This window comes from Amblyomma americanum, chromosome 6, assembly GCF_052857255.1.
Source record: "Amblyomma americanum isolate KBUSLIRL-KWMA chromosome 6, ASM5285725v1, whole genome shotgun sequence".
NCBI classification, from domain to species: domain Eukaryota; kingdom Metazoa; phylum Arthropoda; class Arachnida; order Ixodida; family Ixodidae; genus Amblyomma; species Amblyomma americanum.
The window spans coordinates 188,153,559-188,270,044 of record NC_135502.1 but is presented as its reverse complement, the minus strand read 5'-3'; the positions used below and the strand labels follow the sequence as shown (position 1 = coordinate 188,270,044).

Below are 116,486 nucleotides of genomic sequence, written 5' to 3'. Positions count from 1 at the left end.
ACAATGCTGAGGAACCCCTTTTTGATTCATTGCGCAGGTTTTAGCCGTCTTGCTGCCCGTACAATCATCATGCCTCGGTTATGATTCTTGCCAACTGCCATATTATCAAGCAAATGACGTTTGCTTCGAGACACCAGCACGTGACGCCCTTTGCTTGAATAACCACCCCAGCGTGCCTATCACCACGGTTTCTGCGACTGCGCCATCACTGGGGACGTCACATCACGGGGACATCATCGCCTATATAAGACGCTCCTCATCACCGCCTGCGTCCAGTGGGCTCAACAGCAGCACATCGAGCACAATGCTCAGGAACGCATTTTGCATCATTGCGCAGGTTGGTAACTATTTACCTGCCGGTTGCTATCGTAGCGACAACCGCTTTCTGTTGCTGCTTCCCTGCACACTGTGTATAAGAAATTCTTTGTCGTTGTCACGGATCTCCCCGGAGAACACTCGGACCGAAAGAATGAACTAGGCGACAGGTGAACACACACAGACGCACATTTAATACACCCTACTTGACACACACACTAGCACACAAAACTAACAAAGCTAACACAAAACACAAAGACTGTAAATACACACGACCCGGGAACACTAGTACCAGTGTCTACTACTAGCGTCCTACTGTTAGCGGTCGGCGTTTGTGCTCACGGTTAGTTCGGTGCGGCTGCGGCGTTCTATGGATCCAGTAGCCGGCGTCGAGGCGGTGTTCGACGTGCTTGGGCGGGCGTTGCTGGCGGCGTCGCTGGCTGCGTCGTATAAGCTTCCGGTCCAAGCGCCCGTGAGGGTGATGCCGGTGTTGTTGGCGTTGGGGTACCACACGGATGGGTGGCAACTGCGTTGAAGACGCCCCAGGCCGTAGAAGGTGGTAGCTTCCTCCGTTGACTCCTCGGAACGGGCTCAGAAACGGCAGGAAGTCCACGAAGCGAAGCCGTAGAACGCGAGCTCACCGGAGCAGTTGCTGGCGTCGCTCTCTTCCAGCCGATGTGTCCCTGACCCGCCGGAGCCTCCGCTTCTCTGCTGTTCACCCCGTGCCTCGCCCTCCCTCTCCCTTTTATAGTTTTGGCGTTAGTCCACGTAAGCCTTGTCGTCGTCTTCTACTTCTCCACCAATCATCTCTCTCCACCTCACCGAATGCTTCTTCTTCATCTTCTTTATTCTTCGGTTAATCCCCGTCGTCTTCTTCACACATGTTTCCTTTAAAGTTTAATATAGGCTCCTTGATATATGTGACAAAGGCCCCCACTCTCAAGAGTTTTTCTATGAAAAACTGCTCACGTCATCCTCATCTTAAAGCCATCCAGCCAACCGACTATCTTCTGTGGCGATTCTGGACCCAGCACACACCACACCGCAGATGTCCGGCACACACCATGTGCACGCCACTAACATAGCGCACCAAACGGCATTTTCAGAACACTAACACACCACTGCCGCTGTCCGTACAGAGTTCTTAATAAATATTTTGGTGTCCACAAAACACTCCCTTGTATAATCACATAACCCCAAACACAGCAACAACAACAAGATAAATCCCAGAGATACATTAACACAGCAACAACCAGATACATCCAAGAGATACCTAGAGCTGTTCAGTTGGCTCTACTCATGAAGTCCGCTCCAACGTTATCTCTGCCTTTAAAATATTCCACCTGAAATGAGTATTCTTGCAAGGCCAAACTCTACAACAATAACTGATGGGCACGTTTGTCTGACATGATTTCCAGTGAAGCAGCGCAACGACACAAGGCCAGAGGACAAGAAAGGACAATACACAGCGCTGTTTTTTTTGTGTATCGTCCATTCTTGTCCTCTGGCCTTGTGCCTTTGCGCTGTTTCACTGGAAAGGCCAAACTCCATCTCATGACTTTACAATTGTTCATTTTAGCTTTGGTTAGCTTTTCAATCGGCCATTGACCTGTTTGAATCCTGAAATTTTACAGGCATATTTTTAGCGCAAAGGACGGGACGAGAACAGACAAGACGAGCACGGGCGCTACTGACAACTGCTTTATTGAAGAAAGATCGAGGCATATAAATACATATCTGGCCAGCGCCAGCGCTACCTAACAAGGAACTTGGAATCACAGCAGATGACGCGATAGGAAATTGATCTCAGCATTATACAAAACGACAGACGTGTCACTAACGCAGTTCTGACCCCCTTTCCTGATAAAGAAAGCTTCCAAAGTTTCACGGGCAGTTTTTTGACTACTTCTGCCAAGGATTGAAGCACTCCGGAACCGTGGCTCACACTTGGTGCAAGCAATGCAGTGGGCAACTAAATTCGTGCGTTCCTTATTGTAGATATCTTTAGCATGCTCCCGGAGTCGATCGTTTACGCAGCGCCCTGTCTGGCCGATGTACACCTTGCCACATGACAGGGGAATCCTGTACACGACGTTCATAGCGCACTGCACAAACCGTTTTTCGTGGTTCTTTTTACAGCCCCTTTTTTTGTCTTCGCAAGTAATGCGGCGGCTCAGCTGAGCAAGTTTCTTAGGGGCTGAAAAAACCATAGGCACGTCAAACCTATTAGCCACCTTTTTCAGGTTGTGGGATACCTTGTGCAGGTACGGTACCACTTCCGGCTTTTGCTGACCATCCATAGTCTTTGCTGCAGATGTGCGCTTACCAGGATTCATTTTCTTGAGGAGCGTTTCCGCGACTGCCATCACGACCGACCCAGGGAAGCCGGCTGAAAACAGCCTACCCAATTGATGCTCAAAACTTGCCTGCATCTCATGGACACACGACTTCCTTAGCGCCAAATCCAAGCAGAGAGTTGCTATGCCTCTCTTTACTATTTTCGAATGAGAGGAGTCGAACGGCAAGAGCTCTTTTTGTGCTCGGGGAGAATACGCCCAGCAGACGTGCTTTTCCCTGAACATAAGCCTCAAGTCTAAAAACTGAAACCTGCACAAGGTATCCCACAACCTGAAAAAGGTGGCTAATAGGTTTGACGTGCCTATGGTTTTTTCAGCCCCTAAGAAACTTGCTCAGCTGAGCCGCCGCATTACTTGCGAAGACAAAAAAAGGGGCTGTAAAAAGAACCACGAAAAACGGTTTGTGCAGTGCGCTATGAACGTCGTGTACAGGATTCCCTTGTCATGTGGCAAGGTGTACATCGGCCAGACAGGGCGCTGCGTAAACGATCGACTCCGGGAGCATGCTAAAGATATCTACAATAAGGAACGCACGAATTTAGTTGCCCACTGCATTGCTTGCACCAAGTGTGAGCCACGGTTCCGGAGTGCTTCAATCCTTGGCAGAAGTAGTCAAAAAACTGCCCGTGAAACTTTGGAAGCTTTCTTTATCAGGAAAGGGGGTCAGAACTGCGTTAGTGACACGTCTGTCGTTTTGTATAATGCTGAGATCAATTTCCTATCGCGTCATCTGCTGTGATTCCAAGTTCCTTGTTAGGTAGCGCTGGCGCTGGCCAGATATGTATTTATATGCCTCGATCTTTCTTCAATAAAGCAGTTGTCAGTAGCGCCCGTGCTCGTCTTGTCTGTTCTCGTCCCGTCCTTTGCGCTAAAAATATGCCTGTAAAATCCGAACACCAACTAGCCCAACAACTCACCCTGTTGAATCCTGAAACGTCTCCCATAAAGATAAATGTGGAATTTCTTCACCGCCCACACCACCGCCAAACATTTATTTTCAACAGTGGAGTAGTTGCGTTCACTAGCCGATAATCTTGCTTGCAAAAAATACCGGATGTAGCATGCGATTCTCTTCTTGCAAGAGTACGGCTCCTAAAGCTCGGTGTAATGCATCAGTGCGAAGCACAAAATCTTTGTCGTGATTCGGAGCAAGCAGAACTGGCGGTTTTGCCATATGCCCTTTAAACATCACGAATGCATTTTCATGTTCAGCAGTCCAATTAAGCTTATTGCTTGCCCCCTTCTTAGTGAGTTCGACAAGCGAGTCGGGTATGTGGGCATAATCGGGAATAAAGTCCCTGTAGTATCCCGTTAAACCCAGGAACGACTGTACCTCTTTCTTGGTCGTCGGTGTCTGGGCCCGCTGTATTCTGTCCAAGATGTCGTCTTTCGTCGCGATGCGGGCCATTCCCAGCTTGGGTCCGAGAGAAGGAATGGCTTAAAACCCACCTCACTTTTTGCTGGTTTTATGGTCAACCTGGCTTGCTTAATTCTATCAAATTGTTTTTCCAGCGTAATTACATGCTCTTCCCACGTATCTGTTGCCACCAGGATGTCATCAATATAGTGTTCTGCATTTTGGAGCCCATCCAAAACCTTCCCCATCAGCTTCATGAATATTGCAGATGCTGGCTTCAAACCAAAAGGCATGAATTTAAACTGGAATAAAACCGCCGAGCACGAAAAGGCAGTCTTCTCTTTAGACGAATCTTCCATTGGTATTTGTCAATACACTTTAGCTAAGTCGAATTTAGAAAAAACCTTTTGTGAGCTACCTTAGCGAACACCACGTCCGCTCTTGGTATGGGTTCTGCATCGGGTACTATGATGTCACTCAGCCGACGAAAATCTACACACAGTCGGTTATTACCATCGGGTTTTTTGGCAATCACGAGAGGTGCATTGTATGCTGACCACGACCTCTCAATCACGCCAAGCTGCAACATATCCCGCACCTCATTTTAAATTGATTTTTGAACTGCTAAAGGTAGTGGGTATTGCTTCACGCTAATTGGTCTATCTGTAGAGAAGTCTACTCTGCAACATATGACACCCGTTTTGCCTGGCACATCCGAAAACACATCCATTTTGCTTTGGAGTAGGGCCTTTACCTGTGATCTTCGGTCTTCATTCAAATTAGGGTTTATTAGCACCTTACTCCATCCTACCGTTTTCTTTCCACTGCAAGTGGGCACATCGACAACATCATCTGTCTCCTCTGCTACTACCGAGCATGCTACCTTGGGGGCGCACTGTACGGGAACTATTTCTTCGTAGTTTTTCAACATGTTTGCATGGAAAACCTTCTTGGTGTTATTTATCAGTAACTCATAATGCATGCAATTTTTCTTCTGCGTCACAAGGTAAGGGCCCTTCCACTGCACCAGTAACTTATTATGATCCGTGGGTAGCAGGATGAGAACCTTGTCGCCCAGATTCAGATACCTGTGAGTGGCTTTCTTGTCATAGTAGCCCTTATAGCTTTCTCGCGCCCTTTCCAGGCCTTCATGTGCAAGCCTGCATGTTTCTTCCAACTTGTCCCGCAACTCAAGAACGTGTGTGCATGTTGTTTTGAGATCTGATGCAATCTCCTTATTAGCCCACAGCCCCTAGTGTATTGTAATTGGACCTCTAACGGTTCTCTCATACAACATCTCGAAGTGCGAGAAACCAAGATTCGTTTGCGGTACTTCGCGGTAATCGAACAAAAGAGCTGGGAGATATCTATCCCGATCAGTATGTCTCTCCTGGCACATTTTCTTGATCACATTTTTGAGGGTGCCATTGAACCGCTCTACAAGCCCATTACGCATGGGATGGTAATGCATCGCCATCAACTGCCTTACTGACAAAAGGCGGTTAACCTCCTTCATTAGTTCCGATGTGAAGTTCGAGCCCCGGGAACTCAAACTTCCCACGGGAACCAATAACGCGGAAACATTTCTACAAGACCCTCCGCCACTTGGATACTGTCAATAGTTCTCAGTAGAATAGCATCAGGATAACGAGTGGCAACGTCAACCAGAGTAAGCACATATCAATTGCCTTTGGCGGATACTGGAGAGATTGGCCCCACAATGTCAATCGCCACTCGCTGAAACGGTAGGTCGATGGCGGGCATCTTGCCCAGAGGTACGGGACCAACTCTTCTCTTCTGAACTGTGCGCTGGCACACGTAACATGAGCGAACAAAGCGCTTAACTTCACTCTGAACACCCGGCCAAAAGAACTCATCGGCGATCCCAGGCACCGTTTTTTGAACTACCTGGTGTCCGGCCCTAATGGCGTCATGTCCTAAGTGTAGCTGGGTCTCTCGCATATCACTTGGTAACACCAGCTGTTGGACCCGCCTTCCTGAACTAAATATGCCCTCCCTGTGCAAAAGACCATTTACCAATTGATATTCGAATGACGTACGACTCTTCTCTTCACTTTTCCCCTGCTCTTTCGGAGCAGGCCTTCATGCTCGGGCCTTCTTTTTGCCTAATTCCTATTTCGCCCGGTGTTACGCTCAGGCACATCGTAACACGGGTAGAGAGCGGACGCTGGGTTGCTCGGGCTGTCGGTTGAGCTCTTGTCTCCACTGCCGACGAGAAACTGGCTGCACCCGGCTGAGCTGTCGCGGGCCTTTCCTCCTTTGGATGTTCTTCACCGTCGAGCATCCTCCACTCGCGATCGGTGTCTTCGACAATTCTTCCACCCGTAATGTTTCCCACGATTAGATCGTAGGCGGGTTGGTCTACGCCTTTTGCCACTACTTGCCCAGTATCAAATGGCGTGGACGCTAGAATCCTGGCTGCAGGAAGGTAACTTACTGTTCTATCTACAAGAGTGACGACCGACGCTTCCCCTGTAAGGTCATCGTCCTTCACCAGGCTTCTCCGAACCAAAACTGTGTTGGCTCCGCTGTCTTTAAGCACCAATATAGGACGGTCCCCAGTTTGCCCAACCACCACCGGCATTGCTGCTTTCGACTTGGGCGTTCCACTCACTGCTTCATTTTCCAGCGGCGTTTGCTTTCCTTTCAGCTGTGAAACTTCGGGAGGCGTGACGAGTTCTACCCTAGAGACGACAACGCCTGCAGCTTGGTCCTGCGTTCTGTATCGGCACTCATCCAGAGTATGACTCCTCCTCTTTCAACCTTGACACACAACCTGCGTTTTTTGGGGAGCGCTACTAGATCGACAGTCAACTGCAAGGTGTCCCACCTTGCCGCCGAGAAAACAGCTTACTGGCGCCTTAGATGCACCGCCATACGCTCTTGGTTTTGCCGCATCTGTCTCTAGGGTCTTTTGGGTTTCGTCCTTTGCCTTACTCAAATTTTTCAGCCCTTCAGTGTCGGCGAACTCTTCCAATAATACAACTTTTTCTTTCAGGAATAGCCCTAGCTTTGTGCGGCAGCACGCTAAAAAATTGCTCTATGACCAGCTTGTCACGCACCCCTTCAAAAATCTTTTCTGTGTTTGACATATCAAGCCACCTATCAAAATAGTTGTTCAGCCTGCAGGAAAACTGCTTAGCGGTTTCTGGATCCTCAGGTTTCGCGGTGCGAAATCTCTCACGAAAACCTTCTGCCGTAAGCCTGAAACTTTGGAGGAGCGCCTTTTTTACTTTCTCGTAGTCCATGGAATCAGCAGCAGGCATCCTTCCAAACACATTCTGTGCTTCTCCGTCTAAACACTACATGCTCAATACCGTGACAAATTCACTGCGCTCCCAGCCTTGCTCCAAAGCTATTCGCTCGGATCTTTGCAGATATGCATCCCGATCATCTCTTTTGTCATCGAAAGGAGCCATTAACTTTCATGGACAAACTCTGGCCTATCTAAGAGATTCTCTACCTGCCAAGGAACGCTGATCACTGTCCATGATCCCCTCATATCCTCCCGTGACGTGCGCCTGTTTCCACAAAATAACCTCCTTCTCCCGTTCTATCCTTATTTTCTCCTGTTCTTCTGCCTCGCGAGCTCTTCTAGCAGCTTGCTCTTCTGCCTCGCGAGCCCTGGCATCTGCTTCGCGAGCGTCTGCACGTGCTTGCACCCTTTCCTCTTTCTGCCTATCTGCCTCCTATTTCTGCTGGTCGCAGAGGCGCATCGCCTATTCTTTGCTTAACCCAAGCTTGAGCGCCAGTTCTAACGTTCTTGCCAAATCCATACTTTCGGTCGTCGATAGATCGGAAAAACCCGAAACAAAGCAAAAACGAAACAAGGCAATAAATCCTTGCACAGGCTGGCCACTTATCTTTGTCAAGGATCTCCCCGGAGCACTCGGACCGAAAGAATGGACTATGCGACAGGTGTACACACACAGCCGCACAGTTAATACACCCTACGTGACACACACACTAGCACAGAAAACTAACAAAGCTAACACAAAACACAAAGACTATAAATGCACATGACCCGGGAACGCTGCTACCAGCGTGTACTACTAGCGTCCTACTGTTAGCGGTCGGCGTTCGCGCTAAGGGTTGGTTCGGTGCGGCTGCGGCGTTGTATAGATCGAGTAGCCGGCGTCGAGGCGGCGTTCGACGTGCTTGGGCGGGCGTTGCTGGCGGCGTCACTGGCTGCGTCGTATAAGCTTCCGGTCCAAGCTGCCGTGGGGGTGTCGCCGGTGTTGTTGGCGCTGGGGTACCACCCGGATGGGTGGCAACAGCGCTGGAGACGCCCCTGGCCGTAGCAGGTGGTAGCGTCCTCCGTTGACTCCACGGAGCGGTCTCAGAAACGGCAGGAAGTCCACGAAGTGAAGCCGTAGCGAGCTCACCGGATCAGTTGCCGGCGTCGCCCTCTTCCAGCCGATGTGTCCCTGACCCGCCGGAGCCTCCGCTTCTCTGCTGTTCCCCCCGCGCCTCGCTCTGCTCGCCCATTTATAACCTTGGTGTTAGTCCACGTAAGCCTTGTCGTCGTCTTCTTGTTCTTCTCTTCTCCACCAATCATATCTCTCCACCTCACCGAATGCTTCTTCTTCATCTTCTTTATTCTTCGCTTAATCCACGGCGTGTTCTTCACACCTCTTTCCTTTAAAAATTAATTTAGGCTCCTTTAACATGTGACAGTCGTACGTGTATTCTTTCGAAGACGGTCTGTTAAAATGTGGGGACATAGAATCAAATCCAGGCCCAGATATGATGGAAAAGGAAATGCTACAGCAGCTACTCTAGGGCCAAAGCTCCCTGATATCGTCTGTTAATGACATTCTGGCAAAACAGGGTTCTTTTGAAGAAAAGTTAGATAGCTTGACAGATAGAATTAAAGGTCTTGAAAATGAGGTAGCAACGCTCAATACTTTAGAAACGGAACTGCAGGACGTGTAGTCCACTGTAACTGAACTGGAAGGCACCGTTTCATACCTATTAAATAAAACAGACGGCCTGGAAAACAGGAGTCGTAGGAACAACCTGGTTTTTACGTAATAGAGGAGAGTGAAGAATCAGAAGCAGACCATAGGGACTAACTAACAAAGGACATTTCTGACGAGAATAGGTACGAAATCAACAAAGAATCGCCCTGTCATCATAAAATTTAGTGACTGCCGAGAAAAGGCTTCAGTAAGAAGGCATGTACAAAGTTGAAAGGCACAGATTATTCGGTTAGTGAAGACTTCTCAAAAAGAATTCGTGACGCCAGAAAAAGTATTGGGAAAGTGTATCTCGTGACAAGAGCAATGGCGCCAAGGTTAAGCTGGTGTTTGACAAACCTAGCATTGACGGTAACATGTTCGGATGGGATAATGCAAGAAACAATCGGTATAAAGTCCCGAGGAATCAAGAGTGACACAAGAAAGGGAACAGTCGGTTTTCAAACTCCTTAACGTAAATTGTCGCAGCATCGTGAACAAAGGGGCAGAACTTGATGGCATGCTGTTCTCACACGATGCGTACGTTGCCATGCTTACTGAGACCTGGTTAAGCAATGAAATATTTTACAGTGAATTTGTTCCCAAAGACTATAAGGTTTTTCGTGGCAACCGGGACAGAACAGGTGGAGGAGTGGCAATTTTAATGAAATCATCATTGCAATTTTTCATGATGCCTTAAGCCATATTTTGCAAAACATACATCAACAAGGTTCGCTTTGTTCTTGGCGCTTTTTACAGGCCTCCCAACTGTTCTGTTACGGTCTTGGAAAAATTAAGAGCATATTTACAATGCCATGTAAGAAAGACGATAGACTAATACTGGCTGGTGATTTCAACTTGCCTAACATTGACTGACACACCTTTTTATCATGCTCTGCCCATAACGCTGATACTCTAATGCTCGACACTGTGTTCACATTTGACCTGCTGCAAGTAGTCAACAATTTTACGAGAGTGCAAGGAGCCGCAGGAACTATACTAGATCTAATTTTTGTGAGTAGTACCATCCACAACTTCTTAACCTGAGACGTCACAAACGAAATATCTGATCACAAAGCTGTGCTGCTGTGCTTGTCAAATGTGTACCCAGATAGACAAACTAGCGTGCAATTTTTTCCCAATTTTTTTCGTGCGGAAGACGAATCTAATCTGGATATGCTTGAATCATGTTTTGGTAATTTTACAAATAGCTCTGATAGTGTGAATGGCCTATGGCTTACATTTAAAAAGATTGTTTCTTATTGTATTGCCGATTTCGTCCCCAAAATTGCAAAAAAAATAATCGATGTACCGTAATCCATAGATTTCTCGGGAAGCTTTACGCATGCAGCGACGGATTAAAAGGTTAAAAAAGAATTCAACCAGAAATTGAGCATCAAAACCATTTGTGCAAGCAATTTCAGAGCAACTGAAGCAGAAAATAATTTGCGACAAAGAAAAGTATTACTGAACGCTCCTGCCTTCGTTAATTAGAACGTCTCCTGAGAGGTTCTGGCGCCAAATCACGCTCAAATCTTCTTCTACAAACGAATTCATATTATATGGAAAATGTGTGCGTAATGAGGTCGTTGTTTTTTCCGCGTTCAACAAATTTTTTCAGTCAGTATTCACAGAGGACAACGGTTGTCTGCCCAACTTTTCTACAGCACTCCCTGCCATATCTGATGTAATTTTAGAGACTGGTGTTTTTAACTTGTTTTTGAACCTTGATGTTAAAAAAACATCAGGTCCCGATAACATACCAAACGCTTTTTTGAAGCTCTATGAGGAGTGGTGCACAAAATACCTGAGAGTAATATTTACCAGATCTTTACATGACGGTTCTTTACCGGATGACTGGAGGATAGCCGCAATTAAACCTCTGCAGAAAACTGGAAAGAAGCACACATCGAGAATTACCGACCTATATCTCTAACATCGACATCATGTAAAATTTTAGAACATATAATTCATAAACATATATTTAGTTTCTTGGAAGAGCACAAAGTACTTCAACACAATGGCAAGACGGGAGAGTTGGTGATACATACTTAAGAGAAAAAAGCGCAAAAGACGGGGACAAGTGAAGAAAATAACAGGACCTGCGCTAACTCACAACTGAAGGTTTATTCACATGACACCAGGAGTACAAACAGCACAATCAAACAAGATAACAAAGCAAACAAACGTGTAGCTTAGTGGGATCGAGGAACCGAACTTCACTATCATGCAGGAAAACCTACGGCTGCTAACGCACAATCTAGTTTTTTCTTCATATAGAGGAGAGGCCACCAGGGGGCCAGGGAGTGCGGACGTGACTCACGTCGGTTCCGTGGAAAGTTGGTTTGTCTGGTGGAAATTGTGCCGATTCATGGAATAATTGTTTGCCATCACCTGTGGAAAGTCACAAGGGTCATCTGGGTGACATTTTCATGAGCGTGAGTGGACGTTTGAACATTTTATGGCCTTTTTGTGTCGACCATGTTTCCCGCCTAGCTAAGCCTACCGCTAGTGGTAAACGAACGCGGCGGCTCGGCGACAGCCGAAGCCCCGGCGCTCGCTTCGAAACGCCGTTGCATGACCATGGAGGTGACCGTAGAGGGTACGGAGATTACACCCGAAGAATTGAGAACCTCGGATTGGATCACTAAAGTGGGAAAACATGTTAAAGAACTGCAGGACCTCACGAGAGGCGAACGGCGAGGAGGCAAAGATGGAGACGCCAGATTGGAACGCGGAGCCGAATCCGGAGAGGGCAGAAAGATAGCGGCGGAGGCGAACGCCGCATATAAAAAGCTGGGGCAGAAGAACGCGGAGCGCTCAATTGCGTCGTACCTTCCGCGTTTGCCAGCTAATGACTACAAGATAATTATTCGGCCGAAGAATGGGCTGGCGCTCGCGAAAGTTCCGACTACGAGGTTGAGTGCGGCGGTGCGTATGGCAGCGCAAATTCCATGGGTCAAAGGGCAGGACAAGGACGTGCTGATTCATAACGACAAACAAGGCACCCTGATTTTCAGCACCCCAGACATGGACACTGTCTGGAAGGTGACCAAGATTAAGTCTATCCATATCGACGATGACGAGTACGAAGTCACAGCGTACCTGGCGCCGCACGAGGACTGCGGGCGGGGTGTGGTGCACGGCATCGACCCGAAACTGACCATAGAGGAACTGACAGAGGCCTTCGGTAACCCGAGGAACCCCCCGATACTTGGCGTTAGGAAGATGGGCAACTCCAGTTCGGCGATCGTCATCTTCAAACACGAGACAGTGCCGAGGTGGGTGTACTGTTACGACGTACCCCTAAAGTGCGTGCTCTACAAGAAGCGGTACGAGGTGTGCTACCGCTGTGGCGAGCTAGGACACAGATCGGACGTATGTGTCAGCGCCCAAGTTAAGTGTCTGGGAGGCGGAATCATAGCCCCACCCGAGGATCACGTATGCGAGCCCAAGTGTAAATTGTGCGGCAAAGGTCACTTGACAGCAGACCGGAAATGCAAGGAAGCTTTCAGGACCCCTTATACGATAAAGAAGAGGCAATGAGAGGCCAAGCTGGCTATGGAAGTCATGGAAGAGGAAGCGCGGAAGGCGAAGGAGACCGAAGTAGGAAGGAGCCGGTTCGAAAAGCATCAAGGGAGATCCAGGAGTCAGTCAGGAAACCAGAGCGAGTCGAGAGGGAGATCAGACTCCTTCCCGCGTCTACCGAATCTGCGGGAAGCGGAGAAGCAAAAGAAGGCCCAACCCGGGACTGCGGGCCCCTCCGGAGGCGCTGTCGTCAACAACCCAGCGAGGCCCAAGTCTCCGAGCCGAAAGGTGGGTTGGGTGAGCGAAGCCTCCCAGGATACACGCGATGAAGAAATCTTCCAGATTAAGGAAGAAAATCGATTGCTTAAGGCACAGCTCGCAGCGATGAGCAAGCAAATTGAGGAGCTTAGAATAGCGCTTAAGCCTAATGCAGCACCTGCGAAACAATCGCAGATGCCACAAAATCCAGTTGTAAGAGCATCAGAGGAGCAGGGTGCGGCTCAGCCGCCGGCTAAGAAGAGGGCGAAGGAAGTAGAGAAGCCCATAATAGATATGGACACAGAGAAAGTGATAGACATGAAAATAGAACAATTGGAGGCAAAATTTGAGGCCAAATCTAGACAGGACAATGAATGGCGCAAGGCTTTTGAAGAACGCATGTTAGGGATGTTCCAAACCCTCTCAGAGCAGCTGCATCAACGAGATAACAGCGTCGCAGAGCAAATACATCAGAGGGATAATAACCTCACTGAACAACTTAAGGAAGAATTTGCGAAAAGGGACCGGGCGTACGAACACCTCACCCAACAAGTACTAGGAAACCAGATGAATCAGCTGATTGGCAATCATGGCTCACAGATCCAGTAAAACCACCGTTTGGCAATGGAATTGTAGAGGTTTCACGCGCAAGCGTGCTGTCTTGCAGGAATTCCTGAGGAACGGGGACCGACCGGAGCTAATAGCACTACAAGAATGCGGCAGAAAAGCAAAATTGTCGGGGTACAAATCATACGTAGGCGAGGGTGAAAACACGCAGGTGGCCACCCTAGTCAAACGAAACATCACGGCGGTGCAGCATAACATCGGGAGTACAGAAATAGACCATGCTCTCGTAGAACTGATACCGCGAAGAAAGAGAGAAAGTAGCTTGTTCGTATTAAATGTCTACAGTTCTCCCAAACAAAGGAAATGTGAATTCGGGGATCTCTTCGCAACGACGCGACGTAAGATAAAGAACAACCCGCTGTTGATCGTGGGGGACTTCAATGCTCACCATTCGGCATGGGGATATAAACAGGCTTCAATCAAGGGCAGGAAATTGTGGGACGACATACAGACTCATAATCTGGATTTGATAACCGACCCGCTGCAACCCACAAGGAAGGGAAATAGTGTCGCGAGTGACACAACACCTGACCTCACCTTGACGGGGAGCGGCACTAGAGCCACGTGGTGCAATACAAACGAGGATCTGGGAAGCGATCACAAGATCATAGAAGTGGTGGTAGAAGGAGGCCCGACAGTTCCCGGGAAACGGAAGGTAGAGGCCGTAAATTGGGACGCTTTCAGGGCACTCAGGGACAACCCGGCTCCCGTCTCTGACATTGCGGAATGGAGCGATGGGGTGGTACGGTCTGCTAAAGAGGCCACCGAAGCGGTGGAAATTGAGGGGGACAATGAAGCCGTAGACAGGAGATTAATAAATCTCTGGAGGAAAAAGAAAGGGTTGGAGGATCGACTTCGACAAAGGAGATGGGATCGGAATATCAGGAAACAGATAGCGGCTTTAAACAGAGAAATTGAAGAGCACGCAATTGCACTCACGAAGCAGAATTGGGGGAACGTCTGCGATCAGATGGAGACGAATATGAGTACCGCACGAACGTGGCGACTTCTTCGCCACCTCTTAGATCCGGATAGCACAAAGTCAGCGTCCAAACAACAGCTGGAAAGACTGGCGCATCAGTTTGAAGGCACTAAGAAGGAACTATTAGAAGAATTTAGCAACAGGTACATAAATCCCGCCGGACCCGAACCCCTCCCGGACTATGAAGGGGGAGAGAATTCGGAATTAGACGCCCCGCTCTCCCTGGCAGAAGTCAGAGCGGAGATTAATCGCCTGCGGACTAAGTCAGCAGCGGGGCCGGATAGAGTGAGCAACAGAATGCTTCGTAATTTAGACGACAGGTCCATCGCCAACATCGCAACGTACATGCAGGAGTGCTGGGAGAAAGGGACGATACCACAGGAGTGGAAACTCGCAAATCTCATTTTCATTCCCAAGTCGGGGAAGAAACTGGGCCTCGAGAACCTCAGGCCGATATCGCTCACCTCCTGCGTGGGTAAGCTTATGGAACATGTCGTTCAGACGCGGCTCAGTAGGTACATAGAGGACAATGGGCTATACCCAGACACCATGATCGGCTTCCGACCAAAGCTGTCGGCATGCGACGTGATGCTGCAACTCAAGGACCAAATTATAGACAAGCAAACCCGAGACACGAAAGTGATTGTGGGGTTGGATGTGGCAAAGGCATTTGACAACGTGAGGCACGTGTCGATCTTAGAGAATCTGAACTCACTAAATGTAGGTAAGAGAGTGTATAGTTACATCAAGGACTTTCTTACGAACCGGAAAGCCACTCTCAAGATAGGGGACGACTCCATCGAGGACATTATACTTGGTAACACAGGAACGCCGCAAGGCTCGGTGTTATCACCGACCCTCTTCAACATTGCGATGTTGAGACTCCTCGAACTGTTGGCGGACATTGAGAATTTAAACCACACAATATACGCGGATGACATAACATTATGGATAAATAAGGGGAGTGACGGACAAATTGAAAGCTCTCTGCAAAAAGCAATTGACATCATTGAAGAGTACCTGAAACCCAAGGGACTTAAATGCTCGGCCGAAAAGTCGGAAGCACTGTTCCTGATGCCCCCTGGAAAACGGCGGCTTCACCAAAAGCACGAGGCAGACATCCACCTGTATGTCGATGGCGGAGAGATCCCCGCGGTTGACAGTATCCGCGTCCTCGGGCTAAGGATTCAGGCGAATCGGAAGAATCATGAAACGCTTGCTAGGTTAGAAGCTAGTGCAAATCAGACGTGTCGCCTTATCAGAAGAATAGCGAACAGGCACGCTGGGATGAAGGAGGCGAATCTCTTGAGACTCGTGCAAGCCTTCGTAATCAGTAGGATAGTGTACGTGGCACCCTACCTGAAACTCAACGGAGCGGAACGGAACAAGCTCGAAATCATTATCAGGAAAAGTGTCAAGGTCGCACTCGGCCTACCCCCGAACACATCCACCGAGAGACTTATGAAGCTAGGGGTCTCCAACACTCTCGCGGAGCTCATTGAGGCTGCCCTTACCGCTCAGCATCAAAGGCTACTCGGTTCTGAAACGGGGAGGAAACTTTTAGAGAGATTGGGCTACGAGCCCAAGCATGAACATGCCCGCTCACGAGACATACCACGACAAATCAGGGACAAGATTAAAATCCCTCCGCTGCCCAGAAACATGCACCCCGCCTTTCACGAAGGCAGGCGCAAAGACAGGTCAGAAGCATTACATGCTAGGTATACAGGTCGACAGGACGTCCTGTATACGGACGCTGCAATATATAAGAGCAAAGCCGCACACGCGGCTGTGGCGGTTAAGGAAGACGGAACCCCGGTGGCGTGCTGCACAGTCAGTGGTGTCAAGACAGTAGAAGCTGAGGAAGTGGCGATAGCCTTAGCCGCCAGCCAAGGAGGGGTCAAGGTGGTCATTAGCGATTCAAAAAACGCTGTGAGAAATTACGAATCGGGGAGGGTGACGGAGACTGCCATCCGTATATTAAGCAGGGAAGGAGGACCCAGAGAACTGGTTCTGCTCGTTTGGGCACCAGCTCACCAAGGACTTAAAGGGAACGAGGAGGCTCATTCGGTCGCCCGAGGTCTCACTTACCGGTCGACCCCTGTGACCCTCCAAATCTCTGGAAGTACAAACAGCACAGAGGATATGCGCGCATACCAGGAAATCACACAGTATTACAGACTAAATCGTCAGATTTATCCGGGAGCGGACAAAACGCTCAATAAAAAAGAGGAGGTTCTTTGGAGGAAATTACAGACAGGGGTTTTTCCCAACCCAGTACTCTACAGCAAGTGGCATCCTACAGTATTCAGGTCAAAGTGCAAATTTTGCGATCAGCCAGCAAATTTGGTCCACATGGTGTGGACGTGCCCGGCTAAATATGATAGCTCACGCACTATAGAATCCTGGGAGGATTTGCTCCGCAGCCCAGACCCCAACGTCCAGCAAGACATCATCGGTCAAGCCCTTGCTGCTGCTGTATCCCAAGGGATCCCGGCCGACGGCTAGGGCCGACAGGGGAGATGGACTTCTCTCCTGGCGTTCATTGACTGGTGTTACAACAAAGTTGTTTCTCTCTCTCTCTCTCTTCATATAGAACGCCTCCATAATCTCCCTAGTTAAGAGCTTTGGGTGATTGTACAAAAGGAAAGTGTACAACAGCATAATCTTACCGGTACTCACCTACGAGGGAGAAACGTGGAGGCCAACGAAAAGAGTTCAGCTTAAGTTAAGGACAACGCAGCGAGCCATGGAAAGAAAAATGATAGGTGTAACGTTAAGAGACGAGCGGGCAGAGTGGGTGAGGGAACAAACACGGGTTAATGACATCCTAGTCGAAATCAAGAGAAAGAAATGGGCTTGGGCAGGGCATGTAATGCGAAGGCAAGATAACCGCTGGTCCTTAAGGGTATCGGAGTGGATTCCAAGAGAAAGTAAACGTAGCAGGGGGCGGCAGAAGGCTAGGTGGGCGGATGAGATTAAGAAGTTTGCAGGCAAAAGATAGAGTTAATTGGAGAGACATGGGAGAGGCTTTTGCCCTGCAGTGGGTGTAGTAGGGGTGATGATGATGATGATGATGATGACAAAACATCAGAATGATGAAAAGAATGGATGCAAGATTTACAGTCTCTGACATAATCAACTAGATTCGTAGGTTTGATGGCCTCCGATGTATTAGCATGCTCAGTTAGGCGCGTGTTAATACAACGACCCATCTGGCGAATATATACTTGCCCGCAAGAAAAAGAAATTTTACAGACTTCTCCTTCTGAGCATGGAACATACTTAGGTTTATGTTTAATTCCACAGGTACTTTGGGATTCGTTTTGTTTTTCATCCTGTCTTTCCACCTCAGCGCATAACATTTTAAGTCTTTTAGGAGCTGAAAAGACAATCCCTATTTCATACCTGTTGGCCACTTTTTTCAGGTTATGCAAAAGGCGGTGCACATACTGCAACCTTCTTCCTTTCCTTCTCTCTGTCTGACCCAGGCACACCAGCCGAAGTCAAGCTTTTTGGCTATCTTGCTGCAGCCGAACAAGATGGCATCATTCGGGTACCCTGCTTCTCTTAATCTTTTAGCCTGTTCGTTGAAGCTCTGATTAATCAAATGTTCACAAGATTTGCACAAAGCTGAAAACAACGATGGGACAAGAATTCCTGTTTTTACTGTTTTAGAATGATGTGACTTCTAACTCAACAACGGCTTGCCGGCCCTTGCCAAGTATTCTCAGCAAATATGTCCCGTATGAACTTCCAGGCTCAAATCTAAAAACTTCAGCTTGTTATCGGCCGTGACCTCTGTAGTGAATTGCAGACCATGAGCATTTTCTTTAAACACTTTCAGAACATCAGTCATATGTCTAGGAAAATTATTTTTATCAACAAAGATTAAGAAGTCGTCAACGTAACGGAAAATCTGCGACGCTACCCCGGCCAAGTTTGCTTGAATATCCCGATCTACGAAAGATAAAACGATGTCACTTAACACCGGTGCCACCCTGAAACCAATGCAAACACCCGCTTTTTGCGTGAAAAGCTTATCTTCCAATTCAGTGAATGTAGCCTTTACATAAAATGATAGTAATTCAAGGAATCTAGCTACTGATATGCCACAAGTCCTTGCAAATTCTTCTTCATCGTTGTCTTCTGTGATACATATTTCCACCGCACTCATCATTTCATTCGGAGGGAGAGGGTAAAACAAATAAAGCATGTCTACACTATATACATTACAGGACCCTGGATTATCATGCTGAAGAAATTTTGCAATGGTCTCGGAGCTGCGAAACCTAAAAAGGTCATTAATAGCCAGGAAAGCCAAATGCTTCTATAGGTATCCGGAGACCTCATATTGCCAAGTACCCTTCTCAGTAACAATCGCACGAAATGGCAAGTAAACCTTATGTGTCTTGACAGAGAAAAATACGTTTAAACAAAGGCCTTTCGCTTTTTTCACTCCTGCTCTAAGTCGGTCGCGGTTCAGTTCTTGAATTAAACGCAGGGCCGCGATTTTTACTTGCTCCAGTTTATCCTGGATCGGAACAAAGTTCTTCTGGACAACCAGCATCGCCTTAGCCGAGAACATTGTTTCGGGCAGGACCACGAAACAGCCCTCCTTATCTGCTGTCAGTAGTCTCAACTGGTTCGAAACTAGAAATTTAACCAACGAGTCGTACCCCTGCCTATATTTGCAATCACTTGTTGTCCTGGCCAAAATAGCAGCACAATCATCAATGCACTTCGGTCGGTAGTCATCGTGCACAAGACGCGAAATTGACCGGGCGTGTGTCACCATTTCCTCTTTACGCAGATGCGGCTCGACTGCGAACTTTGGTCCCATTCGCAGAAGGTCCAAGTGCTTCTTTGGAATTTGGGTATCCCCTAGGATGATTACTTTTCCGGTGGGCGAAGATGTCTTCTTTCTTTTTGGTAGTTGGGGTCGTAAATTTCTCCATACAAACTCCGTGTACTCATCCGTCGTTGTGCTCCAGTCCCGGAAGACCCGTTGTTGCTGTGGGAGATCACTACCACATTCACACGCCACCCGAAGGCGGTCTTTGAAGAATCGCCTTTGGTGCCACCATTCCGACGCAAGGATCTTGTGAGTGCAAGAGCCAAAACCACTTCATATTTTACTCAGAGAAATGAAACTGCTTGTGTGGCAAGATTTTATACAGTAAAATACCTGGGTAATGAAAATTTACAAAAGGAAGGCTTGGCACATAGATTTGTAAGTTGGTGCTTGGTAGTATTTTTCTTATGCACGCTTTTTATTGCCTTTGTTAACTGCGTTTACTCAATATGGTGCACTTTTTTTTTCAGAAGACTCGATGGAAGAAATTAGAGGGTACTGGCATCGTAGATGCTACAAGGAGGGTCCTGAAGGACCTGCTTTTTGATCAAATCGCTATGCCCTACAGTTGGCAGGGAGAAAATGGCAAGCGCCACTTCAGGGAGACAGCATGCTGCGAAGTGATTCTAGGTATGACCTTATACAAGTAATAAATTTGTTGATTCGTAAAAGAATTTGTCACTCCCAAGGTGTCACAAATTCAAAATGACTGTACAGCATAACTGCTTTTATGTTCTCTGCAGGTTGATAGAAAACTGCAAGTTGCATTTGTGAGGAACGGGTGCCTTAAGTTAACAGGGCATGAATTATTAAAGATAACCTTATTTAACAGTTATCAAATGCATAGCAAACAAAATATGCTAGGTTTAGGAGGCCCAAAAAGAAGGAATAAGTTGCCACTGCCCGCATGCATGACTGATAAAATGAAAACCGAATGTTAGCGACGATTCACAAGACAGTGCAAAGGTCAGAATTGCATTCTTTGTTTATTCACCAAGACCAGGTAGCCAGCTATTTGGCAAACCACTGCGAGCTGTTAGCTCATCTTCCCTGACGCCTGAGACATCAAAATACCTGTGTAGACTTGCATATGATCGTTTCACTTCGTCAGTAAATAAATCTTGTACACTAATGCGGGAAATTCATGCATAATGTTTAATTGGATTTTTCTGCCTTATTTTTCAATGTATCAGTTTAATGAGGCTAGCACACATTTCAAAAATGTATTTTCTGCCCTGATCCTACAAACTGAATGATGTCTTGGAAATTTTCTACAATTTAGGTAATATCCAAAACAAGCAGGTGCTCTCAAGCCATTCGCTATCATTTTGCAGGAAGGGTGTCATGTAACAGTAAACTGAAGCACGTATTCCCTATTTTTTCAGATGTCCTAACAAGCAGAACTACTTGTGATGGAACAGCGGCTGAAAGAGAGAAAGTGACAGTCATGGTTGCGACACGCAAAAGAAAGAATGAAGCGCAAGACACTCTGAGAAGAAACTCTGAGAAAACGGCAGGTATGGATGCAAATCTATTGAGCTGGCACCAAAACTTGTAGGTGCCGGTATCACTGCCTGCTTTTCTTCATTGCCAGTCCGTTAATGCTTTAACAAATAACGGAGAGTCAGGCGTTATCCTATGTTTTGTGAGACTCTGTCCAAGAGAAGACAAGCGTAGCAGGAGGCGGCAGAAGGTTAGATGAGCGGATGAGGTTAAGAAGTTCGCACGCTTGGGTGGGCACAGCTGGCGAAGGACAGGGTTAATTGGAGAGACATGGAGATGCCTTTGCCCTGCAGTGGGTGTAGTCAGGCTGATGATGATGATTTGACCAGTTTACAGCTAGTAAGGCTCAACCATTTCAATTGTACGGGTCAGTTTATTATGTGTCCTTCGAGACGCGGTGTTAGATCTTGCGCCGTGCTCAGGTGTATCGAGCACCAAGAGAGTGGGGCAACTTCGTCGTCTTCAGGCACAGAGTAGTGTCGGTACATGCCAGTAGCGGAACACGTCACAGTTGATGCACTACACAATCTATTCTAAGATTCACAAGCCTGACGTCTCTCTGCGCCCTATAGTGAATTTTACGCGCTCGCCGCTTCAAAATCTGTCCAAGTTTCTGCACAGAGTTATCTCTCCTCTCGTCGGCAGGAGCCCTACGCACCTGTGCAACAGCCAGAACTTCATCGAAAAGGTTCAAAACCTTAAAATCAACGCCGGAGAAATCATTGTTTCATTCAACGTAAAGTCACTCTTCACAAGTGTGCCGATTGACCTTGCCGTGGAAGCATGCACCGCTGCCCCTGAATCAGACCCATCACTGCCAGAAAGAACTCCGATAGATGTGCATGACCTGACCCGCCTTCTGAGATTTTGCCTGTCAAACACGTACTTCACTTTTGAGGATGTCCCGTTCAGGCAGATTCACGGAGCCGCCATGGGTGCATCGATTTCTGTGACAGTTGCGAACTTGGCCATGGAAGAAATCGAAGGCCGTGCTCTTGCTTCCTTCACGCCTGCCCCAAAAGTATTCCTGAGGTACGTGGACGACTGCTTTTGCATCCTGAAGAAAGAAGCATTGCATGACTTTACTACTCACCTCAACAGTTTGGAGCCTAGCATACAGTTCACCGTTGAAGAGGAAATCAACGGCCACCTCCCATTTTTAGATATACTCGTTTCCAGACAGTCCTCACGTCTAAATTTCACCATTTACAGAAAACCCACGCACACCGGCCGGTACCTACATTTTAAGTCCGTTCACCCTGATTGCCAGAAACGTTCTGTGCTGTCATCGCTCCTCCGACGAAAAGAAATGTGTTCCAGAGGAGAAGACCAGATTGCTGAAGATGTGCGTGTACGGCGTGACTTGTCCACATGTGGCTATTCTGTACACGTCATGGACTCCGTACAGCGCCAAATGTAACGTCCTAGGCTGCAAGCAAGTCCCGCTACCCAGAAACGAGCCGCGATTCCCTATGTTCTTGGCATCAGCGAACCTTTGGCGCGCATATTACGGTCCTACCAAGTTAAGACCGCGCATGTGCAAGCTCGAAAACTGAGGAGTCAGCTTGTGCACGTCAAAGACAAGCTACAGAAAGAAAAGTTCCCAGGTGTCGTGTATTCGATACCCTGTGCGGACTGCCCTTCTGTGTATATCGGCGAGTCGGGAGACTTTGAACGAAGAATACGGGATCACCAGAGTGACGTCAGAAACCGGCGAGCAGGTCAAAATGCGCTTGCCGAGCGCTCGATTTCCACCGCACACAACATAGACTGGGCCGAGGCACGTGTGATTTCAAAAAAAAAGGAACAGCAAGTCACGGCTCTATCTGGAATCACTGATTATTCAGACGACAGCGCACACGCTCAATCGAAATGACGGGAACTTGCCCCGAATCTACGCCAGGTGTCTGGGGTCGCTCATGCGCCGTGTATAAATAAAGGACGAAGCTACGTTATGCCTCATTGTGAACAAGGTTCCCGTGGGGGAGCCGAAACGTCATCCCATTTTTTCTTTTGGTCGGCGCCTTCTTTCGTCATGTACCATCCCGCCCAGACGGGTTTCCGTCAGACTCTAGACTTCAATCTATTCTTCATCATCATCAGCCTTACTACACCCACTGCAGGGCAAAGGCCTCTCCCATGTCTCTCCAATTAACCCTATTCTTTGCCAGCTGCATCCACCCTTTGCCTGCAAACTTCTTAATCTCATCCGCCCATCTAACCTTCTGCCGCCCCCTGCTACGCTTACTTTCTCTTGGAACCCACTCCGTTACCCTTAAAGACCAGCGGTTATCTTGCCTTCGCATTACATGCCCTGCCCAAGCCCATTTCTTTCTCTTGATTTCGACTAGGATGTCATTAACCCGTGTTTGTTCCCTCACCCACTCGGCCCGCTTCCGATCTCTTAACGTTACACCTATCATTTTTCTTTCCATGGCTCGCTGCGTTGTCCTTAACTTAAGCTGAACTCTTTTCGTTAGCCTCCACGTTTCTGCCCCGTAGGTGAGTACCGTTAAGATTATGCTGTTGTACACTTTCCTCTTGAGGGAAATTGGTAAACTGCCACTCATGATCTGCGAGAATTTGCCATATGCGCTCCACCCTATTCTTATCCTTCTAGTTATCTCCCTCTCATGATCCGGATCAGCTGTCACTACCTGCCCTAAGTAAACGTATTCCGGCACAATTTCTAGGCTCTCGCTGCCAATTGTGAACTGTTGTTCCCTTGCTAGGCTGTTGAACATTACCTTGGTTTTCTGCATGTTAATTTTTAGACCCATCGATCTGCTCTGCGTGTCTAACTCGTTGATCATGATTTGCAGTTCACCTCCTGAGTGACTCAGCAAGGCAATGTCATCAGCAAATCTGAGATCATTTAGGTATTCTCTATTTATTCTTATTCCCAACTGTTCCCAATTCAGGCCTCGAAATACCTCCTGCAAACATGCGGTGAACAGCATTGGCGAGATCGTGTCTCCTTGCCTGACGCCCTTCCTTATTGGAGTTTTATTGCTGACTTTATGGAGGACTATAGTAGCTGTGCAGTTGCTATATATATCTTCCAGAATTTTGACATAAGGCTCTTCTACCCGCTGATTACGCAATGCCTGTATGACTGCTGAGGTTTCCACTGAGTCGAATGCTTTCTCGTAATCAATGAAAGCTATATATAGAGGTTAGTTATATTCTGCGCATTTCTCTATCACCTGATTGATAGTGTGAATATGATCTATTGTGGAATATCCTTTACGAAAGCCTGCCTGATGATTTGGTTGATTAAAGTCTAACGTTGCCCTGACTCTATTAGCGATTACCTTAGTAAATACTTTGTAGGCAACGGATAGTAAGCTGATCGGCCTGTAATTTTTCAAGTCCTTGGCGTCTCCCTTCTTATGAATTAAGATAATGTTTGCATTCTTCCAAGCTTCTGGTACAGTCGAGGTCATAAGGCATTGCGTATACAGGGTGGCTAGTTTTTCTAGCACGATGTCCCCTCCATCCTTCAACAGATCTGCTGTTACCTGATCCTCCCCAGCTGCTTTTCCCCTTTTCATTGCTTCTAAGGCTTTCTTTACTTCATCTTTCGTTACTGGCGGGATGACGCATTGCTGTGCATTGCTGTCTTTCTCATTAGCGCTCTGATTACATTGGCTACTGTACAGGTCTGTGTAGAACTCTTCGGCTACGTTAACTATCTTATCCATATTGCTAATGACATTGCCCTGCTTGTCTCTTAATGCATACATCTGGTTTTTACCTATGCCTAGTTTCCTCTTCACTGTTTTTAGGCTACCTCCGTTCTTTATAGCATGCTCGATTCTCTCCATATTAAACTTCCTTATGTCGGCTACCTTGCGCTTATATATTAACTTTGATAGCTCCATTAGTTCTATTCTATCGGTAGTGTTAGATGCCTTCATGTTTTGGCGCTTCTTAATCAGATATTTCGTCACCTGAGATAGCTTCCCGGTATCTTTTCGAACTGTCCTACCGCCTACTTCTACTGCGCGCTCCGTAATTATTGATGTCAGGTTATCGTGCATTGAATGAACATCAAGATCATCTTCCTCAGTTAAAGCCGAGTATCTGTTTTGCAGCGCTATCCTAAACTCCTGTGCTTTCCCTCTTACGGCTAACTCGTTAATGGTCTTCTTCTTCGCTAGCTTCTTCCGTTCCCTCTTCATGTCTAAGCTAATTCTAGACCTTACCATTCTATGGTCGCTGCAACGCACCCTTCCGAGTACGGCCACATCCTGAATGATGCCAGGTTTAGCGCATAGTCTGAAGTCGATTTCATTTTTAATCTCACCATTGGGGCTCTTCCAGGTCCACTTCATGTTTTCTCGTTTGCGGAAGAAGGTATTCATGATCCGTAAATTATTTCTATCCGCGAATTCGACTAATAACTCTCCCCTGCTATTTCTAGAGCCTATCCCAAAGTCACCTACCGCGTGGTCGTCAGCCTGCTTCTTGCCCATCTTCGCATTGAAGTCGCCCATCAGTACAGTGTACTGCGATTTTACTCTATTCATTGCTGATTCTACGTCCTCATAGAAGCTTTCAACGGTCTGGTCATCATGGCTGGATGTGGGTGCGTAGGCCTGCACTACTTTCAGCTTGTACCTCCTATTCAGCCTAATTATTATAGCTGCTACCTTCTCGTTAATACTGTAGAACTCCTCTACGTTGCCAGCTATATCCTTATTAATGAGGAAACCCACACCTAGTTCTCGTCTATCCTCTAACCCGCAATAGCACAGTATGTGTCCGTCCTTTAGTACTGTATACGCCTCACCTGTCCTCCTAACTTCGCTAAGCCCTATCACATCCCATTTAATTCCCGCTAGTTCCTCGAACAGCACTGCTAGGCTAGCCTCACTAGCTAAAGTGCTAGCGTTAAACGTTGCCAGGTTCAGATTCCAATGACGGCCTGTCCGGAGCCAGAGATTCATAGCACCCTCCGCTGCGTCACAGGTCTGACCGCCGCCGTGGTCAGTTGCTCTGCAGCCGCTGGGGACTGAGGGCCGAGGGTTAATTGGTTTGATCATAGAAGGTTGTGGCCAAGTACTACACCAGGGTGGCCAAATCCTGCTCTGGTGAGAGAGTGCGTTGTCGGTTCTGGTCACCGAGATAAGGCCACACTCCAGGCCTGGTTATGCAATTCCATCGACACGCGGATTTTTTTTTAAACCTGGTGGAGAATTGCGCGGCACCAGGATTTGAACCCCGGTCCTCTTGCACGCGAGGCGGATGTTCTACCTCTACGCCATCGCTGCTGGCAATCTATTCTTCAAATGACACATAATGGTACAGGTACAGAATGTCTAATTTGGTGGAAATTTAAAAATCTAGCATTTAATTTAAATGCTCAGCATTTAATTTAAATTTTTTCCAGCAATGATTTAAATGCGTTGGCGGCATGTCATTGGTCAGTGATTGTTTAAAAAAAATGTATACTCAAGGTGAAGACTTGTGTCAAATGTGTGTCATGCCGCTTTCAGGATTGTTATTGGAATGAGAATGCAGAATTTCTCTGATTTAAAACAGGATTACGTAATAATTATGTGAAGTCGAATGTTGTATTTTAAATTTACTTTTGTTGAAATACAGCAAAATACTTATAGCACTAGCCTCATGCAAATGTTGATATTAACATGCAGAACCACTGACGAAGCAGCACTTCCAACTGACCTGGGAGAAGCAAGCATCGTGGAGAGAACATCTTACAGGCTGCTGGATATACAAGCGGATAATGACTGTTCTGACCTGTAAATTTAGCCGAGTGTTTTACATGTTGTATGCCATTAGTTTTGGACAATGTTTTGCAAACAATCTTGCTTTGCACATTTTCTTGGGTGCACCACAGTGCACTTACTGGTTATTATGTACTTATTGTTTACTATTAAAACGTAGTAAACTGCTTCTTTTGGATTTTTTGCATTATTGTTTCCTTGTGCTTTGCACATATTCTTGGGTACCCCACAGTGTACTGATTATTTTCTACTTATTGTTTACTTCTAAAACGCGGTAAACTGCTTCTTTTGAATTTTTTTGCATTATTGTTTCCTTCTGCTTTGCACATTTTCTTGGGTGCCCCACAGTGTACTGAATCGTTTTTACTTATTGTTTACTTTCAAAGCATGGTAAACTGCTTCTTTTCAATTTTTTTGCACTATTGTTTCCTTGTGTTGCAGCGGTGTCTTGTGCTTCTTTACAGACTACGAAGATCATTGGCAGTATAACACAATTTGTACTGCACAGTGTGTGCTCAGACCTTGTGCCTCACCTTAGCCTGTTGTCCTATTAATGAATGAAGTTAGGCCTTGTTTCTGAACTTTTATGGCTGCCCCAAACTAGCAAATGATTCTCACCTGAATGCTAAAAGCTTTCCAGCTTTTGCAAGTGTTCTCTAAAGCCTCTCTTATTTTTATGCATGATGCTAGTCAAGATTGCAGTAGTATACCCTTCGATGAAGATCCTGCAATCAACTGTGTCGACCATAAGTCGAATCATTCCCATTATTTTCATTTACCGCCACCGAGCTACTTGCAGTCACCTGCGATTTCATGTGTAAGGAATAATCACGGCATCATCAGAACTGGTCGATGCCATTGGCGGAAAGGCCTCGTTTGAATGTCCTTCGTCGCTGTGTTCGTAGTTGTATAGATTGTTTTTAACTCAGATCATTTAATTCACTTTTTTATTCAGTTGATGTGTTTCTAGCATTGTATTTTCGATGTTCTTTTCTTGCACATTTCCTGCTAGGCTTTTGAAATATGTCAGGAATGTTACATTTTGGCATATTACAAGCGGCAATACAGCTGCCGTATTTTGACATTACGAATGCCGTGAAATTTACTTCTCTCACAAGGTATGCACAGATTTTGGTCTGCTTTTGCTAGCCAAAAAAAGTGTTCCTGTCTTTTGGCCCTCTCTTTAACGTGGGCGCCCCACTCCTAGTGAGAATAATTCTCTTTGTGGCAGCTAGCCTTATGCTGTTGACCTGAAAGCAGCGTCTTTGTGATGCGTGAAACTAGCCCTTTCCGCCTCTTGTGAATTGTTATTGCAATTATTTACATCACAAGCGTGAGGATCACTGCCAATGAAAAAGGGGCATTTATGATGTGTGCACATTTGTACCCCTTTTGAATGGCAAAGTGAACTAGCTTTATACATATTTTCTTAAACTTTTATTTCGGTAAGTTTTCAGATGGTTGTCTTGTTCACAATATTGTTATAAATATGCTGTCTTGAAATCTGCTTCTTTGGAAATGTCTTGGTGCAGTTTGCAGAATGACTGATTACTCGTAATGAAAGTGCACAAGTTATGTGCAGAGGTTTTGATCAGTATATATGTCTGTCATATTGACTGAGAATTTTGTAATTTTTAAAATAAAACTATATTTGATGTTGGAGCTGTCTCTGTTCAGCGAGGTGTATATACCTCAAAATATACCGGAAGTCTGCTATCAACACTACACTTGTGTGAATGGAATTATGACTGCTTCAAAAATTATGTACTCATGTGTGCCTGTTTTTACATGGAACTATCTTGCACTTCTAGTGACTGAAGCAGACTTCCAACATGGCTTATTTGTAGAAGTGCTTTGTCCTGTCTTTCTAGATAACCCATTGTTCTTCGAGTGGTGCAGGCAAGGCAACATTATTTCTATTTACTTTTAACCGCCCACACTACTTTGTCTTTCTGGGTAGCTTTGGGCGCCTTTAATGCCTTCGAGCTGTCTGCAAAAACACCTGTTTGTCTACAAGGATCATTTACAACTATGTCCCTATAGAGTCCTGTAAAAATTCCCATGGACATCCCATGCCACTCCACAAAAAGGGCCAATATGTTCTCTTCAAGTCCTGTAAAAATCCTCTGGGACATTTCATATTTAACTAATGTCCTCATCAAGATTAAAGAAAATTTTCATAGATCTTGAGGAAATCCCTGTGGATTCCTGCGCACCTCCGTGGGATACAGAAACTGCGGCCAAAAAGATATACGAGGGATGTCCGCGGGAGTTTCTCAGCACGTCCTAGGGATATCCGCATATCCTTTCAAGATTTCCCAAGGACATCCCTTGGATGTCATTGCTGTCACTGGGCTCCTCTCCTCAGCACGTGAGACTTCGCGGTTTCGAGTCGTCGCTGCGATAAGAGGCTAGGTTCCAAGAAGTTGGAAAATTTCGCTGCGACGCACCGCTCAATCGCTCAGTCGCTTGCATGTGAACCAGTCTTTATCGGCGGGCCACCGCGTGTGACTTGTCCACCGCGGGCCGTGAGCGAGGAGCCACGCGAGGTGAGTGGAACTAAAGCCTTTCTTCCCCCATCATTTTGTGGGCGTTCTCCCCTTTTGTGCTTTTCACCCCTGTATACGTGTGGAACACTCCCTCGTTGCGGTGGCTGCTTTGTTGCTGCTGCTTGGATTGCTCAGGAGCAATAAACGCTCATCCGAGTAGAATGCTCGTGTTTCTTCGCCCGAACCCGCCGTGATGGCGACTTACCGCACCGCGGGTGGTGGTCACAGCTCTCACTCCTAGGGCTGGCGCGCTGGTGCTAGGGAGCAACTATCGCTTCTAGCCATTTGAGAGTTATCACAAGAATAAACCCCATACAGATTGTCAAATAAAGTGAAGACTATGCAAGCCAGGACTCCTGACTGCTTTGGATAAGGAAAATTTGTTGTTTAAACAGTATTACTTTTTGTTGCAGTTTTGCATTTTTCTCCTGTTTTTCAATACATTTATTTTGTTGAAGCGTAGCAATAAATGGCTATTTTTGCTTGTTAGCGTCCACCTATTGTCTTCTCTTTCTCTACGATTTAATCTTTTACGCTGCAGTATCCGAGACTGAAGCCGACCAATAAGCACGACTTCTAGTCCTGCTTTAGTGTATTACTATCGGATCTTGTTATTTCCTTGCTGACCGTCGCTTTCTCTCCGTCACCGTTCGTGATTCTGAAAGCTGTTCGGTAAACCCGTCTAAGAAATATACCTGTGGAAAAATCCTCCTTGTAAGGGACCAAGGGGGCATTGTCCCTGGCATTCCACCGAGAGCCCCCCCAGCTGACGCCATACAACGCATGCACCAGCCAACTCGTCGTTCACCAGCACGAAAGGACATGGAAAACGCATGTCCGGGAGGGGAGTGCTCTATGAGGAAGCGTCAGGAAACGAGCTTCCGTGAAAGGAGCCAGCCCATTAAAGGCTCATCTCTATGTATACATTTTATATGATTATAATTTTTACCCAAAAAAATGATGGGAGGAGACTGCGCGCTGTTCTGTACTCTATCATGTTGGAGCCGATGGTAGTAGAAGTAGTACGTGCTTTATTGAAATAACAATTAAATGAAAGGCATCTGCCATCGATACTGAAGCACCTGAGCTGGGGCACCGGAAATAAAAGACAGCAGGCAGAATGGTAAAATGAAAGGGAAGAGGTGGGGGGACAGGAAGAGAGGATAGGGGTGACAGGTAATATACCCAAAAACTATTTGCACAATAAGAATGTACAGGTTGCGCGTGTGATTAGGGCTTGATGAAATAGGAGCCAGTGGGAATAAACAGAAATCGGAGGAGGACCCGGCCCGGCAGAAAGAATTTCAAGCCGTGAAGGAAAGGTTTTAGGAGGGGGGGAGGGGGCGGGCTGAAAGGACAACTTAAACCGGGAAGAAAAGTTCGGGGAACCTGAAAAAACTTCAGGCCATAAAGAAAAGGGTCACCCAGAGTCCTGTGATCCTCCGAGTGTTGTAAACCGGACCCCTCTTCCGACGCGTACGCGAGCGCCCGTGCGCTGACGCCGACATCTATCGTGGCCTGATATCCGCGCCTCGCAGAGGTTCGCTGGCGTCTTCTGCAGGGCGCATGCGCAAAGCGGCTCCGGCGTACGCCAAGAACGCCGACGCCCGGCGCGTATGTGCAGGAAGCATCTTTGGAGTTGGCACTTGAGATTTCCCAACCAGCCGCCTCAACATACGACGCCGAACACTCGACGCAGGAGATTTTGTGTACCACGCTTTGGGCCTTTTCTTTATGATGCCGGTCAATGGCGGGGGGGGGGGGGGGGGAGAGTGGACGAGGTGGCGGTGGTGGCTGTCGTCTCGTGTGTTGCACATACATGTCTCTCTCAATCTGCCTGCCTCAATTCATCGCAAAATCAAAACACCTAAACAGCTGCGCTCAAAGTTCGCATTATGTAGTAGCATAATATTGAATGTTTTTAAGTTTCGTTTTTGCAGGTTGAATTAAATCTGAATATTTACCCTGCGTAATAAACGAACAGCAAAAATTTTCAGAGATTTTCTAGGCAAAAGAACAGCGTTCATTACGCGTGTAAATGCGGCAAATAGTCTATTGTAAAGTTAAGAGCACACACCACTCAGGTAAAATGGAGCCTACCGTTATACAAACGACATTTTCATTGAGCAAAACACAGTAATTAGAAAATGTCGCGCGGAAATATTGAATGAACTTCACATCCTTACAATGTCTTTTTACGGTTAGTTTGTTCTTCTTTTGCTTCGGGCTAGAATAAGTTAACAAACAAGCGCAAACAACGGTACGTGGATTTGTTTGATAACTACGTAAAAGAGCCAAGGAAAAATCCTACTCATGCTCTGTGCATCTTGTTGGGAAAGCAGTGGTGGTGGTTATGTACAGGCGGGATTACCCTTACAGTGGTCAGTGGGCAAATGCTCCATCTGAGTCCCTTAATTTAAACAATGTGTTTCTACCACTGTCCCGAAAAGCCAGTGTTCTCGAAAAACTACAAGTGTCTTCCTCACTGTTGGCCGCTCAGTTCGTGAAAGCAAAGGGTGCACGATGAGAGAGACGGCGTCCAACAAAGCGTTCACTCTCCTCAGATTGCAGAGGATTGTCTTACTGCCGTCACAAAACAAAAGAAAACCTGACGTGCGCCGCTTTTCGTGGTCACACCAATTGATGTTAGTTGCGCTATATTCCGGGTACGAAGTAATTTATTTATTTATCTACACAACAGTGCAGACTTTTGCTTAGGTCCAAGCAGGAAGGGCACAAAGATTTAATATACAGGCGCAATCAATCAGTGGTAAAGGCACGCACGACAAATAAAATTGAAGAATATCCCTATACTGTAACTAAAATACATCATCAACGGACTTCAGAAAGTCAACAGCGGATATCACACTCTCAGGGAGAGCATTCCAGTCAGTAACCGTCCTCGGAAAAAAAAGAAAATTTATAATCGTTACTTTTCGCGTAATATAGCGCTATTAAACTATAATCGTGGTGATGAGAAGTTCCACGCGTTTCTGAGAACTGTACATAGCATTACGCCGATAATATAGCTGGTTCATTGATCCGCCGTAATGACAGGGGAGAGCAATTACAGAACCAAGACGGCACCTTGAAACTCCCCAAATGATTGTTAAGACTGGCCTTTTGGACATTTCCATTGAGTTTGCCCAAAACGTTCTACAAGCATCCGACATCCCGCTTTCGGCGTCTTTGATTGTTTATTCCTTTTTACAAATTTTAATTTGGCTTTTAATGACGAGTATAAATACTGGAGTTCACTAAGGTGGCACAATTTTCTAGTTGTAATGCAGCGAAAAGATACAGCGTCGGTGAGACTTGGCACACGGTATCACTGCGTCCTGTTTCTCCTGGGATGTATCTCTTCTCTACCACACAACCCGTCAAAAAGAACCACGCATTTCCAATCCACACAGCGTCCCCCTCAAACGACCTCAACAAGCCCTTCAACCACCTTGCCATTTCTGTCCCCTCCTTCTCTTCTCACTGGGCACCTTGCTCAATATCCTACTACTCAACACGCATTCTTCGGGGCACAGAAGGCTTCACGCCACGTTGATAGTTTTCTTTCGCCCACAAAAGCCCTTCCTGCTCCCCCTCTTCCCACAGTGTGGACGTTAACCCGAACAACTGTTAACCGCCTAACCCAACTCCGTCTGCTTTCGTGCGGCTATGCGAGGCGGGAAAGTGGAAAAGAAAAGAGAAAGGATGAGTTCAGGGTCATGCAACCCGTGGTGGCAGTTTGCCGAACTAAACGGCCGTGTCCCGGAAAGCTGGGCTTGCCCGTCTCTTTAAGCGATGATTGTCTTCATTGTGTGTACAGAATGTTGTCCTCTCGCTTCGTCCCCGTCTTTATTCGCGCTGTATCGCATTATGGAAAATTACCAACTAGCCCGATCTGCCACTCTTGCAACCAAAATAGCCTCTCTCCTTGTTGTACCTGCCAGTCTTCGCTAAAAGGTCCTACAGGCTGGACACGACGAGCCAACTGCTGAACATCTAGGATTTTCTCGCACACATCGCCGCATTCAAGACAAGTATACCGAGCCCTCTCCAGTGAAGCAGCTCACGGGGTGGTCTGAAGCTGCTCAAAGCCTCCCGCTCAGAGAAGACGGCCCGCTCTCATGCATGGACAAGCTCGCGTTCACTAGGCCAGAGCGGCGCTCCTCTTTTCAAAGGGCGCCTGAGTAACGTAGTCAGGTGGCGACCCAGGAGCGGGAACAATTGCGCCAAGCCGCCGGCGCAGCTCCGGTCAAATGAAGGTCACACTGCAGCCCATGGTGAAATCGGCGCCGCTAGGCCACTTAAGCTTTTGAATTAAAACACCATGGAATATTCTCTCCAATAAGCCCGCCCCCTACTCGTCACATCACACCAGCAGCTTTCGAGCCGCGGCCAGAGGATCTCGACCAGGCAGAGACGACGCAGGCCTACCAAGGGCCCACATTTTTTGGAAATTTAGGAAAGCCGTATCCTTCCCTGTCCGGCGAGGCGCGCCGTGGAGACGCAGGAAAGCGGACTCCATCCCCACGAGCGAGCAACCAAGTAAGCTTGAGAGCGCTGCACCGCCCCATTTGTGAAATCGGTCGCAAGCGCACACCGCCAGGCGCCGCCGAAGCGCTGATTGGCCGAAAGTGACAAAGGGGAGACCACAGCGAGCCGGGCAGCCAGAGGACGTCAGGTAAATACCTCCCATCTTCCCTCTTTGTGGTCACCATCTCGCCCCGTCAGCGGCACGACCAAGCCAGACGGCAAAGCTCACACATCAAGCAGACCAATAAATGTATGAAAGCCCCGGGCAAAGCGTCCTGTTCCGTGAGAACGGCCGCGTGTGGTGTAGATACCGACCCAAGTAGCACTAACCGGGCTCCGAATTGGGGCCCCTTGTCGGCCCCAAGTGGGCAGCCCATATGGACCCCATGTGGTATTTGCAACTCGTGCCCAGGAGGGGCCCAAATGGGCAGCCCACTGGGGTACCCTAAAGCAGCCAGAAGAGAATCAGCTTGGGCAGCCCATTTCGCTTGCCCCAAAAAAACCAGACCTGGCCCAACGTGGGTAGCCCATATCAAAGCCCTGGTGGGGCCCTTGTTGGGCCCGATTGGGCAGCCCACTTTCAATGCCCTGGTGGGGCCCTTGTTGGGCCTGAGTGGGCATCCCATTTTCAATGCCCTGGTGGGGCCCTTGTTGGGACCGAGTGGGCAGCCCACTTTCAATTCCCTGGTGGGGCCCTTGTCGGGCCCGATTGGGCAGCACGCTTTCAATACCCTTGTGGGGCCCTTGTTGGGCCCGAGTGGGCAGCCCATTTTCAATGCCTTGGTGGGGCCCTTGTTGGGCCTGAGTGGGCAGACCACTTTCAATGCCCTGGACGGGCCCTTGTTGGGCAGCCCATTTTCAATGCCCTGGTGGGGCCTTTGTTGGGCCCGAGTGGGCAGCCCACTCCATGCTCTTAGGCAGCCCAGTTCGGCCCAAAGTGGACAGCCCCCTTGGTTGCCCGGGTGAAGCCCAGTCTGGACAAGTAGGCTGTTCAATTTGGCCCAGACCAGCCTTTATAAGGGCAACTTAACTAGGCTGCCGTGATGAAGCCCAGTTTGGGCAAGTGGGCAACTCATTTCAGTTGTGTCCTGTGTATTCTGTGCGCTATGAATCTTCATGCTGATTACCCACTAGCCCGAACCCTGACCCTTCTAAACAAAATACTGGCTGCACACACATTATTCATGCATTAACAGGTCAAATTATAGAAAATCCGATGTACTCACAGCAACATCTTATGCAGGTGAACCAATATCTTAAGCTTCTTTGCGTTAACATGGCAAGAGTCAGACTCGAATGGCAGTGCAAAGCTGAAGTATGATATATCAAATTGAAAAGTAGTTTTGTTGCACGTTTTATTGCATTATTTCACAAAAGCTCCATCAGTGGTCAGGATGGAGTGCCCGCATCAAATTCATCTTGGCCTTCCGGCCACCGTCCCGGTCCCTGGAGCCACACAAAAAGCTTGGAATATGGGAGTTGATGCGGGCAACATCTGCATCAGGCACCCTCCGCTCCACAGCAGCTGTAAGAAGACAGTTAATTACAAACTGTGCAAAACATGAATTCTCAGCTATGTGGGTAAACCTTGTAATGACACAGAAAAGACTGCAGCAAAACCGCATTAAGTGTATTTGCATTAACCACTAAAGTAGGCATGTAATTTGTGCAAATCTGTAAAGGCGTGCAAGCTGTACAAGCCAAATTGAAGAGCACAGTGTTGCTAGCGACTCACAAAATGGACTGTTTTTGAGAAAGCAAAAGGAAAGTAAAAAACTACAGCATGCTCTATTCAAAATTATGGCAAATTAATTCTACCTCGAAATCTTGAAAGCATTATTCCATTCTAATGTGCACAACAATTTTTCGTTAAGTAAACCGAATAAAACACATTGTACCAGCCATTTGTAGTTTCCCAATTATTGCAGAATTTCTGTAAACATGACAATAAATTTCAGCAAATGATGAAAAACAACGAGCACATATCAGTAAATAAAATTTGCTGCTCGCAAACATGTACTTTTACGTTATAACCTCTGTATCATACCTTTTATTTTGAACAAGAATATTCAGCTGGAGTCGCATACCACCTATATTATATGTATCTGCTCCACTAAGCCAGTGAAAGAATGTAACTCCAGTTTCCTGTAATAGCATCACTTTACGTAAAGAAAACTACTGTTAGACTGTTTGAATAAATAATGCGTGATAATCCCCCAAAAAAACAATCCCACTGAAAACATCCTTTGTAATCCAAAAATAGCCACAACTAAAAATACAGGTACCACTGCTGCTCACTAATTACACAGCTGAAAGCAGTACTAACCAATTCTTTAGCACATATTCCACATGCTATGCTACACTGCAACTGGAAGATGGTGACCATGGGATCTTTTTTTGTAAACATCACAAATTTGGATCAATAGGTGGAAAAACTTTAAATCTAAATTCGATATTTTCTGCATTCAATGTATTTTTTCATCTGACAGGCATCAACAATTGTCCCGCAAACTTTTTACTGTTAACAAAAAAGAACAATGTCCTTAATGGGTCTGCTTTTGCGCGCCAATTTAATGCAGGAATATATACTACAGTAATTACTAATAAAAGATGAGGCTCAATGAACGTGTTATTCTAGATTCTCCAGCGGCTGCTCATCATTCATCCACAAGACTATTCACCCATACGACACCTCGGAACTAGACAATGTTATAAGTACTTTGCTATTAGCAGTTTCTACAGAACCAATGCCATACTGTGGTTGTGCACAGGCGATCAGTGAGCCTAGAACATTTTCTATGATGCATAAGTAGTTTGCAGCCCATTCGTACATTGTCAGGATTCCAAGGCAGCACTAAATATTGAAAGAGGCATCTTTCACATCGACTTAGGCAAGCAAGTGACAAGTTGAGTGCCGCTGCACAATTTGTCTGGTGCCAGAATCGCATAGCATGGAAAGTTTCTAGGAGGTAGTTTACCACTGACAGGGTTTTCATTAATAATGTGGCCTGCCACAGATTACCTTAATCTACCGTATTTACTCGAATGTAACGCGAGTTTTTTTACCGAAAGCAGAAAAGAAATGTCACCCCCCGCGTTACCATAGAATACTAGGTTTAAAAAACGCTATGAAGAGCACCAATCACACAGTATTAAAATTATTTCATGTGTCAAACGTGTGCGTTGATCGTACCGGTCATTCGAAATCACGCACTCCAACTCGCCGGTCAACCTTTACGCGAACCACAGGTCACAACTACTAGGACAAAGCGGCAACCTAATCGCAAACGCAAAAAAAAAACGACGCCAGTGAGAACAAGCCAACAAGAGCCGACGCCCGGTAGAGTCACTGGATGGATGGATGGATGGATGGATGGATGGATGGATGGATGGATGGATGGATGGATGGATGGATGGATGGATGGATACAGCTGAACCCTTTACATCGGGCGGTGGCTCAAGCCACCTAGCCATGTCTTGTAATATTTTACTCCTGTCTTGCTTTTAGCCACCAATCAGATAACCTTCGTTTGGCGCGGTGAGAGGGCGCCACCTCTTGACGAATGCTCGCAACCTGTAGCGAGATTGTGTGGCCTCCGTGACCGTATTTATAAACAGCCATCTCGGAGGCACGGAGCGCTCGCAGTCGCCGCCAAGATGCCAGCAAAGTAGCCAGCGATACCACCGTCATCTGTCTGTTAATCCTTGCAACTGATGCAAAAACGTGGCCACGTGACTAACAGGCAGCAGGGCATGGAGCAGCGCGCTTTGTTCGCTCTTTCTCGTATTTGGTGCCAGTGCCTGTAGTTCTGCGTTCCGTGCTTAGTCAGAGGCCTATCCCCATCAAACGGTCGAGTGGTCTTCAAGCCGAATGGCGTGCTCACGCGCTCAGTATACAGCTGGTTTCAAGCGCAACGCTATTCTGCTTGCTGAGAAAGTGGGAAATTCAGCGGCTGCAAGACCTCTGGACGTCAACGAATCGACGATCAGGAGATGGAGGAAACATCACGAGGAATAGTTTAACTGCAACAGCCTGCGAAAAGGCTTTCGGGGGCCCAAGAAAGGCCGCTTCCCGGACTTGGAGCGTCACCTTGCAGGGTTCATTAGCGAGCAAGAGCAACGCTCCCGACTACTTGAAGAAAGCATTGAAATGCTTCAGTGCAAAGCACAGGAGCTTGCGCGGGACACGGGTTTGGCCCAAAACCAGTTTATGGCATCACGAGGCTGGGTGCAGATGTTTATGCGAAGGGCCGTGTTCTCCCTTTGATGCACGACTTCAATTTGCCAGAAGCTGCCCGGGGTCATCGAATCAAAACTTCGAGAGTTCCAGCGCTACGTCATCGATCTTCGTTGCTCTACCAACAGCCCGCTTGGACATATCGGAAATGCCAACCAGACATGCGTGTATCTGGGCATGCCTATGTCAAGAACAGTGCACAAGACTGGTGAGCATGAAGTTGGCCTTAGAAGCACAGGCAACGAAAAAAATCGGATTACCATTATGCTGGCATGTTAGGCTGACTGCCGCAAGCTCCCTCCATTCATCATTTTTCGCCGGAAGACTATCCCGTAGGGAACTTCCCCGAAAGACGTTATCTTGTCCCCGAAAGACGTTAGCTGTCACGAAAAAGGTTGGATGGGCTCGAATCATCTCATAGATTGGATTCAAAGCGTGTGGGACCGAAGGCCAGGCGCATTGCTGCATCTGGAAGCAATATTAGTTCTGGACTCTTTCCGAGGTCACCTGACGCCCGTAGTCAAACAAAAGCTACAGCTTGACCGACCGCATCTCGTTGTTATACCGGGAGGCATGACCTCCATTCTCCAGCCGCTAGACGTTTGCATGAACAAGCCCTTTAAGGATCGCTTGCGACAATTGCACTGGGAGTGGATTGAAAGCGCATCAACAACACCTGCAGGTAGGCTGAAATCCCAAGCGCGTCTGCCGCTGCCCAATGGGTTTCAGCAGCCTGGTACGGGCTGCCTCATAATTTGGGCTACCGCGTCTTTAAGAAATGCTCAATTTCAAATGCTCTAGACGGAAGCGAGGACGACCTGCTGCGGGAGGCAGCTAGTGACGAAGAGGAAAGCTGTTATGATGACAGTGACGGCGACAACTGCCGTGAGGATGAGGGTGTATAGGAATGCCTGTTTGGCTTGTAATTCAATAAAGTTGTCTTTGACCCTCAGAACTGTGTAATGTCGTTTCCTCGCATCACATTTGAGTTCCTTCCATTTATCTGTCCACGCCCGAGGGCTACCCTCGCGTTACAATAGTATTTTTTTGTCCCCTTTTCCCGCCCGAAAAGTCGACCCTCGCGTTACAATCGTGGTCGCGTTATATTTGAGTAAATGCGGTAGAATGCTGCTTCGCCCAATGCTTTACTCCTAATCATGTTCATTATTGTCATCACGCTAAGAGGAACCTTTGTTTTTCACACGACATCTGACAGGCTTACCTCGACCAGGAAAGGAAGGAGCAAACAACTGAAATGTTATAAAAAACTTTCAAAGCCAATAAAAAGAAGTAGCTGTACCATACAGGGCCTGAACCCAAAACTGGCCCAGCTAGACGAGGGCTGGGAAAATGCTAGACTATATTAGCAAACGACTGTCAGTGTCAAAATTCTTGTGTGCGCCTCTCTCAACTGCTGTTTGCATTTTGCCGGGTTTTTTTGCCAATTGAGTTTTCTGGCCTCTAACTTAAGGGTGTCCATTTGGAATCGAAGGTGGCCTAGATGGGAGTAACGGTGGACATTACAGAGCCCAAATTTAAGCTAAAGAGTCTCAAAAGGGGGTTGAGAAAGAAGAAATCAAATATGTGCATTAAGTAGTGGAAATTCCACTGAGTGTGCTTGTCACGTAAAGGTCCTCGATTGCAAGCTGGTAACTTGCAAGAGATTTCCGAAATTTCGCGCTCTTGTGCCGCAACCCACGTCACCAGGCATTCGCCAGAGATTGCGCGCATTGCATTTGCTAGCGCAAATGACGTCATGATGCAGAGTGCTATCATTGGTTCGCGAGCAATACAGAGAAAAAGGACGGGCGCTCTCCCGGCCCCGAATGTGACTGCACCACCTCCCCATTTGTATTCCCTCCTCTGTGTGCAGCTGTGGCGGCTGGTGTACGGGTTGAGAGGTTAACATGGAGGCAGTTTTTAATTGCCAATATCTCTGCTTTACATTAGCTATACTGAAACTTTTACAGGAGGCTGATAGGCAAATCAATATCTACCAGTTTCATCAGCGTTTCTTACCCTCATTGGGCCCTCCCCCCCTTTCAGTGCCTTTTTAAGGCTCGAACAAGAATGCCAGAATTTGTGGCTTGGTTTTCTTCACATGATAATCATTTCTTGATAACGAAACAAGCTTGTAAAATCAACGGATCATTAAGCTATGATAATTAGGATTTAGTGTTTTACAGCACTTCCAAAGAAAAACCGACTAAAAATAAAATCCAGTAGTAATCGAATTAAAGAGTCCTTTTAATGCACTGCAAGTTGACAGAACCAAAGTAATAGTTCAGAGAAATCAAAATTCAAATTAAAGAGTTCTTTTACTTTTTGTTGTCCAGTAAGGAACTACCGTGGCTCTAAAAGAAGTATCAATCATCTCTTCAAGCAGGTTATTCTGAAGGCCAAATGCTTGCTGTCAGTTAAACCATCAATAAAAGGAAGAAAGGGTGTATCTGTGCATCATTTCTTCTTGGAACAATTGCATTCATTGCTTAGCACATAAAATCAAAGCCACAGTGAATCAAGCAACCCGTTAAAAACAATGATTAAAGAGAATGCGAGGGACCAGAAACATCACAAAATGCAAACAAGGGCTAACAAACACGGCATGAGAAAACTCATCAACAACAACACTATACAGGCGAAGCTGCCTAAAAGGTCGCCTGTGCCTCCCCCTTCCAGAGTAAACTGCAAAGCGACTGGCGTCTTTACGAAATTTATCTGGATGAGGTGTATAGCCTCGTTCACTGTGTCGCCTCCGATCAAGGCAAGCCGCTTGATGTGAAAACCATTACAGCACAAATTATAATAAGATGTTTAATACAAATAAAGAGTAAATGAGCATTTATAAATTATCATATTTATTGCATACAAGGCACAGCAAATAAGACCTTTATCCATGCTTAGCACCCAGAACTTGTTTACACACATTTTTCCCCAATGAATTGCTATTTTATGCACATGAAAAAAAATGCATGTGCAACCAAAATAATTGCAGCAATATGCCTGTCTTCACTGCATTGCTTAGAAGAATGTGCTAGTGCCAAGCTGATCGAAACATGCTCAAGCCATGAGTGACAGCTTTTCAGCGTGATGCCTCAAAGCATGCCCTATTAACCCCCCCCCCCTCCCCGAATATTTCTTAACTGTGCCAGAAACCCAAGAATGATTTCACCAAATTTCATGCAAGCAAACTGCAAGACATTGATCAAGAGTGACAAAGGTAAAAAAAATGGCACAGCTAAGAGGTGAAGACCATGCTGCAACTTCCAAAAAATGCCAATCTGTGAGAGCAATACAAATGCAGTCATCTTGCACTCCACATTTTCATGCCTGCAGTTTCCCGGAAAAGTTCTATTTTCTAGGCAGGTACTTTAAATTTTCGTTACTTGGAGCAGCCATAAACTTAAGTGCAAGCATACTGCAGAACTGCCAACCTGGCGATATCAAAAATCAGGAAATTTTATTCGTGCAATCTAGGGAGTGGGGCGAGGCACTGCATCAATCTGTGTAGAGTCCTTCACGGCAGGGATTTTGCTGTCTACGCTAGCACCGTGCCATGGCAGCCCCTTCAGAAAGGTCACAGGAAAAGCTACAGCTTTTCTACTGCAGCCTTCTAGATTGCTGTACCCATGCTGTACCACAAAATAAGCCATAGCCACTTTAGCTTTGGCTTAAAGCTGTACTCAAGGTGATTCTGAGCTCAAAATGAACAAGGAGCCGTAAAAACTTCAAGAAATGCAATATTTTGATCATCTGAATAGTTCACAGTTGTAGTGTGCATGAATCGACCGTGCATTCACATGCCGCACCATATAGGGGCAGTACGAACTAGCATCAAGCTGACTGACGCATGACCGGCACGTGAACGAACCATCGGCTCATCATGCCGCACGCCGCTGCCACATGTGCAGTCCTGCGCGCACGTGGGCTGCACTCCATGACTCAATCAACTCCGTTGCGCAAAATGGCAATGCAGAAGCACAATGTACTCTCATTTGAGTCGATTTTTTGGTAGTCCACAGCGAGCGCAAAAGGGGACATTACTGAGGACTTCAGTGTTGCATCTAGCACTCAGTCGATAATTGTGAATGCAAGACAGAAGATTGCAGACATCTGTTGACATCCGTTCTAAACGAGACATGAAGAATGATCTCCATGCCATAATATCGACTGGTGCTTCTGATTGTTACGTTTAAGGACTTAGTCTCTGCTCATGACAACTTGGTAGTGGCACCTGAACTGACCGACCAGAAATCGCTGACGAGGCCGATTCTTGCAGATGATGCAAGTAGGGATGATGACAGTGAACCGTAAAGCGAAGAACGAGCTCTAAAAACCGCAGAGGCTGCCGACACGGCCAGGAAATTGAAGGGCTACCTGCAGAAAGTACCTGTGGCCTGATGTGGAGAAAGCTCTAAAATTAATTGATTTCATGGAGAATTTTGTCCTCTGAAATACTGCTCAGTGCCACCAATCAAAGATTTCATTGTTTCTTAAATAAATCTGGGCGGAGCAAGCATCCCTATCTAGTGCTCATTTCTGCTCTCCAACACAGAACAAAGAGCGATATTTCACATGCTTATACCAACCTCTGAATTCAACAATTGTGCGCTATTACACCTTTCTGTTGCCCCCCTGAGAGCACCCTTTGCTTGGGTTTATTTGCAGACTTTTGCAGATTTTTAGAACGAGTGATGGGTATAACAAATTTTAGGCCAAAATTAGGCTTAGTTATAACAAGATTTGACTCTATTCGAACCTCTTTGATCAGGAATTATGAATCTCTGGTTCATCCAAACATGCAATGAAACATCGCAACATTCTCAGACAGCAGTATCTTGCACTTATGAATGGAGCCTACAGCCATTGACATCAATGAAAGCATAGGGAATTTTTTTATGTTGATCAATGTAAAATAATAATGTGGTCATTGAGATAATTAATTAGATAGAAAGTGGGATGCAAGCCTATGAGCGCCGAATATCATGTTCGGTTCTGTATCAACTCCGCTAAGACGACAGCTGTTCAATCTTCTTCCGTAGGTATTTGCTGCATGTAACCTATCGTTGAGATGTTCACCAGCACCACACTTTTCAGTAGTGACAGACATGTATGTTCAGTAGCGAGTGTCGCATGGAACATGATCCGACGGGAGAGTGGAAGTTGTGCGATAACCCTCTTGCACTACCCATGGCAGCAAGGCTGCCAGAATCGAGGCCCTTTCTTAGAACAAGGGCCTTTACTAACCTGAAAGTGTTACAGGCTTCATTGTCCCGAAAATCTGATGTCAGCGTTGTCAAAGAAAAATTATTGTCATGGCTATGGCAGGTGGTCGTGTACATGTGACTTGGCCGGGACTGATTTGGCGGCAACTTGTGTGTCCTCACGAGGCCACATGACATGGCAGGAGCTGCCAACTCGGGCTTATCAAGGTAAACTTCGAGATGGGAGAGTGAGATGGAAATCAAACCCACTGGGACCTTTTCATCCAAAGTAAAACATGGTACTCCTAGTCAATCAGACATGTTAGTGTCGCTTGGTTAAAAAGAGGCTTTATATGTATCTATGTCAGGTGGTATTCCACATGATAGGCCAGCTTACTACTGTGTGTGACTGAGTATGTGTGGGATAATAGTGGCAAAATTTAAGAAATTAATTAGTGATGAAACAAGCAGAGAATTTCGTGCATGTTCGCAAGTATCTGTAAGGATAGCAACAGGCGAGAGCCGTTAACGCTGTCTGTTTTATCCTTAAAGGCAGAGCTTTAGTGTCCCCCGAAATTTCTGGCACCCTTAGTCCCATAGGTATTGTTACAAATGGGTTGCAAGCCCCAAGGGTAGCGTTGGCCTGGCGGCCTGGGGCACAGCTGGAAACATCCGAAGGTCCCGGCAAAGGATGAGTCGACTGGCAACAGAACAACTTGTTTATTCTGGCATCGCAAAAGAGCAGCCGGTCAGGGCGACCACGTTACTCGAAGGCAGAAATCGAAGTCTCTCTCTCGGCGTCCGGGGCAGCGGCGTTTTTATACCCTCGGAGTCGAGGGCAAGAGGGAACGGCTTGGGGAGAGGCGTCCGATACGGCGACGCTTGAACATGTCCAGACGTGACGGGCGCGTCCGCCAGGCCGGCGCCGGTCAGACCTCCTCGCCTCCCAGTTGGGGAGCTCCTCTCCCCGGCTGCCGCGCTTTGACAAGCGTGGGCAAAACATGCACACACACACACACGCACGCACGACGACACGTGGCACTGAAACCTGCCTGGACGCGCTTGGCGGGAGGCGTTGCGGCAGCGATGAACGGGTCCAAATGACCGCCGCTTTGAACAAAGCCGCGGCGTCCGTTGCATCCGCGCCGGCTATACCGCGCGTCGTAGGCGAGACGTAACAGACCGCCCCGCCGGGGGAAGGAGATCCCGATGGTCAGGGGACTGCATCCGCTGTCCGGAGGGATGTCGCTCGATGATGCTCGTAATCGAAACCGGTCGTCCCTCGACGTTGCTTGAGCGCAGCGCACAGAGAAGGCCTCGTTCTCGGGTTCAGGATCACATAGGACACTGCAAAGTCACTTCGGGAGAGTTGCCATTTTTGTGCTCGTTCCCAGCAAGCGTTAGAACTACGCCGAAACGCAACCGCTCAGTCAGCAAGCACGAGACAACCCTCACTAAGCTCTGCCAGGCTCTTTCCCCTTTTATACTACTGCCTAGTTCCTTACAGTAGTCAAGCAGCACTCAGAACGCGTCCACAAATTGGAAAATTGCACTAGAAAGCACATAATCACTTTGAAACACTAAACAAAAGCAATATGTTAAAAATCCTGCCTCAGGAAGAAAACATCAGTAACCAACAACTTTGAGGCGGATTCCTGCGTTAGGGGCTTCGACTTAAGCCATCGGCGTTACCGTTGAGACTCCCCTTTTTGTAACGCACCTCAAAGGAATATTGTTGCAAAGCGAGGCTCCAGCGCAGGAGGCGGCCATTTTTGGGAGATATGGTCTGCAGCCATTGGAGAGGGCAGTGATCCGTCTCAATGATAAACCTCGAGCCGGCTAGGTAGCATGACAATTTCTGAACGGCCCACACGAGACACGCACACTCTTTCTCGGTGGCGCTGTACGCCTGCTCACGACAGGTCAGCTTACGACTAGCATACAGGACGGGGTGTTCCACTTCTCCATTGTCCCTTTGGCACAGTACAACGCCCATGCCTCGCTCACTAGCATCGCACTGAACAACGAACCCTTTTGTGTAGTCTGGCGATCGTAGCACAGGCTGGCTTGTTAGGGCGCTCTTTAGGGCGCTGAAAGCTCTTTCCTTTGTCTCGCCCCAGACGACTGTTTGGGGCTCTGTTTTTCTTAGAGCATCCGTCAGGGGAGCCGCGATATCGGAGTACCTGGGGATGTACCTCTGATAGTAGCCGGCGACACCTAAGAACGACCGAATATCGGTCTTCGTGCGCGGTTGCGGGAAGTCTCGCACAGCGGCCACCTTTATTTCAGAGGGGCGGCGACGACCCTGTCCAATCACGTGACCGAGGTAGACAACCTCGGCCTGTGCTAATTGGCACTTGGGAGCCTTGACTGTCAAGCCCGCTTCGCGCAGGCGGGTTAGCACTGCCCGCAAGTGTGCCATATGCTCAGACCAGGATGCGGAGAATATCGCTACGTCGTCTAAATACGGTAAAGCGAATTCTTCCTGTCCCCGCAACACTTTGTCCATGAGGCTTGAAAAGCAGTATGGCGCGTTCTTCAAACCAAAACTCAAAACTTTAGGACGGAATGTTCCCATTGGTGAAATGAACGCCGCATACCTACTAGCCTCTTCTGTAAGTGGAACCTGCCAATAACCCCTGACAAGATCTAGGGTGGAAATAAACTGAGCGCTACTAACTTTCTCAAGGCGCTCCTCGATGTTAGGGATCGGATAAATTTGATCCTTAGTGATGGAATTAAGTCTGCGGTAGTCGACGCAATGACGAGGTTCCTTGCCCGGTACCTCAACTAAAATCAAAGGGGAGGTATAATCACTCTCACCCGCCTCAATAACTCCGAGCTGTAGCATTTTCTTTACCTCAGCCTCCATAATATCGCGCTGGCGGGGTGACACCCGGTACGCCTTGGATCGTACTGGCTCTGGGGAGGTAAGTTCTATATCATGAGTAAGGACATAAGTCCTACCAGGCCTCTCAGAGAACTGACCTTGAAACTCTTGTAAGAGTTGGTGTAGTTCGGTTTTCTGCTCAGGCGACAGCGGTGCTTTACTGAGTAAGTCACTAATGACCTGATCAGTGTCTTCCCTGTTCGTCACTGAGCTTAGTCCCGGAAGCTCGACCGGAAGCTCTTCTAACTTTCCCTTGTCGGGCATTTCCTCTCCAGTACCTGGTGCCTTCAACGCTACAGGCTCAATTTTATCCAGTTCTGACGTGCTAGGAATATCAGCTTGCTGCGCCTCCGACCCTTTCTCATTGTTCGACAACGTCGGCCCCGCAACTACCGCCTTTGCAGCGAGCTCCCGAACTCTCGATCTGGTTAAGGCCTGAACGCTAGCCTCACCAAACAAAAGACCCTTCTCGCGCAGGAGGTGATCGGACCGGTTCGAAAATAGGTATGGGTACTGGGGGGGCAGCATAGATGACACTGCGGCCTCCGTCTCAATTGCTCCGAAAGGTCCTTCAATAACCACTTTTGCTACGGGCAGACACACGCTGTGAGCTTCCACGGCTTGCTTGATCCATGCGCACTCGCCCGTGAACATATCGGGTTCTACGTAAGAGGGGTGAACTACATCCATTGTAGCTGCGGAATCCCGAAGCACTCGGCACTCTTTCCCGTTCACGAGGAAGTCTCGCATGTAAGGCTCGAGAAGCTTCATGTTCTCGTCAGTGCTGCATAATGACAAAAACACGACTTTTGTTTTTGTTTCTGGACACTGCGCCGAAAAGTGACCCGGCTTCTGGCACGTATAACACACGCGCGCTTGCCTCGCCTCGAACCGCTTTCTGCGTTCGGCTTCGGCTGCCGCCGTCTCCTTACGTTCGGTCGGACTGCTTTCACTCGCATCCGCACTACGCGTGTCCCCCCTTGCTCTCATGGGTGTGAACTTCGGCCTCTCAGACTTGGAGCCAAATTCACCCTTTTGACCGTCCTTAGCTCCGCGAGCTCGACGCGCCACAAACTCCTCGGCTAGCTCGGCGGCTTTAGCCACTGTACTAACGTCTGGCCTATCCAAGACCCAATACCGCACGTTCTCAGGTAACCGACTATAAAACTGTTCCAGCCCGAAACACTGCAGAATTTTCTCGTGGTCACCAAACGCTTTCTCTTCTTTGAGCCACTCCTGCATGTTTGACATAAGCCTGTAGGCAAACTCTGTATATGACTCATTTCTGCCTTTTTCATTTTCCCGAAACTTCCGACGGAACGCCTCCGCTGACAGCCTGTACTTTTTTAGCAGACTCGATTTCACTTGGTCGAAATCCTCTGCCTCCTCTCTCTTCAAGCGAGCGACTACGTCGGCCGCCTCGCCGGGTAACAAAGTGAGCAAGCGCTGTGGCCACGTTTCCCGAGAGAACCCCTGCTTCTCGCACGTTCGCTCAAAGTTAACCAGGAACAAACCAATCTCCTCTCCAAGCTTAAACGGCCGCATCAGGTCAGTCATTTTGAACGATACCCGTTCTCCTGCACCGTGTGCCTGACTTCCATTACGAGCGCGTTCCATCTCTACCTCGAGACGCTTCATTTCCAAAGCGTGTTGACGGTCGCGCTCTTCTTTCTCTTTTTGCTCTTTACGTTCGCGCTCGTCTTTCTCTTTTTGCTCTTTACGTTCGCGCTCCTCTTTCTCTTTTTGTTCTTTACGTTCGCGCTCGTCTTTTTGCTCTTTACGTTCGCGCTCGTTTTTCTCTTTTTCTTTTTGTTCCCTCTCCTCAATGGTCTCAAGGCATTCCGACAGCTCGTCATCCTCAGCCTCCAACTCAAGAATCGCCCTTAGCAGTTCTGGTTTTCTGAGTTTGTCTGAGACATCATGACCCAACTCTCTTGCAAGCTCCAGCAATTTCGGTTTGCGCAACGACTTCAAATCCATGGCTGCTCCGAATGCTGCTTTCTCTACTGCCTGCTATTGTCTTGCCGCAAACTAACCCGGCAGCAACGACAACACAATTACCAGCTCTGTTTCTGACACTAACAAAAGCCTGGCAAAACTCAGAAGAAGAAAGTCCCGCACTCACCAAACCTCGCAGCCAAGAATTCAGCGCAGTCGTTCCGCTGCAGGCAACCAGTCATCACACAGGGCTCGTTGCACTGCTCCCGGATGGTCGTTGTGCTGCTCAGCATACAGTTGACCGCATATCTTCGCTGCTGGCCTCCGTTGTCGGGATCTCACCGCTGGCAACCAGTTGTTACAAATGGGTTGCAAGCCCCAAGGGTAGCGTTGGCCTGGCGGCCTGGGGCACAGCTGGAAACATCCGAAGGTCCCGGCAAAGGATGAGTCGACTGGCAACAGAACAACTTGTTTATTCTGGCATCGCAAAAGAGCAGCCGGTCAGTGCGACCACGTTACTCGAAGGAAGAAATCGAAGTCTCTCTCTCGGCGTCCGGGGCAGCGGCGTTTTTATACCCTCGGAGTCGAGGGCAAGAGGGAACGGCTTGGGGAGAGGCGTCCGATACGGCGACGCTTGAACATGTCCAGACGTGACGGGCGCGTCCGCCAGGCCGGCGCCGGTCAGACCTCCTCGCCTCCCAGTTGGGGAGCTCCTCTCCCCGGCTGCCGCGCTTTGACAAGCGTGGGCAAAACATGCACACACACACACACGCACGCACGACGACACGTGGCACTGAAACCTGCCTGGACGCGCTTGGCGGGAGGCGTTGCGGCAGCGATGAACGGGTCCAAATGACCGCCGCTTTGAACAAAGCCGCGGCGTCCGTTGCATCCGCGCCGGCTATACCGCGCGTCGTAGGCGAGACGTAACAGTATAGGTATCTTATAGGGGCCATGACATGGTCGTTCTTCATATTGCAACTTCAAAAAATCCCGTCACAAAACACATGGGACAAAAGAAAGAGAGTACACGCCACAACGACTAGTCTGTCAACTGAGATTTATTAGACAAAACAAACTCCCGGCAAGGCCAGCAGAGCATTATCAAAACTCACAGCGCTTTGGTTTTTCTAATAAATCTCAGTTGACAGTCCAGTTGCTGCGGCGTGTTCACTCCTTGTCGTGTCACTTGTCTTTTGTGACTGTTTTTTTTTTCAATTACTATGAACCAACTGGCCCGCATTTCAACCCTTCTTCATATTGCAGTTTTCTGCTTCAGTAACTAATGCAAGAGCTTATGATTCAATTTTCGAAATTTGGCTTCCCTGGACGCGCTGTATTTTCCAAAAAATACGATCGAAATTGAGACCGGGAGACTCCTCCCACTGGCAGCGACCGCCGTATTGAAAGCTCTCGTGACGTCACAAGCACATGCACGGAGCAACGTCATCTGCTCTCGTTGCTGCAATATGCGCAGCGAGGTCTCATTCCCACATGTTCTTTCGCGGGCGATCGAAGTAGCTGTCGTCCTCCATATATGAATGACTGGTACCGCAAACGCGATAATAACGCAGTTTTTCTTCGGTATAGGTAGGGTCCGGTCACACTATAGGCCGATGCAACGGCGACCGACGGTCGGTGGGCTGATCGGTGCACAAATGCCGTCGCTGACGCACTGGTCGGTCACGCTAGACCGATGACGACGCCAACACGATTAAGGATCACGTATCGTAGTAATGTTAAAGCGTCAGCTTAGTGGGAACCAGAAGAGAGTGGCAGGGGAGTAGTTGGTATGACATTGAATAAACTTAAGAGTTCCAAAACTTATTGGACCTCATGCTAGCCACGGCGACATACGCGATGTGCGTGCAACAGCGAAAATGTGCTTTCATTCGGTGCCTGCGCATAGAACTGATCGGCGAGGGAAGCCACACGGGCACAAAACGCCGCACGACGGTGCCGCTCGTTGCCGTCACCTGGGCTTGTGCGGCCGAGCGAAAGCTTCACGCCCGGTGATGCGACTGCCGGAAAAACTGCGCTTGTGTACCCTATCCGTATCGAAAAAAAACGAAACATGTGGCTACATATCATATCTTCACACTTTGTTACTAATCAGTGAGGACCTTTAGCCATATTCTTGAATTTCGGTTTACGCTGGACCGCCGGCCCCTTACATGACGAGGCCTAGCGAGTACACAGGATTTGTGTGTGCAATTTCGGCGATTTCGGAGAGAGAATTCGCAAGTTTTAGCGCCTGCAAATAGCTGTCGGGCGTAGTTTTGGATACAGTGCCCTTAAAGCGATGACTGCCTACATCGCAGGACGCGAGTACAATAAGGGGGAAGTGCCGATATATGTGATTCAGTCTCCATAGCATGTGCAGAAGGCAGCCGGAAGCAGCCGTCTGCGTCGACTGTGGGCAACAAATCTGGTTGGTTTCAGTAATTCAATTAATGTCCGAACACATTTTTAGCTAAACATACAGTTAGCAGAAAGTGCCGGTATCCGACGCAGAGAGTTTCCCAAGCAGGCAATATAGCATCATCGGTTCTTATTGCAGTATTTTCATGGTGTGTAAATGAGTAAAAGTGCAATTTGTGAGCAAGAGTACGTCATATTAAAGATAAGGATAACCTAGCTGGAGTTTTATGTCACGCAAACGAGCAGTACTGTTTGCTCACAGCCAAGTAAACAACCTCAACACAGGGCTGCAGTTGTCCTAACCGTCGCACTCCTTGGACACAATGTGCACGCACAGCAAAATGCTGTATTATTATTTCAAAGCACTCATTTAGACGGCGGCGACTATTCATCGGCGCAGACAGTGAAAGCATTAGAGTCACGTTGGGTTTTGCAAGCGGCTTGGTTCCTGCAAAAAGGTTCTATGAGTCGAAGGAAATGTACGTTCGACTTACAAACACGGACATTCAGGGCGGAAGTCGTCGCATTCGGCACTTCTCTCTGCTTCTTTTGTGCCTCACGGTTACTGCAGCTCACCTTTTGATAATTTGAGTTTAATTATCGAGCGATGAATAGCGGGCAAGAACTTGGTAGCTAGCTACAAAACGCCGAGGCTTTCACGGCGCACATCGGCGAAGGCATGCACGGCGCCGCTTTTCACATACGGGAGCACTTGGCTGCTCAAAAGAGACCACACTCATAACATACGAACAGCATGCTTCCAAGCGTAAATAATAAAGCAGGGGTCCATCGATTTCTGTTTCCTTAACAATCGGAAAGTGGGCACCACGAGCAAGTCCGCTTTCCCAAGGATCACTCGCCTCGCTTACTAAGTTGAAGGCTTCCCAAAAGAGAATACGGAAAATATATTTTATCTCGCTAGGCTAAAAAAAACTTTTCGAGCGAACGCTGTCTACGGTGTGCATGCAAGCACCTCAACAGCCTGCAGCAGACGACGCGTGGCGTGTATGCGCTCGTGAAGTCAGCGATCAGGGGTTGCCAGACCAGCAAGCAGTTCGCAAAAGAAACGAAAAAAAATTCGTTTTAAAAATATTTACCGCACAGAATAAACTGAAAATTGAGGAAATTGTAATTTAACCTTTTCGGAATTAAAGGCGATAAGCAGGGTATGCGTGAAACTAGGCTATAATGGCCCCTTTAGGAGGGTGGCCGCACAAATCCGGCTCTTCCAATGGTGTCACAAAATTTGGCGTATGTTCGAAAAAAACCGGCGCTGCGCCTAAGCAATCGCGCCAGAGCGCGGTAAAGTAAAACAAAAAAAAAACAGGGGGGAAGAACCCCCGTAGCGTACGGTGCTTTTCACTCAGCTCGCCTTCGGGGCGCCAAAGTAAACATAGACATGCGCGGCGTCGATTCTTCTCGAATGTTGGAGAAGTTTTTGCTTGCTGTCGATGGAAAGGGGGTAACCTTTCGCGCCATAGGATACCCTCCCCCTTCGCTCCGGCACCGAAGACTCAGCGTGCCGCGAATGACCTAGATCGTTCTAGAAGGTGGTTTCCGCGCTCGACCAATGGGGTCGCGCGCCCGGCGCAAGAACGAGAATGAGTTTGTGCCGTTAAAGCTGCGTGTATTTGCGCTCCTGCCTATACGCGAAGAACAAACAGACGCGTTCCGCGCCTATAAATGAGGGGCTGCAACCGCCGTCTGTTAGCCCGAGGCGCAGTTCAAGCTTCCGAGAAGCGAGCCTGCTCGACTCCCGGGAGAACACCACTCGCCCAGCCCGGACCAGCGAGACAACGCGCGCCAGACTACGGATCGGCCCCGTCGTGCTCCTCATGTCGTCGGACTGTCGCAGTGCCCGGTGAACAAATTGTGTTTTGTTTATTTGTCTCTTCCTGTGCTAGTGCACTTTAGGTGCAAAGATTTCGTTGAATTCTTATCTCTCTCAAGCGTTACTTTGCACACGTTGCATGGTTATTTGTGAATAACTTCGTATGTGCTCGTACGAGTGATAGTGAAATCCTTGTATCGTCTCTTCGCTGTATAAACTTTGTTTTGTGTTGTGAACCTTTGGCTCCGACCCATTCTCTGGCTTGCGACCGGCGAAAGCTGGGCACCAAATGACCAACTCCTTGTCACTTGGTGGCTGCTCTCCGGCTGAGTTTGCCACGCCGAGTCGAGGGCACCTCCTCTGAGGCCGAGGCCGCTACGCCCACACGCTCAAGAGTGTCTGAGAGCGTACGCAAAAGTGCGGGAAGTGGTGACATATTCTGGCGTCCGCGACAGCACGTTTGGCGTTTTGTAAGCTCAGAGAACGGAGAAAAAGTCGGAAGAACTTTACGAAGAGGTCGTAAACAAGTGTTTAGCAGCAGAGCGATATTGTGAGGTGTCGCGCTAAAGCGGTTATTGAGGTTCACCGTGTAGAGGTAGTCCTTGGCTTGATAAGTTCAGTATCCGAAAATGAGCTTGAAGGAGCTAGTTGAGATTGGCACCCAGATGGGGATGTCCGGTGCTGAACTACGGAAATGGGTGAACCAGGAGAGAGAAGGCTGAAAATGAGAGACACAGGGCTCGAGAGGAAGCCGAAAAGGAGAGAGAGACGGCTCGAGAAGAAGCTGAGAAAGAACGAGAGAGAATTCGAACGCGAAAAACAAACGCTTGCCATGAAGCTTGAGCTCCAACGTGCTGCTAACCACTAAGCGGAAGTTCATAGCACTAGAGAAGAAGGCAGCGGCCTGCGGATAGATGCCAGCAGATTACTTCTCAGATATGATGAAAAAAGGGACGATCTTGACGCGTTCCTCGGGCGATTCGAAGGGATCGCGGGAAGTCAGAATGAGCCAAACAGTGAATTTGCTACCGTTCTTAGCACATGTCTCAGCGGGGAAGCTCTAAGTGTATTCGGGCGACTTTCTCCGGACGATGCTGCAAGCTACAGCAAGGTAAAGCCGCCTTGCTTAAGCGATTCCGTCTCACCGCCGAGATATTCCAAGATAAATTCAGAACAGGAAAGCCCACAGATGGCGAAACTCCAACCCAGTATGCGGCAAGATTAAGCCACTACTTTGATCGGTGGATGGAACTTTCAGAAATTGCACAGGAATACAGTGAACTTCGCGAGATTCTCATCAAGGAACAATTCCTAAGTAGCTGTCACCCGAGCTTGTCGCTGTACCTCAAGGAAAGTAGAGCCAAGACTCTCTCCGAAATGCTAGATCTTGCCGACTAATTTCTTGAAGTTTAAGGAGGAGCGAATCTGGCCAAGGTAAAGAATACGAATTCAGAGAGCGCGGGAAAAACCGACAGCTGCAATGCCATATTTAGCCCATAGGCTCCAACAAAGTGCTACATGTGCAACAAGTTAGGCCATTACGCATCTAGTTGCCACGAACAGTAGCCCAACAGCTTGTTTTAAGTGTGGCCAGAAGGGGCACACAGCCGCGGCTTCTCCGAACCCAAGCAAGCCCATTCCCCAGGTATCGTGCGTGCGGGCCTCCTCAGATGACCACCTGGAGGAGGAAGATGAAAATGGCTTCGTAGAACTGAAGAACGACAAGAAGGTACCAGTCGTGAACGCCGTTGTGAACGCGCTACCGGAAGCCAAAATGAACAGAATGCCTGGCCTGGAAGGGAAGGTAGGAGAAAGAAAACAATTACAGTGTTGCGAGACACGGGAAACAGCGCTGTAATAATAAGACGAAAATTAGTGAGAGATAAGGATCTCACTGGAACGAAGAGCCTTGTGCTGCTAGTGGACGGCTCGTTTCAGCGCTTGCCGGAAGCTGAAGTACATGTGCAGACTCTCTAATACAGCGGGAAACTAACTGCACTCTGTATGGAGCGCCCCATATACGTCCTCATATTGGGCAACGTAAAGGGAGCAAAATTTCCAAAGGGCACAGAAAGTAGCCACGAGATAGACAAATCCGAATCCTGCTCTTCGGAACAGCGCTGTGATCGCCAAGCGAAAAGGAAGTGGCGAAGGAGGCGCGAGCGTGCTAGCTCAAGCAAAGGAGCAATGAAGCAGACAGTCAAGCATGAAGAACGGAAGAGTACCGCGGAGGAACATTCCGAGGAAGAAAAAACGTCTTCGCTGGAAAGGACGGGCACTGAAGTAGGAAGCCGTGCGGAACTGAAAGAAAGGCCACGGAATGGTCACGAGAAAGCAGCTAAACGCGAAAGACAGACAGCTCAAGAGGACAAGGTGTCTGAAATTCCGGCTAGACTCCGCTTAGGACAGGTTGTGGACCTGTTCATCGTGCTTTTGTGCACATTACTTCAGCTGCCTTTCGATCGCGCAGGAAAATTCTGGGATGCGACCAAGCGTGCATTCACATCGGTCAATATTGTGAGCCTGTGTGTTTTGACGTAGGTGCCCTGGAATCCATCGATTGCCTTGTTTGTGTGTGCATACCTAAGCGCACAATTCTTACCCGAGTCGGCAAATTTATCTGGAGGGTTCAGGTTGGGCGAAACAGGAGCCCAGCTTGACCGAGAGAAAGACCCGCGAGTCGAAGAGGCTCTTGTGAACTGTGAAGGCCCTCACGCGCACATTACGGAAGCGCAAGTAGGAAATGAATCTGGATGTATAGGCGCAGGAATGCCTTGAACTTGCGTACTCCCTGTGTATTCATGTGTTAATGTTTTGCCGAGTTGCGGCACGAAGTGAATCTTGATTGTTGTCAAGTGCCATGTATGTTAAACATGATTGAATGTATGTATTCTGGCGTCCGGAAAATAGATTTTGAGCGCAAGCATGTGCGCACGAATCTTGTGTTTTGTGAATATTGCTGCACAATATTCTAACAGGAAGGGGCAGTGTCACAAAATTCGGCGCATGTTCGAAAAAAACCGGCGCTGCGCCTAAGCAATCCCGCCCGCGCGCGGTAAAGTAAAACAAAAAAACTGGGGGGAGGAACCCCCGGAGCGAACGGTGCTTTTCACTCAGCTCGCCGTCGGGGCGCCGAAGTAAACATAGACATGCGCGGCGTCGATTCTTCTCGAATGTTGGGGAAGTTTTTGCTTGTTGTCGATGGAAACGGGGTAACCTTTCGCGCTAATGGATACCCTCCCCCTTCGCTCCGCCACCGAAGACTCAGCGTGCCGCGAATGACCTAGATCGTTCTAGAAGGTGGTTTCCGCGCTCGACCAATGGGGTCGCGCGCCCGGCGCAAGAACGAGAATGAATTTGTGCCGTTAAAGCTGCGTGTATGTGCGCGCCTGCCTTGGCGCGAAGAACAAACAGACGCGGTCCGCGCCTATAAATGAGGGGCTGCAACCGCCGTCTGTTAGCTTCCGAGAAGCGAGCCCGCTCGACTCCCGGGAGAACACCACTCGCCCATCCCGGACCAGCGAGAAAACACGCGCCAGTCTGCGGATCGCCCCGTCGTGCTCCTCAAGACGTCGGACTGTCGCAGTGCCCGGTGAACAAATCGTATTTTGTTTATTTGTATCTCTCTGTGTTTGTGCACTTTAGTAGCAAAGAGTTTGTTGAATTGTATCTCTCGCTATTGTGACCTTGCATGAGTTACATTGCATTTGCGAATCCCTTTGTATGTGCTCGAACGAGTGATTGTGGAATCTCTGTATCGTCTATTAGCTGTATAAACTGATTTGTTTTGTCAACATTTGGCTCCGACCCATTCTCTGGCTTGCGACCGGAGAAAGCTGGGCACCAAGCGACCAATCTCTTGTCACTTTGTAGCTGGTCCCCGGCTGAGTTTGCCACGCCGAGTCGAGGGCATCTCCTCTGTGACCGAGGCCGCTACCCCCACATGCTGTAAGGGTATCTGGGAGCGCACGCAAAAGTGCGCTCAAAGTGGTAAAAAATGGATCACATTTCATTTACTGTTATACCGGACATACTACATCCAGCGCTATGGACAAGGGTGTGGCGCACGTAAATATCTCAAGGATGGGTTACACGCAGCAAATACCCGCGAAAGAATATTCAAGTGCACAGTTGGTAGAGCACCGAACACGAAATTCCAAGCTCATAAGTTCAAACCCATCTGACTGCATTAGGTTGTTTTCTTTTACTTTCTAATCATTTATTGCCATCATTGAATTATATTATTTCACAACGACAAACAAAAAATATACCCTATACCTTCCTTGTGTCAGTAAATGGTGGCTTAGTGTCAACAGGCATGCAGGCACACAATACACCTCCCAGAGGCTTGGAAAGCTACAAGCTTCGCTGGTACTAAATAAAGAAAATTAACTCAGATTGAAACAGAGATATGCAAGCAGGTGGCCTAGTTATCATCATGCATGCTACACACTGCTTAGCAGGGCAGAAAATAGTTGTTAAAAAACACCAAATCTATAGGTCAGCTTCTTTTGTAAAACAGCGCGAACAACATCAGACAAGAACAAGAAGGACGAGCGTGTCCTTGTTCTTGTCCGACATTGTTCGCGCTGTTTTACAAAAGATGCATAAATACCAACTCGCCCAACTGAAGGTCTGCTTCATTGGTAACTGCACCTAGAAGTTGCTGCTGGAAAGTCGTTGATTCTCGCGGCTTCATTTCTGGTGCGCTGCAATGGTCATCCCCGTCCAGGGTCACATCGTCGCAAACTTCCGCATGCCTGCAGCTTTCACGAATGGGACTGGCAGATGACCCTGCTGCACTTCTCCGTTCTTCAATACATCCTTTGATACATAGAAAAAATTTGGTAAGCTTAACCACATAAACAGCTGGTACACACATGCATATACATGCAGTTTAATAGTACACTACTCTTTTCCTCGTAGTTACTACCTGCGGTGGCCTCCTCCGATTGCAGCATATTATTCCATCACTACTCTCTCCTCATCTTTAAATAAAATGCCAATCTTCATTTTGCTATTAGAACTGCAGCATACTAAACAAGGACAAATGAAAAACTTGAACATAGCGGAACCTCCAGAGAACATTTAATTCAAGACTAGAACCACTATTTACAATATCCGACTAGTGGTATTAGACAGGGTGGCATATAAATCATAATGTAAAGTCGACACTGATTCTGGCAACAAAATAACGCTGCCAAGGTTAGCTGAGTGAATAAAACCTCTGTGATGAAGAGCCAACACTTACACCTGAATGCCAGATATTCTGCAATTATCTTGTTGCTTTTGAGTTTACCATATTTTTCTTGGCTCACTGGAGTATGATGTGCCATTATCAAGAAATTAAATGCAAACAAAGCAACTACATCATTGGCAGAAAAATGAAAATACTAACAAGAGAGTCTTTATACCTGCATAGTTAACTCACATTTAAGGCGTGGAGACCATAATTAAAGTGACTAAGTGTTAGCTGTTTTGTTCAAATTTCATTTATTGCTCCCACTATGCCTGCTGTACAAAGTGCTTTTTCTTATATTATGGTTGATTCTCTTAAATGGGGCCATGACTGCATATTTTCGTGTATACCCTGCTATATTGGATTTAGTTCCCAACACGTTAAATTACAATTCCCAGAGGTTTCAGTTGATTCTATGTGCTAGATATTTTAAAACGAATTTTCTTGTCTATACAGTTAGAACTCGATTTAACGAATTATTTCATTAAATTGAGAAATTTGCAAAAGAGGGGACGGCATCTTTCCGCCCTTCGAAATCCAAAATAGTAAAGCAGCGGCACTGGAACGCTACCGCATCACTTTTGCAGATAACCCGCCCCTGTGCATATGCAAAGTCTGCCAAGGCAGCCGAATCGCTTGTGCATGAAAGCGACATCACGTAAAACGGATTCAAATCCAAGGTGGAAGTGCTGCCGATTACTGAGTCCATTGCTCCATGCAGGGGAGCAGCTTACTGCGCTGTCAAAACAACACCAGTGCCATTACTTTGGCACCTAGACGTTACTGCTGGTGCGCTACTAAAAAGCTGCGAGGCATTGTGGGCAAAATAAAGGAGAAATCACTCCTTTTTTCTACTCATTTCTTCCTGAAAAACTGTTAAATTGGGTTTACTGATTGTTTCGTTACTTCGGGTTTACAAGAACAATGAACCCTGTGAGTATTGGCCGGGGAATCAAAATTTGTTCATAAAATTTGAACTTCATAGATCGGGTTTTCTTTAGATCGAGTTCTAACCGTATTGCGAAATGATTATTGGTCTGACAACCATTGACTGCTGACATCACGACAGCATACCTACTACGTGTCGTCTGCTGCGTGCTGTTGGCTGCATGCTTGTATGGACATCGTGGACAGCGGTCTCTCGAAAAGTTTATTTATTTATATTTAAAAGTTAAATGTTATATTTGAAAGTTTTATTTAGCTGAACGAAATAAAATGCATTTCCCGTGTTTTCTTTCAAAAAGGCTTAGTACGCGACCTTAGTGGTCTTTGAGAAAGCGGACTTGCTTGTGGCGCCAGTTTTCTTATTGTTAAAAAAGCAAATATAGGCCCCTGCTTTATTATTTGCACTCGGAAGCCTGTTATTCTCATGTTATGAGTGTGGTCTCTTTTGAGCAGTCAAGTGCTTCCATATGTGAAAAGCGGCACGTGCCATACATGCATTCGCCACTGTACGCCGTGACGGGCATGGTGGTGACATTCTGTCACTTGCAACCAAATTTTTGACAGCTATTTGTTGGCTTTATAATTAAACAAATTACAACAAGGTGTCACCACAGTAAGCTTGCGCCACAAGGAGCAGACAAAAGTGCCGAATGCGACAGCTTCCCTGCTGCACGCATGTGTCAGTCGAACATACATTCCTTTCAACTCTTAAGCACCAACTCCAAGGGCCCTTCCTGGGCGTACGCGCTCAGCGTCGGCGCTCTTGGCGTACGCCAAAACAGGTCTGCGCATGCCCACTGCAGGAGTGAAGGGCCCATATAAGAAGGGTCCGGTACAATGGGAGGATCTCGGGGCTCTGGGTGGCTCTTTTCTTCATGGCTTCAAGCTCTTTCTGGTTCCTAGAACTTTTCTTCGCGGTTTAGGTTTTCCTTTCATTACCCCCAACCGCTTCTCTCCACGGCTTGAAATTCTTTCTTGGCTCGAGGGGAAGCGAGCCAGCACCAGGAACATGGAGATGCATGCCCGTTTTCGACGTCCGTTCCGGCGTACGCCAAGAGCGCCGACGCTGAGGGCGTACGCCCAGGAAGGGCCCTTGGAGTTAGGCCATTAGAACCCTTTTGCAGAACCAAGCTGCTGGCAAAGCCAAAGCGACTCGTATGTTTCACTGCCTGCACCAATGAGTAGTCGCCACCATCTTAATGAGTGCTGCAAGATAAATAGTACATCATTTAGCATTGACTGCGCGCATGCAAAGTTCCTTATTAATGCGACGATTACAACAGATGCGGTCCCGCGCTGAGGTTGTTTACATTGCTTTGCACAAACAGTACTGCTCGTTTGCTCGGCATAACACGCAAGGTGGGCCCTTCATATCTTAAATATTATCTGCTCTTGCCCATAAATTGTAGTTTTACTTGATTACAGACTACGATAACATTGCAATAAGAGATAATGATGCTATCACCTGCTTGGGAAATAGTTCGCGTAGGACCGGCACTTCCCGCTAATTGTATCTGCTGCCTTCAATGTTACCAATATTTGATTTTAATAGATTTATCTAAAAATACATTCGGAGGCGATTCGCATTAATTAAAACAGACAAATTTATTGTCCACAGTTGAGGTCGACTGCCTCAGCATATGGTCTGCACACCAGTTCACTTCCGCACTTCTCCCTTATTGTACGCATATCCGGCGATCTAAGCAGTCGTGGCTTTTTTCAAAGTCAAACTTTATTAGATCAAACATTTTTACAGAACATAAAAATAAAGACAAGTGTAGACAAAGCTACAGTCGATGACTATTTGCATGCACTAAAGCTGATCAGTTCGCTCTCTGCAATGACCGAAATTGCACACACGATCCTGCGGACTCGCTAGGTCTTGTAACAAAAGCGGCCGGGTGTCCGCCGCAGACAGAAATTTAAGAATCTGGCAAAAGTTCACTGCTGATTACCATCAAAGTGTGAAGATATGGAACGCAGCCGCCCGTTTCGCTTTTTTTGATGCGCATAAGGTAGAAACAAGCGCAGGTTTTTTCAGACCGTTGCCTCACCGGGCATGAAGCTTGCACTCGGCTGCACAACCTCAAGCATAGGTGGCAAGCAACGGGCGGCATTGTCGGGCGGTGTTTTTCACATGTCGCTTGCCTCGCCGCTGGGTTTTGTGCACAGACGCCGAATCAAAGCACATCTTCGCTGGTGTACACGCGTCCTGTATGTCACCGTGGCTAGAACAAGGTCCAATAAGGTTTTATTATTTTAAGCTCGAGGAATGTCATACCAAATAGCACCTGCTCTCTTCTCGTTCCCACTACGCTCATTCTTTACACTACTACGATATGTGGTCATTGGTCGTGCTGGCATCGTCGTCAGTATAGCAAGACAAACCATCGCGTCAGTCACGGCATCTGCATACCAACCAGTCCGCCGCCTGTCAGTCGGCGCCGCATCGGCCTAGTGTGACTGGACCCTACATATACCGAAGAAAAACTACAGTATACTGTTATAGTTTTTACAGCAACAGTCGCTCATATATGAGGGATGACCACTACATCGATTGCCGAAAAAGTACAGGGGACAAGAGACCTTGCTGCGCATTGCAGCGATGATTGCAGACGATGTTGGTCCGGGTGTGCAAATGATGTCACAAAAGTATTCAATATGGCAGTTGCTGCCAGTGGGAGGGTTTTCCCCGGTCTCAATTTCGATCACATTTCTGGAATATGGAGAAAGACCAAGGCGCTAAAATATTGAAAATTGAATAATTGGCTTTTGTATTAGTTACTGAATTACGAAGCTGCAATATAAAGAACGACTGTATCACGGCCCCTTTAAGCCTGCACCTCCAAACTTGGCTAGAAATAATGAACAAAATACAAAATGCAAACTAATAATTCTCATAAAATAAATCATATAATAAATAATTCATATAAAAAGAAATATAATTCCCAGCTCTACTACATGTGACCTGGATAGGGTGGTTCTTTAGATTTTAATCTCAGGGTTAGATGCAAACTTCCTGGACAAGGTTCATCTAGAATAAGTACCTGACGGCCATCAAAGTTTCCTTTAAGGTTATATAAAATGACATATGACCTCATTACGTGTTTAACCGCGAATTAAGTTCTTGGGCACGCACTTCATTTTTTGGTGGAGTCGTGGTCACCTAGGCAATGTTATTTTTTCATCATGGATGATCGGAAATCTGTGCTTGCATCAGGGCAATAATGGAACATCACCATGTGGCAAAGCAACCTCCCTACTTAAGCTCGGCCACTAATATCTGCACAGTGCACTTTTCTGACAGAAGCCAACATTAAAAAGAGACAGCATGGATAAAGCACTACCGGACTATCAAGCGTCAGCTGCCACACACTCACGGTGCACAATGCAAAAAGAACACTTAGCTCAGTTTTGTGTCTTCTTATGAGCAGCCACTATAACAGTCTATGACCACCTTTGTGTAGAAAATCTTCTCCAATGGGGTGATTGTATCATTGCGTGCTGCAGACGGGACACGACCAGAGGCTCCGAGCAAAGGGAGCAGAAGAAGCGCCCCTTTATTGAACAGCCATGTATATAAACACTAAAGTGGGAGAGGAGGGTGTGTTCCCTCACCAACATGTTACAAGCATGACTGATATCGCGTACGTCACACGGGTCGTAGATACGAGGCCCGCGCTGTACCAGATACAATACATCCCCCTTTCTTTAGAAGGAAAACAAATAGATTTGATAAAACAAAACATTTAGAACGATGTTTAGGAAACCTGCACAAAGTTTCGATCATATGCAAGTCTCTGTGGCGGCCTTCGTTCTCGGTTTGACCTTCTTGGTACAGGCCCTTGGTGCGGAGGCACGCCTGAAGGAGCGTTGAAGGAGGCAGGGATGCTACTCGTTGTGGCCGGTGACCCTGCGGGATCATTGCTACTGGATGCGGAAGTAAAACCTTGAGCTGCTTCTTGGCTCAGGTCCTCGTTGGGCTCATAAATTCTCCTCTGTCGAAAAGCCTCTTTTGTAGGCAGCAGGTGCCGCCGATTGCGCCGCAGGATTGTTCCGTCTTCGATGACTATGTTGTATGTCCTGGGGTATCTTGACGCTTGAACGACTTGACCTTTAGTGGCCCATTCCTCCTTTTTGATGCGAACCGTGTCTCCAGGGTGGAGCGGTGCTAGTTGTCTGGTGGAATGGTCGGTCTGGCGATGCTTCTGTCCGCTGCTAATTGGACACGACCGGACGTCGGGCAACATTGTCCGCAGTCTTCTGCCTTGAAGTACCTCGCCAGGTGATGGTCCGGATTCCATTGAAGTAGATCTGTAGGCAAGAAGACCAAGCCAAAAATCGTGATTCATTTCATTGCTTTTCTTTAAAATCCTCTTAACTTCTTGAATGCCTTTTTCCGTTAAACCGTTCGACTGGGGGTACCTAGGACTGGAAGTGGTGGGTTTGAAGTCGTACGTTTGAGAAAATTTAGCAAACGCGCGGCTGGCAAATTGTGGACCATTGTCCGAAGAAACTTCAACTGGTATGCCGTATCTGGCAAAAATCGCACTTGTTGCTTCAACGACTGTCTTTGCGGTAGTGTCTTTGAGTAGCTCTACCTCAGAAAAATTTGATAATGCGTCATAGACGCACAGGTATGACCGTCGTCCATACTCAAAAATATCGATGCCGACACGATGCCAGGGATTATCGGGAATCGGGCGCAACTTTAATGCCTCTTGTGACTGTCTGTACGCGTACGTCTTGCATGCAGAGCACGCCTGCGTGAAAACTTCTATGTCAGCATTGATTCCTGGCCAAAAGGCGAGATTTCTTGCCCTTGCTTTACATTTAATGATGCCCAGGTGACCTTGATGAATTGTTTCCAAGGTTTCTTTGCTCATCTTAGCCGGGACCACGACTTTGCCCCCTTTTAAGAGGACTCCATTTACGTGAGAGAGTTCTCCCTCAAACGAGTTCCACTGGCCTTTAAGTCGTTTTCCGCTTTCTAAGTCCTCGATAGCTTTCTTCAAGTCATCATCCTGACTAGTTTCAGTAGCCAACCTCTTCCAGGTACTCTCGGTGACGAGTGAAGAGACTACACTTAAGGCATGCACTTCAGTGTCATCATTGATGGCGCCATTTTCTGTGCTGGTCCCGGTTCTTGCTCGTGACAGCATATCGGCGAGAAAGAGCTGCTTCCTTGGCGTGAATTTCAATTTTGTGTTGTAGCGAAGAAGGTGCAGAAAAAACCGCTGCAGCCTCGGGGGCATGTCCCCAATGGCATTCTGCGAGATGGCGATCAAAGGGTGATGATCAGTCTCAAGAATAACCGACCGACCGTATATCCTTCAGGTACCAGGTGCTGCCCACGACACGCCATCGTTGACAGATTCCAACAAAACGTGCTCCGCAGCGGCACTCAGTCCGGCCGGGTTGGGCGCACTGTACCCTTCCAGTGAGCTTCCGGCGTTGTACGCGAGGTGGCTGCACACGAATATGAAAAAGGCGGATTCACGACGCCCAGCATTCTCTGTACCGCGAGCTTGTCAGCCGGCGGTGGCATTTCTGCCATACATTTTTTTCAGTGATAAGCTTGGTCTGATTCCTTCCTTGCCAAAGATGTCACCCAGAAACTCGATTTTGCTGACGTCAATCGAACACTTGTCCGGGTTAGATGTCAATCCGCCGCATTCAGCTGCCCGCAGTACCGGCTGTAGGCGCATGTCGTGCTCCGGCCTCGACGACCAACAGACTAGCACACCATCAACATACACTCTGTGGCCGGAAAGCCTTCGACAACTTCATTAAGAGTTTTATGAAATACCTCAGACGCTGAGGATATTCCAAAGCGTAAGCGCAGAAATCTGTAGCGCCCGAATGGCGTTTCAAAGGTGAAAATTCGAGAGGTTTCGTCGCCCAACGGAATCTGGTGAAAACCAGAGTTTGCGTCAAGACGCGTAAAAACTGCAGCGTCCGCTAACTCTGCCTCTATGTCTTCACGTCGCGGCATTGTGTAATGCTCCCTCTTGATACATTGGTTAATCCTCCTGGGGTCGATACATACTCGTATTTTCCCGTATTTTTTTCGCACAATGACCAATGGGCTTACCCAGTCTGTGGGCTCTGAGACTTTCGTGATGATGCCTGCGCGCCCCAAGCGTCCCAGTTCCTCTCGCAGGGGCTCCTGAAGGACTACATCAATTGCGGGGCTCTTTAAAGAGCCTCATCTCTCTCATTAAATAAAGGCTTTTAACCACAACCACCTGGAGGGCCAGCGGTACTCGCCGTGCTGCTTGGACGACTGGCGTGGCGTCGTCACGCAAAACCATATGATAGACCCTTTCCACGCATCCAGTTCCTGTAAACAAGTGGCAAAAGTTCTTCGTGACTTCCTCATAACTGTTTTCAGAGACGGCGTGTACGCGTGACACGAGTCCAAGACTTTCGCTTGCCTGTAGGCCCAGGATGGCCTGATGCCTCTTGGATACCACGAAGAAGTCGAGAACGGGGCAATGGTCACCCAGAGCTACGTCTGTGCAAATGACACCTTCATGCTTGATAACAGCCCCGCTGTAGGAACGCAACTCTGAGCTGCTTGGTTTCAGAGACGGCTTGGGGCGGATTTTACGGTAGCATCCGAATGGTAGTAAATTTGCTTGCGCGCCTATATCGACCTTGAATTCGAGCGGTACGTTCTTGATTTGAGCGTGCACTGTCCAGTCGTTTCGGCTTGCCACACTGCGCTACACGTCCTGAAGTTCGCCAACCTCGGCAAATCTTTTGCAGCAGATAGCAAAATGGTTAGGCCGCTGACACGTGCGCACGTCCGCACTTGCGATTCTTGTGATGCCTGGCCAATTCACTTTGTCTACTGGCGTGTTCCTTGTGCATCGTATCAATCTGGCTTTCATCCTGTGCCCAGAGTTTCTGTTGTGCTGCTGCCACTTCTGCCGCTTTAGCAACCTGCTCACCCTTCTGTAACGTCACTCCCGTGTCCCGCAGCAAAGTTTCCTGAACTTTCGCATCGTTAGCTCTATAAACGATCTGGTCTCCGATCATTGCATCCATTTGAGAGCCGAGGTTGCATGCTCGTGCTTGGTTTTCTAAGTCTCGTAGGAAAAGTTCGAAGGGCTCACCCGCGGCCTGGACTCGAGTGCGGAAGACGTAGCGCTCATGTACTCCATTCTTCTGCGCGGCACAGTACTCATCAAATTTCTTCACGACAGTGGCGTAGTCATTCTTGCTCTCGTCTTGGCCGAAGCCGAACGTGTTGTGGATCTCGAGGGCTTGCTCGCCCGCTACGCTATCATAGACGCGCTATCTTGCGCGACTTTGTTCGAGGCTTGTCGGTTTGTTCTGATGCAGCGAGAAAAAATTCGAAGCTTTGCCTGAATGTCTGCCAGATCTTGGCAATTTCTCCAGCCGAGCTCAGCGGGCCTGGTGGCTTCAGGAATACCATCAGGTTCGTCTTGTAGCGTAAGCTTCGGTTCGCCAAGATTGGACGTCGGTGGTCATCCCACTTCTGACACCATGTATCGTTGCGTGCTGCAGACGAGACACGACCATAGGCTCCGAGCAAAGGGAACAGAAGAACCGCCTTTTCATTGAACAGCCGCGTATATTTACACTGAAGTGAAAGAGGAGGGTGTGTTGCCTCAACAACATGTTACAAGCATGACTGATATCGCGTACGTCACACGGGTAGTAGATACGAGGCCCGCGCTGCACCATATTTGATAGTGATAATAAGGCTCCTGACGTCCAGCTCTCCAGTTTCACAGAGGTACTGCTCTCACTAACTACTTCAATTCTGGAATGGAGAGGAAACTCAGCCCACGACGATGCTAGGCCTGTTTCTTGACCTCCGCTAGAGCAGCGCTGACCAGCACAGCTGCCCATCTGAAGAGGAATTCATTTATGACATAGTTTCTGGCGGCTGTCGTGCGCAGCAGCTACCTTCCAAATCTCCAGTGATCATGGATTCCATGCGGTAATCAGAATGTGCACACATGAAGAATGCATGTTTGCAGAGCAGAAGTTCTTGTCTGCTATGTGCACTGCAAAAATGGCAGGTAGTGATGTCATACTGCAGCGCTGCGACTACACGCCAGTGCATATCACCATATGAAATCAGCGGTGTCATTAGGGCGAGTAGCATCCACCGCAGCAACTAGCTTGTGCCACCCGCCGCTCCTACCCAGCTCATGCATCGCATTAGTGTGATGCTCCCTATATAGCATAGGGATGATATTTCTGTAAACAATCACATGGAAAGCCTACCTTATGAATACCATAATATCTGCGTGTAGATATAACAAGAAGCAGGAAAGCCAGCATGTGAAATTGCTTTGGAACAAAGGAGCACTAATAATTAAACGTGTGTTTGTGACATGGATGAATGAGGCAACTGACAGTGAGAATCAGCAGAGCCAAGAGTTTGCAAATAAATATTAAGAATTGGAAATGTTGTTTAGTATTTAAAAAAGTTTCAGCAATGAGAGTAGGAATAGGTAGGGAGAGTTAAAATGGCAACCTGCCGAGGACTATTCGAAATTGTGCTGAAAAACCGGATTCACATCAGCACGTACTACTAGAAAGAAACCAACAACCAACTGATGCGAACAATGCCCGAGCATGTGTAAATGTGTGTACTGGCTGACATGAACAATCAAGGCTAACAAAAGCTGCGATAAGTATAGGGCCCATTAGGACATACTGAAAACTGAACTTATACCCCTGTCACTTATACCCCTGTATAGATGCAGCGATGGCGTAGAGGTAGAACATCCGCCTCGCGTGCAAGAGGACCGGGGTTCAAATCCTGGTGCCGCGCAATTCTCCACCGGGTTTAAAAAAAAAACCGCGTGTCGATGGAATTGCATAACCAGGCATGGAGTGCGGCCTTATCTCGGTGACCAGAACCGACAACGCACTCTCTCACCAGAACAGGATTTGGCCACCCTGGTGTAGTACTTGGCCACAACCTTCTATGATCAAACCAATTAACCCTCGGCCCTCAGTCCCCAGCGGCTGCAGAGCAACTGACCACGGCGGCGGTCAGACCTGTGACGCAGCGGAGGGTGCTAAGAATCTCTGGCTCCGGACAGGCCGCCATTGGAATCTGAACCTGGCAACGTTTAACGCTAGAACTTTAGCTAGTGAGGCTAGCCTAGCAGTGCTGTTCGAGGAACTAGCGGGAATTAAATGGGATGTGATAGGGCTTAGCGAAGTTAGGAGGACAGGTGAGGCGTATACAGTACTAAAGGACGGACACATACTGTGCTATCGCGGGTTAAAGGATAGACGAGAACTAGGTGTGGGTTTCCTCATTAATAAGGATATAGCTGGCAACGTAGAGGAGTTCTACAGTATTAACGAGAGGGTAGCAGCTATAGCAATTAGGCTGAATAGGAGGTACAAGCTGAAAGTGGTGCAGGCCTACGCACCCACATCCAGCCATGATGACCAGGCCGTTGAAAGCTTCTATGAGGACGTAGAATCAGCAATGAATAAAGTAAAATCGCAGTACACTGTACTGATGGGTGACTTCAATGCGAAGGTGGGCAAGAAGCAGGCTGACGACCACGCGGTAGGTGACTATGGGATAGGCTCTAGAAATACCAGGGGAGAGTTATTAGTCGAATTCGCGGATAGAAATAATTTACGGATCATGAATACCTTCTTCCGCAAACGAGAAAACAGGAAGTGGACCTGGAAGAGCCCCAATGGTGAGATTAAAAATGAAATTGACTTCATACTATGCGCTAAACCTGGCATCATTATGGATGTGGCCGTCCTCGGAAGGGTGCGTTGCAGCGACCATAGAATGGTAAGGTCTAGAATTAGCTAAGACTTGAAGAGGGAACGGAAGAAGCTAGCGAAGAAGAAGACCATTAATGAGTTAGCCGTTAGAGGGAAAGCACAGGAGTTTAGGATAGCGCTGCAAAACAGATACTCGGCTTTAACTGAGGAAGATGATCTTGATGTTCATTCAATGCACGATAACCTGACATCAATAATTACGGAGTGCGCAGTAGAAGTAGGCGGTAGGACAGTTCGAAAAGATACCGGGAAGCTATCTCAGGTGACGAAAGATCTGATTAAGAAGCGCCAAAACATGAAGGCATCTAACACTACCGATAGAATAGAACTAACGGAGCTATCAAAGTTAATAAATAAGCGCAAGGTAGCCGACATAAGGAAGTTTAATATGGAGAGAATCGAGCATGCTATAAAGAACGGAGGTAGCCTAAAAACAGTGAAGAGGAAACTAGGCATAGGTAAAAACCAGATGTATGCATTAAGAGACAAGCAGGGCAATGTCATTAGCAATATGGATAAGATAGTTAACGTAGCCGAAGAGTTCTACACAGACCTGTACAGTAGCCAATGTGATCAGAGCACTAATGAGAAAGACAGCAGTGCCATCCCGCCAGTAACGAAAGATGAAGTAAAGAAAGCCTTAGAAGCAATGAAAAGAGGAAAAGCAGCTGGGGAGGATCAGGTAACAGCAGATCTGTTGAAGGATGGAGGGGACATCGTGCTAGAGAAACTAGCCACCCTGTATACGCAATGCCTTATGACCTCGACTGTACCAGAAGCTTGGAAGAATGCAAACATTATCTTAATTCATAAGAAGGGAGACGCCAAGGACTTGAAAAATTACAGGCCGATCAGCTTACTATCCGTTGCCTACAAAGTATTTACTAAGGTAATCGCTAATAGAGTCAGGGCAACGTTAGACTTTAATCAACCAAATGATCAGGCAGGCTTTCGTAAAGGATATTCTACAATAGATCATATTCACACTATCAATCAGGTGATAGAGAAATGCGCAGAATATAACCAACCTCTATATATAGCTTTCATTGATTACGAGAAAGCATTCGACTCAGTGGAAACCTCAGCAGTCATACAGGCATTGCGTAATCAGGGGGTAGAAGAACCTTATGTTAAAATACTGGAAGATATATATAGCAACTGCACAGCTACTATAGTCCTCCATAAAGTCAGCAATAAAATTCCAATAAGGAAGGGCGTCAGGCAAGGAGACACTATCTCGCCAATGCTGTTCACCGCATGTTTGCAGGAGGTATTTCGAGGCCTGAATTGGGAAGAGTTGGGAATAAGAATAAATGGAGAATACCTAAATAATCTGAGATTTGCTGATGACATTGCCTTGCTGAGTCACTCAGGAGGTGAACTGCAAATCATGATCAACGAGTTAGACAGGCAGAGCAGATCGATGGGTCTAAAAATTAACATGCAGAAAACCAAGGTAATGTTCAACAGCCTAGCAAGGGAACAACAGTTCACAATTGGCAGCGAGAGCCTAGAAATGGTGCCGGAATACGTCTACTTAGGGCAGGTAGTGACAGCTGATCCGGATCATGAGAGGGAGATAACTAGAAGGATAAGAATGGGGTGGAGCGCATATGGCAAATTCTCGCAGATCATGAGTGGCAGTTTACCAATTTCCCTCAAGAGGAAAGTGTACAACAGCATAATCTTACCGGTACTCACCTACGGGGCAGAAACGTGGAGGCTAACGAAAAGAGTTCAGCTTAAGTTAAGGACAACGCAGCGAGCCATGGAAAGAAAAATGATAGGTGTAACGTTAAGAGATCGGAAGCGGGCAGAGTGGGTGAGGGAACAAACACGGGTTAATGACATCCTAGTCGAAATCAAGAGAAAGAAATGGGCTTGGGCAGGGCATGTAATGCGAAGGCAAGATAACCGCTGGTCTTTAAGGGTAACGGAGTGGGTTCCAAGAGAAAGTAAGCGTAGCAGGGGGCGGCAGAAGGTTAGATGGGCGGATGAGATTAAGAAGTTTGCAGGCAAAGGGTGGATGCAGCTGGCAAAGGATAGGGTTAATTGGAGAGACATGGGAGAGGCCTTTGCCCTGCAGTGGGTGTAGTAGGGCTGATGATGATGATGATGATGATGATGACCCCTGTCACACGGCATCCCTCGCAGGCCTTTCCAGCAAAGGCACCTCTTTTCACCAAGGGACTGAAAGTTTAAAGCAACAGCGACGCACCTGCACGGTGCAGCCCAAAAGTGAAACGGTTGTTGAGGCTTAGCGCCCGCTGTTGTGCTTGAGGCGGCTGAAGCGAGTGTTCTAAAATTGAATAGGGGAATTCTGTTTATTCGTCGAGATCAGACACTTTTTTATTCTGATTGCTTCCGGCAAAGAACTGTTGTAGGTACTCTCATCAGCAGCATCAGGTTTTGTCTATTGCCATGGCCGCCAGGGGCTCTTGGTGTTGTTGCAACACTTTTACCCTTTTACTGTTTTGAAAGCTAGGCATAGAATATAAACACGCGTACAACAAACAAACCCAGAGACACCATTCATATCTTTTTAATGTTTTCTAACATTGTTGGCTGCATCTATCTTGTTTTATTGCTTCTACTTTTTGATCTTGGATAGCACTGCGATCGCAGGACCTGATTCCCATACGCCGTTGTGGTGCCCGTGTGACAGGAGTATTATATGGGCAGGAATGACCAAAACGTAATCAAACAATCCAGGCAATTTACACGGCTAGCGGAAAGAAGCTAAATTACATAAATAATCACACGGTGCAGATATTTAATTAATAATACAAACACTTTCAGGATGTCGCTTGTTACATATTTATTTATTTATTTATTTATTAATACCTCAAAGGCCCCATTTAAGGGGTATTACATGAGGGGGTGGAACTTCAGCAGCAAATATCTTCAATTGACGATCTGAATGACGATGAGTCAATCTGATCAACGATGGCGTTTGGCAGGTCGTTCGAGTCCCTTGCTGTATGAACAAAAAATGATGACAGATGCGCAGAAGTGCGCGCAGGGGGAGGGTAGACTGCCTTCCCGTGGTTTGTGCGATTGGAGATGCGATGTGCGGGGCTGATAATGGAGTTGAGATGTGGATGATGATAGAATTTATGAGACACAGTCTGGAAAATTTTCGGCGGTTCGCTAAAGTTGTGAGTTTAGCATTGCGTTTTAGTTGAGTTACACTTACATCATAAGAATAGGCTGAAAAAATGAAACGAGCTGAGCGATTCTGTACAGATTCGAGAGTAGTGGAAAGGTTATTTTGATGAGGGTCCCAGATCGCGCATGCATATTCTAATTTGGGACGGATAGGTGTTAAGTAAGCAAGGGATTTCACTGATGGGGGTGCTAGTCGCAGGGTTCGTCGAAAGTAACCAAGGACGCGATTTGCCTCGTTAGTAATCTGAGATACATGAAAAGACCAATTTAGATCAGGTGTCAAATGGATGCCTAAATACTTGTAAGTTAATACTGAAGCGATTTCAGCATTCCCGGTTAGATATCTTCAGGATGGTTGTGAATGACGTCAGTGGAATTATAGCAGAGATATACAAGGGGTCCTCAATGAGCATCTACTGAAGTACCTTCTGTCAGCATTACAGAGTTCAGCTTTTTTGTGCAGATCGTGAAAGGTCTAAAAATAAACAGATTAGCGGCACAGTCTAATTAAAATATTGGAAGTGACGGGACAGCAAGTGCAGTGAAATATGGGCTAGGTGGAAAGGAAACCCCATTTTGCAAGTCAATTGTTTCCAAAGAAAAGAATAAAAATGAAATCTATGAAATGAACACTCCTGAACGTTCATAATGCACCTTCCTACAACCAAGTAAAGGTTTGGGTTGAGCAGCCTTCACAAAAAAGCCATGAGGCATCCAATCTTGCATTGTTATGGGAGACGGCACATGATTCAAACACCGTGATCCATAGTCCAAACAAGAGTGCAGGCTATGGAAAAGGGTCATCAACTCCAAGAAATCTTATGAGGCATTGTCGGCTGGAAATACTATGCAAACAGCAATCCAGAACATAGGAGGTGTCTTTTTTTTACGTAAGTTTACGCCACACAAGAAAATAACAGGACACACCTATGCTTCATGAATAAACCTAGGCATTGTGTGGGCAGTCAGAGCGAAATTGTGGGAAGTTGTCAGAAAATTTGCTGCTCTTTCACAACAATGCCCTAACTCACAAGTCTTTCAAATTGCACTATCTGGAAATATGACTATGAAGCTCAACCACTGAACCTGCTGTGCAGGCCTGTGTCCCTGTGGTTACTTTTTCTTCCGTAACATGAAAAATCCTCTGCACAAGCAACAAGTGCCTGATGATAATGCAGTCAAGGAAGCAGCAACAGGTTTCCTCCTGCAGCAGCAACACATCTCTTTCTGTTGCAAGAGAAACCATATGACTTGCATTGAAATTAGCGCGCTAATGTCATAAAGGTGAATTGATAAGTAGAAAGTTTAATTTTTTCTTAAATAATTTTTATACATTTTGGCAGACAACTAACTGAGTACCCTTTGTATTAGCCTAGTTAGGATATAACCGCGTGGATGCACTCAGTGAATGCCTCCACTAACGCAGATTGTGTACGGAGCAAGAAAAAAAACGAAATTTTTTCCTTCTTCTGCCATGGCTTTCAAGCTGATAATTGTTTCTTAAAGGACTGTAGACACCAGAATTTGGTTGCACGTTTCAGTGTTTTTAATGATGCACAAGCTTTTACTATACACGAATCCTCATGTCATATTTGCCTATGACCGCTTAATAGTTTATAACATAATTTTTTTCTCGCCTGTTTAGGTTTCGATGTGAACAGTTCAGCGATGGCTATGATGTCAAAGTCAGGTCTAGATCATGTGATGGATAAAGAACTGCGATATAATAGCTGCTTTTTTATTACTTGCGATTCCTGTTTTCGAGGCACGCTGGCTTTAGCGTTTTATTGAATCAAAACTGCGAAGCAGCGATTATATTGCGGCGAATCTTTGCTTTGTTTGTTCATTCATCAAAGCTGCCGGCACGCCTCTTTATCGCTTTGTTTGCGATGCAAGACGCGGCAAAATTTTTCTCGATTGATCGCATCCAGGCAGAGCTGATTCTACGCGGTTCCGGAATGTTCTAGTAATATTGCACGCTTCATCTCGAAAGTTCGCTATTAGCTTTAAACTGAGCATCACCGAGAGCGGCGGGCATTGTGTTCGCTACCGGCGAGCACGCATGTTGCTACGCCGCCGCCGAGTGATTCAGTCCATTGTGGGCGCATGTCAGCCCAAATAAAAAAACTTTGTTTAGACGCCATTTTCGCAGTCGTTCTGCTCCCCGGATTGCAGTCACTGCTCCCCGGATTGCAGTGACTACTTCATGGCAATATTGCAGTTTTTCATCAGTCACATGCTTTAGACGTAAAAGCCATCGCTCTGCTGTTGAATCCAAAACCGAAACAGGTGAGCTGAAATTCGATTGCAAGTTATACAGCAGCTGTAGGCAAATACCACACGGTGATCTGTGTATAGTAAAGTATTGCGCATCATTAAAAACAATAAAACAAGCAACCAAAAGTTAGGTGTCTATAGTCCTTTAAACAAAGATACTTTATGTCTGTTCGCTAACAGATAATACTGCAAGGCCTGAGAACCTAGACATGTAACCATAGTACAACTCAAATAGTTTTCAAGTTTCCAATTAGAACCAACTGCCCCATCTCCCCATGCCAGAGACAGGAATTAACCTCAACAACATTTGCAGGTGTAGTGAAAAGGATGTGTGTGAAACAAAATCCGCATGATTCATGATGGGCTTGGTCACTTCAACGCCATTACCTGCTGCTCTGTGCTGCCCCCATACCAAATGAAACAGAAGAATGAGAGTTTCGGACTTTAAACAATGAGCTCATACAGAGTTAAATAAGACCATTCCACAAGTGCAGTGTCTCCACCACTATCACTGCCCCCCCCCCCACTCATGTGGTGCCGCTGTATCTCCTTGAGCCATGCACCCCTCACCCCTCTATTATGATGCCACTGCATTAAAACAGTAACATACAGGCTCAGAGTTTGTACACAGGAAACACAATATGATACTATAGTTGGATACAACTCAAGCAACAACGTATCTTTTGCCCCTCAAAGGACTTCCCATCATCCATTGGTGTTAGCGGACTCTGATTATGTCGTAGATAGTAATCCCCTTAGACCTGCTAGCTTGACACCACAGGGTATGTCAGATGAAAGAGGATTCATCATCATCAACCAGACTACACCCACTTCAGTAACAGTATTATCTTGTATCCGTCTAATTAAGCCGGCCTTGTGCCAGTTCCATCCACATAATCGCCGCAAATTTCCTAACCTCATATTGCCACCCGTCTTTCTGCAGCCTCCTCCTACACTTCCCTTCCCTCGGAATTCAGACCGTTACCCTTGCCTTCACATCACATGCCCTGCCCATTTCTTCTCGAGTGCAACTATATTATCAGAAACGTACGTTTGTTCGCTGATCCACTCTGCACGTTTGATGTCTCTTAACGTTACACCTATCGTTTTCCGATCCATAGCTTTCGGCGATGATCTAAATTTAAGCTGAACTCTTTTTGTTGCCCATCACTTTATGCCCCATACGCGAGTACCGGTAAGATAGAGCTGTCATGTGCTTTCCTCTTAAGTGATACTGATAACTTGTCATTCATGATCTCAGAGTATGTGCCAAATGCACTCCATCCCAATCTGATCAGTCTAGACATTTCCATTTCATGATCTGGCTCTTCGGTCACTACCTGCCTTAAGCAGACGTATTCCCTTACCACTTCCACTACCTCACTACCTACCATAAACTGCTGTTCCCTTCGGAGGCTGTTGAACAATAACGTTACATTAGAAAATCATAGATTCCTTAGGTATTCTCCACTGAAAGGCGGTTCACCATGGCTTACTCTGATTAACCGCCACATCACAAAAGTCACAAGACACCAATGGCTGAAGGGGCTCCTTTAAAGGGCATCTGCTGGTTTTTTCTTGGGTTGTATACAACATTCATTATATATATGCGCTATGAAGAAGAAGGGCATCATCCTAGCCGCACTGCCATCGCTCAGAGCGAGCGCCTGCTGACCTGAACAGACGAGAGATTCGGTCGCCACCGCGGTTTCGCCACCGCCTGAGCGTTAACTTACGCCCCCGTTACATTTGGTGGAGGTGCGGGGAAACAAAAACACCGCCATGACGACGGTCAGCTTGATACGGATTTCCCACCTGGTTCACTCGTCTAGCTGTGGATCCTTTCCGCTGCTCCCGGCCTCTCAAAGATACTTCTTTCGAATTACCTTGGTCCCTACTGCGTCCTGGAGCACACATACATCCTCCGTGAAGTACCTTACTGAGCCCCTCGCACCGTCTGCCGATCTCCGCCAACGCGGGTGCGAAACTGTGCATGTCCAACGAATCAAGCCATACTATGACCCGGTTGTGTTGTCGGCACCATGGGTCGCGCCAGGATGGCTCCTTTTCTCCCTTCGACCATTGTGAAGAAGGGCATCATCCTAATCGCACTGCCATCGCTCAGAGCGAGCGCATGCTGACCTGAACAGACGAGAGACTCGGTCGCCGCCATGGTTTCGCCGCAGCCTGACTGTTAACCTAAGCCCCCGTTGTAGTGCCTACAGTCTGCACTCAAGCAAATTTGGATAAATGCACAAAACTTAAAAAGGAAAAAAGGACTTACCTATTCTTGGCGAAACACAATCATCGTCACTAGAGTGTGCAGACTCCGAGTGTGAAGTCTGTTCGCCTAGTGCCATTTTTTCGCAGGCTTTATCATAGGAGACTAGGTTGTAGGGGATACAATTCAGCACAATTAGGCATGGAAAGCATCAAGGGGCGTACTTAAGTAACACTTGTGGCACATTAAACCTAATATCAACACTGCTGGTTTCCAACACAGCTTGCCTCGCAGAAACTCATGACTTACAGAAACCGGAATTTGTCAGTAATTTGAGTTCAGGACTCAGGCAAGAAAAAAAATTTTCAAAAATGCTTACTCTCTATCTCTCTGTAAAGTATTCTCCATGCCTAAACCTCCATTGAGAATTCCTTCCCAGTAGGCGACTTGTTGCATTATTAACATTTCAGTCAAAAGGGACGAAAGAAATAACATTTGGGTATATGGCACTGTGGTTGATCCTTCTGTGGAACTAGCCTGCGGTTTGTAGGGAATAAAAAGGTGGTTTCCTGGATCCTAACCTAGGCCGAAAGTTTGGTAACAGGCAATATACAATGGGTACATGAAAAGGGAATAGTGCAAATGAACATAGACAGCTTTGATACCTCGACTACTCTCTCTTTTGCTGAAAGTGAAAAAACCTCTACAAATGAATTAATAAACAGCTAACTTTCATTATTATGATTTCGGGACTTACAGTGCCATTTTTGAACTGCATCTGAATTTCACTTCGGTCTTGCTTCCCAATTACATATCCAAGACATCATGATGTGGATATGAACTTAATCTAGTCCATTTTTTGTGACATTTTTTGTCACGTACAAGACATCATGATGCGGATATAATGTTAATCCGACCCAATTTTTGTGGAAAATTTTTTATTGTCATGAACAAACAGCCACAAATTCATCACGAAAAAGCAAGCAATTCATGTTCCAGCTTAACAGTATTAAATGGGTTGAATTGCCAAGGCTCAAACGCAATAATATTGCTTACTTGAAATGTAAGACGTAGCCATTTTGTTTCTTTTTCATATTTTAGTTTCGGCTGTGGCTAAAGATACATCGTTCAGATCCAGCACATTCATATTTGGGACACGTCTCAATGATCTGAAGGCACAGGCTAAAGCATGTCGGATGTACCAAGTAACCCAGTACATTTTGTTTCTTCAGGACACAGCGAGACTGATTCGATCCTATCTGTGTTTTCGCAAAGAATTGATCCCACAATATTTTTCTAGCAATTTTGACTATGTGAAGCGGATACGTTAGCATCACTAATCCAGTATGAGTTGTAGCAAAGAAATGAAGCTGATACGCTTTGGTAGCGCGAGTGGTCGCACCACTTCGATATGCCCTGGGCATTTAATTCTCGCACATCTGCACAATTTTACCCTAAGTGTCCTTCTAGCTGCTTCTTTCATTGCGGCAGTAATATCTCTGATTTGAGAATATTTACCTGCTACCCGGAATGAATCTACTGGTGTTGAGTATGCAAGCTTCGAATGTATGCTACGCGGCAGAAGCAAGTGCAGGCTTTTTACGCAATAGTAGCGTCCTTGCTGTGTTGTGATTTGCAGGTGCCGCGCTGCGTGAAGCAAAATGTCCAAGAGACACCGGATAACTACGCTAGGAAGGCGGTCTGGGTTGCTGTCGCATGACCACAGCGATTCCAGCAGCAGCTCAGACGAGGACGACAGTGCTATTCACAAGGCGAGGTTCGAAAAATGAGCGTCCCATGGGACGGAAAGCTGGAGTAGCGAGCGATAAAGGCTAAGCGGCGACAGCGATGCAAACTGTGTGCGGCCATGTGCGGCTAAAGGTAATCATGGGACCTTCCGTGCGGCTACTGTTGACATCAGGAGCGGTGCCGCGTAGTGGCTGGGGAGGTTGCGTCCCCCTTCTGCCTCTTGCGCTTCCGCTCTAAAAACTCCCTGACCATTCGGCTTGACTAGCCCCACTATGCGCTCAGAGCGAGAGCGGCTCCCACTCTGCCAGATCCTAACCGGATCGCGGGAGCGACCAGTTGAAGACACCATTATTGAAGTCCATAACTTAACTTTTTTCTTTAACTCTGTAACTAGGGAAGAAAAAAAATCTGAAAAAGAATGTTCTTAGTTTCTCGAAAGCACATCTCTTTTCTTACCTGCATATCCGAACACCCTACAAGGGCATCGCCGCGAGTTCAGTAGTGGCTCTACCTTCTTCCTCGCCATCTGCTCAATGGCAGACTGTAGTGCCTTGAGGTGGCCACAAGCGCCTTTGTCTTGACTTCGTCAGCCAGTTAGTCGGCACTGCACCGACTGAATCCATTTCTTTCGTGAACGCTACCACGCAGAATAGGTACTGTGGCTTTGGCCTCTTCCTTTTTCTGAAACGCAATTACGCAAGGTAAAGCCGCAAATATGTAGAGCAAGCTTATGCTTGACTCGTTCCACACTGCTCTTGTCGACACTCGCGAAACATTTACACGCGTCAGGCGTATTCACACTCGTTAAATATTTTACGTTCCCGACAGGAATACTACGGTCCAATACGACTACTAGGCTTAAAAATACGGGTTATGGGGGCTTAACGTCCCAAAGCGGCTCAGGCTATGAGCGACGCAGTAGCGAAGGGTTCCGAAAATTTCGACAACGTGGCGTTCTTTAAAGTGCACTGACATCGCACAGTACACGGGCCTCTAGAATTTTGCCTCCATCGAAATTCAGCCGCCACGGCCGGGATCGAACCCATGTCTTTCGGGTCAGCAGCCGAGCGCCATAACCACTGAGCCACCGCGGCGGGTTTCTCAGAAAAAAAAATACGCGGAAGCCATACTGCCAACATGCAAACATTCCTTGCAATACTAGGAAACCATGTAAAACGCCTAAGTAGCCGCTTAAGATTTTACGTGGACCCCACAGCGATCCTGGACCAGCGTCGTGAATGTCATTCCAAAGACTTCCAACTGCTCAGACGTCAGTTACCTTTGCTGCCGACAAATGAAGAAAACGGCCAACCGCTTCAAAGCAAAACGCGGCACTACGGTGGAAATATACAGCGTTGTCAGAGCCCACGGTTGACAGCAAGGCAGTGGTCACATGTTAGGATTGTCAGCATGCAAACAACGCTAGTCATAATGCACCCAAGAAGTGCAAGAGAGATTTATGTATAACTACAAATTGCACACAAGCTGATATGCGGATCCATAGCACACAATTAAGGGGACACAACACGAGCGCTAATGTTAGCGCTCAAATGTCTGTGCTATGGATTCTCATGTTGACTACCCACTAGCCCGAACCCTCACCGTTACAATCTGATAGTTTAACCACGTGAGCCAGGCACTCGAGCGCAGCGGTGCAGCTTCATTGCAGCCTTTGTGTACATACATATGCGTGTTGTACCATTTCCACGTGTAGCATCCAAAGTAGCTACTGAAAACCAACGCTAGTACTGACAAAAATTTACTTACCTAACTTGGAGAGCAGCCTTCCACGAAACGGATGATAAAGTTGACAAAGCTGGTGCCTCACGCAATGCACGCACTGCACATACATATACAAGCTCCAACACGGGCACGGCGAGCACACGGGGAAGAAATTTCAAATACGAGCCGTGTTTTTACGTGTCACTGCGCTTAGTAGTACGGGCCTGAAGTTGGGTGGCGCTGTGAGCGCGCGAAGCGAGTGGACATACAGCGCATCGTCTCCACCAACTTTTGGCTGGAGCCACGGTTCCTCGGCCGGAACCCCGTCAACACAGCCGCGTCTGTGTTCGCGAAGTCGACAGCTACCTGTGGACACCACTCACACACAGGTGGGGCAACATTTACGCATTTTAGGGCCGATCCTCACTTGCGTTTCGTGGCGACGGCGCTAGGCCTAACGCCTACGCCGACGCTCGGCCGTGAGTGAGTCGCCCACCCGTGTCAAGATGGCTGCCCAAAAAGTACAACGCGGCTACGACCGCTCCCGCAAGCGGGACGCCGCCTCCAAGAAAGCGGACGCCACGTCGGCAGGCCGCTCAACACGGCACAGCGCTGCTGCGCGCGCTGCAGCGCTTCACGGAGGGGCCCAGTCTAAGACCGGATCCTCTTGGAAACCAAAGCCACTGCCGCGTCTTCATCCAGAAGACATCGTCATCATCCTGAAGCCCCGGGTGACCGTCGCTCTCAGGGATGTCTACCAACATGGCGAGCTGGGAGCAGCGTTCGCGGACTACCTGGGCGCCAAGGCCGCAGCATCCCTCAGCCTGCTCCCCACATGGGAGCAAAACCTGATCGTCGCAGGCACCAGAGAGCCGCACGTCGCGGACAAGCTTCTGCGGGATTTTCAACTAACATCACCGAAGGGCCAGCTCTCCATGTACGGCCAGTTGAAACTCACTGGAGACGTGTGCCGCGGCATCATCACCGTGGCCAAGCACGAGACCAGTGAGTCCCTCCAAAACAAGATCCAGTGGCGTGCTGGAGAGCTTGCCGATATCCGCAAGCTTGGCAAATCCGACGTCGCGTCGCTCACCTTCGTGAGAAAAGTGGTGCCGCGATATGTGCATTACAACTCTGAGGTGACCCTTGTGCGTCCGTACAAGAGAACCATTCCGGCCTGCGTGCGGTGCGGCACTGTGGGCCACCGAGCAGACACCTGCCCCTGCCCGGATGAAAAGTGCGGCCTGTGTGGCCAAACGGCGCCGACCGTCGACGGAGTCAAGGCGCAGCATGAATGCAGTCTGTCCTGTGCAGTCTGTGGGAAAGCCCACGCTACCAATTCCCGCGACTGCACGGGAAAATTCCGGCAGCTCAAGGTGCATGGCCCCAAGGCTAAGCGCCCAGATGTGCCAAAAAACCAGCGACCTGGCAAGCAGCCAAGTCATTCAAAACAAGGTGCCGGTGGCGGAACGCCGCGTGGTGCTCACGGCACCGACCACAAGACATCGTCACCTTCTTCACCGTCGGTGAAACCAGCGCCCGGGAAGAAGGCGGCGCCTCCACCGCCCAGCCGCAGAGACACTGGCCACTTCCCGGCCCTCAAGACAATTGGCGCTGCCGACGCCCGGGCATCAGCGCCTCAACACCACAAACAGGTGAGCAGCTGGGCTGAGATCGCCTCCTCTTCCTCCCATCCCTCACCCTCCCCCGTAACCGTCTCCGCACTCGACGCGGAACACAAAAAACAGATAGACGTGCTCCGGGCACAGAATGAGCTTTTGCTCAACAAAATTCAAAATTTAGAATCAAAATTGGCGTCCGCCGCACCGAGCCCGCAGAACTCGGACGCAATGGAGAGCGACGCGGAGATCTCGCCTGCCCTCGTGACAGCCATCTCTGCGATGGAGGAGCGCTTAACCTCTAAATTGCGATATATGATCGAGACCGCCATGGACCAGATCTTGACAAAGGTCAAATCTGCCGTCCCCGCGGTGGTCTCAAAACACATCTCGGACAACCCCCGCCTCCTCCGTCGGACGGGACCCATTAGGGACGTATCCCGCCCTTCAAAATTCACCCGTCTGATTATTGATTCGGACAATGAGGACAACTGCCCCGCTCCTTCCGTCATCACCCCCTTGATGGCGCAAGTAGCTGGCTCTGAGGCAGCCAATCCCTCCTCCTCCCCCCCAAGACTTTTAAATCATGGCGAGACACCTTAATCAAAGGAATTCCGCCATCTCCAATTCGGCCATGTCAACTTCAATAACACAGTGGAACTGTAGAGGCTTTAAGTACCGCACTAAGCGGGCCAATTTCCGCCTCTACCTTGAAAATTTCAAGTCCTTACCAGCCGTGGTTGCCCTCCAAGAGCAAGGCCTGGGCGCCACAATTTCAAATTACACGACGTTCCAACAGGATCCCGCGTCTTGTCTTCTTGTCCACAAAGACTACACAGCAAATCTAGTGGATCTCGACCTTTCACTAGAGTACTCTTATGTAATGGTGACCCTCCTACCAGTCCGCCGCAGGGACCCACCGTTGCATATACTGTTACGTCTCGCCTACAGCGCGCGGTATAGCCGGCGCGGATGCACCGGATGCCGCGGCTTCGTTCATCGCTGCCGCAACGCCTCCCGCCAAGCGCGTCCAGGCAGGTTTCAGTGCCACGTGTCGTCGTGCGTGCGTGTTTGTGTGTGTGCATGTTTTGCCCACGCTTGTCAAAGCGCGGCAGCCGGGGAGAGGAGCTCTCCAACTGGGAGGCGAGGAGGTCTGACCGGCGCCGGCCTGGCGGACGCGCCCGTCACGCCTGAACATGTTCAAGCGTCGCCGTATCGGATGACTCTTCCCAAGCCGTTCCCTCTTGCCCTCGACTCCGTGGGTATAAAGCGAGCTGCCCCGGACGCCAACGAGAGACTTCGATTTCTTCCTGCGAGTAACGTGGTCGCCCTGACCGGCTGCTCTTTTGCGATGCCAGAATAAACACGTTGTTCTGTTGCCAGTCGACTCATCCTTTGCCGGGACCTTCGGATGTTTCCTGCTTTGCCCCAGGCCGCCAGGCCAACGCTACCCTTGGGGCTTGCAACCCAGATGCAACAACTGGTTGCCAGCGGTGGGATCCCGACAACGGAGGCCAGCAGCGAAGATATGCGGTCAACTGTATGCTGAGCAGCACAACGACCATCCGGGAGCAGTGCAACGAGCCCTGTGTGATGACTGGTTGCCTGCAGCGGAACGACTGCGCTGAATTCTTGGCTGCGAGGTTTGGTGAGTGCGGGACTTTCTTCTTCTGAGTTTTGCCAGGCTTTTGTTAGTGTCAGAAACAGAGCTGGTAATTGTGTTGTCGTTGCTGCCGGGTTAGTTTGCGGCAAGACAATAGTAGGCAGTAGAGAAAGCAGCATTCGGAGCAGCCATGGATTTGAAGTCGTTGCGCAAACCGAAATTGCTGGAGCTTGCAAGAGAGTTGGGTCTGGATGTCTCAGACAAACTCAGAAAACCAGAACTGCTAAGGGCTATTCTTGAGTTGGAGGCTGAGGATGACGAGCTGTCGGAATGCCTTGAGACCATTGAGGAGAGGGAACAAAAAGAAAAAGAGAAAAACGAGCGCGAACGTAAAGAGCAAAAAGAGAAAGACGAGCGCGAACGGAAAGAACAAAAAGAGAAAGAGGAGCGCGAACGTAAAGAGCAAAAAGAGAAAGAAGAGCGCGACCACGCTTTAGAAATGAAGCGTCTCGAGGTAGAGATGGAACGCGCTCGTAATGGAAGTCAGGCACACGGTGCAGGAGAACGGGTATCGTTCAAAATGACTGACCTGATGCGGCCGTTTAAGCTTGGAGAGGACATTGGTTTGTTCCTGGTTAACTTTGAGCGAACGTGCGAGAAGCAGGGGTTCTCTCGGGAAACGTGGCCACAGCGCTTGCTCACTTTGTTACCCGGCGAGGCGGCCGACGTAGTCGCTCGCTTGAAGAGAGAGGAGGCAGAGGATTTCGACCAAGTGAAATCGAGTCTGCTAAAAAAGTACAGGCTGTCAGCGGAGGCGTTCCGTCGGAAGTTTCGGGAAAATGAAAAAGGCAGAAATGAGTCATATACAGAGTTTGCCTACAGGCTTATGTCAAACATGCAGGAGTGGCTCAAAGAAGAGAAAGCGTTTGGTGACCACGAGAAAATTCTGCAGTGTTTCGGGCTGGAACAGTTTTATAGTCGGTTACCTGAGAACGTGCGGTACTGGGTCTTGGATAGGCCAGACGTTAGTACAGTGGCTAAAGCCGCCGAGCTAGCCGAAGAGTTTGTGACGCGTCGGGCTCGCGGAGCTAAGGACGGTCAAAAGGGTGAATTTGGCTCCAAGTCTGAGAGGCCGAAGTTCACACCCATGAGAGCAAGGGGGGACACGCGTAGTGCGGATGCGAGTGAAAGCAGTCCGACCGAACGTAAGGAGACGGCGGCAGCCGAAGCCGAACGCAGAAAGCGGTTCGAGAGGAGGCAAGTGCGCGTGTGTTATACGTGCCAGAAGCCGGGTCACTTTTCGGCGCAGTGTCCAGAAACAAAAAGAGAAGTCGTGTGTTTGTCATTATGTAGCACTGACGAGAACATGAAGCTTCTCGAGCCTTACATGCGAGACTTCCTCGTGAACGGGAAAGAGTGCCGAGTGCTTCGTGATTCCGCAGCTACAATGGATGTAGTTCACCCCTCTTACGTAGAACCCGATATGTTCACGGGCGAGTGCGCATGGATCAAGCAAGCCTTGGAAGCTCATAGCGTGTGTCTGCCCGTAGCAAAAGTGCTTATTGAAGGACCTTTCGGAGCACTTGAGACGGAGGCCGTAGTGTCATCTATGCTGCCCCCCCAGTACCCGTACCTTTTTTCGAACAGGTCCGATCACCTCCTGCGCGAGAAGGGGCTTTTGTTTGGTGAGGCTAGCGTTCAGGCCTTAACCAGACCGAGAGTTCGGGAGCTCGCTGCAAAGGCGGTAGTTTCGGGGCCGACGTTGTCGAACAATGAGAAAGGGTCGGAGGCGCAGCAAGCTGATATTCCGAGCACGTCAGAACTGGATAAAATTGAGCCTGTAGCGTTGAAGGCACCAGGTACTGGAGAGGAAATGCCCGACACGGGAAAGTTAGAAGAGCTTCCGGTCGATCTTCCGGGACTAGGCTCAGTGACGAACAGGGAAGACACTGATCAGGTCATTAGTGACTTAATCATTAAAGCACCGCTGTCGGCTGAGCAGAAAACCGAACTACACCAACTCTTACAAGAGTTTCCAGGTCAGTTCTCTGAGAGGCCTGGTAGGACTTCTGTCCTTACTCATAATATAGAACTTACCTCCCCAGAGCCAGTACGATCCAAGGCGTACCGGGTGTCACCCCGCCAGCGCGATATTATGGAGGCTGAGGTAAAGAAAATGCTACAGCTCGGTGTTATTGAGGCGGGTGAGAGTGATTATACCTCCCCTTTGATTTTAGTTGAGGTACCGGGCAAGGAACCTCGTCCTTGCGTCGACTACCGCAGGCCTAATTCCATTACTAAGGATCAAATTTATCCGATCCCTAACATCGAGGAGCGCCTTGAGAAAGTTAGTAGCGCTCAGTTTATTTCCACCCTAGATCTTGTCAGGGGTTATTGGCAGGTTCCACTTACAGAGGAGGCTAGTAGGTATGCGGCGTTCATTTCACCAATGGGAACATTCCGTCCTAAAGTTTTGAGTTTTGGTTTGAAGAACGCGCCATACTGCTTTTCAAGCCTCATGGACAAAGTGTTGCGGGGACAGGAAGAATTCGCTTTACCGTATTTAGACGACGTAGCGATATTCTCCGCCTCCTGGTCTGAGCATATGACACACTTGCGGGCAGTGCTAACCCGCCTGCGCGAAGCGGGCTTGACAGTCAAGGCTCCCAAGTGCCAATTAGCACAGGCCGAGGTTGTCTACCTCGGTCACGTGATTGGACAGGGTCGTCGCCGCCCCTCTGAAATAAAGGTGGCCGCTGTGCGAGACTTCCCGCAACCGCGCACGAAGACCGATATTCGGTCGTTCTTGGGTGTCGCCGGCTACTATCAGAGGTACATCCCCAGGTACTCCGATATCGCGGCTCCCCTGACGGATGCTCTAAGAAAAACAGAGCCCCAAACAGTCGTCTGGAGCGAGACAAAGGAGAGAGCTTTTAGCGCCCTAAAGAGCGCCCTAACAAGCCAGCCTGTGCTACGATCGCCAGACTATACCAAAGGGTTCGTTGTTCAGTGCGATGCTAGTGAGCGAGGCATGGGCGTTGTACTGTGCCAAAGGGACAATGGAGAAGTGGAACACCCCGTCCTGTATGCTAGTCGTAAGCTGACCTGTCGTGAGCAGGCGTACAGCGCCACCGAGAAAGAGTGTGCGTGTCTCGTGTGGGCCGTTCAGAAATTGTCATGCTACCTAGCCGGCTCGAGGTTTATCATTGAGACGGATCACTGCCCTCTCCAATGGCTGCAGACCATATCTCCCAAAAATGGCCGCCTCCTGCGCTGGAGCCTCGCTTTGCAACAATATTCCTTTGAGGTGCGTTACAAAAAGGGGAGTCTCAACGGTAACGCCGATGGCTTAAGTCGAAGCCCCTAACGTGGGAATCCGCCTCAAAGTTGTTGGTTACTGATGTTTTCTTCCTGAGGCAGGATTTTTAACATATTGCTTTTGTTTAGTGTTTCAAAGTGATTATGTGCTTTCTAGTGCAATTTTCCAATTTGTGGACGCGTTCTGAGTGCTGCTTGACTACTGTAAGGAACTAGGCAGTAGTATAAAAGGGGAAAGAGCCTGGCAGAGCTTAGTGAGGGTTGTCTCGTGCTTGCTGACTGAGCGGTTGCGTTTCGGCGTAGTTCTAACGCTTGCTGGGAACGAGCACAAAAATGGCAACTCTCCCGAAGTCACTTTGCAGTGCCCTGTATGAACCTGAACCTGAGAACGAGGCCTTCTCTGTGCGCTGCGCTCAAGCAACGTCGAGGGACCACCGGTTTCGATTATGAGCATCATCGAGCGACATCCCTCTGGACAGCGGATGCAGTCCCCTGACCATCGGGATCTCCTTCTCCCGGCGGGGCGGTCTGTTACGTCTCGCCTACAGCGCGCGGTATAGCCGGCGCGGATGCACCGGATGCCGCGGCTTCGTTCATCGCTGCCGCAACGCCTCCCGCCAAGCGCGTCCAGGCAGGTTTCAGTGCCACGTGTCGTCGTGCGTGCGTGTTTGTGTGTGTGCATGTTTTGCCCACGCTTGTCAAAGCGCGGCAGCCGGGGAGAGGAGCTCTCCAACTGGGAGGCGAGGAGGTCTGACCGGCGCCGGCCTGGCGGACGCGCCCGTCACGCCTGAACATGTTCAAGCGTCGCCGTATCGGATGACTCTTCCCAAGCCGTTCCCTCTTGCCCTCGACTCCGTGGGTATAAAGCGAGCTGCCCCGGACGCCAACGAGAGACTTCGATTTCTTCCTGCGAGTAACGTGGTCGCCCTGACCGGCTGCTCTTTTGCGATGCCAGAATAAACACGTTGTTCTGTTGCCAGTCGACTCATCCTTTGCCGGGACCTTCGGATGTTTCCTGCTTTGCCCCAGGCCGCCAGGCCAACGCTACCCTTGGGGCTTGCAACCCAAATGCAACAATACTCAACGTGTACTGCTCTCCCAAACTAAAGCGAGTGACTTTTGCGGACCTCTTTAGCCGCGCGCTAAGAGTAGCGGGCCGCGATCCCCTGCTTATCGTGGGCGACTTTAACGCTCCCAGTCAGCAATGGGGGTATCGCAAGGAGGAGTCACGCGGGCGTAAGCTGGCGGAGCTTGCGTCCACGTTGGGCCTCACCCTCCACACGGACCCTGTCCACCCAACCCGGCTAGGAAATTCCGTGACACGGGATACGTGTCCGGACTTAACCTTCACTCGCAACATACAACACGCAGACTGGCTCAACACCGAGAAGACCCTCGGTAGCGACCACTGCATCATTAACACTACACTACGCACACGCCCCCTCAAGCGTCCCAGAACACAAGCCCATATCCCAGATTGGACGAAATTCAGGCAAAATTTTAACTCACTTGATAATACACCCATTTCCGCGCAAGGCTACACAGCACGGTCCCAACAGCTGCTGGCACACCTTTTCTCGCATGAAACACACATCCAGCTCTCAGAGGCGGTCACGGACGTGGATAACCACCTTCTACACCTCTGGGAAGCCCGTCGCAGCCTCGTCCGCCGTTGGCGACGCCAGAAACACAACAGAAAGCTTAAAGCTCGAATTGCCGACCTTACCCAGAAAGCGGCAGAGTACGCGGCCCAACTCGCCGACTCCAACTGGGTAGATAGTTAAAATATACCTGCGCTCAAAAGACACGGAAACCAACTCGCCCAACAAGCCACTCTGGGTAGATAGATGCAACACGGCCGCGCGACAAATGTCCAGCCGAAACACTTGGCGTCTCTTTCGAGCCCTACTCGACCCAACCCAAACACGAACCGAAACACAAAAACATTTGCAGCGAGCCATGCACCATTTTCCTGGCAACACGACTCAACTGGCACAGAGACTTCGGGACCAGTATCTGTGTACAGCCCAAGACCCCCGTGGATCTGCGTACTCTTATGCAGGCAGAGAGAACACGGAGCTGGATCAACCTTTCCAGCTCCATGATCTGCGGGTGGCTCTCGCCAAAATGAAACGGGGCACTGCGCCAGGACGGGATAAGGTCACCGTCAAGCTTTTGACGAACCTGCCCGACTTGGCATACCAGTCCCTCCTGGAATACGTCAATGCGATTTGGCGCGGGGACACCCCCTGCCAATCGAATGGAAAACGGCTTTGGTGACTTTTATTCCTAAAGCTGGCAAACCAATTGACACAGACAACCTCCACCCCATCTCTCTCACCTCATGTGTGGGCAAACTAATGGAGACGATGGTGCGGGATCGGTTATCTACATATCTTGAACACAAACAAGTCTTTGCGAGCACCATGTTCGGATTCCGCCCACACAGATCGGCACAGGATGTCCTCCTGCAACTCAATCGGGAAGTCCTTGACCCCCTCGAATGCCCCCATAATGACCGGGTAGTACTCGCCCTGGATCTTAAAGGGGCATTTTACAATGTAACACATGAGATCATACTCACTAACCTAAGTCACACCGACTGTGGCCTCAACACATTCCAATACATAAGCCAATTTTTAATGGATCGTCAATCCTACATTCGAATTCAAGATAGAGACCATGGTCCTTACCTACTCGGCACGCGGGGAACCCCTCAAATCGCGGTACTATCCCCGCTGCTCTTTAATCTGGCCATGATGCACCTGCCGGCCCAGCTGAGTGGTGTCGCCGGCGTGCAGCACGCCCTGTACGCCGATGACATCACTCTGTGGGCCACACAGGGCAGCACAGGAGACATTGAAACCAGCCTGCAAACAGCGGCGACGATAGTAGACCGCTACGCCCGCCGCTGCGGTCTTCAATGTTCCCCTCAAAAATCGGAATTTGTGCACCTCCGCCCCTCACAGAAGTGCACAACTAAAATATCTCTCTTTCTTGAGAGCGGTCCCATACGCGAAAGTGATGAGATACGGGTACTCGGACTCTACATCCACAAACACAGGCGGCCAGACACTACATTGGCCAAACTCCGTACGGTGGGGGACCAGGTGGGCCGCATGGTCCGCCGGGTTTCCAACAAACGCGGAGGGTTACGAAGTAAGGATGCCTTGCGGCTGGCAAACGCCTTCGTAACTAGTCGAATTCTCTATTCGACTCCTTATCTCCACCTACGGAAACAAGAGGAGGACGCCCTTGAGGTCATCCTTCGCAAAATTGTTAAACGTGCCCTTGACCTCCCCATCACTACTTCAAACAGCCGGCTTATGGCTCTTGGGGTGGTGAACACTTTCCGGGAGCTCCGGGAGGCGCACCTTACAAACCAGTACACGCGCCTGTCGCTAACGGAGTCGGGTCGCCGCCTTCTTGCTCGACTCCATATCCAACACACCCCTCCAATGGAAGACAGGTTTCGCATCCCGGAACTGTGGAGACGTGCCCTCCACGTGCGGCCTCTTCCAGCAAACATGTCACACGAAGACCATAATGGTCGGCGCCTGGCACGAGCGGTAGCGCTAGCCCGATATTATGGCAACAAAACAGGTGTCTACTACGTGGACGCCTCCGGCCCTCACCACGGGGGATGGTACACGGCCGCGGTAGTTCACAACAGCAACACAGTTAACGGCCTAACTTTCAGAGCCCGCAGTGTAACACAAGCAGAAGAGGTCGCGATTGCTCTCGCGGCCTCACATTCCAATTCAAAATACATAATCACCGACTCGCGAGGGGCCTGTCGGAACGTCGAACAAGGCTGCACTCCCTTCCTAGCCTATCGAATATACCAAAATTGCATACGGGATACGGACCCCGCACACCGTTACCTCATATGGGCCCCTGCTCATCAGGGGTTGGCAGGAAACGAGGCAGCAGACGCAGCCGCCCGCGCGCTCTCTCACCGGGCTGTTTTCTCCTCCCCATCCGATCAGGAACCCGATTTTAATCCGGTCTATACATTCAAAGATATTACAACATATTATCAAAATTGTCATCGCCTTTACCCTAGTCCATGTAAAGGCCTGAAGAAGGCGGATGAGCGGCTCCTTCTCCGCCTTCTCACCAATACATTGCTGTGCCCGGCAGCGCTAAAACATTTTGACCCCTCCTTTAGTGGCAGCTGCCCACACTGTAGTGCAGTGTCCTCTGACACCTATCACATGGTTTGGGCCTGCCCCTCCAACCCCGCTATTCCCCCCATCCCCAACCCAACCCGGGAGGACTGGGAGGCGACCCTGCTCGGCTACCACGACTTACAGGCCCAACAACCCTTAGTCGGGCGCGCCCGGGCAGCGGCTACCGCCACTGGGGTCCCATACTAGGGACCTCCACCTAGTGCTTGTACGGATCGGTCCCTTACGGGCTGATCCAAACATACCTCCTATTCATCCGTAATAAATGTTTTCACCACCACCACCACCTGAAGTTCCGGTTTGTTACCTTACCGCTGGGCACTGAAGACCAAACGGTTGTCAGCACAATTACTTGAGCATCTAGAGTTTTGCATCAGTGTTTTAATTTATCGGCATAAAGTGACGCAAAATGTTCTGTACAAATTTCTCGGCTAGGTATTTATCTACGTCATTATTCGGATTATATTCTGCCACGGAGTGACATTTGCGCTTCGGTCTTCCAGCCTTGTATATGTGGATAGATGATATGTTTACTTTTTTTTAAACAGAGCAGTCGTCGGCGGCACCATGACTACACTGTACCATGACCATTCTCTGAAACCATTTTTAATGCTTTCTTTCTTAATCTGGATAACCATCATCATGAAGTCCTATAATGATATTAGTTATTTGCTGGCCTCTAAGGTTTCTTGGCCTGGTAGTGGTGGCTTATCAAAGCAACACGAAAAAAGAATGAACTAATTTGGCTGGATGCGGCATTCAGTGCAGACACCAAATTTTGGCTGCATATTTTCTTCTTGTTAGCGATGCGCAAGACATTTTAGCGATGTAGTAAATCACAACGACGAAGGCGTGATTACACCGCAGTCTTTTCATTCCTAGCATCATGTCACATATATTCAGGAGCATAAGTTAAGTTTTAAAGGAAAAAGGTGTGAAGAAGACGACGCAAATTAACCGAAGAATAAAGAATAAAAAGAAGATGCATTCGTTGAGGTGGAGAGAGATGATTGGTGGAGAAGCATTCGGTGAAGTGGAGAGAGATGATTGGTGGAGAAGAGAAGAAGACGACGACAAGGCATACGTGGACTAACAACGAGGCTATAAAAGGGTGAGTGAGAGCGAGGCCCGGGGGGGGGAACAGCAGAGAAGCGGAGGCTCCGGCGGGTCAGGGACACTTTGGCTGGAAGAGAGCGACGCCGGCTACTGCTATGGTGAGTTCGCGTTCTACGACATCGCATCGTGGACCTCCTGCCGTGCCTGAGCCCGTTTCGGGGAGTCAACGGAGGATGCTACCACCTGCTACGGCCAGGGGTGTCTCCAGCGCTGTTGCCACCCATCTGGGTGGTGCCCCCAACGCCAACACCACCGGCATCACCTCCACGGGCGCTTGGACCGGGAGCTTGTACGACGCTGCCAGCGACGCCAGCCCGAGCGCGTCGAACGCCGCCAGCGACGCCAGCCCAAGTACGTCGAACACCGCTTCGACTCCGGATACTGAATCCGTACAGCGCCGCAGCCACACCGAACCAAACGTGAGCACGAACGCCGAACGCTAGTAGTAGACGCTGATAGCAGTGTGCCCGGGTGTGTTTATTTATAGTATTTTGTGTGTTGTGTTAGTTTTGTTAGTTTTGTTTTCTAGTGTGTGTGTCACGTAGGCTGTATTAAATGTGCGTTTGTGTGGGTACACCCGTCGCCTGGTCCGTTCTTTCAGCCCGAGTGTACCCACACAAACGCACATTTAATACAGCCTACGTGACACACACACTAGAACACAAAACAAAACTAACACAAAACACAAATACTATAAATACACACGACCCGGGCACACTGCTATCAGCGTCTACTACTAGCGTTCGGCGTTCGTGCTCACGTTTGGTTCGGTGTGGCTGCGGCGCTGTACGGATCCAGTATCCAGAGTCGAGGCGGTGTTCGACGTAGTTGGGCTGGCGTCGCTGGCGGCGTTCGACGCGCTCGGGCGGGCGTCGGTGGCTGCGTCGTACAAGCTCCCGGTCCAAGCGCCCGTGGAGGTGATGCCGGTGTTGTTGGCGTTGGGTGGCAACAGCGGTGGCAACAGCGCTGGAGACACCCCTGGCCGTAGCAGGTGGTAGCGTCCTCCGTTTACTGCCCGGAACGGGCTCAGGCACGGCAGGCAGTCCACGATGCGATGTCGTAGAACGCGAGCTCACCGGAGCAGTAGCCGGCGTCGCTCTCTTCCAGCCGAAGTGTCTCTGACCCGCCGGAGCTTCCGCTTCTCTGCTGTTCCCCCGGGCCTCGCTCTCACTCGCCCTTTTATAGCCTCGGTGTTAGTCCACGTATTCCTTGTCGTCTTCTTCTCTTCTCCACTAATCATCTCTTTCCACTTCATCGAATGCTTCTCCACCAATCATCTCTCTCCACCTCAACGAATGCATCTTCTTCCTTTTCTTTACTCTTCGGTTAATTTGCGTCGTCTTCTTCACTCCTTTTTCCTTTAAACTTTAACTTAGGCTCCTTAATATATGTGACATATCACCAGTACTGAACTTGGACGACGTACACTTTTTTTCACCACTCCGCTGTTGAAACCGAAACATATGAATGGCGATGCCAAATAGCGATCAGTGTATAGTAATTTACTTTACGCATCATTCCAAAGAATAAAACACGCAGTTAAAAGCTATATATCTATTATCATCATCAGCCTGACTACACTCAATGCAAAGGCCTCTCAAGTGCCTCTCGTTTGCCGGCTTCGCCCACCCTATTCCTGCAAATTTATTAACATCATCCGCCCACCTATCCTTCTGCCGCCTCCTGTTACGCTTACTTTCTATTCGAATCCACTCATTTACCCTTAAGGATCAGCGGCTATCTTGTCTGCGCATTACATACCCTGCCCAACCTTATTTCTTCCTCTCGATTTCGACTACGATATCATTAACCTGCGTTTGTTCTCTCATCTACTCTGGCGCTTCCGGTCTCTTAACGTTACACCTATAATTTTTACGTATTTCGAACAAATATAACCAGCATAAGGACGCAGACAGACGCACAGCACGACGCTGGGTCGTCCTTTGCGCCTCTCTCTGTGTGTTTTTTTTATCTTGCCTTTAAAAAAGTTCTCTATATATTCCTCTAAACACACGAGCTACTGCCAATAGTGTACTACCAGGGTCAGGGAAAGAACGAGAAGTAGACCAGTGATAATAATAATAATAATAATTGGTTTTGGGGGAAAGGAAATGGCGCAGTATCTGTCTCATATATCGTTGGACACCTGAACCGCGCCGTAAGGGAAGTGATAAGGGACGGAGTGAAATAAGAAAGGAAGAGAGAGAGAGGTGCCGTAGTGGAGGGCTCCGGAATAATTTCGGCCACCTGGAGATCTTTAACGTGCACTGACATGAATCGCCGCTAGGGGCCCGAGTGAGCGGACGCGTCTCGCATCGACTCCGCCAATTTCTGGCTCCTGTGCCCAGCAAAATCTTCCCAAGGACCCATCAAGACTCAACGGATCCAGGAAGGTACACGGGCCCTAACCGTTATCATCTTTTGGATGTGCCCGATTATTTACAAGAACTGGCAAGTGAAAACGTCTCCGCCTGCTGTGCCGCTGCGCTAAGCCTCGCTTCATCGAGGCGAGCCTCGCCGGCGCGCTGCGTTCCTCACTCACCGGCAGCGCACCTACCCCCAGCAGCCATGGAGGTGCAAGCGCAGAGGGAAGACCTTCGTCCCAGTGTGTGGACCCCGATACTCCGCGCGTACAAGGGTGAAATCTCAAGCGCGGAAACGCTGGCCATATCCCATCAAGCAGCGTCTGTTCCATCTACGCCTACGGCGTCCGCGTCCGCTACCCCTGCGACTTTCAAGCCTACATACAGGCCTCAACAAGAACAGCTGCGCGCGACGCACGCAGTCGCACACCGAAGCAAACAACTTGCTTCACTTCCTCCCGGCACTATACGGGTCGTTTACCTACCAAGAGGAGCCCTCGCTTTGAAAGGCACCATGGCGCAGCCACTCCTGAAAGTCCTGCAGGTCAGCGCTGCTGGCCGTGACCTCGGGGATATTCACCTGAGAATCCACCCTACGAATAACACCTTCACGGTCGCTACCCCGCACGAGACAACCGCCCTTCACCTCGTCCAGCTCAGGGAAGTAGTCCTCCAAGAGACCGCTTACCCTGTCGCAGCCTACATTGCACCGCCGGCGGCTGCTGTGCGTGGAGTCATCTCGCAAGCCTACTGGGAGGAGACGCCGGAGCAGATGCTACAGGACCTCTAGACCCGTAACCCGTACGCTGATATCATTGCAGCCCGCAGAATGGGTAGGACTCATTCCGTTCTGATCACCTTTGCGCACGGACCAGTCCCGCATACCATACGCTACATGAGTGTAGTGTACAGATGCACGCCGTACAAGGGAAGTCCAGACGCGTGCACGAACTGTCGGCGGCCGGGCCATAGGTAAGACGTGTGCCCGCACCCCAAGACTGGTCTCTGCCCGCGGTGCGGAGACAAGCATGAACCGCAAGATGTGCCCTCCTGCATCCCGACCTGCATTCTCTGTGGTGGCCAGCACCTCACGGGCACCGGTTCGTGCATGGCTAGAAATCGCACCCCCAACCACGCAACCCATCGCCCCAGAAGGCAATGCCCCCTAACAAGGATGACTTCCCTCCGCTGCAAACTAACAAGAACGACTTTCCTCCGCTAAAAACGACCCTCCCGTCTACTGCAACATGGGCCTCCAAGACTGCCGGGACGAACACCAGGACCTCCCAGGACCCGGACGTGAGGGCTCTGCTAGAGGAGGTAAAGCAGCTCAGGGCAGCCCTCTCTACCGCCACCTCTGCTGTATCTCCCCATCCACCACCCCCTCCCCTTCACCCACCCAACCCGCCCAACCCGCTCATAATCATCATCATCATCATCAGCCTTACTACACCCACTGCAGGGCAAAGGCCTCTCTCATGTCTCTCCAATTAACCCTATCCTTTGCCAGCTGCATCCACCCTTTGCCTGCAAACTTCTTAATCTCATCCGCCCACCTAACCTTCTGCCGCCCCCTGCTACGCTTACTTTCTCTTGGAACCCACTCCGTTACCCTTAAAGACCAGCGGTTATCTTGCCTTCGCATTACATGTCCTGCCCAAGCCCATTTCTTTCTCTTGATTTCGACTAGGATGTCATTAACCCGTGTTTGTTCCTTCACCCACTTTGCCCGCTTCCGATCTCTTAACGTTACACCTATCACTTTTCTTTCCATGGCTCGCTGCGTTGTCCTTAACTTAAGCTGAACTCTTTTCGTTAGCCTCCACGTTTCTGCCCCGTAGGTGAGTACCGGCAAGGTTATGCTGTTGTACACTTTCCTCTTGAGGGAAATTGGTAAACTGCCACTCATCATCTGCGAAAATTTGCCATATGCGCTCCACCCCATTCTTATCCTTCTAGTTATCTCCCTCTCATGATCCGGATCAGCTGTCACTACCTGCCCTAAGTAGACGTATTCCGGCACAATTTCTAGGCTCTCGCTGCCAATTGTGAACTGTTGTTCTCTTGCTAGGCTGTTGAACATTACCTTGGTTTTCTGCATGTTAATTTTTAGACCCATCGATCTGCTCTGCCTGTCTAACTCGTTGATCATGATTTGCAGTTCACCTCCTGAGTGACTCAGCAAGGCAATGCCATAAGCAAATCGCAGATTATTTAGGTATTCTGCATTTATTCTTATTCCCAACTGTTCCCAATTCAGGCCTCGAAATACCTCCTGCAAACATGCGGTGAACAGCATTGGCGAGATCGTGTCTCCTTGCCTGACTCCCTTCCTTATTGGAATTTTATTGCTGACTTTATGGAGGACTATAGTAGCTGTGCAGTTGCTATATATATCTTCCAGTATTTTGACATAAGGCTCTTCTACCCCCTGATTACGCAATGCCTGTATGACTGCTGAGGTTTCCACTGAGTCGAATGCCTTCTCGTAATCAATGAAAGCTCTATATAGAGGTAGGTTATATTCTGCGCATTTCTCTATCACCTGCGGGTTGGGTTAATTCGTTCTATGATCAAACCAATTAACCCAACCCGCACAACCTCCCCCTAAAAAAAGATGGCCTGATGAGAGCCCAGTCGAACCAATAGACCTAGACGCCAAATTTCTGGCCTTCGCCCAAAACGTGGAAGCCCAGCTCACAGAGCGTATTACTGCGCAGCTCACTGCACAGTGCCAGCTTATGATTGAATCTACCATTACCCGTCTAATGGATAGTGTCATATGTAGCATCATGACCAAGGTATAGGAGCGCTTAACTGGCCTCACACCTGGACTCTCAACGGACTATTCTCCCACAGTCCCACTCTGCTCACACCTCCTTCCCTTCACTACCCAACAACATGGCTCCTCCGACGGGCCTTAATTCTTTACAGGTTATTCAGTGGAATTGCAGGGGCTTTCGGCGAAAGCGCTATCCTCTGCATCAAATTATAGCAAGTTCGTCATCCCCACCAGACATTATCGTCATTCAGGATGCCGATGTTTGCAGGCAGCTGCCAGGATACGCTTTTATCCCCTCATACCCCACTGATCTTCCTCGGGTGGTCACATATGTCAGTAAATCCTTGCATTACGTGGAGCACGTAATTACCTCCCCTATCGCTAACAGCCTTATTGAAGTCTTACCGCCCACACCTGCAAAATCAAGCCTGTTCTTTTTTAACTACTACCTTCTTCCACGTCAGCCAATTAACTTACTCCCGTCACTTCTCAAATCCGCATCCCAGTTGGCCCGATCAAACCCCCTACTTAGCCGGAGATTTTAATTGCGTCACGTGGACTGGGGCTATCGGCGCACCAACCACAGAGGCACAGTTTTGTACAATGAGACGCAGGCGCTCCACCTGACCATCTTTAATGATTTCAGCTTACCTACGCGGATTGGTAACAGTGTTACTGCCGATACTAGCCCAGACCTCACGCTTGGTAGAAAGTTGGACCACCTGCAGTGGGAAAGAATGCTTTCCACACTAGGCAGCGATCATCACCTAATTCGAATAACGCTAAACTATCGCCGGACTCAGCGGAAATTTACCATTAAGCACACTAATTGGGACGCGCTCCGCAAATTTAGACAAGCGCAGCCAACACAGGTCCCCTTCGACCGAGACATCACAGTAAAATATTTTACACCCTTAAGGGTGCTAAAAAGGTGCTCCGGTAATATGCACCCTTTGGAGCACCTTTATGACACCCTTATTTTACCATATACACCCTCCATCACAGTCTAAAAGGGTGCTGTTCCTCCAAGCACCCTTCATTTTGTGTAGGGTGTAGAAAGGGTGTAAGAAGGCTACTTAAAATGACCATATATTTATATATGCATTGTCTTGTAAGGCTCGTGTGTACCAGAGATATAACTAAGAAAGCGCCAGCCACTGATAATATATATATAATTGTTTTTTGGTGGAATGGAAATGGCGCAGTGTCTCATATATCGTTGGACACCTGCACCGCGCCGTAAGGGAAGGGATAAAGGAGGGAGTGAAAGAAGATAGGAACGAATAGGTCCGTAGTGGAGGGCTCCGGAATAATTTCGACCACCTGGGGATCTTTAACGTGCACTGACATCGCAGAGCACACGGGCGCCTTCGCGTTTTTCCTCCATAAAAACGCAGCCGCCGCAGTCGGGTTCGAACCCGGGAACTCCGGATCAGCCACTGATAAAGAACCAATATTTAACATTAGTTCGAACAGATGTCCATATCTTTACATTTAGTTGGCAGTTTTTTTCACTTGTCGTTCTAAACACAAGTGTTTTTCTCAAGCAGTTTTTAGGATCGTGTAACATATATGCGCACTACCAGTCTGCTAGAATGACTTACGCTGAACAACTCACAAAACATTTTTCCTTGATTACATCTCTTAACTGTTTTGTGATATTTAAGAGCCTTGCATTTATCTTCTGTCATTGTAAAAAACAATATAATCTGAGGGCCTCATCTAACAGTACAAATGAAAATTGACGAAATCTATTTCGATAAAAATGATTTTATTAGCCAGAAAAGTGAACCATAAGAAGTGGAATCAAGACCAAATGCAACATAATACATGCAAACATTCACAGAAAAATTAACACTGTAATTGAAGAACATGTGATAATGAAAAAAGTTCAGCAAGTGCAATACATATGTAGAAGCATGCAGCAGACAATTCAGGATTTCAAATGATGAAAGCTTAAAAATTGCTGTGTCCTAGATTTTCACAACGAAAGTATGAAGGCACCGAATATGACAGGAAGTTGATAAAAACAATTCAGAAATCAGTAAAGCAATGAGTGACGTGCATTAAAAACAGTGCGTCCCCTGTGCTCTTGCATGTACATCACTTCTGTGTCAAAGCTGGGCACAGAGGTTAACACTTTATCTTCTTGAGTAGCAGACACAACATAGACGTGAAAGTGCTCATCAAAGTAAATAGTTTCAAGCAGTCTCCCCAACAGCAGCAATACCTTGTTGATGTAAAATATTTCACGGAGTTGAACAAAACTTGGCAGGGAATCATTACGGACATATTCCACAACAACACATCCGGCCTCGTATGTCTTCCCATCCATACAAACTGAGCTTACAGTGTATGAATGAGTAGTTTCAAGGTTATGCTCAGAAATGAACTGCTTGATTTTTTAGGGAGGTTTGCAGAAATGACAGGCAAACATTTGGTTGTGTCTGGCGCTGTTTTGCTGGCCTCCACTGCCAATGAGAAACACTGAAAATATTGGTGCCTTACAGCCAAGCTATAGGCGAGGTTCTTAGAATTGTGTATTCTGCGAGCAATGTCCTTAAAATATTGATGCTTTGCTTCAAATCGCATTGCCCAAAGCCCAGTCAAAGGCCCAAAATTTTCAATGCAAGATGGATAATGAATCATATAGTGCATCTTACAAGGAAAAGTCACGGCTGGAAACAATGCCTTGAAGTCCAGAAGAAAGAAGTGAATCTTCCTTTGCAAGTAAACAATCAATGAAACAGAAATTTCTGGGCACATTATTATGTCCATGATTTCGCGGAGAAGCAAGTAGAGATGACAAATTTCATTGTCCAATGGCACACACTCTCCAACAAAAAAGGCTAGGTGGCGAAAGAGGCAGAAATTCTCTGAAGCTGAGCCTTTCATGGTGGCCTTTCCTTGTAAAAACTGCTTTTGGATGGCTTCTGGCTTATTTCGCATTTCCCTTGGATCATACCTCCAATGAGCAATTGATTTGTTCAACTGGTCAAAAGAAAAGAAACCTTGTGAAATTAAAGAAATGATGTGTTTAAGTACAAGCGGTATGACACCCTCATGCATATCATGCATAACATCAGGGGGAAAGTGCTGCGTTGGATTGAATCCCTGACTAGTGATAGCACACGCTTGCTTAACTCCGTACAGTGGCCCAGTTGGCAGGCCGGCATTCAACATATTTATGTGGTGTTGATGTCCTGCTGGTGTGCGAAGCGAAAAATCACTCTCCAGATATTTGTACGTCATTTCATGGTGAAGTTCCATGCAGAACCTACAAATTCTACCATGACTGAAACTTTGCTGAAAGCCACCAATCCTATGGGTAGAAAGGTTGTCACCGGTAAAGACAAAGATGGACCCTTTCACACGGCTTTCATTAACAAATACGCCATCACTTTCCAAACTGTGAATATCTTCAAGCAGTGGTGCAAAAATTGCAGCCATGCCATATGCTTTCACATGTTTGTCTTCAACTAAAAGAGCCAAGTGAATGTGCGACAAAGTTGATCGTAAACGTTTGCTGAAATTAAGCAGTGAAAAGTACACTGCCATTATCTTACGCTTTCCTCGTTTGCTGCCGAGAGGGTTGCAGACTTCAAATTCATCACTGTATTGTTGTATGCAAATCTTAGTGTCCCCACCAGCAAAGAATGTATGTTCACGAAAAGCCTTTCCATCAAACACAGAGCACAAGTGGGTACTATGTTTCAAGTAACCATTGAAATTGTCTGAAAATGAAGGCTTTTCAAGAAGAATTTGGAGGACTTTGCACAAGGGCACATACTGCATGCTATCAATCTTCCCATTTTTCCTTCCTAGCACCACAGTACGGGGTTCAACAAGTGACAGATGCATTTTCCAGTACATAAACCTGCCATGCCGTGTCAAGAGCTGCTCAGTTTCAGGGCTGCATAAGAGCTGTTTAACATTTGCGATCTCTTCTGTGGTGGAGTACCCGTCTTCAATAACAGATTTAAGAAAAGAAATCACGTCATTTGCTATTTCATCCACGGTCGATTCTGTCAGCCTCCTTCCTTCTTTGCACTTAAGTAGCAGCATTGCCAGTTGCTTCACATATTCACTTCTCTCACTCTGCGCCTTGTCCTGGTCTCCATCCTTTGGGGGCGTTTCTTCAATGTCTTCCAATGGAGCACACTCACTTTGTCCTTGGTCGAGAGGAAGTTGTGGTGCAACCATCGCTGCTGTTTCTCTTTTAATCATTTCAGCATGATTCCTGTATACATGTCTCTTGTATGAAGTGAAGACTTTGAAAGTATTCATGCAGCCATTTAGGCCACACACCCAGTTTGCCTCGTGTCCATGCATTAGCCACATGTGCCTGAAAAGGCATCTCAAGGAAAACCTCTGGCAGTCACACCTAGGGCAACCAAAAAAGCGGATGCCTGGCATCTGCAAAGCAAACAAAGCACATGTTTTGATTAGTATTGGTTTTACTCAGCTCTTTGTATGAAGCTATGCAAAGTAAGAGATATTATAAGAAATATATCATGTGCTAGGCAAAACAATTTAAGTTAACATAACTTCGGGCCTCACCACCGCCATTCTCGCAAAACGAAGCCACCGAACCTTTTCGTCTACTGCAACTCGCTGAACCTCGCACAAAGAAGACAACCACAACGAGCCACGACCTGTCTCGAGGCGAGCGCGCGCTTTCCGCTCCTCGAGCCCGGCCGTGAACGGGCGTTTTCGGCTACTGCAACTCGCTGAACCTCGCACAAAGAAGACAACCACAACGAGCCACGACCTGTCTCGAGGTGAGCGCGCGCTTTCCGCTCCTCGAGCCCGGCCGTGAACGGGCGTTTTCGGCTACTGCAACTCGCTGAACCTCGCACAAAGAAGACAACCACAAAGAGCCACGACCTGTCTCGAGGCGAGCGTGCGCTTTCCGCTCCTCGAGCCTGGCCGTGAACGGACGTTTTCGGCTACTGTTTCACTTAAGGAGCGAAGCGCAAGTAAAAGAAAGCGGACGTCGCTCGAAAAAGTGGTGCGGATCAGATGCATGGAAAGGAGAACAGCGCTAGAGCGACATAGGAAAAAGCGTAGATGCTGCAGGATACTAATCCGTGCCCAGTATCCCCTTCACAAGAATACATCAGAGCAACCGAGAACAAGCTGTTGCGGATACTTGCAAAAGACGGAATCAACGCGTGGAGGCTGAGGAAGCGAACGGCGCGCGCTCGGAACCCGAACACGTGTTGCACCTTAAACTACAACTACACAGGTGGTGCGATGTGCTGTTTCGCGCAGCGAAGCCCTGTGCCGCGCATGAACGCGCAACTGATGTTCAGCGCTGTCACTGAGCGGATTTCAAAACCACGCTATAACCGCTATTGCCTTTCGCGCGGCCCCATAACAAATGATATGGCTTTACAATTTCTATGAAAGCCACACAAGCTACATGTCTCTATACATGCCTATAGGAGGCTACATGCCTACGAAAGGTTACATGTCTTGTTAGCTGAGCAAAGCTCTGCCTCTGGACTTTGGCAGCTGTACCAGCTTAACTAGTGAGCTTGTATTCCTCCGAGTGCATTGTAAACAGCGCTCTCTTCAGCATTTTGCCTCGGAATTCCGGAAGGCGCTATCCTCTGGTGTAAAAACTAATACGTGAAGAATAACGCATTCAGGATGCGAACCACTGTAATACCCAATCGAAAGCAGAATGCTAACACATTGCCCCACACACACACAAAAAAAAATGAGGCTGAAATCTGTTTGCCGCGCTCCTCGTCGCTCTTACAAGCTGTATTTTTAAGCAGACAGCACCAACAACGTCGCGTCGTGCGTGTATATAGTCTATATTAACATACCTTGCAATCTGTTCCAATGACAAATATGTTGCACTGGTTCCGCAGTCGTGAAATTCCTTGCTGCTTGAAGTTTGTCGCCTTCTCTTCGATTACAGCAAAAAAAAAAAACTTGCAGTGGTGCGATATGGTTTCGGTATCCTCCGTCACCGCCGATGACGCCGAAACGAACTCCACGCGATTTCAGTGAACGACGGTCCGCCCCGAGACGCTGAGCACGACAATCACATGCTATATTGCATGCGGCTAAAATCCTTTCACTGGTGGACTTGCCGAAGAAGAAATACACGCAGCTGTTCACCGCGCCCCTTGAGGCTCGCCATTTTTTCCCTCTGCGCGCCTTGTCTATTTTTTTTAGTCAGTGCCTTCTTCAGACAGTGCCTGCAACATGAGGGATCCCAGAGGCCTCCGGTCTCTTTCCTTTCTCTCTCTCCCCCCACATTGTGTAATAATGTAGCGCTACCTCGCGTCCACCATGCCGATCTTCCCTCTGACAGACACTACTTGCTCAAATGTGGGTGCTTCTGAAACTCATGATTATTTTAAAAAACCATAAAATACTACCTGCAACAATAAATTTGATAACTGCTGATGTTACAAAAAAAAACTTGCGCGGTTATGTAATAGGCTAGCGCTACCTCTCGCTCCTTCAGAGAAACAGACGGACACATGAACGGACATGTGCACTGCGCTGCGGACGCAGCGGTCGTTATTCGCATCGCTGATCACGTGACGCTCTTCCCGCCCGCGGCGCCCGCGGTTCGCCATTCCGTCCTTGTCGCGCTGAGTGATGCGCTTGGTGGTGACGGACGGTGACAGCGCAAGTTTTTTGTGGTAGAGTGCTTTTGAGCCCCGTCGGACTCTTGCGGCGCAGAAATGCCTCCTGTGCGCGTCATGGTTTCTGCTCCACATGTGAATGCAAGGAGGACGTTCACAATCCGGGAAGGCTCATTTTCATGCTTGACAGAAGCAGTCACGTCATTCCCCGTGTTGGGAGGCATCATTGACCTTTCTGGAGTGAAATTTCAGGTGAGCACTCTTTTATTGTGACCGCGTTTTATCACATACTTGCGAGTATGCTTCCTAGTATGCTAACCCCAAAGCGCATATGCTAGTATGCTTGCCCTTTACGTGTTATAATGGTTTTTCACGGACACACGTGCGCGAGAGAGTTCGCGACGGCTCTCAACAGATAGACCAGTGGATGCGCACGACACTTTAACACTGCCAAATTACTGTCGCAGCGTGGTGAACCTGTTGCTTTATTCGATGTGGATTTCGCGGCACTTGCGCAGCGCACCCGCTTCTAATGTTTTGGATTTGGGTATTTCATTGTTTCTAAACGTACAGGTTAAAGCGTGCTGTAGTGTCTCGTTCCTCAGCCCATTTCTAAAGTTCCGTATTTAGATGTTTTAATTGCTTGTGAGTGTGCAGATTATAGCGCGCTGTGGTGTCTCGGTCCTCATCGCCCCAGCTCTCTTCTGAAGTTTAGGATTAGGGTGCTTTATGTGCTTATGTGATTTATGTGCTTGAGCGCATGCAGATTAACGCGTGCTGCTGCGCCTTTTGCCTCTCTCAGCGTCTTCGTCCGATTCTAAAGTTTCGGATGGTATTTCAGTGTTTGGGAGCGCGCAGATTAACACCTGCTGCGGTGCCTCCTCCCTCTCTCAGCGCGCCCGCCGGCTTTAACAGTTTGGGAGTTGGGTACTAGAGAGCGTTTCGGCTGGTTACGAGGTGTTGCGGTTGTTGGTGAAGCTTCTTCAAAGAAAGTAGGCAGGCCCCAATGTTGCCTGGTATTATACGTACACGTATCTCAAAATTCTTTCACTCAGTATATCAGAACATCAACACACCTACGCAGCTGCGCCGAAATTTCGCACTAGGGAGAATCGTAATCATCCTGCAAACTTTTTCCAACTCGCAGCGCTTCGTGGAGGTGCAGGTCGGAGAATATTAGGCGACGCCGTCGCTATACTAAGCTGCATCGCGGGACATGAGCAATTGCCGCTATAGTGCGGCTGGCCGTGAAGTACGAAGGACATATTCTTCGGCGTCTTTTTGCTTCCTGGGCATTCCTGCGGGTTGTGCAAATCTTGGAGTCCACCACTTTGACGTCATGAAATCACATTTTGTGGCTGCTGAATATGTAGAAACACCAGTTGGCGTAATCTTTACTGGAATTTTTTCGTAGATTTTGGATGGCCATTTCCAAGAATATGTTGACCTGGCAGCGGGAGATGAAATTCCTGACATGGCTAAAGTCACTGTACTAATTAATGATACTCAAGCCCCGGGTCATCCACCTGAGCCACCGCCATTGGTATGTGACTAACAGCAAGTACCTGAATGTCATTGTGCAATATATTACACCACTTCATACTTGCTCATTTCTCAGTCCGTACAATTTGCTTATTGAAATTAACAAAATTTTTAATGAAGTGCATTATACAGGGAAATATTGAGTGCATCATCGTATTTTAAAAAGTGAATTTTATACTTATGTGGTGATCATTGGTATAGCTTGGGTGTATTGGCTTTCATATTTTTGTAGCGATAGCTACCTTACGGTGGCATTTTGAGCCTTCAGCGGGGGGGGGGGGGGGGGCGTGGCGGTGGTGGCGCCACCACCCCGCGGCTGTGTCGCCACGCTGTCACGTGGTTCGTTGCGTGGTTGGTCACGTGACCAAGTTCCACTCAGCCAGCTGTCGCTATCGCGTCACCCCAAGTTTAACCACAGCTAAACCACCATCAATTTTGTAGTGATAGCTACATTACGGTTGCATTTCGAGCCTTCAGCATGGCGGCGCCGCCACGCTGTCACGTGGTGCGGAGTAGCTCCCGGCGGAGCGGCGCCGTGGCTGGTCACGTGACCAAGTTCCACTCAGCCAGCTGTAGCTATCGCGTCATTCCAGGTTTAACTAAAGCTAAACACCGCCAATTTTTTGTTTTTTCTGTCCACAAGCATTTAGGATGCCTATTTATTGTTTACATTTTCTTTACGCATTTTTAAAATTAGTGATTGAAAGCACTGTCTGACCAAAATGCTTTTTTCTTCAAAAGCGAAAGTCAGAACTTGGGTTGCCAGTTTTATAGTAAATGCATATATCAAAAATAGCTGTTGTCATTACATGTTTGCAGTTATTTGTTGCTTGTTACTTGTTGTATTTATTGCTGAAAAATCGTGAAGCATTATCAGTCATTTTGTAATAGTAATATCATTTCTCATTGCTTGCTTCAGAACACAGTGCTTGAGATGGAACACGATATGCCTGTTCACACTAACATTGGAGCTGAAAAAATGCAAGAACCTGTGCACTTTGATCTATAAGTTTTTTTGATGCTTGAACTAAAATGCATGGGGTCATTATGCTGCTCAGCTTTCTCTAACTACCTTTTCTGATTTGTGACTGTTGTACTTGCACTAATGAGAATATTTGTGTTTAAAAAATTATTTCGGTTTACCTATTGCCAATAATGCCAATAATAAATGCCTCAATAAATTCATCTTGAATGCAATTTAGCTATTTTGGCTGTTTAAAGCACCAGTTGAATGAACAGAAATGATAAGTCCAGATATGCATATTGAACTCTAAAAACTAAAGGGTCTTCCCTGTCAGAGCACAACAGGAAAATTTTCGTGCCAGTGCTGTAGGAAAATGAGAGCAGTAGTAAGAAAAAAATCGGGCCGCTGCGTGTGCCGCTTTCTTTCATATAAACATGTGAAGTTGTGATGTCAATTTATAGGGAAGAAAAAAATATCGGCAGTTAAATAACCTTGTAATATGAAAATGATACACTAACCAGCTGCTGAAAGTGCTGGGTTTCTGCCATAAAGTATTTGCTCGTTGAAGCCTCTCATCGGGGCTTCCAATCCTCCCTCCTCCTCTAATCCTCGGCACATCTGAATTCTGGTCTCTGCTACATTTTCTGGATTGCTAGACAACTTTGAATGGATTCCATTTTATGCTGTCTTCCTGGCACTTTTTTCTGTTGGATTCTTTTTCATAAAGTGAATAGACTTTCTAAGATTACTGGAAACAAATACAAAGGGTTAAATGAAATCATATTTTAGGTTGCCATTTCCAGACAACAATGGAAAAGCCTTTGAATTGCCCAGCTTCGGTGGACTTCATGATTTAATCTTGTCTGGCAAGCCGCTGACTTCATCTGTGCAGAGAAAGATTGTGGATCTTCTATTTCATGCTATGCTGAAGTACACAGTGTAAGTTAAGGAAGCATGACTTATTGTTGCATCTGTGGGGCCCATAGAGTACCATGAGTATGTAAAACGCTATACATTTTTCCATTCCAGACTTGTCATACTGGCATTTCTGTTTCAGGGTGCAGTGTTAACCTCAATTTGCACATTTCATTTTCTCAACTCATGGAGCCTCTAATCAAAGTAGTCAAAGTGAATATATATAGTAGATAAACTTCCACGTTATTAAATGTTTATGCAGTAAACCCTTGCAATTTAAAGTACCCTTTGAAGATTCAGAAAAATCGTGCTTAGAGCATTGTCTTGGCCACCCTTATATGGTGTCATATACCGTTACTTTAGACACATGATGGATAGCGCCAGTTAATTGAGTTGCATTTTTCTACAGGAAGCAAATCCCAATTTACATGAATTAAGCTACACATTTAGCATAATGCCCACATAGTACCGACTTTAAAAAGGTGCTGGAAACATCAGTGGCTACGTTGGTTATTGCGGTTTAACGTCCCAAAGCAACTCAGGCTGTGAGAGACGCTGTATTCGAGGAGTCTGGAAATTTCGAACACCTGGCATTTTAAAACAGAATCACGCTCGGTTCATCGGAACGGAAAATGGTGGCACCGTGAGCGAGATGACGTTGAGGAACTATTTAGTCTTTTTGGTTCAGAATGTTGGCTTTGTTCTACCTGGCTGCATCGGTCACGAGAACGCCTGGATTACTGACAGCGACCTGAAAACGCTGAACAGGAGTAATACCGAGAGATACGATGCTACAAGGAACATCGAGCAACACGGCATCAGCCCCTGTGGTAACGGTACGCTGTTGTCTACGGCCCTCGGAGTAACATGGGTGCCGCTGCGACATCGACGTCAAACTGCTTTAAACAGAGTCACGCTCCGTTCATCGGAACGGGGCATGGTGGTGCCGTGAGCGAGATGACGTTGAGGAAATATTTCGTCTATTTAGTTCATATTGTTGGTTATGTTCTACCTGGCTGCATTGCTCATGAGAACGCCTGGATTACTAACAACGACCTGAAAACGCTGAAAAGATGTAACTCCGAGAGTTAGGATGCTACAAGGAACATCGAGCTACACGGCATCAGCCCCTGTGGGAAAGGTCCACTGCTGTCGACGGCCCTCGGAGTAACATGTGAGCCGCTGCGACGTCGACGTCAAACTGCTTTAAACAGAGACACGCTCCGTTCATCGGAACGGGGCATGGTGGCAGCGTGAGCGAGATGACGTTGAGGAAATATTCCGTCTTTTTAGTTCAGATTGTTGGTTTTGTTCTACCTGGCTGCATTGCTCATGAGAATGCCTGGATTACCGACAGCGACCTGAAAACGCTGAACAGATGTAACTCTGAGAGTAACGATGCTAAAAGGAACATCGAGCAACACAGCATCAGTCCCTGTGGGAACGGTCCACTGCTGAGGACGGCGCTCGGAGTAACATGTGTTACGTCTCGCCTTCGACGCGCGGTATAGCCGGCGCGGATGCAACGGACGCCGCGGCTTCGTTCATCGCGGCCGCAACGCCTCCCGCCAAGCGCGTCCAGGCAGGTTTCAGTGCCACGTGTCGTCGTGCGTGCGTGTGTGTGTGTGTGCATGTTTTGCCCACGCTTGTCAAAGCGCGGCAGCCGGGGAGAGGAGCTCTCCAAATGGGAGGCGAGGAGGTCTGACCGGCGCCGGCCTGGCGGACGCGCCCGTCACGCCTGAACATGTTCATGCGTCGCCGTCTTGTGCGACTCATCCCAAGCCGCTCCTTCTTGCCCTCGACTCCGAGGGTATATAAAGAGAGCTGCCCCGGACGCCAAGGAGAGACTTCGATTTCGCCCTTCGAGTAACGTGGTCGCCCTGACCGGCTGCTCTTTTGAGATGCCAGAATAAACAAGTTGTTCTGTTGCCAGTCGAGTCATCCTTTGCCGGGACCTTCGGATGTTTCCAGCTTTGCCCCAGGCCGCCAGGCCAACGCTACCCTTGGGGCTTGCAACCCAAATGCAACAACTGGTTGCCAGCGGTGAGATCCCGACAACGGAGGCCAGCAGCGAAGATATGCGTTCAACTGTATGCTGAGCAGCACAACGACCATCCGGGAGCAGTGCAACGAGCCCTGTGTGATGACTGGTTGCCTGCAGCGGAACGACTGCGCTGAATTCTTGGCTGCGAGGTTTGGTGAGTGCGGGACTTTCTTCTTCTGAGTTTTGCCAGGCTTTTGTTAGTGTCAGAAACAGAGCTGGTAATTGTGGTTGTCGTTGCTGCCGGGTTAGTTTGCGGCAAGACAATAGTAGGCAGTAGAGAAAGCAGCATTCGGAGCAGCCATGGATTTGAAGTCGTTGCGCAAACCGAAATTGCTGGAGCTTGCAAGAGAGTTGGGTCTGGATGTCTCAGACAAACTCAGAAAACCAGAACTGCTAAGGGCTATTCTTGAGTTGGAGGCTGATGATGACGAGCTGTCGGAATGCCTTGAGACCATTGAGGAGAGGGAACAAAAAGAAAAAAACGAGCGCGAACGTAAAGAACAAAAAGAGAAAGAGGAGCGCGAACGTAAAGAGCAAAAAGATAAAGAGAAAGAAGAGCGCGACCGTCAACACGCTTTGGAAATGAAGCGTCTCGAGGTAGAGATGGAACGCGCTCGTAATGGAAGTCAGGCACACGGTGCAGGAGAACGGGTATCGTTCAAAATGACTGACCTGATGCGGCCGTTTAAGCTTGGAGAGGACATTGGTTTGTTCCTGGTTAACTTTGAGCGAACGTGCGAGAAGCAGGGGTTCTCTCGGGAAACGTGGCCACAGCGCTTGCTCACTTTGTTACCCGGCGAGGCGGCCGACGTAGTCGCTCGCTTGAAGAGAGAGGAGGCAGAGGATTTCGACAAAGTGAAATCGAGTCTGCTAAAAAAGTACAGGCTGTCAGCGGAGGCGTTCCGTCGGAAGTTTCGGGAAAATGAAAAAAGGCAGAAATGAGTCATATACAGAGTTTGCCTACAGGCTTATGTCAAACATGCAGGAGTGGCTCAAAGAAGAGAAAGCGTTTGGTGACCACGAGAAAATTCTGCAGTGTTTCGGGCTGGAACAGTTTTACAGTCGGTTACCTGAGAACGTGCGGTACTGGGTCTTGGATAGGCCAGACGTTAGTACAGTGGCTAAAGCCGCCGAGCTAGCCGAGGAGTTTGTGACGCGTCGGGCTCGCGGAGCTAAGGACGGTCAAAAGGGTGAATTTGGCTCCAAGTCTGAGAGGCCGAAGTTCACACCCATGAGAGCAAGGGGGGACACGCGTAGTGCGGATGCGAGTGAAAGCAGTCCGACCGAACGTAAGGAGACGGCGGCAGCCGAAGCCGAACGCAGAAAGCGGTTCGAGAGGAGGCAAGCGCGCGTGTGTTATACGTGCCAGAAGCCGGGTCACTTTTCGGCGCAGTGTCCAGAAACAAAAAGAGAAGTCGTGTGTTTGTCATTACGTAGCACTGACGAGAACATGAAGCTTCTCGAGCCTTACATTCGAGACTTCCTCGTGAACGGGAAAGAGTGCCGAGTGCTTCGTGATTCCGCAGCTACAATGGATGTAGTTCACCCCTCTTACGTAGAACCCGATATGTTCACGGGCGAGTGCGCATGGATCAAGCAAGCAGTGGAAGCTCATAGCGTGTGTCTGCCCGTAGCAAAAGTGCTTATTGAAGGACCTTTCGGAGCACTTGAGATGGAGGCCGTAGTGTCATCTAGGCTGCCCCCCCAGTACCCGTACCTTTTTTCGAACAGGTCCGATCACCTCCTGCGCGAGAAGGGGCTTTTGTTTGGTGAGGCTAGCGTTCAGGCCTTAACCAGATCGAGAGTTCGGGAGCTCGCTGCAAAGGCGGTAGTTGCGGGGCCGACGTTGTCGAACAATGAAAAAGGGTCGGAGGCGCAGCAAGCTGATATTCCGAGCACGTCAGAACTGGATAAAATTGAGCCTGTAGCGTTGAAGGCACCAGGTACTGGAGATGAAATGCACGACACGGGAAAGTTAGAAGAGCTTCCGGTCGAGCTTCCGGGAATAGGCTCAGTGACGAACAGGGAAGACACTGATCAGGTCATTAGTGACTTAATCATTAATGCACCGCTGTCAGCTGAGCAGAGAACCGAACTACACCAACTCTTACAAGAGTTTCAAGGTCAGTTCTCTGAGAGGCCTGGTAGGACTTCTGTCCTTACTCATGATATAGAACTTACCTCGCCAGAGCCAGTACGATCCAAGGCGTACCGGGTGTCACCCCGCCAGCGCGATATTATGGAGGCTGAGGTAAAGAAAATGCTACAGCTCGGTGTTATTGAGGCGGGTGAGAGTGATTATACCTCCCCCTTGATTTTAGTTGAGGTACCGGGCAAGGAACCTCGTCCTTGCGTCGACTACCGCAGGCTTAATTCCATTACTAAGGATCAAATTTATCCGATCCCTAACATCGAGGAGCGCCTTGAGAAAGTTAGTAGCGCTCAGTTTATTTCCACCCTAGATCTTGTCAGGGTTTATTGGCAGGTTCCACTTACAGAAGAGGCTAGTAGGTATGCGGCGTTCATTTCACCAATGGGAACATTCCGTCCTAAAGTTTTGAGTTTTGGTTTGAAGAACGCGCCATACTGCTTTTCAAGCCTCATGGACAAAGTGTTGCGGGGACAGGAAGAATTCGCTTTACCGTATTTAGACGACGTAGCGATATTCTCCGCCTCATGGTCTGAGCATATGGCACACTTGCGGGCAGTGCTAACCCGCCTGCGCGAAGCGGGCTTGACAGTCAAGGCTCCCAAGTGCCAATTAGCACAGGCCGAGGTTGTCTACCTCGGTCACGTGATTGGACAGGGTCGTCGCCGCCCCTCTGAAATAAAGGTGGCCGCTGTGCGAGACTTCCCGCAACCGCGCACGAAGACCGATATTCGGTCGTTCTTAGGTGTCGCCGGCTACTATCAGAGGTACATCCCCAGGTACTCCGATATCGCGGCTCCCCTGACGGATGCTTTAAGAAAAACAGAGACCCAAACAGTCGTCTGGAGCGAGACAAAGGAAAGAGCTTTTAGCGCCCTAAAGAGCGCCCTAACAAGCCAGCCTGTGCTACGATCGCCAGACTATACCAAAGGGTTCGTTGTTCAGTGCGATGCTAGTGAGCGAGGCATGGGCGTTGTACTGTGCCAAAGGGACAATGGAGAAGTGGAACACCCCGTCCTGTATGCTAGTCGTAAGCTGACCTGTCGTGAGCAGGCGTACAGCGCCACCGAGAAAGAGTGTGCGTGTCTCGTGTGGGCCGTTCAGAAATTGTCATGCTACCTAGCCGGCTCGAGGTTTATCATTGAGACGGATCACTGCCCTCTCCAATGGCTGCAGACCATATCTCCCAAAAATGGCCGCCTCCTGCGCTGGAGCCTCGCTTTGCAACAATATTCCTTTGAGGTGCGTTACAAAAAGGGGAGTCTCAACGGTAACGCCGATGGCTTAAGTCGAAGCCCCTAACGTAGGAATCCGCCTCAAAGTTGTTGGTTACTGATGTTTTCTTCCTGAGGCAGGATTTTTAACATATTGCTTTTGTTTAGTGTTTCAAAGTGATTATGTGCTTTCTAGTGCAATTTTCCAATTTGTGGACGCGTTCTGAGTGCTGCTTGACTACTGTAAGGAACTAGGGAGTAGTATAAAAGGGGAAAGAGCCTGGCAGAGCTTAGTGAGGGTTGTCTCGTGCTTGCTGACTGAGCGGTTGCGTTTCGGCGTAGTTCTAACGCTTGCTGGGAACGAGCACAAAAATGGCAACTCTCCCGAAGTGACTTTGCAGTGTCCTATGTGATCCTGAACCCGAGAACGAGGCCTTCTCTGTGCGCTGCGCTCAAGCAACGTCGAGGGACGATCGGTTTCGATTACGAGCATCATCGAGCGACATCCCTCTGGACAGCGGATGCAGTCCCCTGACCATCGGGATCTCCTTCTCCCGGCGGGGCGGTCTGTTACGTCTCGCCTTCGACGCGCGGTATAGCCGGCGCGGATGCAACGGACGCCGCGGCTTCGTTCATCGCGGCCGCAACGCCTCCCGCCAAGCGCGTCCAGGCAGGTTTCAGTGCCACGTGTCGTCGTGCGTGCGTGTGTGTGTGTGTGCATGTTTTGCCCACGCTTGTCAAAGCGCGGCAGCCGGGGAGAGGAGCTCTCCAACTGGGAGGCGAGGAGGTCTGACCGGCGCCGGCCTGGCGGACGCGCCCGTCACGCCTGAACATGTTCATGCGTCGCCGTCTTGTGCGACTCATCCCAAGCCGCTCCTTCTTGCCCTCGACTCCGAGGGTATATAAAGAGAGCTGCCCCGGACGCCAAGGAGAGACTTCGATTTCGCCCTTCGAGTAACGTGGTCGCCCTGACCGGCTGCTCTTTTGAGATGCCAGAATAAACAAGTTGTTCTGTTGCCAGTCGAGTCATCCTTTGCCGGGACCTTCGGATGTTTCCAGCTTTGCCCCAGGCCGCCAGGCCAACGCTACCCTTGGGGCTTGCAACCCATTTGCAACACATGGGAGCCGGTGCGACATCGACGTCAAACTGCTTAAAACAGAATCACGCTCCGTTCATCGGAACGGAAAATGGTGGCACCGTGAGCGAGATGACGTTGAGGAACTATTTAGCCTTTTTGGTTCAGATTGCTGGCTTTGTTCTACTTGGCTGCATCGGTCACGAGAACGCCTGGATTACTGACAGCGACCTGAAAATGCTGAACAGGTGTAATACCGAGAGATACGATGCTACAAGGAAGATCGAGCAACACGGCATTAGCCCCTGTGGTAACGGTACGCTGTTGTCTACGGCCCTCGGAGTAACATGGGTGCCGCTGCGACATCAACGTCAAACTGCTTTAAACAGAGTAACGCTCCGATCATCATCATCGGAACGGGGCATGGTGGTGCCGTGAGCGAGATGACGTTGAGGAACTATTTCGTTTTTTTGGTTCAGATTGTTGGTTTTGTTCTACATTGCTGCATTGCTCATGAGAACGCCTGGATTACCGACAGCGACCTGAAAACGCTGAACAGATGCAACTCCGAGAGTTACGATGCTACAAGGAACAACGAGCAGCATGGCATCAGCCCCTGTGGGAACGGTCCACTGCTGACGACGGCGCTAGGAGTAACATGTGAGCCACTGCGACGTCGACGTCAAACTGCTTTAAACACAGACACGCTCCGTTCATCGGAACGGGGCATGGTGGCAGCGTGAGCGAGATGACGTTAAAAAATATTTAATCTTTTTGGTTCTGATTGTTGGTTTTGGTCTACCTGGCTGCATTGCTCACGAGAACGCCTGGATTACCGACAGCGACCTGAAAACGCTGAATAGATGTAACTCCGAGAGTTACGATGCTACAAGGAACATCGAGCTACACAGCATCAGCCCCTGTGGGAACGGTCCACTGCTGTCGACGGCGCTCGGAGTAACATGTGAGCGACTGCAACCTCGACGTCAAACTGCTTTAAACAGAGACACGCTCCGTTCACTTAACGGGGAACGGTGGCACCGTGAGCGAGATGAGGCTGAGGAACTATTCCGTCTTTTTAGTTCAGATTGTTGGTTTTGTTCTACCTGGCTGCATTGCTCATGAGAATGCCTGGATTACCGACAGCGACCTGAAAACGCTGAAGAGATGTAACTCTGAGAGTTACGATGCTACAAGGAACATCGAGCAACACAGCATCAGCCCCTGTGGGAACGGTCCACGTCTGAGGACGGCGCTCGGAGTAACATGGGACCCGGTGCGACATCGACGTCAAACTGCTTAAAACAGAATCACGCTCCGTTCATCGGAACGGAAAATGGTGGCACCGTGAGCGAGATGACGTTGAGGAACTATTTCGTCTTTTTGGTTCAGATTGTTGGTTTTGTTCTACATTGCTGCATTGCTCATGAGAACGCCTGGATTACCGACAGCGACCTGAAAACGCTGAACAGATGTAAGAGAGTTATGATGCTAGAAGGAACATCGAGCAACACGGCATCAGCCCCTGTGGGAACGGTCCACTGCTGACGGCGGCCCTTGGAGTAACATGTGAGCTGCTGCGAAATCGACGTCAAGCTGCTTTAAACAGTCACGCTCCGTTCATCGGAACGGGGCATGGTGGCAGCGTGAGCGGGATGACGTTGAGGAAATATATCGTCTTTTTGGTTCAGATTGTTGGTTTTGTTCTACCTCGCTGCATTGCTCACGAGAACGCCTGGATTACCGACAGCGACCTGAAAACGCTGAACAGATATTACTCCGAGAGTTACGATGCTACAAGGAACATCGAGCTACACGGCATCAGCCCCTGTGGGAACGGTCCACTGCTGTCGACGGCGCTCGGAGTAACATGGGAGCCTGTGCGACATCGACGCCAAACTGCTTAAAACAGAATCACGCTCCGTTCATCGTAACGGGGCATGGCGGTGCCGTGAGCGAGATGACGTTGAGGAACTATTTCGTCTTTTTGTTTCAGATTGTTGGTTTTGTTCTACATTGCTGCATTGCTCATGAGAACGCCTGGATTACCAACAGCGACCTGAAAACGCTGAACAGATGTAGCTCCAAGAGTTACTTTGCTACAAGGAATATGGAGCAACACGGCATCAGCCCCGGTGGGAACAGTCCACTGCTGTCGACGGGGCTCGGAGTAACATGTGAGCCACTGCGACGTCGACGTCAAACTGCTTTAAACAGAGACGCGCTCCGTTCATCTGAACGCGGAACGGTGGCACCGTGAACGAGATGACGCTGAGGAACTATTTCGTTTTTTAGTTCAGATTGTTGGTTTTGTTCTACCTGGCTGCATTGCTCACGAGAACGCCTGGATTACCGACAGCGCCCTCAAAACGCTGAACAGATGTAACTCCGAGAGTTACGATGCTACTAGGAACATCGAGCAACACAGCATCAGCCCCTGTGGCAACTGTCCACTGCTGACGACGGCCCTCGGAGTAACATGTGAGCCGTTGCGACATCGACGTCAAACTGCTTTAAACAGTCACGCTCCGTTTATCGGAACGGGGCATGGTGGCAGCGTGAGCGAGATGACATTGAGGAAATATTTCTGCTTTTTGGTTCAGATTGTTGGTTTTGGTCTACCTGGCCGCATTGCTCACGAGAACGCCTGGATTACCGACAGCGACCTGAAAACGCTGAACAGATGTAACTCCGAGAGTTACGATGCTACAAGGAACATCGAGCTACACGGCATCAACCCCTGTGGGAACGGTCCACTGCTGTCGACGGGGCTCGGAGTAACATGTGAGCCACTGCGACGTCGACGTCAAACTGCTTTAAACAGAGACGCGCTCCGTTCATCTGAACGCGGAACGGTGGCACCGTGCGCGAGATGACGCTGAGGAACTATTTCGTTTTTTAGTTCAGATTGTTGGTTTTGTTCTACCTGGCTGCATTGCTGATGAGAATGCCTGGATTACCGACAGCGACCGGAAAACGCTGAACAGATCTAACTCCGAGAGTTACGATGCTACAAGGAACATCGAGCAACACGGCATCAGCCTCTGTGGGAACGGTTCCCTGCTGTCTAAGGCTTTCGGAGCAAAATGGAAGCCGCTGCGACATCGACGTCAAACTGCTTAAAACAGAATCACGCTCTGTTAATCGGAACGGGGAACGGTGGCACCGTGAGCGAGATGACGCTGAGGAACTATTCCGTCTTTTTAGTTCAGTTTGTTGGTTTTGTTCTACCTGGCTGCATTGCTCATGAGAATGCCTGGATTACCGACAGCGACCTGAAAACGCTGAACAGATGTAACTCTGAGAGTTACGATGCTACAAGGAACATCGAGCAACACAGCATCAGCCCCTGTGGGAACGGTCCACTGCTGAGGACGGCGCTCGGAGTAACATGGGAGCCGGTGCGACATCGACGTCAAACTGCTTAAAACAAAATCACGCTCCGTTCATCGGAACGGAAAATGGTGGTGGCGTGAGCGAGATGACGTTGAGGAACTATTTCGTCTTTTTGGTTCAGATTGTTGGTTTTGTTCTACATTGCTGCATTGCTCATGAGAACGCCTGGATTACCGACAGCGACCTGAAAACGCTGAACAGATGTAACTAAAAGAGTTATGATGCTAGAAGGAACATCGAGCAACACGGCATCAGCCCTGTGGGAACGGTCCTCTGCTGACGGCGGCCCTTGGAGGAACATGTGAGCTGCTGCGACATCGACGTCAAACTGCTTTAAACAGA

General features: G+C 48.4%; 2 protein-coding genes and 1 pseudogene across 2 annotated transcripts; 2 read left to right on the top strand and 1 right to left on the bottom strand.

The window, feature by feature from the left end:
• The first annotated feature begins 11,591 nt into the window (after window positions 1-11,591).
• On the top strand, window positions 11,592-14,173 carry LOC144095070 (uncharacterized; annotated as a pseudogene).
• A 20,802-nt stretch (window positions 14,174-34,975) lies between these two features.
• On the bottom strand, window positions 34,976-100,649 carry LOC144095633 (uncharacterized). The gene is made up of 2 exons (XM_077629305.1): window positions 99,245-100,649; window positions 34,976-35,118 (listed from the first exon to the last, which is right to left on the bottom strand). Exons 1-2 carry the CDS (start codon window positions 100,647-100,649, stop codon window positions 34,976-34,978), a joined length of 1,548 nt encoding a protein of 515 aa, XP_077485431.1.
• Window positions 100,650-102,943: 2,294 nt separating this feature from the next.
• On the top strand, window positions 102,944-106,293 carry LOC144095632 (uncharacterized). The gene is made up of 3 exons (XM_077629304.1): window positions 102,944-103,096; window positions 104,259-104,391; window positions 106,154-106,293. The coding sequence occupies exons 1-3, from the start codon at window positions 102,944-102,946 to the stop codon at window positions 106,291-106,293; spliced, it is 426 nt and encodes a 141-aa protein (XP_077485430.1).
• Window positions 106,294-116,486: the final 10,193 nt, after the last annotated feature.

Bases quoted from the DNA above. Each gene is read 5' to 3' on its own strand.
- LOC144095633 (XM_077629305.1), bottom strand. From the start codon at position 100,649: ATGCCAGGCATCCGCTTTTTTGGTTGCCCTAGGTGTGACTGCCAGAGG. The intron at 35,119-99,244 runs GTTTCTTTTCTT...GTCTTCTTACAG, and splicing joins CATTTCTTTAATTTCACAAG to CTGCTGTGGAGCGGAGGGTG.
- LOC144095632 (XM_077629304.1), top strand. From the start codon at position 102,944: ATGCCTCCTGTGCGCGTCATGGTTTCTGCTCCACATGTGAATGCAAGG. The intron at 103,097-104,258 runs GTGAGCACTCTT...ATTTTTTCGTAG, and splicing joins TTTCTGGAGTGAAATTTCAG to ATTTTGGATGGCCATTTCCA. The intron at 104,392-106,153 runs GTGACTAACAGC...TGCCATTTCCAG, and splicing joins TGAGCCACCGCCATTGGTAT to ACAACAATGGAAAAGCCTTT.